The sequence below is a fragment of the Psittacula echo genome (genome assembly GCF_963264785.1).
Source record: "Psittacula echo genome assembly, chromosome: Z".
In the NCBI taxonomy this organism is placed as follows: domain Eukaryota; kingdom Metazoa; phylum Chordata; class Aves; order Psittaciformes; family Psittacidae; genus Psittacula; species Psittacula echo.
In genome coordinates, this window is record NC_137742.1 from 56,563,972 (window position 1) to 56,708,150 (window position 144,179).

The 144,179-nt window shown below is 41.5% G+C and overlaps 4 protein-coding genes across 7 annotated transcripts; 3 read left to right on the plus strand and 1 right to left on the minus strand.

Annotated features, from left to right (window-relative positions):
* Positions 1 to 8,338: 8,338 nt before the first annotated feature.
* Positions 8,339 to 9,526, plus strand: PGAP4 (post-GPI attachment to proteins GalNAc transferase 4; the record flags this gene model as incomplete). Its single annotated transcript, XM_080638257.1, has 1 exon — positions 8,339 to 9,526. One exon carries the CDS (start codon positions 8,339 to 8,341, stop codon positions 9,524 to 9,526), a length of 1,188 nt encoding a protein of 395 aa, XP_080494383.1.
* Positions 9,527 to 18,969: 9,443 nt separating this feature from the next.
* On the plus strand, positions 18,970 to 28,874 carry ALDOB (aldolase, fructose-bisphosphate B). 4 transcript variants are annotated; one of them, XM_080637457.1, is made up of 9 exons: positions 18,970 to 19,102; positions 25,444 to 25,565; positions 25,823 to 26,034; positions 26,537 to 26,591; positions 26,761 to 26,921; positions 27,121 to 27,204; positions 27,699 to 27,873; positions 28,029 to 28,228; positions 28,453 to 28,874. In XM_080637457.1, the coding sequence occupies exons 2-9, from the start codon at positions 25,454 to 25,456 to the stop codon at positions 28,546 to 28,548; spliced, it is 1,095 nt and encodes a 364-aa protein (XP_080493583.1). In that variant the 5' UTR covers positions 18,970 to 19,102; positions 25,444 to 25,453; the 3' UTR covers positions 28,549 to 28,874. The 4 variants fall into 4 exon arrangements, with proteins under 4 accessions (XP_080493583.1, XP_080493581.1, XP_080493582.1 ...); XM_080637455.1 differs by having other exon boundaries at positions 28,029 to 28,544; XM_080637456.1 differs by lacking the exon at positions 18,970 to 19,102 and having other exon boundaries at positions 25,505 to 26,034.
* A 2,364-nt stretch (positions 28,875 to 31,238) lies between these two features.
* Positions 31,239 to 32,718, plus strand: MRPL50 (mitochondrial ribosomal protein L50). The gene is made up of 2 exons (XM_080637230.1): positions 31,239 to 31,366; positions 32,198 to 32,718. The coding sequence occupies exons 1-2, from the start codon at positions 31,281 to 31,283 to the stop codon at positions 32,586 to 32,588; spliced, it is 477 nt and encodes a 158-aa protein (XP_080493356.1). The 5' UTR covers positions 31,239 to 31,280; the 3' UTR covers positions 32,589 to 32,718.
* Positions 32,719 to 36,224: 3,506 nt separating this feature from the next.
* PLPPR1 (phospholipid phosphatase related 1) lies at positions 36,225 to 106,527 on the minus strand (the record flags this gene model as incomplete). Its single annotated transcript, XM_080637990.1, has 7 exons — positions 36,225 to 36,257; positions 37,811 to 37,942; positions 39,919 to 40,095; positions 46,818 to 47,068; positions 56,538 to 56,670; positions 68,723 to 68,911; positions 106,465 to 106,527. 7 exons carry the CDS (start codon positions 106,525 to 106,527, stop codon positions 36,225 to 36,227), a joined length of 978 nt encoding a protein of 325 aa, XP_080494116.1.
* Between the last annotated feature and the right edge of the window lie 37,652 nt (positions 106,528 to 144,179).

The window sequence follows — 144,179 nt, forward strand, 5'->3', positions numbered from 1 at the left end:
GTTGAAAGAGGAGTGCTGTTTATCAATATGACTAAACAATTTTTCTTTCAAAACAGAGGTTAGAATCACAATATTCTGGTTGTCACCTTGTCCTGCATTGCATTTTGATTGTTGCATAGACCTATGCCAACTGGAAACTCACAGCCTTCTTATGAAGGACCTGTGCTCAGAAAAATAATATCCTATTTCCTTATCACCCTGCTTTGTTCTTTACAGTGGTAAATAAGAGTAAAGCTGCAACATTTTCTGAGTTAGCAGCCATCACTACATCAGTTGCCTTTTCTTTCCCCCTCCCCCCTTTCATATACCCACATCCCCAGCTCTACTGTCATAATTATTAAGAGAAGTCATCACTGAGGGTTAACTAAAAGGTTTTATTAACTATTAAATGATTATCAAATTGTAATTAATCCATGATTGATAATTAAATGTCATTCAAATGATGATTAAACAATAACTGAAGGATAATTAAACAGTGATTTAATAATGATTTAACAATAATTATCAGTTCTCCTCCCCCTCTACTCTGCCTTGGTGAGGCCGCATCTGGAATATTGTGTCCAGTTCTGGGCCCCTCAGTTCAAGAAGGACAGGGAATTGCTTGAAAGAGTCCAGCACAGAGCCACAAAGATGATTAAGGGAGTGGAACATCTCCCTTATGAGGAGAGGCTGAGGGAGCTGGGTCTCTTTAGCTTGGAGAAGAGGAGACTGAGGGGTGACCTCATCAATGTTTACAAATATGTAAAGGGTGAGTGTCAGGATGATGGAGCTAGGGTTTTCTCAGTGATGTCCAGTGATAGGACAAGGGGTAATGGGTGTAAACTGGAACATAAGAGGTTCCATGTGAACATCAGGAAAAACTTCTTTACTGTGAGAGTGACAGAGCACTGGAACAGGTTGCCCAGGGGGGTTGTGGAGTCTCCTACACTGGAGATATTCAAGGCCCGGCTGGACAAGTTCCTGTGTGATGTACTCTAGGTTGCCCTGCTTCTGCAGGGGGGTTGGACTAGATGATCTTTTGAGGTCCCTTCCAACCCTTGGGATTCTGTGATAATTAAGCTGTAATGGAATGGTAGTTGGATGATGATCTAATTGGTGATTTCAGCAATGATTTAAACAATGATTAGATGGGGGTTAAATAGTCTGCCACTTACTACACTTCTAATACTTACACTCTACCTGGACATGTAAGTACTCTAGCATAAAGTACACTTTTAGGCCTAATGTAAAATGTGTTACATCATTATAGATACCAGGTTATGGGTAAGGTCTCTCTCAATCTCAAAAGAGTGACTTTGAGCAGTGTCCCTGCTTAGGGGGAACTGGCTCAGGGGGGGCTACAAATATATCTGTATGTTGAAGTGGCTGACTCATGACCAACCCCATTTGGTGTGCGTGCAGCTGTAGCAGTTGTAGTTTTGTCTAGTCCCCACTCGGGCTGATACTGCTAGGTCCTGATAAGACATGGCCTAGACTCCTTAGTTCCTGAGAAGATACAGCCTAGCACCGTTCTCACTGTTCACATGGCAGGGCTGGTTTGTCTGTGATGCCTGAACCAAAAGGCTGCTCACCCAGAGTGGGTGCACCCAGCACACCTACCCAAATCACAGATACTCAAGGAGCTAATTTAATCTGCACGTTGCTCTTCCAGTGACTGTGAAATGCCTGGTTTCATAGCAAGCCCCAAGGGCACAACTGCATATAGAAATTAAATAGGAGAGCTCAGGCAGAAGGAGCTATTTGGCAATAGCCACGCTGGAATACCTCATTCCTGATGCTCTGGAATAACTCCTTCTGGACAGACTTCTCCAAGAGCAAGAATTCTTCTTCCTTACCTGGTTAGATTGCTTTAATTTGCAAAGAGCTGCTATTGCTTCAGCATACCACATTTAGTAGGTTTTTTTTCAAAAGCTGTTCTATTTACCTGTGTGGATTACCAGTATGGTCAAACTATAAAATGCCAGTTGTTCACAACAACAAAACCAGACTGATATGTTACATATCTCAGAAAAACAGATTCCCTTCTTTGATATTGTCTTAACCTAAAGATCAATAAGGTAGAAATTGCCTCTTGCTGTATTTGTGTACAGTACCTTGCATGCAGGAGCCCTAGTCTTATTTTAACAAAAGACTGTGACACAAGGAGTTAGAATAAAAATTATCTGTAGCAACTCTAATGAGTCAATGCAGATTTAGCTCTGAGATTCCAAGAACAGACAGCAAAAGTTAATAGTTCGTGCCATTATTAGCAGCAGCAGCTTTGTCTAATGTAATTTTTCTTTCCCTTTTTTTTTTTTCTTTTAATAAATAGGGATACACATTTTATACTAAAGCACAAGAGAGCTCAAACCGAAAGCAGAATTTAAGATTTTGGAGGGCTTCACCTCTGTGAAAACATGCAGCATTTTTTACACATATCATTATCGAATTCTATAACAATGTATCCTGGTTGGCTTTTTTTTTTTTTCATCTGTGGCACAAAAAAAAAGTAAATTCAGACAAATACAGATTGAATAATTTTAAAGTCACATAAACCATAAACCTTCGGTGTCATTTTCTAAAAGGCAGCTCCTTGCAAAACTCCTTTCCTTAAGTCACTGTATTAAGCTGTTACCTTGCAGAACTCTTCTCCCAGCTGCTTTCCACTCCCACTTGATCTGAATACTGACCTTACTGCTTGATAGCAACAGGGAAGAGCACTGTTTTCCCATGACATTGCATAGAAGGGAGCAGTCTGGTGAAAGTCAGCAGATGTTGAGAACAGGCTCCCTTCAGATTTACGTGGCAGAGGAAAATGAATACACAGGAGAAGTGAGACAGAAGTTGGGGAAATAACTGTAATTAATATATTCAGTTCAGAGCCTGTTTCACTGGTGGCTTTCAACTTCTTAGTTTAAGGGAAACGGACAAAGTATCTTCTTCCAGCTGCCACATTCATGTACTTTGCCTCTTAATTCAGCTTTCAAACTGTGCTCCCTGAATTTCTAGGGATTTATGAACAGCCTGGAAAAGCTAACTCAGTTAAATGAGAAAAGCAGGCCAGCCTATCAGTAAATTTATATTCAGGATGCAATTTTGCAGTTTCTGGGGTTTCCTAACTGTACAGGGTTATTCCCTGTATATCTGTGCATTTTCAGTTTTCTGATAGTGCTTAAATTCCATTTCCTTGAACAGAAAAAGTTTATATATTCATGGACAGGTTCTGAGGAATGGCAGATAAAAATGGACAGCTGTGCCACTGGTTTCTACCTCTTATACCATGTAAGTCCTGTAAAGAACTAAGTCCAAATCCTCTCCATCTCCCTAGCCACTTCTCTTATGCTTCACGCTATTCTTAACCTGTTAGACCGTAGCAGTGTCATGCCGTTAATACATAGACCGTAAGAAACAAAAGGTAAAGTTCTAAGAGAACTGGGAGATCAAGTGCATCACCAGCAGCCCTGGTCCGTGCCATAGCACGAAGCACTTTAGGTGGAAGTTAAATGAAACAACTGGCTTACTTGACATTTATTCTCTAGAAGCAACATAATGACAACTGCATTAAGCAGTGCTTGAAGTAGAAGAGGTAAGAGCTAAATTTGGTACCTGCTAGAAAATGCGCCCATTTTACTAGCACAGCTGCTGAGCTCTTACTATTAAGATTCTGCTGAATGTTTTTAGAAGCACAGCTTTTGCCAGGATGGTTTGTATTTTGTTTCATTTCAAGTGTAACGGTCAGATTTGTGAATCCTTGGCTTCTACTGGACACTGCTGTTTTCAAGGGGAGCCTGAACACATTGCTGTTATCAGGCACCTGACCTACTAAAAGCTGTCAGAAAACACAAGGAATTGCAGATGAGAAAAGCTGTCTATCTGGTCCAGTAACAGCGATCAGCTCCTGGTAGGGGCCTGTTTTCAGAAGCTGAGGGTATCTGCACAAAAGTCAGCTGTCAGCATGACTACCGTATTTCTCATATATAAAACAGAAGATGTATATGGCTCTTTATGACTTTGTGAAGCTTGCATTCGTTCCTCAGACTTGAGCAGGACTGCTTGCTAGTGCACTAACAATACCACAGCAAGGACAAAGCTGTTGTTTCTTCCAGAGAGGGCTAATTAGTAGAGGAGCTTGGTCCTGTGGTTGCAGCATGTCCGCACAATGATAGGTTAGGATGTAGAAGTGTTTTTTGCACACAGGTTTCAGCTTGAGGTGCCACTATAGTATTGACACACAAGTCAAAACTACAGGTTGTATGAACACTGTTACTACCACTGTACTGGCTGGGGGGGGGGGGGGATGGGGATGGGACGGACTGTAATAGCTGGCCTTTCCATGACATTTTGTAGGATCCTACCTTTGTTTCCCACAGAGCTAACTCTGTGGCTTCTGACCACATGACTTCATCCAGCTGTTTTTATTTTAGGAAAGGAGTGGCTTTTCCCATTGACACTGAAAAGAAGTGTAGTTAGGCAAAAAGGAACCATTCATTATTTTAATCATAAAGGAACAATTACGGCCTTGTCTCAAAGAGCAGGTAGTAGAAGACAGATGCCCTCTCTTACATTACTTATCCAGGAGCCTCCTAAAATTTTGCAGCTTTGAAACACACAGGAAGCTTTGTTCCAGGAATGCACACCTGCCTGTGGGAGTACCTCTCTGGAAAGGAGTTGGGAGTAGACCAAAAAAAAAATGACAAAACCAGTGTTCTCTTTTAAAGCACTAGCACAGCAGACAGTATCCTGCCCAAAGAGGTTATTACTCATTCTTCTACTCTGCCTAAGTGTGTGTAGAGGCAATTCACCCATCTTCATTAGGGGATTAATGACTTATGGGAGTGTAAATTTGGAAGCAGGTGATCTAGGTGTTTCTGGAGGGAATCTTCACCATGATCTAAGAAAAAAACTAAGCTGAATATATATATATAATATATATAACAACTTCTAAAGGTGTTTAAGCAATGGCTGTGTTTTACACAGAACATATATATAGAAGTGGCTTCCACTGCAAGTATTTATGTGGTTGCAAAGTAGTTACTATTCAGGTTTCAGACAGGGTTCTTGCTTTTCTCCTCAAACTCCATTTTGCTGTCAGAAATGCCACTTAAATACTTGAAGAACAAACAAGGGTTTTTTCCCCCTGAAAAAGGGGAAAAAGTTAGAGTGACAGTGCCAACGGCTTCTGAAAACAGAATAGCTTCTGTACAGTCAGAACAATGCTAAGGGGTGGAAAACAATCTGATCAGAAACTCAGGATTCGAATCGTGAGATAACATCAAACTTTGCCTCTGTAGAAGCAAGGAATTTCTATCATAGATTTGGAACACTTGGCTTCCAAGTGTTAAGAGCCAGAAAGTGGGGATGTTGGTGTCTCCCCTCTTTTCTAGATCTTTCAGCCTGGTTTTGGTATGAACTGGAGCATTTGACTCCCATTAAAATACTCTGGACTATTTTTAGCCACTGTGGGTATTCCACTACCCAGTGAAAACAGCCTTTTCCTCTGCAAATAAACTGAGAAAGTTTGTTTAAAAACTGACTGTCAGTCAACATGAATGTAAGCTAACAGCGCAGGCAGCAGAGGGGGATTTGGAAGAAGTGAAATGATTGTTTCCCTTGGGGTGCTGGGACTTGCAAAAGCAGCGTAAGAGCGCCAAGATCCTGAGTTGTGTTACTGATGAGGTGAAGCCAGGGTAAGTCAGAAACGCGTGTGAGTATGCCGCTGTGAGCCGCGTGGTCGGCTTCCCGCCCTGTGTGCTTTCCCGGAGATGGCTGCTGCCTCGAAAGAAGCCAGGAGATAAGGCGCCTCCGCGTGCCTACCTGCACCACCCGGTGCGCCCGGGGCCGGGACACCAGCAGGTGGAGTCCCAGCACAACGCTCCCAGCAGCAGGGGCGGGGCAGCACGGGCTGGCAGGCTGCACGCCGCGACGCGGCCACCCGCCGTTGTGGTGGTGCGGGTGAACCTGGCCCTTGAACAGCGCGGACTGCAGGCAGGCTTCCGTTTGATTCACCCCGTGAGGCGGCCGCTGCAGGGGGGACACGCACGGACTTCTCCCATGTCGGTAGAAGAGGGTACAAGGGAGGGGGCCTCTTGCTTGGGTGGGGATTATTAATGGATCATGTATATCCCAAGAGCTACAGAGCTCACTGAAGGCTCAGATCTTAAGCCTAGCCAGCAGATGAAAAATGAGTTTCTTTCCTCCTTGAGAACTAAACTGCCCTCTAGCTTTTCTTTATCTCCTATTCCCACTGTGGTCCTCCCTTCCAAGTTTGGAGGCTGGCTCAGTGACAGTGCCAGCAATGCTTCTTGAATCAAGAAAAGGCTTCAAAGTGTGAGGGTTTTTTTTATGCCAGTGTGAGTTGTAGAGTATGATTCTGTGTTCTGTGTGTTCCCTTAAAGGTTTGTGGCTCGTTAGCAGAAAATGAGAAAAAGGAAGGACCTAGATTTTGGATGAATAAATGCATTTAAATGCCAGGTTTTTGCATCTGATGGATTTCAAGTCTTTGTGTCCTGAATCGGACCGCTGAAATGTTACCACTGCCTTTAAGGTTACAAAGTCCACTGATGCAATACAATGCAGTATCTCTGAAACAGGAGTGTGTAATCAGAAAATGAAAAATTTTTTAAAAAAGCTATATGGGGAGACACTGCAGATTCTCATGCATTGGTGTGCAAATTTGGTACGTCTGTTTAATTACGCCCAGTCTTTGAAGTCTTGTGTTTTCGTGAATCATAAGGTAGCAGAACGCTGATGCCACAGTCTATCCAAGGATGGTTTGAGATCTCACAGCATGAAGTACCTGGTCTCTAGCAAATATTTGGAACAGCTCTTATGTATTTTCCATTAATCTTAGTAAAAGGACTTTCATATCGGATAGTCAGATTCCCATATGGCAATAGGAAGCGTTTTTCTTAATGGTAAATACAGCAAATATGTGACTACAGTAATGAAGGGAGTTTTGAAATAGTCCTAGAACTAGACCCTTCTTGGTGTTATCTGAGTAATTTCTTCTACATGGTCTGTTCTTCTGAGACAGAGAAGCAAACTCACAGCCCTGATACCTTTCCATTCACACATCGTTGCTTAGGCTGCTTCAGAAGACAGTGAAGAGATGGGAAAAGGGCCTTGGGAGCACCATTTGATGATCAGAACTTGGTGAAGGCAGAAGGTTAAAAATGAGAGCAACTCTGCACTGAGTGGTACACAGTCAGTCAGTGGGAGGCATGAGTTACCCAGTTCATAAGGAGGGGGAATGGGAAGTAAAAGGAAGAGTCAAAGAGCAGATTAAAAAGGGAAATCACTGGCACCGGAAAATTCATCTAACAGCCTAATTGCCCTGATTTCATTTAAGCTTCTGACAGGGAGGCTGATAGGTATTTGTGACAGCCCAGAGAAGAACAGAAAAGCAAGTATGGCAAAATTAATTTCTGTGAAGGTGGATGTTTGCTTATAGTGTCTGTGTATACACCCACTCCACATATTTATATAAATGTTTTGATTTTAAATTAAAGGCATATAATTTTAAAATAAAAACTTTTAAATATGAGTCAATGGCTCAATTGCAACCTGCTAATCTTGCTGTGACTATGTATTTCACAGGGTCTAGAGAGGGGGAGACATCCGAGACACACACAGGCACATTACACTTAGCATACACATGCCCTTAGTGAAGTAAATTGGTATCTTTGTTGCCTTGCTTCACACTGCGAGGAGTAAAGTGAAAAAGCATGTGTTTGGAAGTGTGTGGGCAACAGAAGGGAAACATGTCATTCCACAGAGATAAAAGTTTGTCTTTCAGATATGTGCTAGGTTAAAGATAAAAGAGATCTGGCTTTGGTTCATGTCTATGACCCAAGTCTTACTATATCACAGTGACCAGATAGTTGTATCTATATTCTCTACTTTAAAACAAAGGGATTTCCACACATCCTGCATGTACATTGCCTGATTGTTATGCATTTGAAGCATCATAAACACAAGAAAGTCCTGTCTAGCTAGGTCAGATCAGAGCTCCTACATGCTGAAAAGGTGTTAGGGGCACTTTGCTAGAAATTAAGTTTGTCTTATCTTTCTTCAACCTGTCATGACAATTCTGTGATGCCCCCACCACAAGGGACTCCTCAGAGGCCTTTTATTTTGGCTTACTTAGTGACTAGCACAACTTTCCATTTTGTCAAATCACGTTTTCCCACTTGGACAGTTTCTGTTTCATTAACCAACTCTTTTCTTCCTCTCTAGGCTTGGACAGCTTGTGCAGGTTTGGCAGCCACTGCCCCAGTGATACTCTGCAATCCAGGGAAGATGCTTGGGAAGTGAAGGAATGAGGGCATGAGTAAAGCAGGGGTGCCCTCCTACAGCAGCCATGTTACACCAAGCCTGGCAGCTATATGGGAGGTGGTGGCGTTGGTCCAGTCCTTTTATCCATCTCCTCACGCTGACTGTGGTGACATTTGGTGTGCTCGCACCTTTGATTTGCCACCGGCTCCTCCACTCTTACTTCTATTTGCGGCGGTGGCACCTGAACCCCATGAGTCAGGAGTTCCTGGAGCACAATCGGCAGGAGGGCCAGGCTGCGCTCCATTACTTTGAGAAGCTTCAGATACCAAATACCTCCGAGGCCTCTGGCAGTGATGCTTTCCATCCCTTGCTGCTTGTCACCATTATCACTGTGCAGAGGCGGAATGATTTCCACTATGTCTTGCAAGTGGCCTCTCGCTTCCACCATCTCCTCCAGAAATGTGGTGCACGTTGTCAGAGCCACCGCATCCTCCTTTGTAATGTGGAGTCAGACCCCAGCAGCCATCAGGATGTCAGGCTGCTGAGCAGCTTCTTTCCTATGGTCAGTCATGACAGAACGGGTGAGAACCCTGACCCCAAAATGAACCAGTTTGAGAAGGAGAAGCAGGACTATGTCTTCTGCCTTGAGCAGTCACTGTTGGCGTATAACCCAGAATACATCCTTGTAGTGGAAGATGATGCTGTGCCAGAGGAGGAGATATTTGCTGTCTTGCAGCACCTCTTGTTGGTCCGGTTCTCCAAACCATACCTCAGAGATGCCCTCTATTTCAAGCTTTACCATCCTGAGAGGCTTCAGCGCTACTTTAACCCTGAACCCATGAGAATCCTCGAGTGGCTAGGTCTGGGCATGTTTCTGGGACCCGTGCTGAACTGGGTGTACTCCTGGGCAACTGGGCGCCCCAGCCTCTGTTGGCCCCTTGTCTTGTTCTTTGCTTTGTACAGCATGGCTTTGTCAGAGCTGGTGGGTCGGCATTACATGCTGGAGCTGCGCCGGCTGGCTCCCATGCTCTATAATATCGTGCCAGTCACTGAATGCTGCACGCCTGCCATGCTGTTCTCTGCTCCATCTGCCCACCGTGCCTTAGGCTACCTGAAGGGGCTGCACTGCCGCCAGGGTTTTGCTAAGGATATTGCCCTCTACTCACTGCTGCATACTAAGGGGGAGAACGCCTACGTGGTGGAACCCAACCTGGTCCGGCACGTGGGAATGTACTCCAGCCTTCGCCTAAATGATAACCCAAAACTGCTGTGACCTTTGACCTTTGTCACCTGCTGTGACCTTGCAGACATGCAGCCCAGAGAGCTTGCCACTGAGCAGAGCGACAGTGTGCAAACTCAGATGTTGCAGTGCTATCATTGGGCATCCTGTGCCTCCAGGTGAACAAAGAATGTCTATTTAAAACAAAGAGGTTTCTCAAAAAATAAACTTACATATGTACAGACTCTGTTTAATATATACTTGGACCTAAACACTATGCACCATGTGGGAGGGGAGTAGAGGATCCCAGCTGGGGGTGTGGATTGTCAACTCTCTTTAATTATTATTAGGGAAAAGCTCTCACACCAGTATAAACAGCTATAACTGCCTGCTCTCCTTTACACTGGTTACAGAAGTCCTCACCTTAGGGCAACAGAAATGTTGGACAAACTGAATGTTTCAAATTTAAACTAGTGAGGAGGAAAAGCCCATATTTTCCCATCCTTACTGAGGTCTGATCTCTGCCTTCTGTCTGATTCTGTTTCAAAACTGTGGTTTTGAGCAGACCTCCAAAAGCAGCAGTGGTTTATGTGAACCTTCTCAAAAATTTCACCTATATTTGTCAAATTTTACAGAGCCTCTGTTTGTAACTGTATCCCCCTACAGATCCTATCTGCACCTCCATCCTTCCCACTCTTTTCCTGGAACAGAGACTCCTAAAAACAAAGCTTCTGCTGCTTCATTAAAGGTCATGTCTGAAGGCAGGAACAGGAAAGTAGAATACAGCCATTGATGTTACACAGCCAGATCACAAATGCACGTTTTCATATACAGACAATACAGACATTATGAACAATACAGGATGACTACTGTGTTGGTTAGTGTCATCACTAGTTGTAGTGTATCCAGATCATTCAAAGGGTCTTATTAGTTGCTGACTGGGCTTAGACATTCAACATGAATTTATCTTGACTTCTGATCAGCAGAGCTAAAGGAAAGATTAGATCAGGTGTGGCTGTTGTGCAGGATCCCTGTTTCATTTTGGATCTCAAATTCACAGCTCAGACCAAGTGGTTTATTCACTGCTCTTGGCAGCAAGCAAGAGCCTGCTGCCAAGCAAGCTGTTTATTATACCCAAAGGAAATGAAACTAGCTGTTCATAATAACAATAGCACAACACATCAAGGGGCCACTCTGATACTGACCCATTAACTTAGTGTGCTCTGGTTGTTAAGCATTTGAGATGGGTACTTTGTACCACAGCTTCAGGCACAGTTAAATATAAAGCCTTGCAGATGATAAGAGATCTCAGACAGGATCAAAACTGGCACCAAAATATTTATGTCTAATGAAAAGCCACTTGACTTTAGCAGGCTTTTAATCAAGTTCACCTGCATGTGGAGTTTGGTTGAACTATTTTTAAAACTATATTCCTAGCTTTGGAATAAACTGAGTACAGTATTCTTGTCGAGTTTTGGTCAGTGAGGGCTGCTTCACCTTTTCTTTTTAGTGAAGGAAAAGCTCTACTTTGAATTTTCTTTCCCCATCTCTCTTGGGTGATTTATGCCTTAAGCTTTCAACAAGTCTAGCTATAGATATGAAGGACATAAAACTCATGGGAGATGAAACCACAGAAATTTGCAAACCTCCAGCTGTTAGTGTGTGATGGGTATCCCACAACACAAATGCATAATGTCAGTTAGCCGAGAAATGGCTTCACAACACAGAGTAGTCCTCTGCTCTCTTAGTAATTAGGTGGGACACTTTTATAATACCTTTGGAAATCAGATGTGAGGAAAAACTGCTTGTGGCTTCCATATCATCCCAAAGGCAAAGTACCTCTCTGTCAGAGGACACAGGAAAAATTGCACAGGCAGAACCACAATTTATTCTTAGCTGCTGGAAACGTCAGATACCAGAGTGCTCACAATTTCAGGTGGGCAAACCTATTCTCAGGCCTTCCAGTACTATGGGAATATGGCATGATTTGAGTATATTTATTTCATTAAGCACCTGCACATGGGAGGAAATACAACTTGTTTATGCACCTTCAGCTGTGAATGTTTCAGTGCTGTGTGCTTTTTCTTCACTCTTTTTCTGTCTTTGTACTATACAAATCCAGCAAGTGCCCTATTCTTTTCATGAGAGTCCATTCATACTCCTTGCAAAGAAAATCTCACAACAAGGTCCAGTAAATGGAACATGGAAAGGAAAGAGGAGGAAGGAAAAGAAAGAAATTAACTTTAGAAAAGAAACCAATTAACTATATGCTGTTAATAAATGTTTTGATGTGGGAAATGATTTAACTGTTTGTCTTAAAGTTATTTTCCTTGTTTGCTCTGTAGTACTTTGTCATCCCAGAATTTCAGGGGAGATAAGTAATTTTCCTGAGCTTCATAGCTGAAAGTTAAGAAAATTAATTTGAGGCATCCCTTCTAAACTAGAAGACAATTTTCAGGGCATAAGAGACGAGAGAAGTTGACAGGGAGACCAAGCAATATGCAGACGGCCTGCAACTTGAACCTGCTAGTGAGAGAGTTTCAGATAAACCCATTGAGAATGAACTCCTTTGTACAAGGAGCAGGTTAATAAATTCTTCAAATCCTTCTGGAGTAATTTCCTTGAGCGCCCAGTTCACCTTTACAACAGAGGTGCTGCTTTTACTGAGCCTGATGGGGACTGTTTCCAAGTTACTCAGGTACTTGCCCAGTGTCAACCATCCCCAAGTGGTATGTCAGGCAAGCGTTCCTAATGCTGCTGCCTCTCAACTTTCACAAGCAGATTGATTTTTCTTTTTTTCCTGTGCCATGTTTTATTAGAAATGACAAGTCAGAGAAGCGTACTTTGCCCTTGGAACAAAAAATGGGAGGTTACTGTGAGTTCCTAATTCCTGGTGGATTTTGTTCCACAGCTTGGGCAGTTTCAAACACACATGCCTTTTTGCTCTCTTTTTCTCCAGGCAAGTGGAGCTGAGTTGGCATATATCATGTTACATAAGTTCAAGGCCCAGCATTAACTCCTGGAAACATGGCCGCGAGAGTTTGGTTTTTCTCACATTAAAACAAACTTAGTGATTATTTTTGAAACAAACAGCATGGATTTTCTTGGTGTTTGTTCATTCCAAATGATTCAGAGACTATTTTTCAATGCAGCAACTACTGCTTGCACAAGAGGAGTCTTTCCTGATGGGCCAGACAGCAGGACTCAAGGTGTTATTGTCCAAGACAACTCAGGGGAAGTTATTCAGTGAAACTACCTTTGTTTCCAGGTCAGGTCCAACATAAGCATGATTCTGGCAGAAGATGAAGCATAAATTGATAGATCCCTATTTGACTGGAAGCCCAAGTGGATTTTGTAACTGCAGTAGGGTCAATGTCTTAGTGAGAAAGCATTAAAATTGAAGAGAGGACAAAGCCTTCCTTTCAGTTTTGAGGAGCTGTGGCTCACCACACAGGGTATTTCAACAGCAGTTTGGCTGGATGCAGGGTGAACTACTTTTTTTCTAAAGATATTTACAAGCAAACTCTACCAAATAAACAACCTTTCTATTAAAACTCGTCTCTTCCTTCTGTATGACACTGTTTGTTTTCATGACAGGCAGATCCATCTCTTTACTTACTACAGCTGTCTAGGAAAGATACGTCTGTGTTCATGCATCTCTGTGTATCTGCATGGATGTAATAATTCAGATTCTACAACAATTCAGGTTGAAAAAGACCTCTCAAAGTTCCTGGTCCAATTTCCCACTCTAAGCAGGTCTTACTGGATCAGGTTGTTCAAGGCCTTCTCCAGTCAAGTATTGAGGCATTTTAATAGGGACCCAAGACATAATCAAGCTCTTAAGTGCTGGAATTTAACCTTAGTATACTTTTGAATGGAAAGGCTATGTATTTCACAAAAAAAAAAAAAAAAAAAAAAACGGTAATTTTCTGTGGGAGACAGTTGTAGTTAGAAAGGCACTGGCAGTTTCTCTCCTAAAGTTAAGAGCTTCTTTTGTGTATTTCCACACCAGCTGTATAGATGACTTATCCAAATGCAGCAGATGGCAGGGTCTAACATGTGGTTCTGAATAATCTTAACTAAAACATACATCTGCCAAAATGCATACAGAATTAGGTACTCCATGGCCTGTGCTTCTTCACTGCAAGTGTCTCTGTTGCCAGAGTAACTTCATTTCCACAAACTATCTGTTCTAACAGCTCATGTTTCAGGAGAATCTGCCCCATCAGCCAGTTTATTCACGGGCCTGTAGGCTAAAGAGTCAGGACTATCAATGTGCGTTTCCAAGACTTTGCTCTACATGGCAAGCTATGAATGCCACATTTCGAGCTGTGTAGCCACTGGTGATTTTTTAAATGTTGACAAATAAAAATGAGCATTGTATTGTCCTGCCCTGTTAGTAAGCCTCTGGCCAGCTACATATTCTTCAGTGCCTACTTTCTCTTTGACTTTCTGCCATGGTGTCCAATGTTCTTCCAGCATGTGCAAAAACTGCATCTACAATGGGCATTTCAGCAGAGTGGTCCACTTCAGACCTAAGTTATAGTTTGTATTTTGCAATGTTAACATGCAGCGCCTAAGTATGCTTTTTTGGGGGACACTGTGCTGCTTAGATAAACAGATAATAAACAGTTAAGTGTCTTCCATTACAGCAGCCAGTTGTTTAAATGCTTGCTTTTTAAAAAACAAAATGTCAACAGGAAGGCAGTCTCATGACTACTGCGTTTATCTTCATGTCCTCTTACAGCTATTTTGCCCAGCCCAGAAAGTTTGCCCCCCAGCAGCCTGATTTAAAGTTATATCTTTGTTTGCTATCCCCATTATTGAAATTATCACAGGGATTTGGGGTTTGATAATAGTAATGTGTTTGCCTGTTTCTCATCCCAAGTGGTGGTGTTTGTTGCAGCCTAGCTTTAAGATGTGAAGAACAAAGAGTCAGCGAACCCTTCCTGTACAATCCCTTCCACGCACTCTGGGCCTGAGTCTGTTCTACCTGTTACCCTCCATACCCTCCCTGGTGTACATGTCTGCAGACACTGCTGTGGAGCCAGAAATACAGGTGATTTCTTTCACTGGGTTTAAAGGCCAGGCCCTCTGCATTGGGGGTGAAGGCTGTAGGTGAATGGGGAAAACAAACCACTTAATAAACAATATCTCTGATTAGATAGGGATGAACAAGATGGACTTTGAGACAGTTAAGCAAGACTGCAGAGGACAGAAAACAGGAAACAACCAGCATGGTATGGAGAGGGGAGGGGGAGGCAGACTCCACTCAGCTGAAGTCTGCTCTGATTAGACTTTAACCCCATCACGCAGGCAGCAGTCTCTTGAGTCAACAGAGCCAGGTGTTTTTCATGTGGATGTGTATCATACTCAGACATTCTTCCAACTTCCAGTGTTTTTTCTCCCCATTTCATCTCAAACCCTTTCACAGGCCTGACCACGTACAAAAGTGTTGATAAGATTAAAAGTACTTAATTTACAGAGGGAAGCTTTAACTTTTTTCATTTGTCTCTTGGTGACCATGTAGTCTCTGAAATTGCTTCATCCATTTCTTTGTCATCCTTCTTTCTCAGATATACTACAGTTTGTCTCTCTTCACATTTACTTACTATTTTCTTTTTAAATGCTAGTTAATATGAATAATTAAAGTCAAAATATTTGAATGATACTACTAGAAACACACAGAAAAACCACAATCATCAATCTGAAGAAACACAAGCAATTCTGAGATTTTTTACCCATTGCCTTTAAACCAGGCTTTCCATTGATTTTAATGTACTTCATCCAGCAGGCCTTCACTCAAAACAGTGCAGAACTGACAGATCCATTGACAGCAAGGTTGGATATAACAAAAATAGCAATTAAATTAACTTCTACTATGAAAATCCGCTACTTGCATTATCAAACTCAAGAAAGCAAACCTACAAATTAAGGCTTAAATAATAAACCAAGCCTATTTAAATAATAAACTGTAAAGACAGTTTTTAGTGGTCTTTAAAATTTTTTAATGTATACTTCTGTGAACTTTTGTATGGTAATTTCGGAAGGGAAAGTCAACATCAGCAAAATCTCCAAGCCATTAAAATACAAAATTCACTTATGCTATGCCACATTTGAGAGGAGATGATAGCCATTTGTGTTTCAGTAGGATCCATCTCTTTTACAGCTGACCATTTTCTGTTTCCATGCTATAGAAGGCACAACAATGAACATTTAAGCTCTCTTACTAGTTACACATCTTGTTTGCAGTAACGTTTCAAAAACATATCTGAGTGGACTATAAAGATTTTTATATGGCAAGACTGTTTATATTGGCTTTCTCATTAACAGATAAGACATAAGCCACGCAGAAAATCTTCAGTCACTGTATTTAGTTAGATATGTATTTAAGTAATCAATTCTCACACATCTGAAACTCTCAGAAAACCCCAGTTAGTAATCTTTTCTCTATTAAAAGATTTTTCTCTTCACTAGAAAGTGGATCAGCAATCACTACAATGTAATATATTTTTTTAAGAATACCAGTAACTGAGAGTACTTGTTCCTTAGCTCATCTGCCCTTCCTTCCCATAGCATAGGCAGAGGGGGATGAGGATCCCTAGGGAGGCAGAAAACAGCTGGTGCTTCCTCAAGAACTGAACTGCCTCAGGAAGCTCTGCCTGCATAGCCAGCCCTACAAACTGCAGAACACAAAATGGTGGCAACACAAACAGCAGTGGTTGCTACAAAAGGGTCTCTGTTTCACGCCATTTCCGAGCCATTTTGTCACAAATTTGTTACCTATACTCCTTAACATTCAACTGCACAACCTTTGCCTCTTTACCTCCTCTTTACCTAAATCCCCCAAATCTGATTCCTGACCTGCATTTTTACTCCCCTGAACACACCTTCCACCTTCAGTGGCTTCAGTGTTCCTCCCACTCCATGCCCACCAAAGGTGTCCCAGTCTTCCTGTATTGTGACAACTGCATTATCAAAGTCATGCTGTCCATGGCCACAAATTCAACCTCTCTGAAAGTAATGTCTAGAGGTAACCACCTCTACCAAGGGTGCTGACACCAGAAGACAGCCTTCTGGTAGCTACAGCCCTACAGCCCTATGGCTGTATCACGTTATGCTGAAAAAAGCTTATAATAAGCCAAACACACAAACTAAAAAAGTAATTTCAAAATTAGTTGGGTCACTGGAAAGCTGAGAGAGAGTTGGCAGTATTATGAGTTCAAACATACCTCAGTGAGACAGGATTACAACTTAGATTAAACACCAATTTTGCCATAGAATAATTAGTGCAGGCAATGATCAGATATTTTTATGGGGCAGGTAAGTTGCTTGTTTAAATGCAAGTACATGGCATTCCCTTCACAATGCAAGCTTATTCCTTTTGTCATTTAAGGATACACAATATCACTATAACCTAATTTTTAGAGGTGTAAGTACCCCAAATTATGATTACGTAGCTGTGATAATGGAAGTATGTACTCCTTCCCCGTGTGGTTTAATATCACTCTACTAGTTAATTTCTGCACAGCATGGTTAGTGTCACAGGTGTCCATGTTAATAGTACTAAACCTTACAGTGACATTATCTAGCTGGGTTGCTCATTCCATCTTCTTGCTGAAAAAGCACCCATTCCTAAATTAAGTGAAAAAGTTAACCATCATGTCCATTCACTTTTTTTTCTCCTCAGTCCTCAGAATGTCTGCTAGGACCTGCAATTCTTGTGCTTGAAGTGCTGCATATTGGCTCAGAAGGACTAGAAAGGCACATACTAGCCATTATCTACTTCTCTTCTGAAGGAGTTAGGGGGCTTTTCTGAAAGGGCTGTGGGAGATTATCTAAAGTGGTTTCTAAATGTCAGACACTATTTTTTTCAAGAAGACTCCCCCCAGCTTTTCTCTAATAGCCTGACAGATGATATCACAAATGACACTGGGAAAGAAGCATTTCCTAGGACTTTCCTGCCTGTGACAGCTTCTAAACAAACCAGGAATGGTGGATTCAAACTCCGATTTTCTCTGTGGCCCTGAAGAAGACCAGCAGCATGACATCTTCTTGGTCTCAAGAGAGTCTTAGATAATGTATGTCATTAAAAATATTTTTCATCCACACTAGATGCCTCTGGAGAAACTTTAACACACCATGGGGTTCATCTTTCTGCAAGGATGGGAGAAATGGAAGATAGAGTGAACACTTGTAAAGCAGGGAAGGCTTTATGCCCGTGTTAGGTACCATAGTATTCTTCAGCAAGAAGGTACGGATCAGGAAAGAGAATATTAAAGAAAACAAAACAACACAAGCACAAGGCCTTCAACTGGACTGTATCCTCAGCTTTTTCAGAGATTTCTCTGCTGACTGTCCTTTCTCTGCTGACTTACATGCTACTGCTGGCAGCAAGTAAACTGTTAAGATTTCCTACAGGTGCTATCTTGGCATGTCTCTACAAGAAACAGGCTGAAGGAGGAACTGCCCTCATGAAGACAGTGTTGCTCAGTAAGAGGAGAAATCTCTCACTGTGTCCATGCAGAGGCTAAAAGGTGTCAGTACATGAGTCAAACAAACGGTGAAACTACGTCATTCTTCAGGTAAACATTGGGTCTTTGTGGTAAAGATATGCTAATGTCCAAGGTCGCAGAGCATGTTGTTGCTGAGGGTATGATGTTTGCCTAACAGACCCCGTGCTGTACTTCCCTCCAGGAGTACTGACCTGTAAAAAAGAAGAAAAAAGTACATCTACCTGGATTTGGTGAATAGCTGTGGTGTGATTTCATACAAACTGGAATGCTGATACACCATTTTAGAGCATTAGCTTTTTTTTCCTAGAAAATTTTTGCTAAGCAACTGAGAAGTTTGTATGTCCTTGCAATATGGGTAGGTGTTTCAAAGGGATTTTGGTGGAAAATTTGGCTTGCACTTAATGCACCTCAGTGTGGGAATATTTATTCTGATAACCATCATTCTCACTCAAACACTGCATTAAAGGAAATCAGACTTGCAGTTTCATTAACCCTGATATGGTAACATTGCATTTTGCCTTTCCGTATACTAACTGGAAAATGAAAACAAGTTTCTGTGCTAAATTTTCAAGTGCAAGAAATCAGTGTAACAATTAGAAGCCACTGAAATGACAGTAACTCATGTCAGTTGAGGATCTATTGCATTGTTTCTGCATTTTGTTTTCTACTCTTTCTTGCTGCACTGTGTAGTTTCCTAACAGTAAGCTTCCAGAAGATCTAAACCTAAACAGAAAGTTATTCCCAAGATCCCTGTAAAAAATTTCTGAAGTCCTTTTCAGTCTATTTTAGAAACAGGAGGAATTATTTGAAATAATGTCTCAGTTTCACTGCATCACAAATGGGCTTATATAGACAGGGGAGGAGAAAGGGGAGGAACAACAGGAGTGAACCCGGGTCCCGTTGGTTGTGTGTGGTTGTGGTGTGACAGCCAATGACCAACTTCGAGCAATGACACCTCCCCAACCAGCCTGGGGAGGTGGGAGAATGAAGGAGTGGAGAGGAAAAAAAAACCCTCAAGGATTTTATAAAAGTTAGTGATCGGAAGGACCAAGTGTCTTTGCCTCCAATCACCTCACCAGAAGCTTGCAGGAGCAGAGGCACCGTCCCCGAGCAAGTAAGTATAGTAATTTCATTTCTAAACTGTAAAGGTGGTATGTATATCAGCAGCTGAGACATGATGTGTTTACCTAAGGTGGGCTTGAGGAGTTGCTTTTTGGTTTGATTTTTTTGTTCCAGGAACAGCTTGCAAGAAATAAGCACATAGCCATTCTGCAATGATCTTCCAGTGTGACCCATTTGCTGCTAACACTGGCTTTCTAACTTAGCCTAGTCGCTCAGAACTCCTGGAGTAAGTGCATCTTTAGTCTAAGGAGACTAGAGCAGTAACATACCAGCATTGCTTTCTACACTGATTTGGTTTGTATGTGTTTGTTTATGCTTCTGGAGTACATAAATTTATGTTTTTCATGGAGAAGAGAGAAAGAATGGAGAATGCAGCTGGTCCTGACAAACACCAGTGCTGACAGAAGTATAATTACGTGTTTATTGTGCAGCTTCTTCTGAAATATTAGCGCAGTAGTGTGGATAGTATGCTTCTTCAGAGGGATCTAAGGTGTTCTGCAGCACAGAAACTAGAAATGGATCTTGCATTAGGCTGTAACCTTTAAAGTTGTGAATAGCCAGCTTCAGGAAATTGCTCACAAATTCAAATGCTGAGTCTGTGATCCTGCCTCACTTTTCCAACTGCCCTATTGCCTGCACCCAAAACTTTTTAGTCCGCCTGAGACCCTCCACCACTGCTTCCCCCAGCCTCCCGTGCTGGCATTACAAGACTTGAATTGCCATACAAGTCTGACAACACTTTTTTTACCTTCTCTGATAAAAGCACTTTTTTTACCTTCTCTGATAAGATCCCAGCCTTAAGAGAGAAGCACCTTCACCATAATGACCACACTTCCAAGAAAATGATTTCTTGCCACCTCAGCCATCTCTAGCCATTGTGAGCAAGAGATGCTCTGCGCTGACTGCAGAGGCCAGGTTCCTGAGTACATAATCACCTTTCATGCTTGCAACAGAGACGAAACGAGGGTACATTTGCTCAGGGCTTGAGAATAGCTCTGAGGCTAATGTGGGAATTGGGACAGGCATCTGCAGGTCTCGCAAACTCCCATCCACTTGAGATAGGATGTTGAAGCACAGTCCCTAGACAGAGCATGAAGACAGAAAAAAAACCCTTATTCCCACCATCATAAGAGAGAGCAAAAACCAACCTGGCAGTTGACAATCATATACACCCCAAAGGACCCATCAAGGTGGTGAAGTCAGTATGTCAATCAAAAACATCTGTTGCTTTTTCTAGGTAACAGAAGTCTGAACATCTCTTTCTGCCCGATATGCTTGACACTTTTTAGAACCCAGAAATTAAACACTTTATTATCCTAAATCCTTCATTCACACTGCAAAGATGAAGGGAGAAACATCCTGTTCTTCCCTCAGAGCTCCTTCATGCACACAGGAGGCACTGCTCCTACTTTAACTCCGTAAAGCAAGTACTCACACAGAATCACAGGTAATTCAGGCTGAGAAGGACTTCAGGAGGACTGTAGTCCTACGTCCTGCTCAAAGCAGGGTTGGACACAAGGTCAGATCAGGTTGCTCACAGTTTTATTCAAGCAGGTCTTGACAACCTCTGAGGATGGAGACACCACACTCTGTCTGTCAATCTGCTCCACTGCTTGGCTGTCCCAATAGTGGAAAAAAAAATATTCTTCATATCCAGTCCAAATCTCTCTAGTTTCAGCTTATGCCTCCTGTGTCCTACTCTCCTGTTGCATGCTGCTGTGAACAGCCTGATTCTGCCACTTCAATCGCCACTCCAAAGGTTCTGGGGTTGCCAAGAGGTGGCCCCGAAACCATCTCTGCTCGAGGCTGAGGTAGATCTAGCAAAGCAAGGGTTTCAGCCCCTGACCTCAGTGGCATCTGCTGAACTCACTCCAGTTTGTCATTGTCTTTCCTGTACTGCAGGGGCCCAACACTGTATGCATTACCCTAATGTGATCTAAAGGGTGCTGAGCAGAGGAGGGTAATTCCTGTCCTCCCCTGGCTCTCTGAGCCAGACCCCTGTTCACACAGGATGCTGCTGGCCTTTGTTGCTGGCCCCTCTTAACTTGCTGCCTGACAGTGCCCTGGGCCTTCTCCAAAGAGCTCTTCCCCAGTCCCACTAGCCCTGGTGGGATCACTGCCAACGCTCTGCCCCTGGCAGTGGCTGGGCATTTGTCCTGGCTGAACCTCATAATGCTCCTGTTGGCCTCTTCCCACCCCCGTCAAAGCTCCTCTGAATGGCTGCCCAGCAATCAAGCGTAACAACTAGTCCTTCCAGCTTGGTGTCATCTGCAGCCTAGATAAGAATGTGCTCCGTCAGCAGGATGGGGCCAGGCTTGCCCAGCTATTCATGCCTATCAGCTTGCCCAATGTTCAAGTAACCAGACTTTCTTAGAAATAGCTTTTAATGGAGCTCCATAGAGAAATGAGGCCAATAACTAGATTTATCCACTGTAATGAAAATGTAAGGTACATAACTCATAACATGTCTGTCTGTCCTCAGCATACAAGTGTAAATAAGGAGTGAATTCAGTCAGGTCAACACTGTGCCTACATGTGATAGGCTAAATTCTCCCTATGAGCTATATTTACCTATTTATAGATGCAATTTTTGCTTTTTCAAACTCTGCTTTTTGGGAGCAGAACTCTTGTGTGCACACTGCAATGATACGCACATGTGGTTTGTATTGTTAACTAACAGAAATTATGCTGAAGGGCTGTGTTTACTAGTATTCAACAGGAAAAGCTATATGCAAGGGATAAAAACTGCATTTTGGCAGATTGGTCCTGCAATTTTGGAACCAATGAAAGAAGGCAATGAAGAGAATGAAGAGAAATATTTACAGATATTAATCCAATCTTTTCTTGTCTGCAAACTAGGACTCAGGTGAGATTTTCTGTAAAATTAGAAGAGCCACTTAAGGTGTAGGAAAGAAAAGACACCAATGAAGTATTAATGTTTCTAAGATGACTTACATTGGAATGTAACAGTTTGTTCCGCTATTCATCTTGCCCCTGCCCTTTGGTTCTCACTATTAATATTAAACAGAATGCAGTGCTTGTGCTGACACCCATGAAACTATTTCCCCTGCAGTCTTCGTTTATGGAGGCTGAGGAAAACTTGAGACTTTAGCAGTACAATATTTACTTTTACAACTGTGGCCACCCCCATCTCCGGCTGGTCACAGGCTGTGGGCTGAACAAAGAACTTTCTTTGCCTGAGGAGCTGCTGGAGCCTGACAAACACTCAAGGTATCCATAAAGCTGCGCTTTTGTGCATTCTGTGCAGTTTTGTTCTTTTGGGTTTTTTTCTTCCACTTTTAGAAAATTATATGTAAGCAGTTACCACAAAGAGAACACACTGTATTCATACAATGTCAGATCAAGATGAAATCACTTGAGCTTGTGACACTATGATAACAGCCCTCAGCCCAAAATGGGTAAATAAAATCTATTGAAAAAATTTAATGGTGGGACAACTCCTACATAATGTTACTGAGAACACAGTTCCTTCGGTCTTTTTCCTGCCTTGAGAAGTTGTCAATTAAACAGTTAAAGCACAATAATAAGGCAAATAGGCATTGTTGGAAGAATGAAAAGAGCTGCTTAGCTCTGGCAGCCTGGGCACAACCATTTTTCCTCACAACCTCTAAGGTGACATATCCAGCTCTTTAAGGCGGATGTTCATGTTTCCATGGATGTGCTGGGAGCTTACCTTTTACAAGGCAGCTGTATGAAGTATTACTGAAGTGTAAGAATTCTCCTCTTCCCTTTAAATGCTCGGAGCAGTACCTTACAGCAGAGAACACCTTTTCTGAATTCAGTGTGGAAAAATCCTTGGAGATTATGTTTCTCATGAAAGACTCACAGAAAAATAAAGCCCTAAATCAAGGGTACTTGAACATTCTGAACCTTGGAGCTATCATTAGTTTTACCACTGCTCTTTTGCACTCATTTCTTCACCATTTCAGTTAGAAACACAGTGCATTTGAGTCATCCTTGTAGCTCAGCAGGGTAGCTGGGAAACACTCACCATGGCCTTACAGATCGTTTTGGGGAGACTTTGGGTAAATCTGCAGTTACTCCTTTACACTCAGTGAAACACTTGCATAGAAACTGGAACTAATCTGCTGTGTTCCAGTTGATCATTATGGAACTACACTGTATTGTTTCAGTCTCTCAAGAGTACTCACCAGCATTATCCACTGAAAACTCACATTTCTGGTTTTTGGCAATTTGCTTTGCAAGCTGGTTATGAGTGATAACTGTCTCTTTGTTATCTCCATGCAAACACTGGAAACAAGTAAGATACAACAGACACTACTCTCACCTCTTACTGCATTGCTGGCAAGAAAGTATACCCTTAATAACGTAACTAGAGTGACTGATCTTGTAATTCAGCTAGCTGGATTAAAGATTATCTGGATACACCTACTCACACTGTAGCATACCTCCACACTGCAACTCTGAAATCCCATTACTGATACAGCAGTTCATTAGCTTTGACCTTGGACAAAATCATATTCTTGCCAGATCACAATTTTCCAGTCTTTTCCAGAGACTGTGAACTACTGAAGCGATTCCTCATGATTTTGCATAGCAATTTATTTAACAGTGCTATGGTTTTGACTGAAGCGCTTACAACACAAACTATTATTACAGTAATCATAATAAAAACGCAGTTTCCTATTTCTAGGAGGCATATCAGACACAGAAAGCAGGTGAGGGATAAAAAGGGTTATAAGTGCACTAAGTTACCTATTCAGCGTAAATCAGGCTCTTCAAATTCTTTTAGGTGAGCCAAACAGGATAAGAGCTGGGAGCGGTGGAGTTATAGTCACTAGAGTAGAAGGATGCTTCCCACAGCTCTGGCCACTGCCTGGCCTACAGAGAGAGGAGTTCAGCAAGGCATTTCAGTGCTTGGAAAAGGAGGGAACCCTCCCTCATTTGACACAGTCTTCCTCAGTTCTTTCTAAATCTAGACTGACTCACTGTTGATAAATGGTGCAACATGAATTCTAGTCCCAAACAACTCACAAAAAGTAAAGCAGACATTTGGGCACTGCATCTGACTGGCCTGTACTGGCAGACAATGCCATTTGAATCTTGCACAATAATATTACTAGTACCAAAGTACCTTCAACTGTAAATCAGAGACAGATTTACAGCTGTCACAGTACTGTGATGGCACTGTTGCCAGAAAATTTTGGCACCGTTCTGCATGATACATAGAACCTTGTTACCCTATCATGAGTAGCAGCCAAACCCCTGATCCCTTCTCCCCATTATACACTTCAGCTGTGAATGCATGACAAGGATTTCCTGGCAATATAATATCCGTGTACAGGGAAAGAGGATGGAGGACTTGGCCTGTGCGCGTTTATATTGTGAGACATATTTGCTGTCCATCCCTGGCACACAGTGAAATGGGAAATGGCATATTCTCACTCCTCTCTGAGGCTGAGTTTGGGAATAAAAAAATGTAGATACTGCCTACATGCCTGCCCCTCTGGGCTAAAACTTATTATTGGAGCTCTTTTGTGTTGTTTTTAATTATTCATCTTGTGGATTCACCACTTGCTGATAAAACATGGGTGTTGCTTCAGCTATTGCTTATGATAAACAGAGGGAAGAGAGCCTTTACCTCCCAGGCTCTCAGGCTTATACAAATAGGCAAGTAACTCAGACTGTTCAAATGAATCTCAGAAACTGTAATTTAATGCTATATAATCAAAACTTTAATATGATCAAGCATTTTGTCATTACAAGAAGAACCTGGATTTCAGGTGCTGGGTAACACCCAGGTCTTACATACAGTAAGCAATATGCTACAGTTCTGAAAGCAGTCATGGGGAAGACAGAATTACAAAGCAAGGCAGGAGGGCGGGCATGGAAAGTCAGCTAGACAGAGCAGCAGATACTGCCAACACAGGCCAGGGAATGGCAAACGTGCATTGTTAGGAAATGTGTAAATGTAAGCAATGGGATAATTGGCATTCTTCTGATTTGGACCAAAATGTCTGCAGATTAGGCAGTTAGCATACTTGTTAGCTTGGTGCATATTCTTATGACAGACTGACCTTCCTTCAGTCTCTGAGTAAATCCATGTAAAATGCAGATTATTTCCCACTTTGGTTCTGGAAGGATATGTTAGGATGCAGCTCCTGCATTTCTTTTTTAGTTTAGCCAGACACACCAAGCCAAGGAGAACTCAGATGGATTTCTGGGCATGTGCTTGTGACAACATGGACCAGATAAGCATCAGGAGCCCAGCAGAAATATCCAAGTGGTGTCTCTGGTTCACAGTTTGTGTATACAGTCTCTCGAGCTTGTAACTGTAATTTTCTTCCACAGCTAAGTCAACATGACCCACCAATTCCCAGCGCTGTCTCCAGAGCAGAAGAAAGCTCTTTCAGACATTGCTCAGCGGATTGTAGCTTCAGGAAAGGGGATCTTGGCTGCAGATGAATCTGTGGGTGAGTTCTGGATATCAATCAATTAGAAGTACCCAAGACTTTTTCTCTTAACTTCGCTTAATCTTTGAAATCAGTGGAGTAAATGAAAAACATAAAAACTGTTGACAGTCAGGCAGGGCTGCTCCTACAGCAACAGCTAACAAACTATGGGTTGAGAAGGGAAGCTCTGAACTGGAGCCCCAGTTCATTACTACATACTGGGACCAGGAGGCCAGCCAAGCCTAACACCTCTGTCTGCCCTTTGTCCACTTCACTAGGTACCATGGGGAACAGGCTGCAGAGGATTAATGTGGAGAACACAGAGGAGAATCGCCGAGCTTTTCGAGAGATCCTCTTCTCTTCAGATGCTTCCATCAACCAGAGCATTGGGGGGGTGATCCTCTTCCATGAGACTCTCTATCAGAAAGACAGCAGTGGAAAGCCATTTCCTGCTCTTATTAAAGAAAAAGGCATTGTGGTGGGAATAAAGGTGAATATCTATACATGTCTGACTGGCAGCATAATCCAAACCCCATTTACAGTGAAAATTAGTTATGCGGGCTGTGCACTTTCCTGCTAAACACTTTTTTGGTTTTTTTTTTCTTTTTTGTGCTTCAAATAAATCACCATGACACTATTCCCTTTATTGCATTTGCATTTCATATGGGAACTTTTTATCCACCAACCCCCATCTACTCACCATTCACTGCAATTAAATCCCTCCCTGCAGTAAGCTAAATCCTGTCCTTTCCACATCTGACAGTGTTCTTGAGACACTCCCTGCAGCCAGCTACATATTGCCCCTTCCTCTTACCCAATTAACTAATTTTCTTCCCCTCTACTCCAGCATTTCCCTCCTTTGCACCCTTAGTGTGTTCAGCCCCACATTCTCACAGTCAGCCTGCAAAGACAGACTAGCCATGGTTAAGAAGAGAAGTATGACATTGTTTTTCCTCTCCCTGTAACCCTTCCTGTTTTCCTGGTCTCCGCAGCTGGATAAAGGAACAGCACCCCTAGCAGGAACAAATGGAGAAACCACCATTCAAGGTAAGGAGAGAACTAAGGACCCTAAGCTATGACTGGCGCAGCAAAAGCCATGGGGTGACTTGCCTGAGTTGCAGCCTTGGCCGGTATCCTGGTACTTTTCAGAGGAACTACTAGAAGAACAATGTCCTGAAGAACTGCTTTCAGTGAAGCACTGTTGTTTCATCTACAGGGCTGGATGGACTGGCTGAGCGCTGTGCCCAGTACAAGAAAGATGGTGTTGACTTTGGCAAGTGGCGTGCAGTGCTGAAGATCACCAGCACAACACCCTCTGAACTTGCCATCCAAGAGAATGCCAACACATTGGCACGCTATGCCAGCATCTGCCAGCAGGTATCTAGCCTCCAGCAACCTTTCCTGAGATGCTATTGCCCTTTATTACTGTTCCCTGTGATGACATGCTAGGTAACTTGAAAGGCGAATAAGGGAGCTTCTTGCAGTGCAGCAAAAAGGAATTCCACCAGTGTCAGGGAAGACAACATCAGTAGTTTTTCTTTCATACTCATACCCTTTCCTGTCTTTATTTTCTTAGCATGGCTTGGTGCCCATTGTGGAGCCAGAAATTTTGCCTGATGGAGACCATGATCTCCAGCGCTGTCAGTATGTCACAGAAAAGGTAAGATATTCTTGTCTCTCTCCTCCCCTTCACAAATCAGTAGCTAATACTATGCAGTTTGTGCTCACAGATCTCAGAGTTTTGACCAAAAAGGTACTTCATATCTGCATCACAAAAATGAGTTGCTCACAGTCAAATAATGAGTTACGAGCAAATGCGAGACTAGAATCCATGTGCTTTTGGATTTCCACTCAAACTGCCAATATAAGCATTCTCAGTCTCAAAAAGATGGATTGGGAGCAAACTCATTTACCTCTCTGTCAGTACCTCAGTTTGCAGGGACAAATCCAGCAAATATGAAGAGGGATATCCTGGTCATCTCAAAAACAGTGGGCTTTTGAGTCAGTGTCCAGGGCTGCAATCCCTGTAATAAAATTCATGTGAGCGCGAAATTCAGTTTGATCTTCTCACACTCCTAAGGAATAAGCTGCCTTTCACAGCAAGTTGAGGTGAAGATTTGAGCAGAGGTCTGTATTCAATCCTCCTGTTTTCAGGTTCTGGCTGCTGTCTACAAAGCCTTGAATGATCATCATGTGTACCTGGAAGGGACACTGCTGAAACCCAACATGGTGATGGCTGGGCATTCCTGCCCCAAGAAGTACACCCCTCAAGATGTAGCCGTAGCAACTGTCACTACTCTTCTCCGCACGGTTCCTGCTGCTGTTCCTGGTGATTCCTGCTTCACTCCTATGTATCTGTTCACACTGTCACTCTTGCTGTACTTCTTCCTACATCTGACATGCTTGTTTCTCTGGCACATAAAGGTCAGGGATTGTGGTGGCTGGAGCACTCCATTTATAAGCCCTGAAACCTCTTTCTTGCAGGAATCTGCTTCCTGTCTGGAGGTCAGAGTGAAGAGGAGGCTTCTCTCAACCTGAACGCCATGAATCAGTCCCCTCTGCCTAAGCCTTGGAAACTGACCTTTTCTTATGGCAGAGCCTTGCAAGCCTCTGCCCTGGCAGCATGGGTGGGCAAAAGTGAAAACAAGAAGGCTGCACAAGAGGCCTTCCGCAAGCGAGCACAGGTACAAGTCTTCCCCCCAGTACACAGAGGAGCTGCTCACCATGAAGGGAGACATGCTGTCATCTTCCTAAGGCTCCTTTTGTTCCCACCCTTCTCGCTGCTTCATATTCACCAGGGATGTTATTCTGTTATTTCTGCCTTGCTTGGTTACTCCTACTGTCTTTACACATCTGTCCATCCTACTCCAAGCTAACTGGTTTCCTGCCCCTTTTCTTTCTTTTTCAGATTAACAGTTTGGCTTGCAGAGGACAGTATGTTGTGTCTGGGAAGGCTGACGCAGCTGCCATGCAGTCACTTTTCACTGCCAGCTACACCTACTGAAAGTGCAGCAACCTTCTGTCCCTCTTCACAATGTGCAAGATGTTCGGAAATGAAAGAAAACTAAAGAAATCTGATTTCTCTTACCCTAGACAAAATATGGGGATAAAATGGGTTACGTTCCTCCTCACCCTTTTGTCCTACAATTTACCAAGGGGATATTCTGTTTTATCTGCACATTCCAAGGAAGGAAAATTCTTTCCATACAACAAACAGCTGCCAATGAATCACAAATCTGCTCTCCAACTCATTTAAACTTAGTCCCCAGAATTAGTAGGCACATTAAGTAGTTCTCTGGCGATACACTTACCCTTATCCATTACCATGTTTTGCAGCCAAAATTCTCAATTACAAAACCTGATTGTCTCTTCAATCATGGGAATAAAACAGTAATTGAAAACCAATCTCCATTTCACTATTCTTTACTCTGTATAAACTTTACAGTACTTTCCAAAATGTCTGTGGTTTTCAGTAGCCTATTCACCATTAAAGTCACAAAGTGTTACTGCTGGTGAGCTTGGGAAACCCTGCTGAGATCAAGGGGAAATAATCCAATAGTGATACAGTTGGGGAAGTTAATCCTGCTGACTGAAGTCTGACAGACACTGAAAAAACTTGAGAAACATACACAGTGAGCAGTGCATGGGACTCAGGCCATAGATAAATAACTACCTTCAGAATCTTCTTGAGGCTCTGGAGAACCATGGTTGCTGCGATGAGGCTGCCATACACTGAGTTAGCATTCCACAGGCTGGGTTAGTGCTTTGCAAAAGTTGTTTTATGAAAGGGATTTTATTGTGTAATTTTTCCACAATAATTAACATAAAACATGAGAGAAGGCATCTTGGCCTACCTCAGTGGCATAGTTTGAATAATGAGGCTGGTGCTGAAGGCCCACAGTTTGACCTTTGGTATGTTGTTGTGTACGTGTTAGCTAAAGCACAATGAGACAGTTCTTGTTGAAAAAGAATGCACGAACAGCCAAAATACCAGACCTGAGGTTACACAAGAAACACCAAGCAACCCAGAAGACAGCACTATTGGCCTCCTCCTTCAGGGCCACCTGGCTCTGCACGCTGCTCTCCCAGCCACAGCACACTGCATCTCCCAGCAAGGAAAACAGGCAAAACCACTGCCCTGTAAAAACCTCCTCATTTTCTTTGTGTTAGTAACCACTCTTTCAGAGAGGCAATAAGCAGCCAAACTCCTTCACATGGATCCACTCATTGTGTAATTAATGCATACATTTTAGTCCCTAATAGGCTGTCCTGGGTTCAGCAGTAGCAGTCATTTTTCTCCTTCTTAGTAGCTGGTGCAGTGCTGTGGTTTTGACTTTCAGCCTGGGAACAATGCTGATAACACCGATGTTTTCAGTTGCTGCTCAGTAATGTTCACTCTGACCAAGGACTTTCTGAGTCTCATGCTCTGCCAGGGAGGAGGAGGGGAAGCCGGGAGGAAGCAGAGACAGGACACCTGACCCAAACTAGCCAAAGAAGTATTCCATACCAGAGCACGTCATGTCCAGTATATAAACTGGGGACAGTTAACCAGAAGGGCTAGATCACTGCTCGGGTCAGGCTGGGTATTGTCGGTGGGTGGTGAGCCGTTGTATTCTCTTCCCTTGTTATTTCCCTTATTATTATTATTATTATTATTATTATTATTATTATTATTATTGGTGGTAGCAGTAGTGGTTTTGTGTTATATCTTAGTTACTGGACTGTTCTTATCTCAGCTGATGGGAGTTACATTCTTTTGATTCTCTTTCCCATCCCCCTGGGAGCAGGGGAAGAAGAAGGGGAGGAGTGAGCAAGCAACTGGGTGGTTCTGGGTTGCCGGCTGGGCTTAAACCACGACATAGGCCAATACTGAAATCAGGCACAACAGCTCCTTTCTGGTTCAGCTGTGGTCCTGTAGGTCTCCATGCACTTGAGCTCACATAAACCTCTGCTCCTGATGAGGATCCTGGTGATCTTCTTATCTATGCACATTGCTTCTCTAAAAATTGAGAATGGAAAAAACCATTTCCTCAAACTGGGAAAGAAATCCTCTGCCACTTTTTAAAACTAAAGCTGTAGCTTTGCTAGGTAACGCCTACTCCCTTGCTGGATGTGTGTCACACCTGCTGCACCTGCTGCAGCTGGTGGCTGTGAGCAGGCTCCTTGTGTTCCTCTTTGACAGAGGTGTTTGTGACAGAGCTAGTGGACATCTTCTGAATGTACTGCCATGCACCAATGCAAGGCTGTGTACAGACAAGGCATGATTTCTCACTTTTTTTAAAAAAGAACATCCTTCTAGAGAATGGGAAAAGTGGTATTTCCGTATAATCGTGTGCCTGGATCAGAAATGTGGCCTAGAGAACAAACTCCCTGTGCTGGCTGACAGCATCACACCCCGAAGGCAGGATAAAAACTTCCAGGAACGTCTGCCAAGAGCCTGACTGGCAGAACACACATCCACCGCTACAGTCGGAGAGGGTGACGACATATGTCCCTACCTTATGTTGTTTTAGTCCTACACACTCTATTGCCAAACCTCCTCCCCACGCCCGCTGGCACAGCCTCTGGCGTCGCCGCCCCGAGGGGGCCAGCTGAAGCGACGACTGCCCCTCTAACATCCGGCGCGCCTTCAGCCATACTCGTAGCGGGACTACAGTTCCCGTGAGGCAACGCGGGCGGAGCGGAATGCGTCACAGCCGCGCTGGCTACTGGGAGGAAGTTCGGTGTCTTCTCACGATGGCGGTCGTGGCCGCGTTGGGAGTGTCTGGCCGGTGGCTGGGTCTTAACGCTGTGGCGAGCAGGGCGTTCTGGGGTGGTGTGAGGTAACGCCGGGGAAGAGGAAGGGAGAGGGGAAGGGAAAAGGAACATGGTGGTGCCGTGCCGTGGTCGAGAGGCTGGTTGGTCATTCAGACCTCCTCTCCTCAGTGCTAGGCTTTAGTGCGCTAGAGCGCGGTGAGTCGTCGGTCCCGCGGCCTGCAGCGGGTGTCCTCGTCGCGTCCCCGTCGACGGTGCGCTGCCAGCAGGCGGGCGTGGCGGTGCGGGGCTGGGCTTTTCAGTGCTCTCACTGGCTTCAGTGGGGGAACTCGCGGGATGTGGAAAAGGAGATATTACAGGGCAGTACTATAATGGGAATGAAAACCAGTCAGTTTTGTATCACCTTTTAGGTGAAACCATGCTTGTGTTGCTAACTAGATAGTGGCATTTGAGCAAGTCAAATAACTTGGGGTAGGCTTTAATTCTGTAGTTAAAACTAGTGCTTTATGTATATAGCATTATATGTATATATGGCACTGATTTTTTCCTATAGTGGTAGTTATTTTCTGTTATCTCCTTTTCACAGCAGGTTAGAAAATGAAGGTATAGTGGAGAAAATAAGTCATTAATCTGCTTAAAATTCTGTTTGCTCTCAGGCCAATCAGACAAGCTAGACAGGTCACTGCTGTGTAGAGACAGTGTGGCAATTTAGGGGAAAACCAAACATCTAGACCACACATTTTTGTTCTTGCATGAGTAATGAGTCTTCTGTGTCTACGGGAGGTATAAATGTCTACAGGCTATGTTAGTTAGATATTAAAAGACTATGAATAGAAATGTGCTCTGATTCAGTCTTAAGTAGCCCAGAGACTTGAAGTACTTCTGTCTGGTGCCAACAGGAAGAAAGAAAAAGAAGCAGAAGCAGACAAAATAATTCATCAAGAGAAAAATGAGCCCAGCCTGATCTGTCCCCCACCACGGAGCAGAAGCTATCATCCTCCGGAGGATATACAGAGCTACCTTGAGTCTCGCGTCAAGGAGATTTTTGGACCCTCGCTTCCTGATAATTGGCGGCAGACATCCCTCAAAGATAACAGGTTAAAGTATCGCCTGCTGGCTCAGCTGGCAGCAGAACTTGGTCACGCTGTCCCTAATTCACAGCTGTACCTGATGCGCAGTGCTGAGGATGTCTTGAATTTCTATAGCACTCCTGTGAAGGATGCATCCAAGTTTGATGAACTGTGTGCTGCAGAGCTACCCCCAAACCTGAAGATTAACTGGGAGCAGTGAGTTGCACCACGGAGCATTGCTTTGCTTTGCTTGTGTTTGTAAGGCAGGGCTGCAGAGCAGAAGCAGAGCCAGTTTATTGTTGTAGCAACTGAATTTATGAATATCACTAATAAAAGTTCATTTAGTTGTCCTTGGGTTTCATGGTTTGTTTATTATATGTAAGAAAAGAAGCAGAAGTTGTCCTTGTGAAACAGTGATATGGTGTGCTCTGTAATGGTACTAACATGCTTTCTGCCCTCTACTGTGCTGCCCAACAGTTAGAGGATCCAGTGGGGTTAGCCAGAGGATCAGCCCTGTTTCTTCCCCATGTCTCAAACTTCTTGTCTTTGATTTTGCAGTGTGTACTGGGCTTTTGTGAGTGCAGCTGATATCAGAAGCCCTGCTTAGCTCAGCCACAAAGACTGGCAGGGCCAGCAAACTTGGCCATGAAGGGAGAGGTAAACCATATTTTTATATTTTTCTTTTTTTTTTTTGGTTACTCTTTTTTTTTTTCTTGAGACTGAAAAGCAGACCCTGTCAGCACTAATTTTTTTAGAAGCAGTCACAGTTGCCATCTTAACATAAATCCACTTGTTCTACTTAAAATTGGTACATGAAGACAGTGGCAGCTGGCATTCTGAAATCATTTTACTCAGTAACTGTGAACTCTCCAGCAGCCCTACGAAAACTGCCATCAGGGAAGCTTGTAGAATTTTTCTATGCTCAAGACTTGTTTTTATGTAAGCTCTGTTGCTCCTTCTAACAGCTGTTAGTTTTTCTTTTATGTTCTATATGTTAGTTTTTTTCTTTCTGCCCTGCAACTGGTGATATAGGTTTGCTTTTAATCAGAGGAAGCAAGCAGTGAAGTCAGGGTGACAACAAAAGACGTGCAGCAGCCTTGAAATGCATGGTACTTTGTGAATGTGTTCTACAAAGCAGGTTGATGGTGAGGTTGGATTCTGTATGTGTGATATTTCTGGGGATGCTCCAGAAAGACCCTGGTTACACCTCGCTCTCCTGAACTCTTGCTTCCCTGGTTTCTTTGAGATTACAGATACCTGAAGCATGCTTGGGAACTGCTGCTTTCATGTACTAACAGCGCTCAACAGATTTCTTAAGTGCTGGTTTCTTGCAGCTATGAAGAAATTTAAGAAACCCATTCTTTTCTCCTTTTGACTCCTGGAGAATTACTGAATAGCCTAAGTGTACCACTACATGCTCCACTGCAGGGTGGACATGAGGGAATGGGGATATTTCACTGGTCACTGTGGAAGGCTGGCTGTTCACAAATGGCTTCCCTGTTGCTTATGGAAAAAAATGTAATAAATAAGTAGATCTGTGTCATCTGCTTCAGAGCTTGTTTGAGAGCAGTGAATTGGAAGTATTTTTAGTGAAATGATGTCTTTTCATCAAAGAAAAGATGCTTAAGTCTTATTTCCTCTTACTCAGTACTCATTACAAACACTTACAGTGATAGTTGCACTTTCTGCTTCCCCCTCTCCCCAATCTAGTGTCTCTCCCAGCATGCAACTTTCATAGCTCATGTAACGTGATCACAGGAGAGAGTGGAAAACAGAAGAATAGGAGAAAAACTGAATGAGGAGATAGTCAAGAAAGGAGCATGACAACAGCTTCATGCTAGAGGATAAGCAGAGACGGAACAAATACCACTACCCATTCTGTGGAAGCTACTGACCAAAACTACAAGATGTATGCTGTGGTAGCAGTGCACCTGGGAGGAACAGAGCCTCAGGGAACCTGACTGCAAAACCTGGGCTACAGGATGTAACTTCATCTTAGAATTCAGCCCATTGCTAACCCTTTGTAGTGCGAGTAGACTTATATGCTGCTGACAGGGCATACTGACTAGATGCCCCTTCATGCTAAAGGCTTTCCTATAGAGTGTCATTATTCTCCTAACAGAGCAGAACAAGGACCAGTTCCACAGCCAAATTTATTCAGCAGAAGCTTCCCTGTGGAATTTGGATCAAACTGTGGGACCCAGAACACTATTGATGCCTCCTCATGGTCACAAAAAGCCTGCATGGCCCAAGTTTGAAGACTGAAGTGGACACCAGTAGAGTCAGAAGAAATTAGCAATCTGGAAGTAACGCCATGAGACCAGACACAAATATCCCAAATGACAGATCAGGCTACATGTTTTGGTTTTTTGATACTTTTTCTTTGCATCTGTTTTGGAAAAAATATACAAAAAAAGCCAAGAAGAACCAACATGGAAATGTGAGGTAAACATTCCAGTAAAAGTACAGATAAAGGCTTCATTTTTTAAAGGAGACACACAGCAGTTATCACCATGCTAGAAGAATGAGATGCAGGAAAATCCTAGGAACAGTGAAAAGTCATGTAATGAAGCCTTGCCCCCAGTTTTAACCATTATAAAGGGGCTCTTTTTTGTTCTTCCCCCATCCCCCACCCATATTTAATTGTCTTTTTATTCCTTAAACAAAGTTGTTAAATTGTAAAATGGCAGTTTAGATACAAATTCTGTATAGCAGAATTTACAGAAATGCAGACTGCTACTAAAGACTGTGTCAGTTTTTTGTTTTGTTTTTGGTCATTTTTTTTTTTTTTTTTTTTTTTGTCCTGCCAAAGCCCCTCAGTGAAAACTACACCGTCGGGGCAGAACTACGTTCTTGATTCTGCCAATCTGAATGCCACGTCATGCCACTCCACTGAAGAAGTGGTGTCAGTTTCCTTTATACCAGTGTTACTAGTTACTCCACAAATTTATGATGAAGTTATGGAACACTTAAAGCGCAGCCTCAGCTCCACAGTGGTGGCTGTATATCCCCATAGTCAATTCCTGAAGCCAGGTTTCACTGGGAGCTTTAGCTGGGCCTCAGAGAAGAACAGAGATCTAGGGAGGTGATATAGTCAGCTCACATGCTATCAGCTACTACTATAAATTTTCATGTCCAGTCTGTATATTTGCAGACCGAGTACATTGTTTTAGTTACTCTTCAGTAACTAGCACGATCACCCACACCAGAACAATCAGGCTTTGATTCAGTAAGATGCTTAAGGACATACTTCAAGTCTGCCAAATAGTTTGGAAACGGGATGGCTAGCTGAAGTCCATAATGCTAAAGAAACGCTTAAGTAGCTCACTGAATCGAGGTTGGATGTTTATTATGTTTTGATAGTATCATTCAGGTTAGATTCCCAATCACCGCTATTTTAATCTGAATTAAATATATGCAACTACTTCAGATCTATGCTGAGCTTACTCAAATCTGACCCACTGGTAGAAACACTTCTTGTGGTAAGAAAAGGTAAAAGTGATCCCCTCCCCCCGATGTATAAATTCAAAAATGAAAAAGAAAAAAATTGTGTACAAATACCACATAACAACATCAACAATTCAATAGATGTAGTTCCTTAGTGCACACTTTAAACAAGAAAAGGTTTTTTTCCTCTTTTTCCTTTTTGCTTTTAAATTCTGGCATAATAATATTAAAGCTGACAAAAAAATCAGGGCAAGCTACATCACTTCTTCATACAAAAAAAGTACAAAACATTAGCCTCTAACTAGACATAACATAATACTGGTCATCGCAGTTAGACATTTAGTAACTGTGTCTTGGAGTATTGTACTGGGGGGTAATAAAAAATAGCTTCAGTTGCCAGTTTTCCATCTCAGGTTACTTCAGTCATAGAGGCAGAGTGATTCTGCAAAGAGGAAAAAGCAAGCACATGAACATTTGTATACATTTTGGCATTTACATATCCTGGTGTGTAAAATGAATTAGAAAAACCTTCATTAAAATCTGTTGTCTAGTTAATTTAGGGTTTCAAAATGAAGAGATCACTGCAAATGTGAGTTCTTGGATCATGCTGTGTATTGCAGGTTTTGTGTGGGTGCAAAGCAAAACAACTGGCAATGAATGCAGAATCTGCACACAGAAGGACGATGCACCTTCTTTATCTGAAGAAACAGTAATGAGCAGCCACTCCCAAGGGTTTGCTTGTAAGAGGTTCAGAGTAGGATCACTTTTTCACCAATCTACTCCTGCATGGTAGATGTATGGTCATTTAGAGACAGATACCCCAAATCAGAGAAGACTCTTGGTCACGGTGGACATCAACAGCTAAGGCCTAGTCCCTACCTGCACTTTGGAGTCCAGAATTTAAAAATACATGGCTAGACAAAATTTTTTTCACAGCCTACGAGTATTTTCACCTGTTCATTCCTTTTGTCATATGTAATACAATGTAAGTAGTACTTAGTTTTCTGGACTGCAAGTCCATCAAGAAAACAGTTAATACACACAGTTCTGCAGATTTAGTTGAAAGTCTTCCAGCAAAACTTTTCCTAATCAAAACTGACTTTTCAATTAAGCAAAATATTTACAGGTGCTAGAAACAGTGTCTGTTATTTATTTTTTTTTTTTAATTCCTGATTTCAGTTTATTTGTCAAAGGGTTGAACAAAAATCACTATTAATCTTGCCACACACCATGTACACAGGGTTGACAGGCCACCTAATAAGAGGAATACAATTTAAAGAACAAATATATTACAACAGGGCGTTTCAGATAACAGACAAACTACAGTTCCTCCTGTTGCCAGAAATTTTTCATAGGTGGCATTTGCTTGTCTGTTTTGAAAGGGTCAGCTATGATTCAGTTTATGCCAACACATTTTTACAACAACAGTTTTAACAGAAACACCATCAATAATGGTGCTCTCACGAGCCTATTTTTTTTTTTTGCAAATTTGAAAGAATGCTATTACCTTCTCTTCTGATGACTTAGAGATAGAAAAGAGTATATGATTTCTTATAGAAGATACTGAGGAGTAATAAGAATAAAAACCTAATCTCTATCATATATTTCTGAACAGCATAGTTTATCCTCAGGATTAAGAATGTGAGAGTGAATCCTTAAGATATGCCAAAAGCACCCTGAAGTGTAATTAGACAGAATTATCTTTACTTTTCTCTCAGTTTTCTATTCTTCGAAGAAGGAGTTTGTTAACACAAATGATATGCTGGGGCATATGAAATCCTACTGGTTTCGGTTTGGATGTGCCCAAGAGCAGATGATCTACAGTATTTGGTAGTTTAAGGGATAAATGCCTTAAAACAAACTCTCCCCAATGCAAACTCACGCTGCTCAATGGGCTTGGTGTTAGGGACATGTATATACAAATACAACTAGCTTTTACTCTGCCATAATAGGAAGTGTGCTTGTTGATGGTCTGAGTAAGAGGATTTACAGTACCTGTGCACTCAATGTCTCCAGAGGACTTTCCACTCTTGGAAAGGCCATTAGCGGCATTCCTCGTGGGTCTTCAGGCTTCGGTTTAGAAGGAGCTCCGTGACTGCCTTTAAAGTTATGGACAACACATATCCCCTGTGTAGTGCAGGAAAAAAAAATGGAAAAAAATTAGATTAGTATTATCTGTCCACAGGAAAACCTCTCAGGAATTACCACCAGGGGTCTCACAACTGCCAGTTTTTGACAAGAACTTGACCCGTGTTTCTGTCGAAGGTGCTTGGGCTTCAGTGTGTTTACTGACATAGTTGGGCATGGTGAACTACCTTGGTAATGGGTTCACCTGGCCTCTAATCTGAGGCGATGAGCCATTCTCAGCCTTTTTATGTCTTATACAACAGGGACTCCCATATCTGCATCACAGAACAGGGACTACCCTAATGATGCATGCTACTGGCCAAATACTCCCTTCAGACTCTGACAGTCATTTCCAAACAATGAAAACAGCTCACTGGATGGCTGAATCTACCTCACATGTGGATGATGTCAAGTTGATTGAGCACCATTCCTGCATACTTCCAGCACAACTGGTGGTGGTTATCTCACAAGCCATTCCCTTGTGCATGACCAGACTTAACTGCACCCACATGGTGATGCTAATAAGAGCAAACACACATTAGCAGTTTGGGGCTTCAGAACACACTGACTGGGAAAAAAGACAAATGGGAGCTGACACATCTGCTGTCAGAGTGATTCCAGCAGCCAGCTCCTTGCTGTCTCATCCTCTTTGCTGCTCTTTACACCTGAGCAGGGAGCAGGCTGCAGCCTGGGTGAGTCTGGTGCCAGCAGCAGGAATCTCAGCACCCATCCGCTTCAAGCTCCAGGGAGACCCCTTCCACCACTCTGCATTTGGGCTTGTGAAACTTCCAGGCTAACAGGGGGTCTGCAGGGCCAAGACGTGGCTGGAAGCAGACCATCATTGCTAGAACAGGAGCTGGGAGCACACAGATTGTCCTGACCAGATATGTGGGGTGACTGCCTCTTACATTGCATGAGCTAGATTTAAACTGTCTTTCTCAATGGGAATCAGACAAATGACTTACATTAAAGCCAAAGAGATTCAGGTCAGATGTTGCAGATATGTTTTTGTTTAAAGGGGACATGGGAATAAATGATATGTGAAGGGTTTTTTTGTTTTGGTGGGTATTTTTTTCATTTTTATTTAAATAGAAAATAGAAAAAAAATCAGTGTCAGGAAAATCTAGATTTAAGGAATCTTTGAAACCTAATCCCTCCTGATTACAGGGTTAAAATGTCAGCTGCTATGCAGTAGGTAGTTTTGAAGCATATTTTGATTAAAGGGAATCGCACACATTTCTTGGTAATAGCGAGAATCACCTTGATTGTTTGCTGTTTGGGTAAACACTCAGCAAGAGATCTCTCACCAACGAGAACACTTAAACCACACAGCCAACAGGGGATCAAGTACCATTAGAAGTCCAGAGATATGCAGTTCCTAGATTGTATGGGAAGGCCTTTGCCTTTGATAGATTTAATGCATTTGATTATCATATGAGATGGTGAACAATTTCATTGCAATTCCAAATGCCACAAAGGGAAGTAGTTTAGTCTCCCAGGGAGTTCTGACCTTCCTTTCTACTGCACTTCTTTTATGGTCTGAAACAAAGGAATCAGGACCACTGCTTAGAGCTCCAGATACACACACTGTGTCCTACATTTTTGCCAGATACCAGGCAGGCAGTAGGGTTTTGCTATACAGGGGTGTCAGAGAAGAAGTCTCAAGGACAACCCGCTTTTGACATTAGCTGAGACCTACATCACCTTTAAAGCATTTTCCAGAACAGGTCAAGGAAAAATGTACAGTAATTAAAAAAAATCCTTGAAATATATACAATGCACAAATATCAGATTTATTAATTAGTATAAACATGATTTCCTATTAAGATTTTCTCTGATATTTTAAACTAGATGAGGCTAGAATTAGTTTCTAGCAACCAGATTAATCAGCTGCAACTGGCCACAAGAGAATAGTACTTTTTTTTTTTTTAAAGTAAAGTATTTTAAAAGGAATGTGGAAGGACTGATGGATTTACCAGAAACAAAGCTACAGCACTGCCCAAGATGAAGCCTGCGATCACGTCCGAACAGTGGTTTCGATACTCAGAAACTCGATTTAGCCCAGTGAGGAACGCAGCACAGAGGGTACCCAGACACAGCACAGGTTTGGCTAGCCTGCTACTCTTTGTTTTAATTGTGCTTGTGATGTACATCTGCAAAAAAAGAACAAGCCAAAAATTAAGAGGCTTTGCCAGAAATTTATCTTTTTCCACCAAGACAAATCGTAAATCAGGAAGGATGTGCCAAAACCCATGATTCATTTAAAAAACCACTGGGAAACGCTGAAAGAGGTTTAAAGTAATTCAGAGAACACTTTTAAGAGAATGAAGCAGATACTGTTAAATGATGTTTCATGATGTCAAATATGCCATCAATTTGATTTACATACTGGACTTTTTTCAAGCAGGTATGCACAGGTTCAGTTTACTGACTCCCTAACTTGTGCAAGTACTTGCTCATATGCTGGCAAACATGCACCCTGAAGGTACACGACTAAGTGTTTGCAAAGGGAGCCAAAAATTTATGTTTATACTCTTACTAAAACTGTAATGTGCACACGATGGAGTGCCTTGCATCCATGTGAACTAGCTGCTCCAGTTTTCTAAGTGGTAGTAAGAAACAGAGAACATTAAGAGAAACCGTTCCAGACATTTTCCCTGCAAGATAAAATGAAACACAGAATATGAGATTTCTTTCAAAATGAAGCTGATTCTGAAAACGTAATCTCAGAGCATGAGGTTTTACTGTGTTCTGAATAATTTTTAATGAACCTCACGTGTTTTTGGCAGTTTGTATTTTACTTCAAATGGATTTTGACAGAGTGAATGAAACCGTGTGGGTCTCAATTAGCAGCTGGTCGTTAATTCCAGAGCCACAAAATAGCAAAGGTCAAGCAAACCAAGTCTGATGGCAAAACAAATCAATAAAATCCTCTTCAACAAGGAAGCATGGATGCCTGCATGATTCCCTAAGCCTTGATAAGGAAAGACAATATCTCAAACACATTTGCCAGAAATATCTCCAGATGATACACCGCCGCCCCTACATGACACAGAATCAGAAAGATACATTTGAAATATTAATTTGATTTTTATTACCAATCAGGTGGTAAGTGAACCTGATTCACAAAGCATAGATCTGATCCAGTGGAAGTACAAACATCTGTTCTGCTGGGGAGTGGAAAAATTACAGACCATGTAAGTGTCTCATCCAGTGTTTAATGTCAAAAGATGGCATTTTATTTGTAAAGAAAAAACTGTTTTTTGTTCTCAGAATATGTTCTTAAAGCTGAAAACATTTCCTTTATCCTTTTTCAGATGTTAGAAATTGAAATATAGGTCCCTTTGTATTCTGCACAAAAGACTCTATAGAAGATCCTTATTATTTTAATCACATCTGCAGTACCACCATGACTGGGATGTCTGATTGTGCTGTCTGCAGGTCACAGACCTCATCTTTTTCCTGGATTACTTGGTTTCTGGGGAAGGGCACTGTTGAGCACTTTGCCACAGGTGGCTCTGAAATCAGAGTGTGACTCTGAGGGACCGTGGAGACTCCAGAGCTGTTCTCCTTTGTTACTGCTGGAGAGGCTAGGGACTCAGTGCTGGCTGACACCAGTCTCTGATCAAGACTACAATGGCTTGGCTGGGATAAAGTGCCTTCTGATTTTCCTGTGTCTGTGCCGAAGGAAGTCTGCACAGGCTTGACTTGGTGCTTCCAATTGCAACTACCAGCACAGTCTGCTTTGTGCTCCATTTGGCAACGTGGGTAATTATGTGACTGTATTTTAATACCCATCTGTTTCTTCTGCGTCCCAGGTATACAGAGGTCACTGTGGTCTGGCACATAGTTTTGGGATTGAGAAAAAAAAATTACATCCATTCTCAAGGTCACTCTGTTAATTGCTTTTAATATATTCCTTTATTGTGCTGTATTATGCATAACAAATAATAATGTATTATTTTTCCCTCTCCATATTTCTTTTGCCTTCTCCCTGACAAGGCGAACCAAATGTCCCTACAGCTAGCTTCCCTTCCCTGGCTGGTGTTAAAAATGTTAACCCTAAACCCATTACAACACAGCTCCAGAAGGGAAGAAATGCAGCAACCACATCTTTGAAGGGAAAGGGACAGGCCAGAGAAACGGACCAGGGGAAGGTATATCTAACTGCCTCCAGACATGTATCTAGGCAAAATTACACTTTCATCTGCCAAGAAACCTCAGTGCTAGACTTCTAATAGCTGAATTTGCCAGATCTCTGCCTGAGGAAGTGAAGTTTGCTGCTGCTGAGCACATCGTTTAAAGGTGAGTTCAATTTACGAACTGGAACATTCCGGTGTGTAATAGCACAGGAAATGCGACTAAGCTAACTGAGAGGTTCCTGCTTGCTCTGTTTTCCAAACCTAACACCTGACTGCGCCAGAGGCCTTGAAATGACCACTAGCAACTGTGCACTAGGCGGCAACCTTGCCCCAGTTTTCGCGGGACAAGTTTCGCCAAAGCTCAGTTAAGATTCTTTGGGAACAATGGGAAAAAATAGCATTGCCGCTGTCTGAATAATTACCACCCATCCTCTCACCCTACGCTTTTCTTTTAGCAGAAACTAATTTAAACGAGCAACATGGAGCTGGATTGCTCTCCTGCTCCCTACCAAAGCACTACTGTGGTTTACAGCATCCAAAGGAAAAGCATCGCTTCTTTAAAGTAAGAATGCGGTCCTGCTGGGACAGCTGAAAACCCTAGCTACAGAGAATAGGCCACATATGTTTGTTTTCTTACAGATATGAGGTAAAGCTGGATCTCTGGGTTGTCCACACGGGAGAGTTCTCCTTATTACAGATGGGAAGTAGCTAATGTATTTGAAGCTTCATGCATCTCATCAGGAAAATGTAAACTTGTAGTAAAGAGAACATTTTTAGCAATGAGGGTAATTAACCATGTGAACAGATTGCCAAAGGAAATCTGTTAAACCCTCATGGGGAGGGTTTAAAACAAGACAAACTGTTTTCCCAGAATGTGCTCCAATTCATCCATAAATCACACACTGAAATAACTAGGAGAGCTTCTCCATTCTGGCCAGGCTTCCTGATCACTGTGGTTTGATCTTTATTGTTGCGGTCCCTAAAGACAAGGTCTTTTTTAAGAGTCCCACAGTGTGTTTGCCCTTTCACTTACAGCAGGTTTTCGAAGCTTTGTGTGTAAGAGCCTAAAATCTCAGTGAAAGTCACTTACATTTGATTTCCTACACATAGCAGGTGTTTTTGAAAATTTTCCATGATGCTATTCATAGGGTAAGTTTACAAAACTCTGAATGTCAAAACCAGTTATTGGATGGGTGGGAAAAGGAAGAAGGAGTGAATATAAAAATATGTGAAGAAAATAGAATAAATCATATTAAAAATAAGCTATATATTATTTAACTACATAAATCATCTATTGAGCTTCTTTGCTGTGCTCTGATCACACTTGATATACTCAAGCAGTGTACTGTGCAATGTGCAATGTGTGATAGTAGCGTTCATCTTGTGTGTAATTCCTCTCCCATTTTTTCCAGACAGACAAAAGCATATGCAGTCAAGGAGGCTTTTTTGTTTGCAAGTTTAAAATATAAATACACATATATATTTAGCTATATGCAAACATATGCATATATTTAGAATGTATGTTACATCTATGATGAGAAAGACAGAGTGGAAGAAGTCTGTCTTGTCCTTTCAGCAGGAAGTGGAGAGATTTGTGATAGTTTATTTTCCTTAGAAAGATCACAGTTTCATACCAATACTGAAAAATTCTGTCCCCTACAAACTTTAGTCTTTCCCTTTGCCACAGAGATTTCTACAGTAAGAAAGCAGAACATTTGACAACGATGTGTATTGTAGAACGTGATACAGTCTCCTAGATGCTCAATGCAGCTGCTTGAAGTGCTGAGGCCTTGAATTTCATTTGTCTGGTGGGTGTTAACACAAAAATTGAAGAAATCGTTGATGAGGTCACAGTGACCTGGGTTGCAGAAAGAATTTGCTGTAGTGTTCTCTGCTATTCAGAATTTCCCAAATATTAGAAGTTTCATGCCCCGGTATGTATCACTCTAGTCTAGTCAAGAAGCAATGCTCCCAGGTGTAAAAGAGAGATGCCAGGTCATGATCCAGTGTGATGAGACAGAGTCTTCTACCACCTGAATGTGACAGAAAACATTACTTGTGGATGCTGCTAGGCAAGGGGTTAGCTGAAGAATCCTAAAAACTACTAAACATTCAATAAGTGATTGGTTGTACCTTTCAATCCTAGAGACCCTTTTGTGATTGTAAAACAATTCTCCTTGCTTTGACTCCAGAGGGAAATGGGAGGACCAGCAAAGATATTTACCTTCCCTCTACAATAAGAGATCCTGCAGTTGTGTGGGTGAAATACTTTAGTTTTGGGTGAATACTGCCATCTGTTAGGTGTCCTTGTTATTGACTCTTCCATGACTTCTCTCAGAAGAGCATGAAGTAACAGTTGTCTTAAGATGATGTGACTGGGACACTCATATGGAACATATGATTTCATCATCTGTTTTCTGTTTTGTTGTTGGGTTGTTCTGGTTTGTTTGCTTGTTATTTTATTTGTGGTGGGTTTTGTTTGTTCTTTCCAGAAGTGTTAATGAATTAAGGAGTATTTCTAGCCTATATTTTTTTCTTGAGAAAGGTACTCAGAAGCATGTGTTTCTAACTGTACAGCAGCAGGTATTATATGCAGTGATTGCCATCTCTTCCTGCGATACTTCTGGGAGACTAATAATACTTCATTAGATACCATTCTAATTTTTGTGTAAGTATGGAAGCCATGGCTTGCCACCTGTTTTCTCTTTCCCCTGCTTCAGGCAAAGGAGATTTATCTCTGCCTGCAGAGATCACAAACGCGATGCTTTGGGTTCTCCTCAACTTTTTTGGCAGGTGACAAGAAAAAGCCTATCTAATATAAACCCCAGTTTATGGAAAAAAAAAAAAACAAAACAAACCAAAACACAAAGCCAAAACAATGACGGTGGTAGTACTGTCAGCAGCAGACTAATGAGCAAATCAGTACAGAAACATCTGCAGAGGATAGTAGAGCTGCAGTGATGGGAGAAGACTCCTAGATCTCAACAGACATTTATACAATGAAAGACAATGTCTGTGCTGATTTCATTCTCCTTTCTCCTCATGTCCAACTTGTTTTATTTTTCTTGCTCCATGGCTCATCTCTCCAGCTTTATGCAAAATACAGCTATTACTAACCAAACGCTTTTGTTCAGCAGCCCACATTATCACACATATTAGAATCAGCAAGACACTTGCAAAAAAATTGTGCACAGCACAATTATTAAGCAAAGCTAGATCTGAACATTGCATTTCTTGTGTAATGCTCATGTTACTCCAAACTGACAGGCAGACGAAAGAGAAGCGACAACACCTGTAGAGCTAGAGAAGTGTTTCAGGCAGAGAACGGCTAAAATTGGACTGCAGGCTGAAATGCCTTAAGGACAGACTTTTATGACTTTGCAGCTCAGAAGTAACTCTGTGTCCTGGCTCCACCTGGTATGTTCTGATGTGGAGAGGAGTGCAGGCTGGTCTTGAAACACTGGGGCTCAGAAACACTGGGGATATGCTTTTGTGGAAGACTTGCCTTCATAGGAAACATAGGAGGTTGGACAGGGAAAGTCCATGAAAGGATGTAACTAGCTTAGGTCAGAGCCAGGACCAAGCCTGATCCTGTAGCTTCCATCTAAGAGTTTTAATGATGAAAACAGCTTCTACAGTAATGTTGAGTTTATTGGGAACTCTATTTCACATGTGGTTGCTTATTGTTTCGAAGTAATGTGTGCAAAATGTTACAGGCTTTCCAAACACTTCCCAACAAGTCCTGATCAAAGGAGTTGCTAATTTATATCTGTTATTATTCACACAATACTCAGTGCAAACAGATGGACACTCAAACAGCAGTGGGTGGCCTCTTGATTTTATAGTAATAATGTGGTGTTTTATTTACCTGCTACGAAGATCAGGGCAAAATATTCACCAAATACCCTGTCATCAATAAGCTTAAGAATTTTCTCAAATCCTGATGACCAACAGACAGACTCTGCCACTTATGTGAGTCAATCTGCTGAGGGAAAAAAGCTTAGATAAGCCATTTTGAAATCAGAACCAGGTTAAGTCCTTGGATTTTAATGCCAAAACCACCAAGGTTTTCTACTTTGTGAGTAAGCTTCTTGGATCAATTTTCAGACATTACAGAAATTTCAGCCAGAGAACACAAAGAAGTGGCAGATCTCTTTCTCAATACTCTTCAAGACAGACAATTTCCTTCCTGACAGTACAGCAGCATCACCTTGTCAAGTCGTCAACTGGGGTCCATTTATCTGTGATAACAGCAAAATTATGGCATTGACTTTTATTACAACCTTCTGTGCACGGAGAATTCAGGTCCTAAACAAGAGGAGCAAAATGCAGCCTAGTTCAGCCTCCAACTGAAATGGCACAGTGTACATTTTTAATGTTCAACAGCCTGTGTCATGTGAACAAAAGAAACAGTAGTGATTCAGGAACCATTTAAGCATAAACTTCATCTTAATGCTAATCAGACAGGGTAGGGAGAAGAGGCCGAGTGCATACTCAAGACTTCACCTCATGCCTCCACATCATACAGTGCCTCAAAAGCAACAAGCATTTGATTTGCTCATACTAGGGTTGGTAAAACAGAGAGAGAGAGATTTTCCCCTACAGATAAAGAGGAAAGCACTCCCCAAAACAACCCTCTTTTCCTTCAAAAACCCATTTTAAGAAAAATGGCTCCAGCTATATGCAGCTACAGAGACCTCTTATAAAAGCTAGAAATCATCACTGACACTCACCGTGGCATATAAAGCTGAGTAGATGCTCAAAGCAGCATGTTTGGATGGAAATGATCTCCTTGCCTTTTCAATCACCCCGACATCCCCAGTGCAGATGTTGCCATTGTTTATGAACTGGTGGTGGGCTCGACAGTCATTTCCAGTGTAGTTGGGTTTACATACAGTCAGGAAGTAGGGAGCCAAGTTCCCAGTCACAACCTGACCAGCATTTACAAATATGTCAGTGGCAAAAAGTCCAAATGCAAACACTCCTGTGAGAAAAGGTTTAAAATAATGATTATTCAAACAGGTTTAAAACCAAAATAATCTTGGCACCTGAAAGGAAGAGATAGAATGAAAGGTAAGCAATCAAACCCTTGTTCTGCAGTCATTACCTAGAAGAAGCCCTTGCTGACTCCAGCAGAGTCCTGCATCAAAGGCATGATGCAGAGGACCACATTCTTAACTCTGACAGGTGATTAACTCAGTGACTCCAGAGGGACTCAGAAACAGGCTGAAAATGGTAAGCAAGTACACAAGTGTTTTTGTGATTCAAGCTCTGAACAGGAAAGGCTGCACCTATACTATGTCTGTAAAGTTTCCCTTATGACAAAGATTCACAACCCGAAGTCAGGTGTCATGCACGAGTTGTTAAAAATGTCTTTGTACTTTTGCCGCATCTGGGCCAAAACCAGGGAGTATAATTTCTCTGAACCTGAAAGAGCAGTGTAGTCCTGAGACACTGCACTGCACTTATTTTGATTATCTAGTGTTAAGTACCATTTGGATTTTGACTATTCACTGTCCTGATGTTGAAAAATTAAGACCCTCATAGTAATATTAATTAGCAATATTTGAAAGGTCCCTTTGGAAACATCCTAATGCTTTTCTCTGGAAGACATTTCCACACAGTTGCTGTTCAGCTCATGACCCTGGGAGTGCATACCCACAAATGCTCCAGCAGGAAGTATTCTCTTGACAGCAGAAACATTTCCAGGGTTGTGGAGCATCCCCTGCTCAATACTGCAGTTGTCACATCCTCCACTGACTTCTATTAGTGTTACTAATACCTGCTACAGCTGTTGTAAACATATATGAGGATCCTTCACCGGCATGTAGTGCCCACATAGCAAAGGAACAGAACAGCAGGTTTGCAGAAATGCGAAACCCAAATGTTCTGAATGACTAAATCAGCTCCTCTTTCCCCCTTCTCATCACTAAGGTGGATTAAAGTATCATAAAAAATTAAAACAAATAAATATTTACTTATAGTGTGGGAATGTTGAGGGTCATATATTTTTGCTTTCCACCTCCTGTATCTCTGTAAGCAAAAGTAATTTAAATTATAAATTAGCTGAGATGGCTGTGTTTAAATATAACCAAGAGCTAGAGCTCCAGGAAAAATGTCTTAGGAGAGCTGTGATATAAGAGCTGGCACCACCACGGTTATAACAACTTCACTGATACTAAAAAAAGAAGAAAAAACCACTGCTATAGTCTGAGAAACAAAAACTATCAAGGAGTAATCAAAATAATGCAGCAGAAAATGCTTTACAACAAATTAACAAGAATCAAGGATTGTTCTACAGATACTGTCACTGGTATAGAAAATTGAAGGGCTACAGCTGACAGGTCCTTCAAAATGCTCAGGGCCTATCTACACACAGGACACTTGTACAGACAGTAACATAAAATAAAATCTGTAGCTAAAAATGGATTCATTGTACGAGCATCAAGAGGGGCTTACCAGTGCCACTTGCTCACAGAGATGGTGCTGTGCTGTAACACAAATTCCTCTCTGGTAGGGAGGGTAGTGATGGCAAGAGCCCTATCCCTGAGTAGCAGTCTGGAGCAGCTGCAGGAGCGCAGACCTGTCTGTCCTCACCATGAGTTTATTACTGTTCATTATTAATGAACTGATGTGTGATCACGAATTTAAAAAGCCAGTGGTGGTCAAAGAAGAAGGTAGCCTTCCACTTGTTCTAGACTGCAGGACTGCCTCATCTTTTCACTGGCATGAGTGCCTTTCTCCCATTTATCCTGCTAAGTGGCTGTGTTTAAAAGATAAATAAAGACAGCACTGACACTACTCCTTTATTTTCTTTATCCCTCTGCTGATATTTTAAATCCATGGTTTTCCACAGCTGGCACGAACTCCTCATCTACATTAGCCAGTGTACAAGCAAGTTCAAAGGAAAAAGGCAGTAGGTATTTTCTCAGCCGCTGAAACAGCAAGTTATGCCAGAGATTAATCTTGTTTTGTATGTGACTCTTTGGCCAAATTCTTCTTCTTTCCCCCCCCCCCCCCCCCCAGCTTGGTTTAAATGGCATCTTTTTGATGTGCTGAGCAAATCACATGGAATGCAGAGAGGATTATTACCCAGCCTTTTACAATACTTAGAAGAAATCTAAGAGCCAGGCAGTCTGGCCCACAGTCTTTACTGTGTAAGCAAGTACAAGCCAGGAACTGAGGAGTTTCACTGAGGAGTTTCAGACAAAGCTCATAGGCTTCACAATGTTATATTGATTTCTAGGCAGTGCACAGGTACAAAGGTGGTCAGTGCTTTTCTCAAAAAAAAACCCAAGAGTTTCAGCATCTTCATTTTGTCAGTACTGGGTAGCACTGAAAAGTGCTGGCCCAGACTCAACCACTGAGGGCTGCAGTACTCTGCAGAACAGCAGAGCAAGCCACGGTTGAAACCTTTATCATGCTCTGACTGCTATGCATATTGATGACTGTAATTCCTCTCTTGCAGTTCTGCCAAACTGCTCCTTATGAAAATCACAGCTATGTGCAGCAGTGAATTTGGCTAGCAGGAATTTAACCCTTGCAGATTGATTACACATCATTTAGTCTCTGGAGACTGAGATACTGCTGTCTGTAATTGATTAAAGTCTGTAACATCAGTGAGCCTGGCTAGTGGTGGAAAGTCCCCTGACGGTTTTTGTACCTCATGAATCCATCTGTTCAATGGATTTGTTCAATGACCTAGAGAAGCCGGGCTACTGACCAGAGCAGGAAAATGCAGTGATGTGGTTGCCAGGTTTTAAGAGGCAGACAAATTGCTGCAGAAAGGCTTCACGGGAAAGGCAACTACCCCGAGCTCTTTAGGGCCATATAGCTAAGTCTGTGATATAACGCCATGGAAAGAGAATGGGAGAACATGTACCTCTTCCAGACTTTGATGCTCAGGTGTAATGGGAGATGATGTCATCCTGCTAAGGAGCGAGTGCTCTATCATATTGTGCTCCCTCTGACCCAGAAATCCTGGAAGACGTCTTTAGTCCAGAATTTAGCATATGCTGAGATAAGATGTAAACAGGGCAAGCCACATGAGGAGAAGACCTACAGCCTCTACAGTTGGTTACTAGCAAAAAGGATGGACAGAGGTTAATTTCATTTACATAGAGACACTCCTTTTCCTTATCCACACGTCACACACACATTTGGCTGCACAGAAGGGCCTTAAAGAAGGAGCAGAAACTATTTCTGGAAAGGCTTCCTTTTTTTTTGTTACTATCCTGGCTCTCAGCTGTGTTAGTGTGTCAGGAACAGCCAGAAGAAGAGGCTAGAAAGCAAACCAGTAAGCAGAGTGTAACTGAGAGACTAATTTAGAGAAGAGACAAAGGGTAGTCTATACTCCCTGCTGCTCTCTTTAGCTGCCCCAGAGTCCCAGAAGAAGAAACTGAGGATCAGATTTTAACATATCTTTACCTCCAGCTGGAAAGATCTTAAACAGACTAAATGTGCAAACCAGAAAAGAACAAACAAGGAAAGTCCTGTTCAAAAATGCTGAGGATAGACAGCATGAACCGTGAGTCTTTCCATTTTCATTTCAGCTGAACTAACACTTGCCTTGGCAGAAGAATCGAAATGTTAAGCAGCTTCAATTTTGAATGGTTTAGTTTTAATTTCTTTACTTACATTTCCCGCTAAACTGTTGCCAGAAAGTCCTCCAAGCATGAACCCATAATTTCTGGGGTCTCACTTACACACTACTTTAAAAGTCTTTCTCCTGCTGAGCTTTCTGTGTGGCTGTTGATCACTGTTGCCATCTACAAATACGTCTATTGCTTTTTCTAACAGAGACATCTGACCTGAAGAAGAATCTATCTCTCCTCCTCACTCACTGTAACCTCAGTACAATCCTGTCTTCTCCCTGCAATTTATGCTCAAACTCTTCTTCCACACTGAATCTGTGTAAATATCAGTGACTGCAGCTGCCTGTGACTCCATAGAAACTCTCACTATTATATTTAAAATGCCACTGATTTGAAACAAAACAAGAAAAAAAAAATCAACAAAAAAACCCTCAGAGATGTAGAACAGTTGAAAAGACATCAGTAAGACAGAAGTGAAAAATGGGGTGGAAATGAGAATGAGGAGATAGAATTCTTTATTAGAGAAAAAAAAAACATTAAACTCCTAAGTAAAATGGCAAAAGAAACCATGTATCGAAGGGCTCCTGAGACATTGGAAGCTATGCTCTTCGGTAACATATCATCATGTCTTCTACTGAGTGCGTTTATTTAGGTACTTGTGTCTCAGTGCCAGTCAATTATCTGAATTTGTCACGCTCAACTTAATTTGCTCAGAAAACATTCACGTTACACATGCACACTCACAGTCCCCCAATCCGTTTTCCATGCCTATGTTTTTGAAAAGGATTAGAGTTCCAGTGGAAGGAAGGGGTCCCTGGAAGGACTCATGGCTCTATGGCAATGCTGATCCTCAGCCCATCTCTGAAGGTTTTGCTCTAACGGTCCTGTGCATCCAATACAGCTGTATATTTATAGTCCTGTGACTCAGACTATACTAAAGCACCCTTCATCATGGTATCTGAAAGGGTGTTGTTAAAGGAGCTCTGTATCATTAATCCATTTTACAACTGGAGAGATGGGGGTTGCAGGAAAATTTATTGTCTGTTGCCATGGCATCAGGAACAGGCTCAGCAGCAAGCTCCTTGCAAGCACTCATACTCTGATCCCAGGACTGGCTTCGATCTCCCCAGTGAAGACCCCACAAAGCTCACTTTTCCAGGCATCTACTGCCTCTTGTGCCTGCTTCACCTGTGAGTGTCCTGCCTGGATACTGTTCTCTCAAGATATAAGAAGGACGACATGTGGTCTAGGCATGCAAGAAGAAATTCAGTTCCCAATGTGAAAGTACTCTGGAGTCTCAAGATTCCTCCCTACAGATACACATGATTTATTTCTTCCTCGCTGCTTCACAACTATCTAGGCAACAGCCAGCTCAGAGCCTGGCATAAAAGGGAAGAGTAAGGTTTGATTTGTCCCCAGCACGGTGACCTGTTTCTTTTAGTGGAAGCTCTTCAGTGATAAGAAGAAGGACCTACAGAAATTTAAGCTGCAGTCTAGGTTAGTGGCAGCACACCTGAATACATCTTGAGCCCTTCTGAAATGCAGCCAGTTAATAACAGAACATGCATTGTTTCACAGTTAACTTCAAATCCAAGGCAGGCAGAAAGGTAAGGTCAGGCAAACTATGTCCTGCAGCTGTCTACGGAATTGACATTAGAGCTCTGGTGTATATCTAGCCTATTACAATAAACTCAATGTGTGTATAAATCTTGTAAACCTTTATCTGCTGAACTAACACCTTAATTTGATGAAATAAAGCCCTAATTTCATTGTTTAGCTGCCCACTGTGAGGTGTCACTACGCTTTAAATTAAGCTGTCAGCAAAAGCTGATTTGTACCATTTGTTAACTGCAAATTATGCAGGTCCAAAGTAAAAGCTACTGGTAACAAATTCACGAAGCATACTGCACTCCTAAATATCAGAACTGGAGAGAGGCTACTTGCATGTTATCAGGGCTTTGCAGGTATACAACTTAATTACATGGATTAGAAACCTAATAGAGTGAAATGCAACACAATGTGCACTGTAGTCACCCTGCCAAACGGAGTCAGGGAGGTCTGAATCCATGATCCTGGGGGTATGATAGCCACTGTATATAAACAAACTAAATGCTTGACTGAAACCATTCAGTATATAATGCTAAAATAATTTTTAATCTCTATTCACAACACAAACGATGAAGTAGAACATAGAAGCAAATGCAATATGACAGGATGTTAACAAAGTACTGAACAGGAAATTACCACAAAACAGGGAGAATAAAAACACAAAACTGTGTACTAAAGTTGGGATACTGGGAGAAGAGGCAGAGGCCCAAGAAACAACCGCTCATATATTGGTTTCTCAAGAGTCCAGCAGGTAAATGGCAAATTTTGGCAGAATAAAACTGATGGGAGGGGTGTGGAGAGGAGGGAGGACAGATGATGTGACTGAAGAACAGCAGTGCAGTACCAATATTTTAGAGAGAAAAAATGGCTCCAAAGTCACTGCACACCACTTGTTTGACCTGAAAATCTTCAAAATAAATGTTTGTGGAAGCAGTTATGAAAGAAAAAGGGGAAGATGGAACAAACTGCAACATGCATCAAAGTCTGATGTTTCCAAGATAAGCCAGCTTTTTTTTCCTGATAAACAAACTGAATTTCTAAATACGGAGAACATAGCCGGTTTCACCAATCTAAGCTGCAGTGAACGACTTGATGTACACTGAAGCAAGTTGAGAGGCAGCCCTTTGCCACAAAAGCAAACGTTTACCAATGCGCAGAATTCATGCCTGGCCCAGGAAGCAGTGAGAAATTTTGGTTTTGCTTCCTGTGGACAGAAAAACAGGGAAGAATTTAAGACAAAGCTCAACAGTTAAGGTTCCCACTAAACTTAGGAGGGGAGAATCTTAGAAACTGACAGTTGCTGAGGGCTTGAGGAAAACAAAGAGAAAATAAACAGGGAGTACAGCTGGCAAGATAAGAAAAACCAAGGAACAGAAACCTGTGGCTTTGCCTATATCTCAGAAGAGTTTCAGGGGTTTGGTTTAGCTTAATTCTTTGATCCACTATCAAAGCATGAAAAAGTACTTCATTATGTATACATGAAGAAAAAGCAAGAGAGGAAAATGGTCAAGTCTAGCAACCAAATCTGAAATATCCCTTGGAGATAGAATGACAACAATGCTTATCTTTCACATCACCAAAAGATAGTCTGGAGTTTCCCTTTTTGCCTCTTTCCCTATAAAAGCTAAGTGAATATGCAATGAAGTATCTATAACTTTGTCTTTGTTTTGTGTAAAGCTCATTTAGGCTACTATTCTTAAAATCCTATCTCTTCCCAGCAACTTCAGTTACAGAGTCAGGAAGGGAGAAAAAGCCTCTTTGCCTTTCTAAAATTTGGGGATAGCAATTCTCAGAAGCTGTCCATGATGTGCCTTGCAGGGTCAGGAAGTAGTTAATTTTTCCTCACACATGCATAGTCGGACACCTTGAAGGATTTTTCCCATCCTTTTGAGTAACTCCAACTGTAATGATTTATAAGGCAGTATTCCAAGGAGTTAAATTACTACTTTTTACAGGTACTTATTTAAGACTTTTGGTGAAAACACCAGATACGGATATTCAAATGAATTCGTACCAAGACTAAATAGGCAGCAAAATTCTTTGCAACAAGACAGACTGCTTGCTAAGGTATCTTGGAAGACAATCTACTTAATCAACTCTACAATTTATGGTCCTCAAGTTTAGCAAGAGAAAACTCACAGAAGGAAATCTATGTAGGAGCAACCTGTTAGTCTTTCCAGAGCTAAGCATCCAGGTAGCCTCTTTTTTGGAATAAGCAGCTAACTTCCCTGAACATCCAACACAGGCTACAGCTGCTCAGTCCGTGTCATGATTTCAAAATACAGGTGGAATGCCAATGAAAAAATGCAGCTATTTTTAGTTCCTTTCATAAATTATTTCAGCCACTTTTCAACAGTCTCTACTTCTCTTATTTTACTGCAGGGCAGGGAAAAAAGGTTGCAGAAGAAAACATGCAGACAATCAGTGTATTTTAAGATGAGACAAACACTTTAAGCCATTTCTAATAATGGTAACTTCATTTTTCATAGGAAAACAGACATAGCTGCAAAGCCAAGATTGATTTCTCTAGTAGGGTTCATATCTGTAGTCACTTTCTGAGAATCCACTGTATCATTGCTACCCCCTTCTCTTCCACCAGAAAAGAAACAATCGCACAAATGTTTGAGCATAAAGCTAACTACAAGAAAACATACAGAGCAAGTGCTTAGCTTCCATGGTCTAAGCTCTTTTAGTGCTGACCCCGCAGGCAAGAGTATTTGATTAGGACTCTGAATGTGCTGCAACATCCAAACAGCCCTGAGTGGCCCAGTGGACTCTAGCACCCTGCTTCTCTCTTAATGGCAGTTTACTATCCATCAATATATCCCAGAGCTTATGTGAAGTTCAAGGGTATTTTACTTTTAACTGCATTCCCATGTCTTTTGTTTTTATCAGCAGCACCCAGGCCAGGCCTCAGTAATAAACCACAGGTTGTTTCTCTCTACCCCCAGTATAGAAGAAGGTTAAAATCCATTTTCACTTCCTGACTGCCATGTATAAAGCAGGAGACACAGAGAGGGGAGAGGGAGAAAGAAAACGTTTGCAGCATATATTTGCTGGTGATGGAAACCCTAACATAGGATAAGACTTTCAACTCCATGCATGCTCTGGGCAAGTATCCCTGCCTGCAGTCAGGGCTGTGCTCCATGGAAGCAATACAACCCTTGCCACACTTACAGCAGACGTTTTTCTTTCAGATAGAACTCAGAAATTAGGCAGCGATAGGGAAGAAGGGATCCAGAGATTTTTAGCTTTTTTTCCCAATGCTTTTGTTGACTCAGACTGAATTCAGACCCAGCCTTTCTGCAAGATGCAGTGTGTAAGTACGCTTTAACTTTAGGAGTATACAGGGAGGGAGGTGCAGTGATGCTCTGTGGGCAAAGCCCCTCTTGGTCAGTGGGGAGCCATATTTACACTGGCCCATGCCAGCAACAAGACAAAGCATCCCATCCAATGGATGAACTTGGGACTTCTCATGAATAAAGAGAGAAGTGAGAACAAGCCCTTACACATGCAGTTCAGAGCTGCCCTCTTCCTACTCAGCTGCTACAAGGAAGTAGGAAGTGAGCCCTCCTTATCTCTGAACACCTTGGGGTGTGATTTGGGCAGCCTTAAATGGCTGTGAATTGGGAAACCTTCAGAAGAGAACTAGATTTTCTGTCACTGCCAGAATGGAAACACAAACTATAATGCTATTCCTCTTTCTGCTCCAAAAGAACCACGGGATCGTCACCTCGGTAAGGTCTTATAGACATTTTTTTGATTAATCAACAGTGTTAAAAAGGCTTTGTGGTTTGCATGCAGCAACACAAAAAAACCCACATTATTTTATGTGGACTCTGTGCTTTCTTACATTTTGTGGCAGAGCTATGGATGTTAAAATTAGAGCTGAAAAGAAAAATGCCAAAGAGATGGGCTGGTGAGGACCAATTTGTAAGTAAAATGGGTAGCTTACACAGGCTAGCAGTGATGGAATTATTCATATAAAGATTTGATTGGCATAACCTTCTTTAAGGGTCCAGAAGAAGCATTAAGCTCAACAGAATAGGATATAAACTAGCTCCAGCCAGCATGATATGGCACATTTTGAACATTACCTTGCAAATCCGAGGGGGACTATCCCTCTAAGGTGGAAGACGCCTGTAAAGATTTCACAGCTTAATTAATTTTGTGGTGTAGATTATCAGGATGTTTTGTTCTGTTTTGGTGCAAAAAGGGACTAACTAAGCTTGCAGTGCTCAGGATGCTTACCTATAAAACGTATTATTCTTCGAAGCAGTGGGTTCAGGTAACAGCACTCTCCAGTCAAAATAGTTTTCTCTTGTATAATAAGGGTTTCTCGGGTTGACTTTATGAAATACATGGATATCTCACCAATAAAAATCTGCAGGAAAGGGAAAGAAACGAAGGGTTAAAAATTACATGAGCAAATATGAAAACATGGGTGACTGGTTCCAGCCCACGGGAACTACTACACAGCAGTGTGTGTTTGGAATATAGCATTCCACAGTGAGGCTACACTTACTCACTCGAGCAGAACTGACACAAACCCGCTCTTGGCCAGCAAAAGGTTCCGCCATTCTTGCACTCAGTGGCAAGACATATCAACTATTAGGCCTTCTTATACTAACTCCTGGAACACTGGGAGCAAAGAGACTTTAATGAATACCGTGGATCACAGAAACTTCCATTTTTACTGCGATTAGCACAGAATTTGTCATGTCCTGTTATTAGCATTTACTGACAGTATAGACTTCATTGACAGAAAGCTTCTAGACATCCGGGGAACTGGAAAGTGATGATGCAGGAGTCTACTCCAAGGTTTTACCAGCAGGCCTCAGTATTATTGGATGCTTCCAGTAGTCTTCACACGTTCTCAAACTTATATTTGCCTGCATCTGACAGATAGGTTACAGAACTGCCAACTATGAAAGGAAATTTAGATGAAGGATATCCCTGCAATGGAAAATTGATCTGAAGTCACAAAACTTTTGGGGAAAAAATACGTCATATTTCTACTAATGAAGTAAAAAGTGCTAAGGTATGCGTACAGCACAGCCACTCACCCATAGTGTTACGTTGCTAGTATGGTCACTGCTGCAGCTTGGCCTGGTGACAACAGTCTCAGCAAATGCCTGGGGCAAGTCCCCAAGGAAAGCTGCGTGCTACTGCTATGTAAGTAGAAGGAGTTCAGTCATTTGGCCACAAACTGCACATGCCAGCTAGTCTGAGGGCCAGAGGATGACCTCTAGCCTGTTTCATTTACTAAATGCCCTAGTTTATTTACTAAAACATCAAAAATGATGTCTCCAGGGATCCAGTGATCTTGATGTTAGCTGTGCTTACGTATCACAAATTTTTATTGTGATCACATCATTCATGCTTTCTATAAAAATGGTAACTGTTTCCCATAGAAGTAGGATTAGTATTTCCTGAGCACTCAGAAATTATTCAAGTCTGTCTTAAATTTAAGACAGAGGTCTATCTGCCCTAGCTGAAGCTGGACAGAGTTTGATCATGGGCTTTAGAGGCAGTGACACTCCACTCATAGCGGACACTTCTGAAAATCCCACCTATCATGTTTTGTCATCAGGGTTTAGAAAGCAAAACTAGGTGCTTTTTAGAAAGACATAGTTTTAAATGAAAGACCTTAGGGAAAAAACCCAATAGCCTGAAGTGGAAGAAATTAGTTTTAAAAAGGGTGCACTCAAGAGAATTACTTTAATACATTGCTAGAAGACACAAGAAGAGTACATGGTGCTAGGGAACGGTCAGAGAAATGCACAACAAAAAGTGTGTGTGCACACACACATGCACACAGACACCCAGAGTTAGTATTAATATCGAGGAACTAGTCTTAGTTTACTTTTACTGCTGGAACGGTATGTTATTTCAAGGGCAGCGGTTTATCCTTATTAAGCCAGATGAGCATCCTTATCGATCACTGACATTCAAGCCAAGTACGCTCAACCTCTTTATAATTCTAACTGCTGATGGCAAGAGATGTGGAGTTGTAAAATGGATGTCGATAATGGCATTTGGGGGTGAGAGCTGCACTGAAATATTGCCTTTATCCCGTTTCACTCCATCTGCTCTTAAAAGAGTTGGCAAGCGGTTCAATAAGCTCAGCTCACTAACTATGGGGCTGGGAATTAAGAAAAAGACCATCTGCCCTAAAGCAGTTTAGAAGTGACACTCTGCTTCAAACTGTTTATTATTTGAATTATGATGATGTTCAGGAAGTTTGAATTAATACTTTGGCTCTCTGTCTGCTGTGGCTGTATGTACACATTGAGAGACAATCCACATCCTCAGGAAATTCTACTCTGTAAAGACATGGGTTAGTGAACTTTAAAACCCCTAAACTTTTCAAATTAGACAGACTTAGGTACAAAACATACTAATAGACCTTTAGCAGTACATCCATTTTTGAAGTTCCTTTGCATCAGAAGATAACTGAATGTTTTCCCGCTTCAATTCCCTTCTTTATTTCTATACATTTAGCTGTCTGGCATACTCCTAGAAAACCCCATGTGGATAAATTAGTTCCACTTAGATTCAGGAGTAAATTTTGCCAGGCTATAAGCTGTTCAATTCCATTCCACTGATTTAAGCAGAGTTGTCCCAATTTCCTATAGCATAACAGATCAAAATGTCATTTTTTTTAGGTGAACAGTGCCTTTGGTTTAATACAGAATTTACATGTATAGTAATAATGCTGTATTTGTGAGGTGACATAAAATGACTCAGTGTAACTGGACTATTCTTGTGGTGCCATCACTGGTACTGTATTTAGTTGATTGAATTTTGTTTCCCAGTGTGTTTCATGTGGCTCTAAGAAAGTGAGCCTTGCTGTTCTCTGAAAATCCAATGGGGGCCTGGGCACCTAATTCTCATAGCTAATCTAGCTGTGGAGAATTGAATGTGATCTGTACACTTCCTCACAGAACTGATTTCTTTTTTTTCACCAGGCGTTTCTGAAGTCAAGTAACTCCACTGATTCTCATGATTCTGCATGAGCAGGGTCCACACCCAGCCAAGTTGTCCAGCTGTATCTAAATATAGATAAACAAATACGAGCGGAAAAAGAAAAAAGCAAGCAAACGACTTATTTCTTCTTGGGAAAACAATGTAAGGTTAATGAACTGCTGTATCATACTGGCTTAATTAGATAGAAGAAATTGCAAGAAAATGTCACTGGATGTTGGGGACTGAAAGCACAGGTCATCCGCTGTCTGAGGTGATGTAGGCCATAGGGAATGAAAGGTAGTACCACTGGATGTGATTTTGTCCTTTATTCCCTGAATGCAATAGCAGCTCAACTACACTGAGATTATGTTGCTTGGACACTCTCACTCACATTCATTTTCATATTACTATCAGGTAGAAATACTACAATGATGCCCCAAAGGCCCAGTATTAATTTGAAATACCTACCCGGCAGCCATTTTTCCTCTGCTGATTTCAACCTATCCACTAGAAAACTTCTTCAATTTGAACTGCCTTTCCATTACTGGCAGTGTCACCAAATACTTGCTCCTGAACATTCAGCTCTCAAAAACCTCTGCTGCACATGCTTTGTTTATTTATTGGCTCCTCCTGAGCAAAGAAGCAGATAAAATGATCTGTCCCATTTTCTTCTTCAACAGCCTTTTGCCCGTAATAGTCCTTGAACTTGTGAACTGGCATTTTCAGATAGTGAAATATCACGCCTTCCCCTTGCAAGTTCTCAGCAAAACATGAACACCCAATACTTCCTGCATTCCTGTACAGATTACCAATGGTCAATTTAGTTATCAGCTTAATCAACAAAACAACGTAGCTATCTTTAAATTTTACCTTTTTTTCTTACAACACTTTCTGATAAGCTCACTGTGTCCTTGCCAAACAATTCTTTGCACAACTGCATTCTAAAAATATATTGGGGTAAACATCAAGGAGACCTGTTTCCATATGTATAAACTAAGATAAACTATCTTGGAATGGATCTGGGGTATAACCAAGAGGAGGCTGCAGAAGAGAGGCATCCTGGAATGCCAGTCCTGCTCGAACTGTGCAGTGGGGTGGTTGTGGGGGCAGCCTTGGAGAGTTATTAGAAAAGTAATTATTGATAGTGCTGACAGCCAAAGATGAGTCCAGCTTGAAGACTTTTCTCTCTTCTACTAGTTTCTCTCATCAGGACATTAACCTTATACCTCAATTCAAATCCTCTAGCAAAGCTGTCGACTATACTGTTGCTTCATTCCCCTGCCACACTGTGGCTTACCTCTCCTCCAGCAGCCAAAATCTTCCTCCTCAGTCATGTTTCTCAGAACTCCTGTGAGTGCAGAATGCCACAATACGGTTCTTCCGATGCATAAACTGGCTCACCACCAGCCACGCTGCTCTGATCTTGCCACCTTTTTTCCCCACCTCCCTTTGAAAACTTGCTACAGATTCATCATCAAACTGCTCGCCACTCTTCTCCAGTAGTTTCTGGCCCAACTGCCTCCATACAGCCCCATGTCACTGCTGGCAGAAGCTTCATCTCAACAGCCCTCCTGCCACTCACTCACTCCCTCATGGCTGACAAATGGTAAAACACTATTTTTCTATTTTTTTTTTCCACTTTCAGCAAACACAGGGGTTGTGTGAAAGTTGCCACAGATAGTTTTCATGTCAGCTGCAATTCCACACAAATTAAGGAAGAGCGTCAGCCAGGGTGCACAGAATAGATGCAGGAAGCACAACTGTGCCCACAGCCTGGGACTGTCTGAAGTCCCCCTGTGAAACAACCTTTTGCTGCTTTCCACAAAAAAGTATAATTGATGGCATTTCCAATCACAGAGAGACAATGAAAACACCATATTAGGAAGAATTATGTGAAGTAGAGGCAGGATCAGTCTTTTCTATGCATTGATTTTACGTCTTTCTGATTTCTGAGAGTTTTTAAATCTATCAACTTGTTTAACAGCATCCTTGTGACACAGTCAATCCTTCTTAACACCACTTTCTACAGAGAAGCCACATCCAAAGACATTCTATGACACAAAAATATCTCCGGCAGAAAACAAAACTGAACTTCCATTTTGGGACATCATTACTCTCAGTTCTGGACAAGTTCCAGCAAGCTGTATGAGATTTCCTGAATCCTCTATAAGGATGTGTTTGGCTGCATATTAATATCAGAAATCTAAATTAATCAAGTCTTCAGTATTCAAAGAGCAGTCTAGGGGAGGAGCAGATACATGGAAGGCACTGTCTGTGAGACAAGCTATGTGTAGTGCACTCAGAGAATATAAGCAGTTAAGAGTGTTATGGGGCTCTCAACCCCAATAGGCCAGTTTCAGAATGACTCCACACAACTCTCTCTGGGAAAAGCAGGCCTGTTCACCAAAAGGTGACCTCTGCAAAATGCTCTAGCAGATGTTCCATCAGCACTGGCTTGCACTGAGCCAAAAGCAATTCTGCCATTTTGCATCATGGTGTATCTGAGGACCGCATTAGCACAGCTGCCTGTCGGTAGAGGCACTTGTCAGGCTCTCCATAGGAGCTGATGGCTCCACTCATCTGTCATTAGTTAAATAGCAGAAAATTTTCACCAGAACTACAGAGTTAGAAGGCACAGAATCATGCAGTGAGTTTGCTGGGAAGGGGCTCCAGGGGCCTTCAGTCCAACCCCTACTCAAAGCAGGACCACCACAAACCACAGCCTTGAGCAGTTGTGTTAATGTATGTCCTCAAGAACGGGGGTCCCAAGGCCTCCTGGAGGCCACTGTTTCAGTGGTTTTTTACTGCCATTGTGAAAATATTTTTCTTAATAATTTTCTTTTCTTGCAGTTTGTGCACATTGAAGGGTTGCCTCTTGGGATTAGAACAGTCTGTCTCCATCTTCTGTACAGTTCCCACTAAGAACATGGCTCACATTGACTTTCACTTACTGTTGTTAGTTACCCAGTTCCTTAGATTTCCCTCACAGTCAGCCTTAGGCCCTGAGGGTTATTGATCTGCCATCATACCTGCTACCTACAGAGCCAAATATTGACACTGCAGAGCTGAGACTCCATTATCAAATCCAGGCAGCAAACACTAATCAGCATTCATATTGAGAAAGGACATCTTAGGAAGCAAATGGTGACTGAGGTCTGTTGCAGCACCCTCCCCAGGACACAGTATTTCTGCTGCAATCTGCAGCCAGGACCCTGACCCAAGCCTGTCTAGGAGGGCACAGGATTTCCTTGATAATATCAGTGCTTTAGCTGGTCATGAGGACTAGGGATCAGCTGAGAGTGGTCTCAGATACTCTTTCATCCTTGCCATCACCATGACGGGCCTTCTGCAGCCCGCAGGAATCAGTGCTGTATTTTGCATAGCTATAAGAGGAAATGAAGCAATGCCTTCAGCGGAAGGTTGCAGGGCCACGTCACCCAATCTGCTGAGGACAAAACCTTAATCTGTATTCAATTATTTATTATGTCATTCTGTGGTTTTGTGCAATTTTGTTGTTGTTCTTCTTCTTCAATGAAAACAACAACAGCAAAGAACAGTTTAAAGCCCTTTTCCAAAACCAGAAAATTGGTTTCTTTTATACGAAGTCAAAAGGGCTGAAATCCACAATTTGGATTCTAGACTGCCCACCAAAACCCAAAACTTTCTTATCACTGTCCTCAAAAAACCTATTTACTGTGGTAAAACCATCTAAGAGAATTTTACTGAAGTTTCAATTGAGAAGAGAAATTTCCCACAGCTCTGCACTGTTCCTGAGAAATGGCCATGTGACCAGAACCATTAGTAAGTCCTGGAGACACTGGCCGTAGCAATGCCTGAAAGTGTTACACCAAACAAACAAGGTGTATTTATTATTTTCCAGAATGGTGTGCAAAATACAGAACCACAGAATGGTTTGGTTGGAAGGGACCTTAAACATCATCCAGCTCCAAATCCCATGCCATGAGCAGGGACACCTTTGAGCAACCTTAGACCAGCTTGCTCAAGGCCCCATCCAGCCTCACCTTGAACACTGCCAGGGATGGGGCAGCCACAGCTTCTCTGGGCAGCCTGTGCCAGGGCCTCACCACCCTCACAGTGAAGAATTTTTTCCTAATGTCTAATCTACCCTCTTTCAGTTTAAAGCTGTTCTCCCTTGTCCTGTCAAATAATAAAACCACTGAAGGTTATAAGTACCAGAGTATATACATTTACACAGGGTAATGGGCACACCCTTGCCTCACTCCTACATATCCCAGTTTGTCAGTCAGCATTTCACAGTCTGGGCCTTAGCAGCCCCAGGGAGACAAGACACCACTCACAGAGGATGCCTGGCAAGTAGCAGGTCTCTTTCCTCCAGCCTCATGCTGTGGGGAACCCTGCCCTTGGGTGGAGATACTCCTCTCTGTGAACAAGCCGAAATGGGAGGCCAGCCCTGAAAGCCAGGACCATGTGAGCACCATGTGTGGTACATCTCCTTGGAAAAGGGACATAGCCTTCCTTAACCAGGAGAAAGGGACCCTCCAGGCATTGAAACTGACCTCTCCTCCCTACCGCCACCCAGCTTGCCATGAAAACACAGGAGTGAAGCATGGCAAGTAGCAGGCTGTAGCACGACCTGCTTTCCAGCAGCACTGTCACCAGCAGAGCCCAGGGATTTCTGTCTGAAAAAGCTGGGAAGAAGCTACTGTAACAAAGCTCTGAGCTACATTAGTTCCTCTTGGTTTTCCCATCATATGCTGAGGAGCTGCCACAGGGGAATCAGCCAACACAGGCAGAAACTCCCTGCCTTCCCTTCTAGAAATAAATCACTGTAATGACATGGCTGTACTAAGCCAAAGCCAAGGAAGCAATGCGGCATGCAGAATAGGAAAACCATCTGTAAGAAGAGTGTTTCTGAAGCTTGGAAGGTAAGTACAGACGAAAAGAGAACTTTGAAGACTTTCCTCCTGCCTCAGATAAATTTGATCAATACTATAATTCATTTTCTGATTATCAACCAGGCCAGTTTGGTTTGACTGATTCCAACATTGTCAGAAAACAAATACTCCTTTGCACAGATTAATAGCACTGGCCAGTCATCAACTACATGTAGGCTGCCACTTCCAACCTCAAAACAGAAGGGAAGAAACCGAAGGTTGTGTGAAAACCGTAGTGCCACATTCTATTCTACTTTATGGATGCAAAGAGCGGTGCCCTTGAAGCTGTCTGCTGCTGCTCAGTATTCATTTCAGTGAGCTGGCTCTGTTCCTAAGCCTCTCTGCTTCTCTTGGGCAGGCAGGCAAATCACAATGGATGGAGGAGTGCAGGCAGCAGCTTTCAACTCTGAGAGGGTTGTTTAGTACCAGCTGGGGAATTGGCTGATTTGCAGTAACCTCGTAACAGGGAAAGCTAATTCTGAGGGACACTAATGAACGCGGTGGAGTCATCCCAGACTATTTTTAAGGAAATGACTTGAAAATCTTATGTTTATGCAAAGCAACTTGTTTTGATAAAGTTCACATACTTGAAAAATGAGAAGATTACTTCTTACCCCTTCCTGCCTCAACAATTTGGAATTGACAGTGCACTGAAGTATTACGCATTCTCCCAGCCTCTACATAACTTGCTGCTGTGGGATAGGTCACTTTTAAATTCACCGGACATGGGATCATGGAACTCGAGCTCTGATGCTCAAACTCACAAGCTGCTCTGAATTTTTATGTTATGTCCCCTATAACCACAGAAATGGCCTACACCATGTTTAACTCCAGGAAAAGGTCTGCATTCTAACACCTCCAACTCTGAAAAGAAAAAAAAATAGCAATTATTTTCTGGCTAATTTCTCCCTTTCTGAAGCACCTATAGCCATCAAAATGAGGGACTGTCTCTGAATCTTTGTAATGCAAAGATCAGCTATCCAGATGTGCAGACATTTTGCTGTAGGCCACCTGAAGCCCAAGACAAAAGCAGCTTTTTGAAAGCTGGAAACTTTAGATCATTTGAAATGTAATGGAGGCCAAGACTAAAGTTCTGTGCTATTCTTGCAAGACACAGAGACAAGAATCTTTCTTCTCATGCCCCTTCCCTAAGCCCCCAGAGACTCCTGGTAGCTACAGTACCCAAGTGCTTGCCATGACTGTCAAGGATGGTATATTCTGTCTGCAAAATGATGTAACCATAGCTTCTGCATTACTGGGAGGCAAGCTAAAACCATTCCCATACCCATCTCATCATGACATCAGGAACGCTGAAAATTCAGCAGTTGTTAATGACAAATCAGCAACAATGTCAGTACAACTGAAATCAGCCTGCAAGGAGGGGAAATTATGTGAGGAATACAAACAGAGGGCATTACAGACAACTGGCATGAGATGAAGATGAAATCATACTTATCTCATGAAGCTCTTCATGGCACCTGATCCTACAGATAACTACAAGTTCAGTCCAAAACAGGCAGGATTTCAGGAATATCCCTTTTCTGTCATTGTCAACAGCAAAATTTACTTATTGTGTCTGAAAATATATGTTTCAGGGGATGAATCACTAAATATGAAATAAAATGGCCAGTTATTTCTTTACAATGAAAATGAGTTTTTTCCTTATGTAAGTGCAATTTATTACTGAATTCACGGCATCCTACTACTTTGCTGCAAAGATGCTAATACCACCACACTCAGAAAATTAAAAATGAATAAAGCAGATGAAAGCCTTTGGCCTATCCTCAGTGGAACATTTTCGAGAAAAATGCATTTCACAGAACAGAGTCAGCCATACATGATTTTCATTTATTTAATAGTGCTGTCATGAGATTTGGGCATCTCCCCTTGCAAGAAACTCATTATCAGAGACTAAGGTTATCAGTAGGAGCATTAAAAGCCTTTTGTAATTCTGATGTATAACGGTTAACTACCCAGTGTAGCATTAAAAAAAAGGCTAAAGAGAGTCAACAGCATCACATATTTCAAGAACAACAAATAAAACTGCAGAAAATCAGGCTGTTCTTATTTATTTTGCCACTAAAAATGCAGGGAAATGCACATACAGTGGAACCAACCCACAACAGCACTTCTGAGAAGTGTTATCAGGGAAGAAATAAAGTACATGCATTAGTTTTCCCCATGGCCGCTGTCATAGCCAAATGACTGCGACACAAAGATATTCCATTAAATTCACAAAGATGCTCCCTCTTGGCCTGCAAGCATTGTAACGCCTCACAGCTATGCTGAAATCAGGGCTTTGAGTCTTCTCCAGGCCTATGCACACAAGACTGCACTTAAATACTGCTTGTGTCTCAGGTGAGGGAGCTTGTACTTCTAGATTATTTCCCATAGCTCCAGAAACACTGTTAACTGTGTACCATGAGTGCTCCCCACATTGCTGCTGGCTTCCACCCCTTCTAATAATCACACCTCTCATGCCATGAGATGTCAGGCATTGAAAATATGCTGGCAGCCCAGAGCCATCAGACTTGCTACTGTAAATCCTCTTAGCCAAACCAACCATTTGCTGCCAGAAAGTGCAACACCAAGTATCTTGCAGAGGAGAAACTAGTAATTGTAAGGACGGATTGCAATTACCATCTCTTCACAGTGGAGCTGCAGGATGTCATTATTCTTGAGAGCAAAGTGTAGACAGCAAAGCTACAACTTAACCCACAGTGAACGCATGCAAAGCACCCTCCCATGAAGCACAGCTGTGTGGATTCTTTTTCTTTTTGGTCTGTTTGCTTTTTTGTTGTTGTTCTAGTTTTTTGTTAGGGTTTGGTTTTTTTGTTTTGGGTTTTTTTGAGAGAGAGTGCAATCATCACCGTATAAATAGAAAGGGCTGCAGGAGCTCCTTTCACTGAAATCCCTGGGAGATTCAGCTGGATCAAACATCTCTTCCCAGACTGTGACAGTTGAAATGATAGGCAGCACTCATACAGGTACCAGACGACAGCTGAGGATCCTAAGGGTGGTCTGATCAACAGTGCAATGCAAGGACAGAAGTTTAGGAAGACTCTGAACAAGCCGTCTCATTTACTAGCTTTGTATTAATGATCATTGCCAAAACTCAGTCTGCAGAGTTAGCTACTAGCTGAAGCAGAGATTGAAATTAGTGTGCAAGGAGAGGAAAGTTTCTCAGAAAAAGATGGGAATGGGAAATAATGTGAAATTACTCATATAAAAACACTGTGCTGAGTGCCAGTCAGGAGGACAGAGAAAGATCCCTCAGACATATGCTCTGGTTGAGGATTAGTCCAATACTAAGTAATAATACACCAAATAAGTAGTAATACAACAATAATACAAATAATGCAAACAATGCATTTAATAATGTAGTAAAACATACTACATTAAAAATGGAGAGAAAAATGTTTTCCCAGGAAAGTCTGATCTATTGTCTCCTTGAAGCTGTACCTAAATATCACAAAAGAGCATGGTGCAAAGAGCCCTGTGCTGTTCCTGACCACATTTTTTGAGCTGATGCTGAAGTGTCCTGTACCAAAAACTGCAGCCTCTTCTGCAAATTGTTTTCACATTTCTTACCACATTCTCTGTTAGACTGTTTCATGCACTAAAGTTACTGCAGACCAAAACTTAAAATGGACTATGGTGCAGCATCCACCTTTCACAATTAAATACATCACATATAGCTTTAATCAACTTTTGAAAGGGATGCAAACCAAAGTTTAATATAAGAAAGAAATACGGAAGACAAAGAAATAAAGAGAAATAAAATGAAGTACATAAAGACACAGCCTGATAGGAAATTATAGATGTAATTACAAATGCAGCAAAGCTGGCTATATGTGAAATTTGCAGCTTTCCACAGAAAATGGAAAAGGGCCAAAGTTTTGCTAATCAGTGACTGCAGTAATCTGTTTGGAATTGTATGTACTCAGTTAATTGAATACTTTCAGCTGTTCTGCTCAGAACAGCTACATTACAACTTACTGGTTGGATAGTAAAGAAAACCAGGTAAAAAATAATTAAGAGGATGTGACTGCCAGAAATAAAGAGATTATAAATAAAAAGGAAATATAATTCTTATTTTTATTTGTATTGAGCATTTTCCTGCTCATCTAAGCCTTTTAAAGCCCTTCAACAGTACTTTTAAAATAGCGGCAAATAATCCTGGATATACTGCATGTCCAACCCAGGTTTTGCTTCAGCTTTATCCTATTTTCTTATTTCCAGTAATACATAACCGTTGCATTAGAGCCTCTCTGGAGCCCAAGCAATTCACAACTAATCACTGAAGTGAGCATCTTATTGTAAAAGGCTTAACAAGCTCTACCCCTCAATCTTGCACTGTGATTACCTCAGAATAATTACTTCTGGAGATAACTGATGAAGATCACATTAGGCTAAGGCAAAACAGAGACCTGGCTAAGTGTAAATCAATTACATAGTTGAAAAGCGAGGAAAGGGGACAGAGATATTATAGGACTATTGTTACTGTTTATGGAGCAGTCGTGGAGAATTAAAATAATTTCTTATACTTACAATAGCTGTTGGAGTTGAAGCCAGCACACAGTAGAGCACAAGAGGTGAAATGAAGCTCTCATCCTCTGTCCCAGGGTATGGTTTCATCAAATTGCCATCCTGACAGAAGAAACCTTGAATATGCACCTGAAATGTATCGGTGCACTCAAAGTAGTAGGCGAGCAGAACAGTTCCAGCCATGATGACAAGCTGAAAATAAAGCATGGTCACACAGAGACGTTAGTTGCTTTTTTAACAGATGCAGTTATGCCTTCAAGCTACTCTAGTCCTGCAGACCATCCTCCCTTTACCGTCACCCTGACAGCCCTTGCAATAATGGTGTGTGAGTGTGTGTTTCTGCGTGTCTGCTTTGCAACATCTGTTACATAAACCTTTTGGCAAGCGACACTAATGAATGTCTCGGAGAGGAGTGGGTCCATCACGCGGCTCGTAGATGGACAGGGCTTTGACAGATACTTTCTCGAAGGACATGTGAGTGACAATGGCAACAATGATCAGTGAAAGCTAGCAGGACAAGGGGCAGCACTGCAGGAGCCAACAGCAGTGACAAGCTAAAACCCGTGCATAATAGTAGGTTGCTGGAAAGGATTATTACAAAGGATAAAGGAAGCTAAAGACAAAATGCTTCTCTGCTGCAGGTGTAAGACAGTGCTGGGGAATGTGCATCCTGTGCTAATCCAGAAGACTCCCAAATGAAGACTCATCCAGAGGGAAATCTGCCTCTTGCCCCTCACTTTTCACTGGAGCCACTGCTTATGAGTAAAGCTGTAGAAGTCTACCCAGAAACCCTGACTCTCTGAACAACCGGTTGGGGGCTACTGTGCACTGCCTGGCTTCCCCTCTCCATCACAACAGCATTTGAAATAAACTGGCTTTATCTTCATCTTTGTACCTATAAACTGCAAGGATGCTTTCTTGTCTCTTTTTTGGTAGTTTATTGTTGGCTAAATAGATTCACTGGAAAATCTCAGCTATCAGCTTTTTGTATATATCCAGTTACTGAGCATGAGCTATTGTTGGTGTTTGTGTCAGCTTCCCACACTGCTTCAACACATCTCAGAACATTCTCACAAAGGTTGTCACTAATCTCACTTCATAAAATTAAGCAGATATACTAATTCATCATTCTTGTTCACTGTCTGCCAGACTGCGAAGGAAATCTCACATCACAATCCTCATGTCATGGGCACGGACACCACATGCTAAATGATGTCCCCCAAGACTTTGTCCAGCCTGGCCTTGAACGCTGCAATCATGTCCCATGCTGACATGGATGGTCAGTGGAACTCTATATAAACAAACACAGTCCTATAATTAAGAACTTAGAAAACCTGAATTTAATGCCTTGAGCAGCTGCGTATTTCCTGATCAACCTTGGGCAACTCAGTTTCATAAATTATCATCAGAGGAAGGCAATGACACTATCACTACTCTACCTGACGTGCCCAGATAAACACATTAGAGGTTACAAGATACCTGGATGCTGAGGTATTTAAGCTCAGTTCCAGCACTTCATACACTCAGGGCTGCCAGAAGCAATCTGACCCACCCTTCCTACCCCAAACATACCCTCAGACATACTTCAGGTTGCCAGCCCCAGACAACATACACAGGGGATGGTACAACAGACGCAGCTGATTTTTGCCCTGTTACTGGGAACAGAAGAAAGCAGGTACTAAACTTATAACTCTCTTTGGGTGTCATATGAGAGAAAAATGCTTTTCAAAAAATATGGGGTTTTGATATGGGAGGAAAATTTCACTTATCACAAATGTTCTCTGTAGCCAGTGATTCCACAAGTAAGTTTGACCTTCTCAGTGCCAAGTGCTGCCTTAGTGCTGCATGAAAATCCATCCTGCATATAAAATACAGGTTTAGTCTGACTTATGTCAGTACTGACCTACAACACCAGATACCTCAATAATAAACCCATCCTGGTCATATCCCAGGTTCTGTGTTTTGTTCTTTTGAGAAAGAAAAAAGGTAGTGTCTGCAGAAAGAGATTTTAATTGTGAAAACATCAGATCCCCTAGGTGATGCCCACCACCTCATGGAAACAACAGGAGACATCAGAAATCAGGTCTCCAGTTCAGCAGACTCTACCACAGTCCCATGATGACAAGGGATGATGTGAGGTACAGAAAGGACAGTCCAGCTATTACCATGAACATGAGAAAAATTTTTGCTGCTTGTACAGTCAGCAAAGACCTGATCTTATCTGTGTGCAAGGATGCCAGAGACAGAAGGACTCCTTGCAATGGAGTGACATTTCCCTTGGTGATAAGAAACAGCACTGTTTTGCAGCCATCCTGAAATGGGAGGGCTCAAGGGCCCAGGTTCAGGAGCCCCTTCTGTGCAGCAGAGCTGGGTGAGGGGATGGACCCACATGGGCTGAGGTGACCTGTGCAGCCACTCTGAGGTACAGGGCTGGTGCAAGTGTACATAAGGAATCAGCTCCTGATGTATCTTTTCAGACTCCATCTAGAACTGCTTATGGTGGTAGGACTCTGTCCACTGCATTGTTCATTAATTTTTTCTTTATATTTAAGCAAAAATGTGTGTTTAATTTCCCTAGACGTGTGACATAAAAATTGCCCAACTGGTCACAGATGCCTTAATCAAATTCAGTCCCCTAATTCTTTTTGACTTATGAAGCTAAGACCTAAAATGACAAATACAAAAATCCCCAGTTTTTGTAACCATAATCTGTTTCTCACAGATAACAAATTTGCCTTTTCTCCCTATTTTCAGCTTTACAGTCATTGAAGGGACCACTGAAGAAGAGCAGGTAAGCTGACTTAAGATAAAGATGCAAAACATCCAGTTACATAATACAGAAAACACAAAGCAGTTTGACACTGACATTTTGCAGTGTTTATTAATTAATCAACGGATTTCCTTAAATATACTTAAATATTGGGAAAATTAAAAATCCTCAATAGCTTACTTTAGAAATGCAGCCAATGAATAGAAGCGTCTAAGGTGTTCCATAGCCTCCATTACCACAATATTTAACTATGTCAAAATCCTTAATATTAATTATCATTACTCCATTGTAAGATAAGAAAATGCTCTTATCACCATTTGACAGAGTGGGGACAGAAGCAGAGAAGATAAAATGACTGCCTTTAGGTCACAGTAGAGCCTGTGGCAAAGCCAAGATTTACTTTTCTTCTGGATGAGATTTTTCTGGATTAGTCAGTAATCTGCACTATGAAAATCTCACTGATATATGCTTAGGTCCTGATTCTGCAGATGCACATTCATGCTAGTGTAAAAGAAACAGCTCCATTTAAAAACTCCTGCTTGATTTTTGGATTAAGCTTGACAAACTGGACTCAAACAACTGGCGCATGTTTTTTCCTCTAAGTCAGCTATTTAAATGGATTAATTCTGTAGCACTTAACACCTGTCCCTCACCGCACCATTAAATTCTGCACTGCTCTGCAAGCCCACACTGATTTGGTCCTTGTAGACCTTCCTATGACTGCACACTGCTCCTATTCAAGTCCTGCAAGTTCTCTGCAATCAAAAAATCACTTCCTTAAATGTCCAAGAAATATGAAGCAAGTCTGGCAATCTTCTAGAGGCAATTGGTAATCGCTTGCTGCAGGGGCTAATCAGGTGTCAGTGTAAGATTGTGTCCTGGGTGTAAAGAAAGAGAATCTTCAAAGTAAGCAGTACAGTTCAGATGTACTAATCCCACGGCTACTGAGATACATTCAGAAATCCTCCCCTTCACCTTAATACTCAGCATAATTCAAGCGACCACTGCATATCCAAATAAAAATGATCGCAGATAGTTGGACTGAAGTCCCTGTGCATACACTCTTCATTCACTGTGAAGCTCTTCCCAGTTCCCTTAATGACAATTGGAAGATTTTACCTTTTTTCCCTGTTACCCCCAGAAGAGAGGCCCCTGTTTTTCAAACAAGCAAGAGGCCAACTCCACTTGGGAAAGGGACATAAAGCTGCAAAAGATAGATCAATGTTAAAAGAAAGTACACACAATAGGAGGCAGAGCTTTTTGATCAGCCTACATTGAAGTGTCCCCAGAATTCTTAATACAGGAGCAAGAAACTGAGAGAGAAAAGGAAGAGGCTGTAAAAATTTCTCATGTGCTGTCTAGCCATACAGTCTCTGTGTCCTCTCAGACCAGCGTATGGCCACTGCAGAAATCTTCTTAGCTGTGTGTATTGTCACTTATATAAATCATAATGCAAATTTATATGAGCAAATTTGAAAACCCCTAAGTACTGCTGGTATTTATATATAAATGGGTACATTCTTTCAGCTTACCATCCTTCCCACACACTGCTGATAATATATCTTACAGTGCCTTTAATGTGCATGACTGATAATTGGAAAATTGTTCTTGCACACAAATGACAACATATTAGACTTCATTGTTATTCCTCCCGGAAAAAAAAAACCAGACCGGTATTTTGCATGAGGTGTTCCTTAGTGGATTGTCAATGAAATACCTATTGATACCCTTGCTCAGTTTATTTCTTCCCAGCAAGCTTCACTGGGTTTCAGTTAATGAAATGAAACTGTCACAATTGAGCACCACAAACCTGCATGAGTGTTTTCAACTTGCAACACACCTGCTGTGGCTCAAGTTCCACCCATTTTAATCAGACTTCCACCTCCTCCTCTGAATAAACTCTAGTGACCAAAAATTGTGTGTGTTTTTTTTTAGCTAGGTGATGAAAGCATAACTCATGGAATAGACACATTGGAGCATGCAACAGTCATAGCATATGTGTGTCATGAAGACTGGAAAGAATTGTTAAGAGCGTCTCTTTGCTCTCTACTGGGTAATATCAGAAATATTTAATTGTGTATCCGGGCAGCTTTGCCCTGGGATGGATCTGGATCTTTTTCTGTGACAGAAGCCAGGCCATTTTTCCTTGGAGACGGGAACTTTATTCTTGCTGTTGCAGCAGAAGGGATTTTAGAAGCACAGCAAATTGGAATAAATCACACGGATTGTTAAATTTAATGACCTGCTTTGACCTTTCTAAAAGTAGACCAAGCTTCTATCAAAGAGTTACTGAGATGTGTTTCTTGAGGCATCCTAATTAGGGTGAGGTCTCAGAAATTCATTCTGGTTCAGGGATCAAGTTTTCTTGTGTTGTCTATATTTATTTGTGACCAACTGGTATCCACTTATGAAATCATCCTTCACCTGATACAGATTTCTGACCTCTTATATTTGTACCTGACATAAATAAAGAAAGAAAACATCTCATTAGTCATATTCTGTTTTCTTAAATAATCAAACTTCCTTTAAATACTGGCAGGAGAATTACAGACTCGTGAAAAATACCACAAAATTTACTTAAAACAACTATTTTGACAAGCTTTTTCACAGTATGTTTCTGGGATTTTTTTCAGGCCTCCTAAAATTGCCTATGCCAAAACACCAACTATAACTTCTTAAGAAGGGTCTACATTTTCACATTGTAGAGTGGTCAGGTGGTGAGAAGAAGTTATACACCTCATCAGATAAGCCTATCCTTACAAGTAACAAAGAAAATGGAGACAACTATTAATTAGATGTCTGTCCATCCAATCCAGATGTGTTAGCAGCTAAAAGACCTATTTTCACACTGAGAAGTAAAGGTAGTAGGTACATGTCTTCCGTTAGCTTTAAGTTAGCAGTATGAATTCCCCAGGGATCAACAAAAAACTTGGTTTCTACAGCAGTTTGTTAAGCATCTGTTCTGTACCATTTTATCACAAATGAATGCCTTAAAAGGTTTCACCTTCACACTTCTGTAGTGCTTCCAGGTTTGTAGAAACGTATCAGCCAGTAAAGGCATTTACAATCTCTAACCACAGCAACTTAATGTTTTTAATGGATAAGGATCTGGCCAACTGCATAATCTTTTAGGTTGCCAAGGGACTGGATGCAGCAAATAATCTTCTTGTGAAAATATTACCAAAAAAGAACCCCAACAAAAAACCCAAAACAAAGCAGATAGAGGAATCTGTAATGAACAAATACTTCACCTGGAGAGAGTGAGAAAAACAACCTGTATTGAACTTCCACTCAATGATAAAATGATTCCAAGCGAATGTTGGGGGTTTTTTATGCTGAATAACCATATATTTTACACTGTCAGAATAAATAAAAACCCCAACAATCTTTCTAAGCTGCCACTCTTCAAAATGTTTTTCTCTCCCTCACCTGATAGAAAGGATTTTGCAATCTGATTCTGAAATCAGCTTTCTTATGCAGCTGTGGTGCACAAAAGTCATGGTCTGTTCTGGGAGTAGCCAATTACAGGACATGGCTTTGTTACAGGAGTTTTAAACTCCAGTCAGCATGGTGGCACAAGCTGGAAAGCACCTCGGAGGCAGAGAGGGTTTATTAGCACACACAGGCTTTTGAAACTGGAGCTGTATACGAATCAGAGCTGTCTCTGCAAGGCTTCTCACATGTCCTTTTCAAGAAGTAACTGCAGTATTTTGCCATTTTTTTGTAATTAAGTTGGGTCTAGGTACAGCTTATAGGGCTGATGAAGACACTCTCAGACAAAAGAGGACTTCACATCTTCCTAAGGCACTTGTTTCAGGAAAAGAAGTTTTGTGAGAGTAGCATGGCCTCTAAAAATACTGACACCTGGTTAAAAAGCTGTTTCAGCTTCTTTTTTATGTAGCAATCATAGAAGAGTTTCTATGTACACCACAGAAACTTACCATTACCTAAGAGCTCATCCATATAAAGAAGATAGATTTCTCCAGCTCTAACTGTGCAGTTAAAGCAGTACAGTTCCCTTAATGGCAACAGAGGCATAAAGGCATAAAAATGCTGCAACCGGTACAATTTTTTATATGTAGGAAATCAAACAAATAACAGTATGAGGCATCTTAATTACTAGGTGTAACTCAATCCACTCTACACACTGCTCCAACTCTCTCAGTTGTCAACCTTTTTATTTGTAGACCTTTACATTTTACCAGTGATTCTCACATAATAAATTTAAGCCTATTTTCTTTGACAGGTAACTGTGACCTATGGATCAATCACAGACTGAAACTGTGAGCTTGAAGGGAGGAGGGACACCTACCCATACACTTTGATGTGCATTACAGCAGTGTAATAGTTTTTATGTAGCCAAGGTCTGAGTATAGAAATGAACCAATTCCAAAGCATTAGAGACAAAAATCTTTGCATTAGCTCAGGTACCTAATTAGGGTAGGAATAATCAGAAATTCTCCATATCAACACAAATATCTAAGCTGCACATGACCTCCAATATTATTTTGAGGTTTTATTACAGATGGATTTGCTTGTAATGGCTTTTGTTTCTACCTCCTCCATTGATTCTTCTGGGTCCCGTAAGAAGATGTAAGGAAGACCACTTTCATATTTATAGTACTTCTGGGCAGGTACCTGACAAGGGCAACTCCTACAGGTATTGCAGCAGATGGAAACATGCGCCATGCCAAGAGCAAGAAGAGCTTGGAAAACATCCCCCCACTATTCAAAGTGAGCAATAACAGCATGCCATGAACAAACTTGGTAACTTCTTGACTACCTTCCCTCTCAGACTGCTGATGAGGAAGCTAAAGCATGTTCTAACCTTTGGGGTGATTCCTCAATCCAGAAAGCTGTGTAAGCTTGGGAGAAGACCAGAGTGCCATATCAGGTTGATGTATCACACAATACTACCCTGCCAAAGAAACCTCAGAGAACTGCTAAATTTCCCTAGATCCATTGAAGTATGGCACTGACTTTATCAACTAAAAGAGAACTGACATCAATAACAGCTTGCCCCCCCTTGTCTATCCTACATACTCTACTTGCTCAGCACATTTTGCTTTGAGATGTAGAAAATTCAAGAGATGAACGTACCCTGTTTTAAACCATGGGCAAACATTTGCCATCTCATGCCAAAGAACCACATACTTGCTGAACCACATCCACCAAACAGTGGATGAACAATTCTGTCCTATTGCTTATATTTCATTTTCCTTTTCTGATTCCTCAGGATACTGGTAATGGTGATGCTAACTTGCCTGTTTAGGAGCCACCAAAGGAAAACGTGTGTTGCAGACCTGACCAACTAACCTCTTTGCACATACGTCAAGCTAAGTGTAAAGTGGGTACTTCCCAACTGGTCCTGCCTTCCTCTTAATTGTCGATGTTAGTGACTTGACTACAAGGAGGTGTACACATCTATGTAACTGCAGGTCTGCATTTCCAGTGATTTTGTAGCTGTTTAAACCACAGGCTAATGCATCCTGGACTAGGCGCACAGAAGTTAGAGGTCTGACAGCATTCCTAGTTCTGGTTCCATGCTAAGTCTGACACAATTCAACAATGCTCTGTGGTCTCCTCTCACTGATAAAAAGCAGTGCTTTAATGTTACAAAATTTGCTGGCCTTTCCCCCCCCCCCAACTTCTCTATTAACTTTCCAATACTATAACACATATGCAGAAATATACCATAGGCATGCGAGTGCTGTATGAATTGCTCGCATGGCTGTGAGCTACAACACTCCTCCCTTCACAATCTCTCTGAATTCCTGATGAAATGTTAAAATGCACAATTCTCTGCATTCATAAGGCAGTATCTGTACAAGCTGGTGATGACTGGGAGCAGAGCTGGCGTGGGCAGGTATCAGTTTCCCTGCAGAATGCACGTTTTTTGCCTGAAACTCTGCATGCAGAGAGGACAAGAGAGCATCAGAGCTGCCTTTGTCCCAGCCCTACCCAACTTTCATCCAGAGTGCAATACTCTGTCCTTTAACAAACTGACCCTGCTCTCACTGCATTCATCACACTCCTGACGAGCTGCACTGCCTCTTTACATGAGCTCTGACTATGAAAGGTCAAACTCACTCTTTGGTGATTGAAAGGGACAAGTCAGATTTTCTCATTCTCTTCAGAGGGCATGACACAGGGGTGGATGTCCCTACAAGCTTTAGGTGGTCAGCCAAGGCTACAGACATTTGCACAAGATTTCATGCACCTCAGAGAAGCAGAGAGATGAATGGACAAAGAGGAAAGACTCAGTAGCACAGGCACTGGAAACTGGAAAAAAGAGTGTCTTCTTAATCACTAACAGCAAAAGAAAAGCATTTTCCCCATGGCTTGAAGAGAAAGGAAATGAATCCTCAGCTCAGTAATACCTGCGTTGCTATATGTAAGAGAGTGTCTATAAAAATCAGTACTAATGGTATCTTTTCTTTAGGTAGAAAAGAGATACTAAATGCTGTGAAACTGTCTCCCATTTAGCTCCTCCTACTATAACACTGAGTAGCAATACACCTGTTCAACCTCTTGCAATTTCTCTATTTTGGCAATCTATATTTCATTATAATAATCTGCTTTCTTTATGAAATTCTAAGATGCTTTCTCTCCTTCAAGATTTAGTTCCTATGCTTACATGCTACATCACTTTGTGCCTTTTACTAAGCAAACAGTAGAAAGGGTTCATATGTGACAACTGTAAGGACGTTTTTGTTAGTGCTTTTGTGACAGGCCTTGTGATTAAGCAAACTTAAAAGAAATGTGATTTATTTACGATGAATCCAGTCATAATGAGAAATATACTGGGCTTTTTTTTTTTTTTTTTAATTTAAGGATGGTATTGATGCACAATACTATTAAATACTGATCTTGATCCGAAGTACAGCTTTGAAGGATTATCAGCAGGGGGCATTAATGCAGCATTAAATTCCAAATGCCAAACTACCAAACAACCATGCAGAGTCTGTAGTGTTTTATGGTTTTAATATGTTTGGTTTTTTCCCCTGTATTTTTCACAACATCATCTCATTTTTTTAAAGTAGAGCTGGAATTCCAGGCCATTTGCTGACAGCACAATTTGTTTAATAGCCTATTGCGGGCTTCATCATGATTTTTAAAACAAGCCTTTGTCCCAGTTTTATGCAATTTAAAAGAGGAGAGGCTGATTTTATGACCAGAAAAATGGATTATGCCTAGCAGGAAGAATAGGTGGGCTCAACACATGTGGAGGATTTTTGGTCACAAGCATCAGTTGCTCCCTGACATCAGATCGTGCACATTTGAGGAAATGACTAACGAGATCGAATATTCCTGTGCTCGCACTGTGACAGTAGCTACTGACCTGGAGAAGAGAGGTATTTCCAGCAGGGAATTTTTAAATAGAATCATCTTTCCCCCAGAGTGCACACTGCACTCTCCACTGACTCTGAGAGAAAAGTAATCATGTTGATAATTTAAATTATCAGTAATGAAGAATGAATCTAGGTGTTCATGTCAGTATGATATTTTATCTTGAGTTACTTTTCCTACATTAACAAACAACAGAAAGAATACACTTTATTTTCCTAAACCTTATGGAAGGCAATCTACAAAGCCTCTCTGTCAGAAAGTCAATCTAGCAGTGAGTTGGTGGCTGAAGGAGTCAAAGTTAGAGAGGAAGAGATCAGCTTTGCTCATTGGTCTTTTACTCATGGTTGATCCTTACTCGTGGCACACTGTGATCTCATTCTTGTCTTGTTCACTGAGATTTAGACAAGCAAAAAGAGAAGAGAATTAAACTTCCATTTGTCAAGAGGGAAAACGCATCACTTTTTTTTTTTTTTTATTTTGATTTTGTACAGGACAAATGTATTAATAACACTAATATCAAGTGTTATTAAAAGCTCCAAATCCCAAGTACATTACATGTTTTCCCTTGAGCAGGTCTCATGAGGCTTTTCGGCAGGTGTTATTAATGCTCTATCCAATTCTAAATGGCACACAGCCAGGGAACTGCTGCTTCCAGCCCTTAATACCTTAAAATGATCAACAAACTATGGCAGTTAGTAAGTAATTTTCTTAGGAGAAAATGGCTGCATTGAAATGGCATCTGTTCTGAATGGGGTTTTTTTGAGCAATAGAAGCAAAGCATTGATATATTTTGACTATTGTGATATTAAATTAGAAGAAGTCAATGGCACCTTTTATTTTCTTTTCTTTTGATATGCCCATCAAGACATCTGCAGACTGAGCATTTTCAAATGAAGCCTTCCTATCCTTCAGCAGATCAACACTCCTGCCCAGCTTGGTGTAGTCTGCAAATTTACTGAGAGTGCACTTGATCCCCTCATCCAGATCATCAATGAAGATGTTAACATCGGCCTTAACACCGAGCCCTGAGGGATACCACTAGTGACCAGATGCCACCTAAATGTGATACCACCTACCACCACTTTTTCAGCTCTGCTATTCAGCCAGTTTCCAACCCAGCAAAGAATATACCCATCCAGGCAATGAGGAGCCAATTTGTTCAGGAGAATGCTACGGAAAACAATGCCAAATGCTTTACTAAAGTCCAAATAGGCAATGTCTACAGTTCTTTCCTTATCAACCAGGAAGGTCACCTTATCACCTGCGGAGGGACTATTACTTTTGGACCTGATGAAATGCATCGGCAGGTCCTGAAGGAGCTGGCTAATGAAGTTGCTAAGCCACTGTCCATCATATTTGCAAAATCATGGCAGTCAGGTGAAGCTCCCGACGACTGGAAAAAGGGAAATATAACCCCCATTTTCAAGAAGGGGAAAATGGATGACCCAGGGAACTACAGACCAGTCAGTCTCACCTCTGTGCCTGGCAAAATCTTGGAGCAGATTCTCCTGGAAGGCATGCTAAGGCACATGAAAAACAACAAGGTGCTTGGTGACAGCCAGCATGGCTTCACTAAAGGGAAATCCTGCCTGACCAATTTGGTGGCCTTCTATGATGGGGCTACGGAACTGATAGACAGGGGCAGAGCAGCTGATGTCATCTACCTGGATTTGTGCAAAGTGCTCAACACTGTCCCGCATGACATCCTTGCCTCTAGATTGAAGAGACATCAATTTGACAGATGGACAACTTAGGGGATAAAGAACTGGCTGGATGGCCGCACGCAAAGAGTTGTGGTCAGTGGCTCGATGTCCGGCTGGAGACCAGCAATGAGTGGTGTCCCTCAGGGATTGGTGTTGGGACTGGTCTTGTTCAACATCTTTGTCAGTGACATGGACAGTGGGATTGAGTGCGCCCTCAGCAAGTTTGCCGATGACACCAAGCTGTGTGGTTCGGTTGATACGCCGGAGGGAAGGGATGCCATCTGGAGGGACCTCGACACACTTGTGAAGTGGGCTGATGCCAACCTGATGAAGTTTAACCATGCCAAGTGCAAGGTCCTACACCTGGGTCGGAGCAATCCCAGGCACGGCTACAGGTTGGGCAGAGAAGAGATTCAGAGCAGCCCTGCAGAGAAGGACTTGGGGGTGTTGGTTGATGAGAAAATGAACATGAGCCGGCTTCAGTGTGTGCTCGCAGCCCAGAAAGCCAACCGTATCCTGGGCTGCATCAAGAGGAGCGTGACCAGCAGGTCGAAGGAGGTGATCCTGCCCCTCTGCTCTCATGAGACCTCACTTGGAGTATTGTGTGCAGTTCTGGTGTCCTCGACAGAAAAAGGACATGGGACTGTTGGAACAAGTCCAGAGGAGGGCCACGAGAATGATCAGGGGACTGGAGCACCTCCTGTATGGAGACAGGCTGAGAAAGTTGGGGCTGTTCAGCCTGGAGAAGAGAAGGCTGCGTGGAGATCTCATAGCAGCCTTCCAGTATCTGAAGGGGGTCTATAAGGATGCTGGGAATGGACTCTTCATTAAGGACTGTAGCAACAGGACAAAGGGTAATGGGTTAAAACTTAAACAAGGGAAGTTAAGATTGGATATAAGGAAGAAGTTCTTTACTGTGAGGGTGGTGAGGCACTGGAATGGGCTGCCCAAGGAAGTTTGTGAATGCTTCCGTCCAGAGTGAATGCTCCATCCTTGTTAGTGTTCAAGGCCGGGCTGGACAGAGCCTTGGGTGACACGGTTTAGTGTGAGGTGTCCCTGCCCATGGCAAGGGGCTTGGAACTTGATGATCTTAAGGTCCTTTCCAACCCTAACTATTCTATGATTCTATCTTAAGGTCTTTTCCAACCCTAACTATTCTATGATTTTGTGATTCTATGATCATAGAAGGAGATCAGGTTGGTCAAGCAGGACCTACACTTCATGAACCCATTCTGACTGGGCCTGACCCTCTGTTTTCCCAACGTGCTGTGTGATAGCACGCAGGATGATCTGCTCCATGACCTTCCCTGGCACTAAGGTCAGGCTGATAAACCTGTAGTTTCTGGGGTCTTCTTTCCTGCCCTTTTTGTAGGGAGGCATCACATTGGCCAGCCTCCAATCCTATGGGACCTGTTCATTAGACCAGGCCTGCTGATAGATGATGGAGAGTGGCTTAGTAATGTTTCCCAAAGAATTCTGACAACCAGTATCCTAAACAGGCTCAAGTCAGCCCTACGGAAGGCTAAGGTTTTGCTGACCTTCTTCCTGACTACTGCAAGGATTGAAAATTCAATCATTTCATGATCACTTTTTCCAAGAGAGCCGCCAACCATCACATCATCCACCAGTCCTTCTCTGTTTGTGAACAGCAAATCTAGACAGGCATCTCCTCTAGCTGACTCACTAACCAAATGGGCTAGTAAGTAATCTTCCACACCCTTCAAGGACCTCCTGGATTGTTTCTCCTCTCCTGTACTGTACTTCCAGAAGACATCTGGTAGGTTGAAGTCCCCCATGAGACTTAATTTTTTTCCCCAAATTATGCTTCAGAGGATTCAGGGTTTGCTCCTTTAAAAAATGAGATTATATTCTACAATACATCAACCACTAGCACTGAGCCAGCCAAGGCTTTTCCCTCCTAATCTGTGCTCTATCCCAGCACCCCAATGAAGGGTGTGTTTCACAAGGCTTCAGCAGGTCCAGTATCTCAGCACTTACTAAACTGCTCCCTGGAGAGCGAGTCCAGGCACTGGATATGTATGCATCTGGAGAGTAGATCTTCCCCCAGTTATCTGCCTCATAATGCATTATTTGAATCTGTCTCCCCTGAGCTTAGGTCAGATTTGACAATGACTGTAAAAAAGATCATTCTGCAGTGCAATAAAGCTTAAGACTCCTGTGACCACAGGGATCAGCTACAGCATCATGAGGACTCAGGTAATGCACAGGCACCCAAATGAGGTATAAACTGGGGGGTAGATGGGACATGACATGACAGACAGTTGTTCTCTCATGACATCTTTTATGAAAGAGGGGCTTTAGTCATGCACAAAACATTGTATTCAACTAAACGTTTGTCTGGATAAAGTTCTGCAGCTTGCTTTGTGCTTGAGATCACTCTGGATCTACCTAACAGTCTGTTCCAGACTCAGAAATATCTGAATTCATGAAACTTGTTGGAATACTTAGATATTGCAAGGTAGCAAAATAATGGAAGTCTTGTAAAATTCAGAGCAAGTCTGAAAAGTAAAATGAGACTTTGGTGTTGAATTTGTCCTTCTAACTTGAAACAAGATGTGTTCTGTGAAAGTGCTGAGTTGATTGTGATTCTTTTTGACAGCAGTTCTTAACCTGGACTATATAGTGACATGAGTCATCCAGTGCACTAGAAATACTGCAAAATCTTGTCATAATTAATTATCTCCTTCATTTTAGTAATCAAAACACAAAATAGCAGCTTATTTAGTTTTGAATTTCCGAAGTCATCCCACACTGGATTTGACTGGCACACACATATTTTATTTGCATTAGGCTGTGTGCTCCGAAAGTGTCCAAGACAAGGACTGCCCTGGAAAGCTGAAACGCTGCCTTTAGCTAAAACAACTTCCAAGTTGCTCTACAACCCTTAAAATGGTTCACTGACTGATGGTATTTCACTGTACAAACGGCTCATAAAAGCTGTTAAATCCATCATGCACTCTAAAGGCATTTTAATCTAACGACTATTTTCACTTATAGAGAATCTGTCAGGAAAATCTAGTCCTCAAATGACAAGAAGCAACAGATCCTGACAAGACACAGGATTCCGGCACAACAGAATAATACATTTTCTGTATGCTTTGTGGTATCTTCATGTCTTGTCTTTAAGCAAAGCTGTTCCCTGAGAGATGCAGAGGTATATTTGATTTCTGATGTCCTTGTAAGTAGAAAAGCAAGCATCTTTATGAAGACTGAAGGGACTAACAGTGAGAGAATAAGATGAAAACAAGAACTAGTATAAAGCAAAATACAAAAGGAACAAAGATCAGAGGAAGGTGAAAAGCAAACCACACAAAAGCCCAATCCTTACTTTTCCTGTGCTTCTTTTAAACTGTAAACTTAAATGGTCATGATGCACTGGGTAACATTTCTAGCAACACATCTGAGTGAAGTTTGAAGAAAAACGCAGTCTAGAGGGAATTTTTGCCTACTCTGACTGCCAGACAAATGCCAAGGTACACTACAGCAGAACAGCTTTCTATACAGTAGTACATATTCTCCCTTCAATGAATTTGTTGTTTATTCTTGTACCCTGTGCATCTTTCTTTTCCCAGCCTGTTAATTGGAAGAAAGGAACTACCTTCTTGCAGGCAGCTGTCATGGGGTCCACAGGCCATTGCCTCATACACATATTACTCTTCCAGGAAGACCAAAGAAGGCGCAAAAATGCTGCCATCAGGCTGATAGATTGAAAAAATTGTGGGATCATATCTGGCCAAAAGAAGGGGAAGCTGTTCTCCACTCCCCAGCATCCCTGCCTTGCAGGCTCAGAGAAACACCTCTCCAGGAAGGGAAACCTTACAGTAAAGTCACAGAGTAACTGCGCATGGTTAGGAAAAGCAGTTTGTCAGAGAGCTTATCCTCTCACCTTTCTGAGAATACTTTACAAATCTACTCTGTCTTCAGATTTACAAATCTACTCTGTCTTCAGACGTTTTTGCCTGTACTTTCATGTCTTTTATTCTGGCCATCAATTTGCCTGTTAGGAGAGAATCAATTGGGAGACCAATCGTGTCAGGTTCTTAAAAGATGTCAGTGTGGTCAATGCAAATGTGAGGAGAAAGGAAGCCTAACTCAAACACAAATCAGTACGTGTATTCACATTTGTATTTAGCAAACATTACAGGTAGACTGGCAAGTTGGAGAGCTGTGAGGTTCTGAAGAACAGCAATAATGTCTATTTTGTTACTAGACAGAGCAGAACTATTGTTCTACAGTATTTCTCAACCCAGAAAATCTGATGGTAAATATAAAGCCTCAGAGAAGCCAAACAAGTAGACTGTACATTCTTGGCCCCCTTTCTGATGCCTTTGAAACAAATGGTCATGTTGCCTTTGATTTTGAAAGGTGTTAACATCCAGCCATTTCTCTGAAAGCTTCATTCATTATGAAAGTGCTCTGGGTAGGTGTTTTGGGTTAGAAATAGGCAAATACTTTCCCAGCAGTAAACATGTATGCAGAGCCAAGAGGCTGCAGCCAGACCCTTTCCCACAGCTTTCTTACTGCAGCAGGGGCTGTCCCTCCACCAGACTGGTGGTAACTTCACAGGCCACCAAGGCACATTCCAGAAAGCAGCACAGCTCTCTTGCTGTGCTCAAGCTACTGCTCTGTCAGGAAGATTTTGATAGGTGGTCAGATCTCTACTCTCCCTGCAGTCAGAGAGTGCTTACTCGTGTGTGCCTGGACTGTTCCTTTCCTTCATAACTGACACTGATTCATCAATTACAACAAATGAGAATTTTCAATTCTTTGCCCTGCTGCCAAGTTTTTATTTTAGTATTATTAATTATTTCTTGTAGCAGTCTCTCTAATATTCCCTCTCTCTTTCCTATAGTGGCATGGCACTCAGACATGTTCTAAGCATTTGTTTAATCCCCCTCCTTTTCCTATATGCATGAAAACACTTTATCACATTTTTAGATGACTAATGCTTCAATATTCTTATACTGCTACCCGCTGAGGAAAAGAAGAAAGGGAAAGGTTGAGTAATTGAGTTTCAGAGACAGCAGCTTTACAGATGACTGCTTTTATTACTAAAATATATTTTAAAATGTTGTGCCAGTGCAATGGAGCTATAACTTGATAAATGTTTAGTTCAAGGAGAAAACTGTTTTCTTTAGCTATGAAAAATTCTGTTGATAGTTCCAGGCCATTATACAAAGACTTACAAAGATGGGAAGAGGTGAGTATTCAACTACCAGCTACTGAAATGCACCCAGATTTTCTCAGACAAATCTGAAAGAGTCATGTCTCAGACTGAAGCAGTAGTCAAGATAACAGACTTCATATGTAAATGCTGAGATCCTGACCCTAGCCAAAGGAATAACTGTAGACAAGTCATTCTGTGCCTCAGTTTCGACATCTGTAAAACTGAAGATACAGAGATGGCAGAGTTATTGAATGCCTTCTTTGTCTCTGTCTACTCTGCCGGAGGCAGTCCTGAAGAGCCCTGTACTCCTGAGACCTCAGATGAACTCAGGTCACTGGAGCAGTTTGCCTTAGTCGATGAGGAATGGGTTAGAGACCAGTTGAGCAATCTGGACATCCATAAATCCATGGGTCCAGATGGGATGCACCCGCGGGTGCTGAGGGAACTGGCGGAAGTCATTGCTAGACCACTCTCCATCATCTTTACCAAGTCTTGGGAAACGGGAGAGGTGCCTGAGGACTGGAGGAAAGCAAATGTCACTCCAGTCTTCAAAAAGGGCAAGAAGGAGGACCCGGGTGACTATAGACCAGTCAGCCTCACCTCCATCCCTGGGAAAGTGATGGAACACCTTATCCTTGATGCCATCTTAAGGCATGTCAAGGATAAGAGGGTTATGAGGGGCAGTCAACATGGCTTTACCAAGGGGAAGACATGCTTGACCAACCTCATAGCCTTTTATGAGGAAATAACATTGTGGATGGATGATGGCAGAGCGGTGGATGTGGTCTACCTTGACTTCAGCAAAGCATTTGACACAGTCTCCCACAGCATCCTCATAGCTAAACTGAGGAAGTGTGGCCTGGATGATCAGGTAGTGAGGTGGACTGCGAACTGGCTGAAGGACAGAAGCCAGAGAGTTGTAGTCTATGGGGCGGAGTCCAGTTGGAGGCCTGTATCTAGTGGAGTGCCTCAAGGGTCAGTACTGGGACCAGTATTATTTAATATCTTCATCAATGATTTAGATGAGGGAATTGAGTGTACTATCAGCAAGTTTGCTGATGACACTAAGCTGGGAGGAGTGGCTGACACGCCAGAAGGCTGTGCTGCCATCCAGTGAGACCTGGACAGGCTGGAGAGTTGGGCAGGGAGAAACTTGATGAAATATAACAAGGGAAAGTGTAGAGTCCTGCATCTGGGCAGGAACAACCCCAGGTTCCAGTATAGGTTGGGGAACGACCTGTTAGAGAGCAGTGTAGGGGAGAGGGACCTGGGGGTCCTAGTGGATGGCAGGATGACCGTGAGCCAACACTGTGCCCTTGTGGCCAAGAAGGCCAATGGCATCCTGGGGTGTATTAGAAGGGGGGTGGTCAGTAGGTCGAGAGAGGTCCTCCTCCCCCTCTACTCTGCCCTGGTGAGACCACATCTGGAATATTGTGTCCAGTTCTGGGCCCCTCAGTTCAAGAAGGACAGGGACCTGCTGGAGAGAGTCCAGCGCAGGGCAACTAAGATGATTAAGGGAGTGGAGCATCTCCCTTATGAGGAAAGACTGAGGGAGCTGGGTCTCTATAGTTTGGAGAAGAGGAGACTGAGGGGTGACCTTATTAGTGTATATAAATATATAAAGGGGGAGTGTCATGAGGATGGAGCCAGGCTCTTCTCAGTGGCAAAGAATGATAGGACAAGGGGTAATGGGTACAAACTGGAACACAAGAGGTTCCACTTAAACTTGAGAAGAAACTTCTTCTCAGTGAGGGTGACAGAACACTGGAACAGGCTGCCCAGGGGGGTTGTGGAGTCTCCTTCTCTGGAGACATTCAAAACCCGCCTGGACACATTCCTGTGTTACCTTATGTAGGTGTTCCTGCTCCGGCAGGGGGTTTGGACTAGATGATCTTTTGAGGTCCCTTCCAATCTCTAACATACTGTGATACTGTGATACTGTGTGTGAACTGCAGCTCCCCTTATAACCCATGGTTACAGTAGTTGCCTCAAGCATAAAGGAGACCTGGGGAACAAGAGAAGTTATATGGACCCGCCAGCTACAAACATGTGTGAGCAAGATGTTAAGCTGTCATCAGTAGTTCACCTATTCCAACCCCCTAGCTCAAAGGAGGGTCATCTGGAGCAGGTTGTTCAAGTCCACATCCAGCTGGGTCCCAAACATCTTCAAGGACAGAGAAGCACAACCTTTCTGCACCGCCTATCTTAGTGTTCAGTCACCCTTAATGGAAGAAAGCTTTTTATTCTGTTAAATGCCATGTCCTGTTTCAGTTTGTGCCCCCTGCCTCACATGCTTTCACTGGGTACCACAGAGAAGAGTCTCTCTCATACTGAGGAGCCCAACACAGCTCCTCAGGTGTTATCTCACCAGTACAGAGCAGAGGGGAGGGATGATCTCAAGTAACCTGCTCCTCCTGTTAAAATATAGGAGGCTGCTGGCCTTCTTTGCCACAATGGCAGATTGCTGTATCATGTTCAGCTTGGCCCTCCTTCTGCAGCTCCATGTGCCAATCAAGGCCTCCATTGGTTGTTACAGGCAAAATTGCTGCAGCAGCTATTGGGGGCCAGGCCCTGTGATACACCACTGTCAAACTGGGAAACGGATGCTGGTGTGAACAGTTATTTATTCCCTTCTATGTAAACTGCTGTCCAAACAGCCACCTCAAAGAGCTATGCCCTGGGTCAGAACTTAACAGTGGCCTCTGCCTAGTACCTGCTGAGAGACTGCTTGACCCTCCTTGGTCAACAGTGGGGAGTGACTTTGCAAGCTCAGAGCCTGCTCTGATCAGGAGCAGCTGGAAGAGCTTGCTAGAAGCTGCTGAAGCTCACTAGAAGCCATGGGCTCATCTAGCTGTTTTCATTAGTACCATAATGTTGCTCCAAAGGTTCCCAGGACTCCCCTGACCATCCCAGAGGATCAAGAAAGTCTCATAGCACAACCCAGAAACTGCTTTGCAAAAGGCTGCATTTGGCATAGAGGCACAAATTGCAGTCTTTTCAAATGTTAGGTGTAGTAAACTTTAAAAGAAATGACTGGGGACATAAACAAAAATGGCATAGATCAGCTGTAAAACTCCCTGACATAAGAATTACGGGTGCCAGCAATTTACAAGGGCTCAAAAAGCAAGTGTAATCAACCTGGAAGAAAAATCTATCACAAGCTATTAAAAACAGTGACATTCCCTCTGATCAGAAAAAGTACCAACACCATTTTAGAGGTCAACATCATATAACATCCCTAATTTTTGTGCCTTTTGCAAGCTATCTCCTGCTTACCACCGATGTTCAGAGCCCTAATGCCAAGACAGGCTTTTGGTCTGGCTCTCATCTGCCTTGTATTCTGTGTGTGAAACATGTCATCCTCCGGGTCAAAGGGTTGTTTGGGCTGGCGACAACACAGCCCTTTTCATCTCCTACATCAGCTCAGAATTCTTGTAATAACTGTGGAGTACTTTCATGTCTGTAGTCAGAAAGATCTCCAGTGGCACTACACAAACAAATCACGGTGTAATTAGCACTAACAGAGAAGTACAGGGAAGGTTACAAGACGATGGTCAGTATGGATATGTGATCATCCTTGCTGTCTATTTGATTTTCATATAAGGACAGTGGAGAAGGGAAAACAGCACAGGCAACAGTGAAAGATCCCTGTGTTGCAGGTTTTGCAGGTACCTCATCCCCTCAGCACACATACAAAGGGCATAGTGGCTCCCTGTTGTCCTGCCTTTCCTTTACAGTGCCTGAGTAGAAATGCAGCACACGATTTTGTGCTACTGGTGTCTCACAGTTAGATAGATCTGCTTGCTGATGCTACTCTGCATCTTAACCTAAGTCCTACTGGAGCAGAGCATGCTGAAAAGCAAAATCTGGAAACTTAATTTCAAGCAAAAAATATTTCACAGGGAGATATTTTTCAACTTCAAAATCTCCAGGCTACCTGATGCTTCCGAAACGTTTCCTTCCAGATCCTTCTCTGACTTAAGGGCCTAAAAGATTCTTTGTTGGTATCTTCAAGCAGCTGACCTATCTGAGACCGAAAAATCTCTAAAAGCCACAGACCCTGCAAGCCTACCTGCCCAGTTTGATTTCCCTGTTAATGTCAAGAAATCAATCCTCCAGACTTGCAACTAGAAACAGGAGCAGAAATCCAAACTGCAGTTCTCTATCTTTCCTGTTAGTCTTCAATATCCCGGAGAAGTCTTAAAGGTGACAATGCCTTGGCAGGCACAGACTTAGGTAAAATTATGGTAAATTGTATCAATCTGTGCCACAAGAGTGCATCTCAAAAATCAAAGATCTTTAGTTGCCTTGTAAGTGCGCTAGCGGGACAACAAGGTCTACTTACTTGAGTTTCAGTAAACACAAATTAAAAATGGCATTAAAAAGCTCAGTTCCAAACAATGTTTTCTGATGGAAATTTCATGGCATGCTCTGTATTTATGTATTTTGTGTTCCAATACCCTTGTGCTGGACTGCTGATTCTAGTAAAAGTCACCAAATCCCTCGGTATCAAGGCACTCCAGAATCCATCACTCCAAAACCATCTGTAAAAGATGGAAAATCAAATCTAGTCTTACTCTAATAACACTAACCTTATCACCTTCTTAGATGCTTGCTCTGATGCCTATTTCTTCTAGGTATAAAGGCTTTCCCTCTAAGCTGACACCCTTGGAGGCAGTTGGAGCTCTGAATCTTTGTCATTAATAGAAATGCATTCATTAAAATTCATAAAACTCTCGAGACCGATGTTATTTAACAGAGTAGGGCAGTTTACAGTCATTTAGACATCAATGAATGCAGCAGTTACTGCCAAAATAAACTATCTGCTGATATCAAGATTGCAGCACTCTTAGACCAATCGTAAGAATCAAATAGAGATGTTCTAAATTAAAAGGAAAACTATCAAAGACTTTTTACTTTACCTAAATGGACACCGTCTTATTAATATGTATAAAGCACTATGAAGTCCATTTTATTTGCCTCCAACATTTTCCCAACTGAACAGGAAGCTTTTAAAAGAAACAATTACCTTATCACTTTGAATCTTTGCTGCTTGCAAGTCATCTTGTATCTGAGCCAATCCTTTCACACAACTCTTTATCACTAGTAGGCAGCCATCAAAAAATTAATAATGACCACTTCATTTTTCAGAATCTTGCTAAGTAATTGTGAATGCAGGGTAGGGAAGAAGGAAAAACTTCAGTTTTGAAAGCTTTCATAGAATCCCTAGGTCCTGGTGCTCACTTTTGTCCCTTTCATTAAAAGTTACCATTCTCTTTTCAATGTTAGCCCTCTCAAAACAAGTAGGACTTTTTTGGTCAAAACACTGCTATTTGCTATGGCAGTTTGTCATGATAAGGTTTTGTTTTAATTCAAGAATAGTTTGTCTGAACCTGCATTTAACATCACAAATGTTCCTCAAGATTCTCCAGATATAAAAAAGGCAGTTTTAGCTCCTTCAGAGTGTTACTAAACTCAGATGCGCTAGCAGGAGACAGCGAGATGAACATATGGCTTTTGTAAGAAGCTAAGTAGTGGATAGCATGGAGAAGAGTCCAATAGAAATTACTTCAGGATGCAGATGTTAGGAAAAAGCAGCACAGTAAGTATTTACTTAGTAAGATGTAGCTTGCTGACTTACAAAAGAGACTGAGGTGGCAAGGCTTGGAATAGGAAGTCTTGTCTGACTTGCTGGCTTTGCAACAAGGAATGTACACAAGGAAATCAGCATACTGTCTATGGGTAATCAATAGACATTTTCATACTGGATATGCAAACACCTAGGTGAAATTATTGCAAGAAAAAGGGCTTTGCAAACAAAACTGGTCTTAAGGTTCCAACTGTACACAGCTCTAAAATTCAGAAGGAATTTTTACATGATTCATTCCTTTACTGTTACCCAACCTTTGTTGTTGTTGTTGTTATAGAATCATAGAATCACAGAATAGCTAGGGTTGGAAAGGACCTTAAGATCATCTAGTTCTAAGCCCCCTGCCATGGGCAGGGACACCTCACACTAAACCATGTCGTCCAAGGCCTCATCCAACCTGGCCTTGAACACCAACAAGGATGGAGCATTCACAACCTCCCTGGGCAACCCATTCCAGTGCCTCACCACCCTCACAGTAAAGAATTTCTTCCTTATATCCAATCTTAACTTCCCCTATTTAAGTTTTAACCCGTTACCCCTTGTCCTATCACTACAGTCCCTGATGAATAGTCCCTCCCCAGCATCCTTGTAGGCCCCCTTCAGATACTGGAAGGCTGCTATGAGGTCTCCATGCAGCCTTCTCTTCCCCAGGCTGAACAGCCCCAACTTTCTCAGCCTGTCTCCATATAGGAGGTGCTCCAGTCCCCTGATCATTCTCGTGGCCCTCCTCTGGACTTGTTCAAACAGTCCCATGTCCTTTTTCTGTCGAGGACACCAGAACTGCACACAATACTCCAAGTGAGGTCTCACGAGAGCAGAGCAGAGGGGCAGGATCACCTCCTTCAACCTGCTGGTCACGCTCCTCTTGATGCAGCCCAGGATACGGTTGGCTTTCTGGGCTGCGAGCACACACTGAAGCCGGCTCATGTTCATTTTCTCATCAACCAACACCCCCAAGTCCTTCTCTGCAGGGCTGCTCTGAATCTCTTCTCTGCCCAACCTGTAGCTGTGCCTGGGATTGCTCCGACCCAGGTGTAGGACTTTGCACTTGGCATGGTTAAACTTCATCAGGTTGGCATTAGCCCACCTCACAAGTGTGTCGAGGTCCCTCCAGATGGCATCCCTTCCCTCCAGCGTATCAACCGAACCACACAGCTTGGTGTCATCGGCAAACTTGCTGAGGGCGCACTCAACCCCACTGTCCATGTCACTGACAAAGATGTTGAACAAGACCAGTCCCAACACCAATCCCTGAGGGACACCATTCGTTACCGGTCTCCAGCTGGCCATCGAGCCATTCACCACAACTCTTTGTGTGCGGCCATCCAGCTAGTTCTTTATCCACCAAGTGGTCCATCTGTCAAATTGATGTCTCTTCAATCTAGAGACAAGGATGTCATGTGGGACAGTGTTGAGCACTTTGCACAAATCCAGGTAGATGACATCAGCTGCTCTGCCCCTGTCTATCAGTTCCGTAGCCCCATCATAGAAGGCCACCAAATTGGTCAGGCAGGATTTCCCTTTAGTGAAGCCATGCTGGCTGTCACCAAGCACCTTGTTGTTTTTCATGTGCCTTAGCATGCCTTCCAGGAGAATCTGCTCCAAGATTTTGCCAGGCACAGAGGTGAGACTGACTGGTCTGTAGTTCCCTGGGTCATCCATTCTCCCCTTCTTGAAAATGGGGGTTATATTTCCCTTCTTCCAATCGTCGGGAACTTCACCTGACTGCCATGATTTTGCAAATATGATGGACAGTGGCTTAGCAACTTCATTAGCCAGCTCCTTCAGGACCCGCAGATGGATGTTGTCAGGTCCCATGGACTTGTGTACGTTCAGGTCCTTAAGATGGTCTCAAACCAGATCCTCTCCTACAGTGGGCCTAGGGTCTTCATTCTCACAGTCCCTGTGTCCAGCTTCCAAGACTTGGGTGGTGTGGTCAGAGCCTTTGCCAGTGAAGACTGAGGCAAAGAAGTCATTAAGAACCTCAGCCTTCTTCAAATCCTGGGGAGCCAGTTCTCCCAATATCTTCCGGAGGGGGCCTTGTTGCATCCTATTTTCTCTTTTCACTGTCATTTGGTCTAGATTCTTTCTCCTTCACATTATGTTACATCACTTTACTAGAAAGAATATTAGGACAAGTGTTTTTCCTATAAGGATACTCGAAAACTAAGCAGGTATCCTAGTATGTCAATAAGAAAATGCAACTGGACAAGGCCCAGAGGAACTTAATCCAGAATCCTTAACCACCTACGGTGGGGAGTCTATGACCTTTCTTTTAACTCAAACAGCATATAGTCTTAGGCCTCCTACTCATCTTATTGACCCCAGCTTCCTTCCTTGTTTAAATCAAATCTGCTCTAAGTTTTTTCGAAATCCTGAACTGTTTTCTTTCTTTTTCTCTACAGAAAGAAATTTCAGTAAGAATGAAAAGCCTGAAACTCGTCATGATAAACCAATCCTGCTATGTATTCATATGAAACCAACGCTGTATAAAGCACTCTGTTCCCACAGTTTCTTCAGTTTCAGTATGCTTTCTACCATTTTAACAGAGCTGCACTGATCTTGGCTTTGGATGGTTTAAATAAGACCGTAAAGATCCTGGAAGACTACTTATTTAACTAGCTCCTAGTAAAGCTTAGAATAGTTATAAAGCTAATAAAAATTGTCGTGGTTTAAGCCCCGGCTGTAAATTAGAACCACGCAGTCTACTTCCCCCCCCCACTCCCCAGAGGGATGGGGAGGAGAATCGAAAGAATGTAACTCCCACGGGTTGAGATAAGAACAGTCCAGTAACTCAGGTATAACACAAATCACTACTGCTGCCACCAATAATAATAATGATAAGAGAAATAACAAGGGAAGAAAATATGATACCGCTCGCCGGAAAAGAGCCCGACCGAAAAGAGGACGTGCCCTTCCGGGTAGCTCCCAGTTACATCCCCGGGCATGACGTGCTGTGGTATGGAATACCTCTTTGGCTAGTTTGGGTCAGGCGTCCTGTCCCTGCTTCCTCCCGGCCCCTCCTCCTCCCTGGCAGAGCATGAGACTCACAAAGTCTTTGGTCAGTCTAAACATCAGTTGTTATCAGCTTTGTTCCGAGGCTGAAAGTCAAAAACACAGTGCTGCAACAGCTACTAAAAAGGAGAAAAACTGACTGCTACTGCTGAACCCAGGACAAAAATATAATCTGGTATCCAATCTATTTGAAAAGTTAATTCACTCCATTATAACTGGAAGTTTATATTAGTAAGGTATTAATAGGAAACTAGATTACATTACTGAGATATATTTACACATTTTTTGCTATAATTTAATAAAAAAATGCAATATTGACTAGAGATTACAATAAATCAAATGGAAATTCGATCAACAGCTCCACTATGGATGACATCACTATTCAATAATGTACATCTGCATAAAATAATCAAACAGTAAATTCCTGTGCTTTAATAAAGTATATAAGAAGTACTGATGTATAATAATAATAATTATTATTATAAGAGCTCCTACCAGGTACGCAAAGTCTACACTCCAGAAATAAGCCATTAAGTCACAATGAACAATAGATTAGATTATTGATTTTTAGGACAGACATGCAGCATTTAATACCTGGGAGAGGAAATATAGGGATAATTCAGCTAGCTATCCTTTAAATAACGCAATTTACTGAAGTTGTGACAAAACAGTAACTCCAGTAATAACTACATCATTATTTACAAGCTGCTTTAATCTTATTGCAGCATATGTTAGACCCCATCAATAATTACTGTAGAATCTTAAAAAGAATGGCGTAGAATTATGAAAAATAAATAAATAAATGATCCAAACTTATTTTAAACTCCTAAGAGCCTATCCCCCACATGTCCTGTTACATGGATTCTGCTCAGGTGACCAAGTTTTAAAGGAAATTACATGAGAAATGTATAGCAGAGTTTGGGAGTACGTTTAAAACTTTTGGGCAAACCAGCTTGGTTCTTTGCACTCTGCAAACATGCAGAGGCTTTGTTGCAAGGCTACTAGAGAGCACAGGAAGCCATGGGGCTTTAGCTATGTCTAGTCTGATGCAGCTCTTTATCACAGTGGGCACTATAAACACATCACCCAAAAGTAAGAGTTACAGACCATTATGAACAACCATTTGGTTTCTTGAGCTGTGTAACAACTATTTAAACATTGACTATGTACTTAATAAAATATTGATCAATCATTCATCTAACAACCATTTCAAAAAATCTATCTGCAATAAAAACCTTGATCATTAAATTACTCTTTTTCAAGATGAAGATGCATCTTTATTTTTGACTCTTTAACTTAAAACTGGAGTGCTCCAAGAAGAGTTAATAGAATTTATCATTGTGTATTAATGCAGATATCCTAAATCTTACAAAACCCAAACTTTTTTCTTTTTCTTTTTTTTAATAGCATAGGAGTTTTTAATTAATTTAAAAAAAAAAAAAAGCACAGCAATAAGCTGAAAGATAATCTGTGAAGATTCATGAACTCTAAAACTGAGGGTCAATCTCTAATCACTGCTATAAGCAATCACCATGATGAGCAATGATTTCATGTATGTTAAGAGTTCAGTAAGCATTTACCACCATGTGCAGAGGATGTAACAACTTTCAAAACATCAGTTCCCAACAAATCCACTCTCTCACGTAATTCCTGCAAACACAGAATCACAGAATCCCAAGGGTTGGAAGGGACCTCAAAAGATCATCCAGTCCAACCCCCCTGCAAGAGCAGGGTAACCTAGAGTACATCACACAGGAACTTGTCCAGCCAGGCCTTGAATATCTCCAGTGTAGGAGACTCCACAACCCCCCTGGGCAACCTATTCCAGTGCTCTGTCACTCTCACAGTAAAGAAGTTTTTCCTGATGTTCACATGGAACCTCTTATGCTCCAGTTTACACCCATTACCCCTTGTCCTATCACTGGACATCACTGAGAAAACCCTAGCTCCATCATCCTGACACTCACCCTTTACATATTTGTAAACATTGATGAGGTCACCCCTCAGTCTCCTCTTCTCCAAGCTAAAGGGACCCAGCTCCCTCAGCCTCTCCTTGTAAGGGAGATGCTCCACTCCCTTAATCATCTTTATGGCTCTGTGCTGGACTCTTTCAAGCAATTCCCTGTCCTTCTTGAACTGAGGGGCCCAGAACTGGACACAATATTCCAGATGCAGCCTCATAGTCTCTTCAATAGCCCCACCGAGTTCACACCTGTGTGAGAGAGTCTATGATCTGACTTCAGAATCCAACACCTCATAGAAATTCCTGGTGAAATACATCACTGAAAGGCAACAGGACTATAAGGAAATCATATACCAGAGAAGAAATGTTTACTGCCAAAATGCTGGGATACGGGGATAGATTGAGGGTGTCCTGGGTTCAGTGCCAGTAGCCATTTTTCTCCTTCTTAGTAGCTGGTGCAGTGCTGTGTTTTTGACTCTCAGCCTGCGAACAATGCTGATAACACTGATGTTTTTAGTTGTTGCTCAGTAATGTTTACTCTGACCAAGGACTTTGTGAGTCTCATGCTCTGCCAGGGAGGAGGGGAAGCCGGGAGGACGCAGAGACAGGACACCTGACCCAAACTAGCCAAAGGGGTATTCCATATCACAGCACATCATGCCCACTATGTAAACTGGGGACAGTTACCTGGAAGGGCTAGATCACTGCTTAGGTCGGGCTGGCTATCGATCAGTGGGTGGTGAGCGGTTGTATTCTCTTCCCTTGTTATTTCCTTTATCATTATTATTATTGGTGGTAGCAGCAGTGGTTTGTGTTATACCTTAGTTATTGGACTGTTCTTATCTCAGCCCGTGGGAGTTACATTCTTTCGATTCTCCTCCCTAATCCTCAGGGAGAGGGGGGAAGAAGCGGGGGGAATGAGCGAGCGGCTGCGTGGTTCTAGGTTGCCGGCTGGGCTTAAATCACGACAAGGGGAAGTACCAGGCCTCCCTTAAGACTGCCCCAGAAGTCACAAAATAAATAATGAAGCTTGAGGTATACCAGCCAAGTGAGTTAGAAATATGGAAACATACAGTATGATTTCTCCAGAAAGCTGTATTTTATTTGTTGCCATGTTCTGCTGCATTCATAATGGCTTTATGAATTTATGTGTCACTCAGGTGCTAGCAACTGGATTACTGATTTGCACTTTGGAGAGAGAAGATAATGACAATTTAGAAGCTATTTGCTTCCCACACAAAGGCACCAAAATGTTCTGTCAGCAGCTTGGGGAAATTCCAGGTTGGTGCAATACCTTAGGTTTGTAAAGGAAGTACACCACCTGGCAGATTCCAAAAGCTGGTCTTTAAACTCTGTTGGAATTTCTAGACACCAGAAAATGCCAATATTCTGTCAAATCACTTGTACAAATCTATTTGTTGTTAAGACTGATCTTGATGACTTCACCCTTTTAACACTGCTAAAACAAACCCCTCCTTTCAATGTCTGGAATGGCTGGTCAGCAGCAGAATTCATGCCCTTTGCAAACTTGATAAAATTGGACATGATGCTTAAAGAGACCTGTTCCACTTCTGAAAATTCTCCTGATGTGAAAAGCATTGTCAAAGAGTTTGAATGGGTTTGATATTGTAAAATAAGCTTTAAGCATCTTGCCTTCCTCTGACATCTCTCAGATCTTTCATGACCAATTCTGGGAAGGCTTGATTGTTGTATTTAGGGTTACTTAGTACAGATTTTTCAGTCCCTATTAATTCCTTATCATCCTTTTTAAAACTTCGTGTAAGTTATTCAAATCAAATATAATGCTAAATAAATCCAGGGATATTCCTGCAGACCAAAGAAAAATATGTATGTTCACAGATGCACACCAGAGGAAATAGTGCAATTGTGTTACAAAGGAATCAGTAATATAATAATGCACTAAACCTGAAATTATCTCCAAATTTTCATACATCTGTGCAAATAAACAGGTCAACATTGTGTGCTTGGGACAGAAAATATGACAAATGCTCAGGTCTTTGAAGTATGCAAACAAAACCCAAAAAGTAACACATCAATGCTCTACAGCAATCTGCAAGAAACATTAAAATCTAAGAATACCTGTGAAAAAAAACGAGGGAAGAAGCAAGCAGTAATGTTTACTGACAATACCACTCTATTCCCATTGGGAGATCGATGCCTATGTTGCATATTGTGTCATATGTATTTTCACATCGCTATCTATTTTAAGTCTAATTTAAGTTGCCCAGTCATTCATAGCCCAGATGGAGATACCTTCCACCTTTGAAGGCTTCAAACATGGCTTGTAGTGTTCTGCATATATAATACATAAAACTTGCATGAATGGCATCTAGTTTTATTAACCCTTAAAACCTCTGTGCAATCAATTCTGATTAGTATTTTTTCTAACAGTAATCTACTAAAGCTATGGGCTTTTTGAACTTACAAACCAGCAAAATGCATTTCAAACAAAGGAAATTCAATCTCCTTAACTGCTACGTAATTAAAACTCCCCACAATTCCTTCTCTTAAAACTGGGTTATACAGACTAACATGTTATACAAATTGCAGTAGTGCTCAACAGTGTTGAATAGTTTCAGGGCACAGTGAAGCAGATAAAGCAGTGTGTTTATGACATTCTTCTCTATTACCAAATGCATTTTTTTATTAGTCATAAAGACAATACCTTTACTATCTTCCTTGAAAACTGCACCAAATTCATTTGTGCAAACTCTAAGATGTTATCCAGGCTATCAAAAGGATTATTTGTGAAGGGAAATTTTCAGGATAAAAAGGGAGTAAATAAAACAGGCTTCACATGTCTGCAAGCAGCAATACAATGCTTCTTTCATTTATGTTTTAAAGAAATATGCAGTAAAGCAGCTAATCCCTCTTGGGCAGTCCCTTGATGCTAACTTTAAGATGTTCTCAAGGTGCTAAGGAGTGCTCATTTTGGCCGCGAGTTTTCAGTGCTCTTTGCTCAATTGTGAAGCACCTAGAAGGATTATAATTTTAAAAAATTAAGTTTTAGTTTATAGTTAGGTAATAAAAAAGCTGCCTAGCAATTCAACAAAACTAATCCTACATTCAGGAGTTACCTATTCACTGAGATTAAGCCAATATGTAGTTATACAGTAATCTGGAACAAAGGAGGTACCATGGTAGAAAGGCAAAGAAAACAAACAATAAGGAATGTCTGGCAAATGGTGAACATAATGAGATGTTTAGAAAGAGCAACAAACAGATACATATGCTGTGTGAATAAAATAAGAAACAATGAATCGCAAGAAACAGAAGTGACTGAAGCATGGGGATTATGCAGAAGCATCACCCTGCTACAAGACAAGCTCCTCCGAATTTGCACAGCATCTGTCACCATCAATTCACACAGTCAGTCTAACTAGAGGATCTAATGACAGGCAGTTTATACAACACCAGCACATAACATGTCCCTCAGGGCATTTTGTCCTCATGGCATCCCAGTTGAGCAGCACAGCACTACCGCTTCATGGCACAGATGGTGAAACAAGTCACAGAGCTTTAAATAGCTGTGTACAAGACACCTATAGCAAGAGAAAGGATTGAGCTGGCACACACAAGCCACTGGAAACCCCTTCTTTTCTGCCTTTGCAGGAAACACAGTCAAAAAGCCTTACATGGTGGTACTGGATACTGCTGCAGAAAAGTCACTGATCGCTGCAACTATTTACAAGTTAGTTCAACTTGGGATGCCTTTTTAGTTTGTGTTTATATTAAAACCTGCCTGGATCGGGGGTTTTTTGGGGTTTTGGGGTTTTTTGCATTTTCTAGGAGCACCAGACATTACCTTGTGTTGAACATCCAAAATTGTGATCCCATATTTTAATCTCAACCTTAAAGCTCTAATGCAGTCATTAAGTTTTCCTTATGAGAGAAATGTCTTCCTATTTTTTAGTTTTTCTAACACAAATAGAAAGTTACTGCCAATGTATTCAATGCTTAGAAATGTTGCTTTGAGGACCACAGCATACAGAAAACTGACATTTCACAGTCCCCGACCACTGGTCAAAATTAGAGGGCACTGGCCAGTACACCCAAATGCGCAAAATCTTTTTTTGTTTTCAGAACACCTAAACAAAAAATTAAATGTAAGATGTGACACATACATCGTGACTGTTCTAAACTCACTTACTTTTCATAGATCCCTAAACCCTGCTGTGGTGCTGATGACAAGCAGGAGTTTAAGAAGCACTTGTCTCACTTAGACAAATATTTCAGCATTGCAGAAATTCTCCTGCTAAAGAATAGTTCAGCCGTTGGCTTGAGTACATGAAATACTGGCGGGAAAATGAAAGCAAGCAGAAAAAGAAGAAAGCTTCCCTTCTGTGCTTCTGTAAGTTGAAACTAATTCTTTCTAAATTATGTTTGAATAGATATTTGAGTATGATTCAATCTGTCCAAAACTAAAATTACAAAAATGAAGGAAAATTTACCCCACTGAGTGTTAAAACAGAGATGAGGCTGTAACATACCTATAGTTCAAACCAAAGTTTGCATCAGAATAGATGTAAGACCAGAGCTTTCTATTTTGCATCATTTTTCATTTTATTCAGGAGCGAGGGGGCGATTTCTCTTACAAAATCTTCATTCCTTTGCAATGCACTATATATCAAGTCGTCACGAAGACACAGTTTCCACTCTGCCTACAAAAGCTTTCCTGGGGGCAGAATAATGAATTTAGTGTGAGAAAATAGGATCTTCAGATTACAGAACTTGAAAGATGTCTAATGTTTTTAGTTTTAATGGTGTTGCTCATTTGAGTCTGTGTCTACTATCTTGTCAGTGTCAGGATTACAATACTCCACAATAAAGCATAACGTGGCACATACATCAATCATATTAAAGTCACTTGGTATTCTGCAACTCTTTGATCAGTTTAAGACAATTTAATTAAATCTGGTACCAGAAAATTGCAGTATTTTCATGTGCAAAGACACACCTCAGATATATCTGACTCCTTTAAAAGTAACTGTACTTGAAAATAAATCCTCAGATAACTCACACCCTGAAACAACTCAAGTCAGGTAGTTGCAGAAGGAGGAAAAAGGAAAAAGGAAGTAGAAACCACACATCAGCAGAAATTCTAGAATAATTTTCTCTTTCTATTATCTAGGGACCCATCATAATCATAACTGCTGTTGACCCAGAAGATACGAGAGGGTTGTCTTTGCAGGAAAAAGAGGAAGTGTTGCTTGCTTACTGCTTCTTTAAAAACCACCATTCAATCAGACACCAAAGCTTAAAAGCGGTTTGCATGCCTTCCCCTTGAAGTTGCATAAGTTGTAGGGATGCTGTTCATTCATACTATGCAACTATCCTTCCAACTTCTACTAGAAAATGCAATTATCACATTGCATTACACTTCCTGTCAGTAATGATAAGCATCAAATACGCTGAAAAAGCAAGTATAATCACTCTGACCCAATAAATTCAAAGCCAGGGTGTATTCAGCTTTCCTAACAACCCCCCCCCCCCCCCAATGAGTTCTGTCCCAGAATGCTAGCTCAAGCCCTCAGGGTAGCTCACCAGTCCCTTAGGAAGAGAACTGAGATTTGCCAAGCATTGCACTTCTCCCACTTCTACATCTGACATTGCCTAGATCTTAGCTGTTCTGACAATTTTTTCCCTCCCTGCAGAAAACTGGGCCACAATATACAAAATACACCTCCACCAGTTACGATTTTACTTTCCCCAGCTTCAAGCAGTATGTTACCTGGAAGGATGTAACATAGTACTCCTTGAAAAAAGCCTCGTGAAGTGGGGTTGCAAAATAGTGAGACAGCTTTGTTGAAGCACCATGAAAGCTGTTTCTGACAGCACTCTGCCAGGTATGTCCCTGCAGGTGAAGGAGGCAGGAGATGCTCAAAAAAGCTTTTGGGCAACAAATAACAGCACAAGTCAAAAGTACGTCAAAAAGGAAGAATATATGCAAGCATGTTTAATGAAACAGAAGTCAGATGCAGACCCACCAGCACAGATCCTCCAAAATACAGATAGCATAAGAAATAAGGGGAGACATTATGCAGTCTTCCATTACATAAAGGGGGCCTAGAAGAAATCTGGAGAGGGACTTTTTACAAGGGCATGCAGTCATGGGACAACGGGGAATGGTTTTAAACCGACAGAGGGGAGCTTTAGTTTAGATATTAGGGAGAACTTCTTCCTTGTGAGGGAGGTGACGCGCTGGCACAGGCTGCCCAGAGAAGCTGTGGCTGCCACATCTCTGACAGTGTTCGAGGCCAGGTTGAGCGGGGCTTGGAGCAACCTGGTCTAGTGGAAGGTGTCCCTGCCCATGGCAGGGGGTTGGAACTGGATGAGCTTTAAGGTCCCTTCCAACCCAAACCATTCTATGATATGATAATATGTGAGAATTTTTTTCCTGTCATCCCAGATGCTGCTTCTGCTACTTACTCTCATGCTTACCTACAATCCGTAAGACCACTTCAGTGATCAGTCCTGGCCATCAACAAATCCTCAAACAGGCTGCTGTGCACTATTTGCATTTGCTGGGATAGATCCAGGGCATACCAACAGGTAGGGGCTCCATAGCCTTTGCTGCATGCCCTTGCTTTATCACTGACTCCAAAGGACTCTGGAAGCTACTGGAGGGAGTAGGGCATCTTCTTTTGCTCCTCTATTTAACAACTGTCAGCACCTAACAGCATCAGTATTCTGACCAGGTGCTCAGTGGTCCGTACACTGCTCAAAGCAGTGGTACATGTCAGCTGAGTGAGGAAAAGAAGTGGTCTCATCTTGTAGCAACCTTTTACATGTAAACCAAGGCTGGGCAAGAGACTCTTGAAGTTTCCTTTCACTGACGCTGGCTGCCAGCAATGCTGCTAAGGGGGGCAAGGAAAAGAAAAATACTAGTGTCCTGTACATTCTAATTAATTGCTTATGTGTTTAACAAAATGTAATATACCAAATCTTCATAAACACTTGGTGACAAATGCCAGACTCTAAGAATACCTCTTACAATTGAATAAAGAATCATTTAGAAAGCAGCGTACATTAGTTGGGAGAAGGACTCAGATTTGATAAGCGGCTAAAAATTAGTTTAATGATTCCCTATTTAGCCTTTAGATCTATTCATAATAGGACATTGTGTTTCCAATTAGGGACCGAAATCGGTGACTTAACATTGCTGTCACTACAGATTAGACATCACATGGGATCTCTGTATTATTACAAAGTTCATATTTTGAACATAAAAAGGAATTTGTAGAGACAAGCATAGGATTTCAGTTTTAATAATGAGCTATTCATCTTCAGGTCAGTTTTCATAACTGTCTACTACAAGTTAGTTCAGTGCGAGGAACATGAAACAGAAAAAAACCCCAGAACTGCGAAAAACTGCTGAAATTATAAACGTCACATTTTTACAAAATGAAACATAATGGTGTTTTAAATGTCCAAACTGTTTGTGACACTTCATCTCCACCACCGCAATCACAACTTGCTTGAACGCACACTGCATACTGGGCAGCTAGCAAGTATCTATTGGCAGCGCAGCTAACAGGGCAATCAGTGCTCAGCAGTTTTACCCTAAAGAGCAAATACCTAAGAATTTTTAATTACAGGATCACATTCCATGTAAAACAGTGAGGGAGGAAGAACATTCTGGGGAATCCATGATCAAGGCCCATGATAATATTTACTGACCATTTCTTTTCCTACTCATGATCAGCTAACATGTCTGCTGTTATATTGTTTTCACACGGAAAAATATTGTCAGGAAAGCAGGCAACATTATTTTTAGCTGTTCTGCATGCACCTTTAGCAACTGCAGCAAAGTGTCACACAGATAATCAATTCTCAAGGTTGCCTCAAAGCTACAAAAATAGGGACCATCCTAACCAAGGCATTTCAGCACAGGGCTTGGTGTCTGGAGTAGCTCATACAAAAAAGGCACTTCCTTCGTTCTCAGAAGCATGTCAATATGAAAAGAAAAACACCTTCAGCATGCCTTAAGATCTACAGGGACTTTTCAGACAGAATAGCTACTATCAATTATGTCTTCATTCACAGCAGGAAATGAGATTTCCTGTTGTTTAATGCTACAATGCTTGACATAAGACTATGAATTTGTAGTATTCCAGTAAAAATCTATATTGTGGACAAAGAGAGGAAGAAATAGATGTTTTCATCAAATGTAGCAGAGAGAACATCTCTTCAGACACTATCTCCCTGTTTTGACTGATTTTTAATTTAAAATTGTGTCTTAATTAGCAAAGGAAGGAAAGTACACTTAGAAGTAAAAATTTTTTATTTTCCACCTGTAAAAAGACTTATTCTTTTATTTATGTCAGTCTTGTCTACAGGAAGGACAATTTATAACTCTGTCACAGGCTGCCAACCTATTCATTATTCATACATTTAGAGGACTAAAAATCTTGTTTTAGTCCTTTGCTTGCAATAAATTTGAGACATCTCATTCTTGATAGTGTTTATTTGGTTTCTTCTGAGCTTATTGCACATTTTTCCCCATATTTAACATTCCTTTCTCTACCTAATGGGATAAAGTAGTGATCTATTGTCTCAATCACAACAGCTTCTCAGTTTCCCCAGGGAGCAGAGACAGATTGCCCAGGAAGCTGGACATTATAATTAGTGACAAATCCCTGTGAAGCACTACAAGGCTCAGACATCTTCCCACACTGGTTTTTGCCATAGCTGCTGCTCGGAAGGCCCTGTGCCAGGCTATACTTGTGGTTTTATTATACTTTTCCTCAGTCCTTATCTTCCAAGCAGTCAGATTCCTCCTGCGAGGAAGGCCCACCCAAGTCAAAAGGAAAACTACTACTAAGTAGTTTAGACTAAGTGCCCAGGGATCATCTGACTGTGTCCTGGGGGCTAAGCTGGTGGTACAGAAAGTAGGGAGTGCACATAAGGGAACTGTATCTCTTGGCTGAAGAAGATGCTATCAGGAGGGGATCCCAGATGAGTAAGGGTTAGATAGGTCCTGGGTACCACTGCATGCTTTTCCTGGTTCCTGAGGAAAGATCAGTGCTCAGAAGCTCTTGAAAGCAAGCATTCAGAGTGCCATTACACCTGGTGCTGCAGCACACTCAAACATTTCCAAGATTTCTTTGGAAATGGGTAAGCCTTACACAACCGACTGTTTTGACTGTTCTTATTGCTCCTCTTGTGGAAGAGCATTCACGTCGTAATTGGGCCAAAGAGTGAGAATTGGACCCAAGCTGCAGCCGGCAAATGACTCTGAAGACAGTCAGTCACAGACAGTGATTTCCTTTTCACCTTGTAAATCTGATGGAAAGTTTCAGCCTTCTTGGAAACCCAGAGCTACCCCCTTGCCTGGAAAACCTTCCCAGTCTTAAAAGCACCAGTTGAACAGTCACTGATTTGGATAATGTTTTATTTGGATAAAGATTTACTCAGTATAGCAGTGTTAGGCTAAGTAAAAGAAGCACCATAAAAAGGCAATTTATATGGAGTAAAATAGTAAGCCAAATAAAAAAAACCCCAAACAACTACCCTTAACAAAGATGTGGAGCCACAGTCCATTGTGGGAACAACAACTCTTGTAAGTCACTGCTACTCAGTTCACAGCCTTTGTGCTAGCCAAGCTCCGTCATCACACTAGGTATGCTTCATGTAAATTTTATGTTCCATCTGAACTGAAATCAGAGCCAAGCCTTGCTTCCTCAGCCTACAAATCATTAGACTGTGAGATCAGACATTTTCTTAAACTAGGTCCAGCCCTTGTGCAGCAACAAGATAGAAACAGGTCTGAGGAAAAATGAGAAGATGAGCAATCAGCTGCTACTGAGCTACACCTGCAGGTACTGCTGGTTCTCTACCAAGTACACCAGGACTAGCTGGCAAATCAAGTACAGTCAAGTCTTGAAAACACAAGACATGTGTTCTTGCATGCTTGTACCTAAGATCTGGCTAACTCATGCAGTGTGACTTGATGGCATGTTATTATTCATGTTATCAAGTAAGAAAGTATGCTTCCTTACAAACAAAATGGCCAACCAATGACTTATTTCCTGCAGGGCAGACCTGCCTTCTATGTAGGCTTAGCAACTGAACGTTGTACTCACCTCAACAAAGATGAAGCAGGGGATGATGGAATAGCTTCTCTGGGTATTGTTTCCTAAAGCCATTTCTCATCACACTTCTTGGCGAGGCACCATTCAGAACTTTATTATCCTGACAAAGAAAAGACAAAGGTGTTTCAGTCTGTTTCACTTTTGGCAAACTCGGCATTTAACACACAAGGTTTGTAACATGGTGAAATGACATAGTGGACAGACTAAAAAGAGCTTCAAAGTCTAACTTGTGGCCATACAAAATAACACGAGAAGGCACAGCTTCTGCAGCACAAAAGCAAGAGACAGACGTAAGTGACATGATACATCATCTACATAAAAATATTGACAAGGAATACAACTGTTTTCCTTAATTACAACCCATTCCCAAGCAAAGGCTTCCTCCCCAGGATTGTAAAATCACATTTTCAGCCCATTGTCCTGACTACAGTGTGTTTCAAATCAAAAGGTTTTGGTAACTGTCTTGTGAACTTGTACTTTAAAGGACACATTTACATGTCTACATTAATTGTACACATGATCAAAGTATTTATCTGCATAGAGCATGACCTGCTTAAGATGACAACATACGCACAAAAAAAACACCTAACAAATAAATACAACAAAAAGTCAGTGAACGAGTGGGCCCTTGTTGTAGAGCCTTTTTAGCTTACAATAAATTCATATATTAACCCACAAAGCCCTACCTACCCACTTAGCATTACTTCGGGCTAGTGGCTATTCTAATTAACATAACCTTAAAATGCTCTGTGTGTTAATTTACTAAGTGTGTGTGTGCTTTTCTGCGTGTATGAGGTAACACATCAAAAAGCTAAGTCTGGCTGAAATGATTTTAAAGAGAGGAATAGGCTAGCAGGGAACGTGGGGAGCTGGAAAAGTAGCATTTAGTTCAGAACTGCCAGATGCATGCTTGCACAGAGCAGGAGACACAGAAGAGAATGGAAATCCTTTGCTATCGATTTTAACGTGAGCACATCAAGTGAGAGCCCATCAACAGAGATATAGCTGGGCCCAGTCTCACTTTCAGCACTCACACAGAATCCCTGCCCTGATCATAAGCATCTCTACAGGCCAGGGCTAAAGTGATGGAAGGTGGTGAAAGCTGGTGTATTTTCCAGAGGACGTTTAGCACAACATCCTGGCCTAGCTGTCTGACCTCACTGGCATCTGAATGGTAATTCAGGCCTTGGAATATGAAGCCTGTGAGGTTCACGAAGGGGTCAGTGCTTTCTCACCAGCTCTCGGCAGGGTTACTGGAAGAAATACTATTATTAGAGGACTGAGTTCAGCAGCGGTTATGAAGTCTGACTGAGGAGCTGGATCAGCTGCCAGTGCTCGCCATCTGCACCAAGATGAAGGCTCTTGTGTTGCCACCTATGATCTACTTACTGCATTTCTTATCTCAGCTCTTCCCATCTTGAGCCAGAGCTGTAAATTACACAATGTATATAATAGTTTTGGTAATATGATTCTAGATACAGCAAAGCTATAGTGACTCCAGTGAAGCCACATCCTATTGTCAGAATGACTTCTGAACTATTAGTCATTGAAAAATGTAGTTCCAGGGCAAACAAAATAATCAAGAAATGCTACCAGTGACATGCTTCAGACACTCCCATCCCACACTGTGTCCCAGTTCTGAAATAGAAATATTCTATATTTTCAAAATGCCTATTTTTTCAAACATACTTCAACTTCACTTAGCAGATAAAATGGGTTTTATCTCAGAGGTTACTGTCATTGTTTTTAAAAAAGACAAGGCAATCCAACTCCATTGGGGTTGTGGAAAAGATTTCCAATCATACTTTTTTTAACAACACTTTTCATACTGCCAACTCGTGTGCCACGTGGCTCTCGTTTTAACTTGGCAAACACATGGCCTGGTAGAATAGTAGGTTAATGCCATGGTTTAAGCCCAGCAGGTAACTCAGAACCACGCAGCCGCTCACTCACTTCCCCCACCTTCTTCCCCTGGCTCCTGGAGTGATAGGGAGGAGAATGGTAAGAATGTAACTCCCACAGGTTGAGATAAGAACAGTCCAGTAACTAAGGTATAACACAAAACCACTGCTGCTACCACCAGTGATAGTAATGATAAGGGAAATAACAAGGGAGGAGACTAAAACTGCTCACCACCCACCGACTGATACCCAGCCCAACCTGAGCAGCGGTCTAGCCCTTCCATGTAACTGCCCCTAGTTTATATACTGGGCATGACGTGCTGTGGTATATGGAATACCCCTTTGGCTAGTTTGGGTCAGGTGTCCTGTCTCTGCTTCCTCCCAGCTTCCCGTGCCCCTCCTCAATGGCACAGCATGAGACTGAAAAAGTCCCTGATTGTAGTAAATATTATTTGGCAACAACTAAAACACTGGTGTGTTATCGGCACTGTTCCAGACTAAAGTCGAAAATACAGCAATGGACCAGTCATTAAGGAATAAAATGACTGCTACTGCTGAAACCAGGGCAGTTAAAGAACATTACAGAACATTATTCCACAAAACTTTTTTTGCATCCTGGATGTAAACTGTCAGCATCTTTTTTGCAACCCCTGTTTTTCAAATGGCTTAGTGCAAAGATGTCAATATCTCAGCACCTTCATGAATGCTTTGCCAAATCAAGCTTAGAAATAATCAAGACTTTCCACAATACTGTTCTGTAACTCCAAGCTGTGTCTTCAGTTCTGACTGCCATGACTGCTGCATGTCCCTAACCAAAGCAGAGGGCTGCAGGGCAATCAAAGAATTTAAGAAACGTCCTCAACAGATGACTGAATGCAAATGCATAGACTAGCAAAGAAGCTGAAGATTCTTAGCAGACATACAATATTGCCTAATTTAATGCTAAGGAACTCTTGATACCATAAATATGTATCACTGTGTCTGTGCTTTTAAGCTTACTGTGCACCACTGGCTTAAAAAGTGCATTGCCTATGGGAAAGCATTTTACCCGTCAGATTCTCTCCTATGTGGTGACACATTTGTGTCAGACATAAGTAGCAAGAGACCAAATAGTTGCCTGATCAGGCCAGCTAATTCCCGGATTATGGGAAAACTCACAGCTAGCCTGTGCCTGTGCCTTTTCATCAGCTCACTAAACAGAAGAGGAAAGGGGAGGAACAGTGTGATCTTGGTGGGAGCACCATCGTTTGTCTCTCTCCAGCTGGCAATGAGTGCTCTAGGGACACAGACAGCAAAACAACAGATTACAACAATCCCTAGATGCTTCAGTCTGCAGAGCAGTCAGAGATAACCCACTTCTGCCCAAAGAATTGGGGAATAGTAATAAGATGTAATCAAGTGTTTAGTGACACTCCTGTTTTATAATCCGTGAAGATGTTTTCACATTGAACAAATTTTTGGAGTGCAAAACCTCTGACCAAAGCAACAGTAAATAACAGCTATAATACCAGTATATGGTACTGCCTTCTCAGTTTTTTATTTTTTTGTAAATTTGAATCAATTGTTAAGGAACTCATGTTAGCAAAAGCACAAGTGGCTTTTTAGATCCCACTAGCTGTGACCTTTTAAAGCCCTGGTATGTGAGCACAGCATGACAGTAGAGCTGGTCAAACCTATTCTAACTAATTAGGGATCACTGTTGAGGGAGTATTAATAATCTAGAGCTTTGTTATTATGAGTTCCTTCTACTTTTTAAACAATATATATAATTGTATAACACAACAATTGTGAATTAATTAGCATTAGTCAGTTCTCATTTTGGTCAATCTACCCCATGTGCACTTTCAGAAAACCTCTGATCTACAGTGTAGGAGGTTATTGTCTGACATCTCCTGGGAGAACAAGCAGAGACACAGAATATACATAAATGAATGGAAAATTAACTGGAAATACAGCAAAGAAAAAGGAATTCAAGCTGAAGAGATCTTCTTGCCACAGGGATCCATCCAGAGGAAATAAAAAAGAATGACATAGAGTGGTGGAAAGAAGAATGTTCTAAGAAAATGTATTTTCCTACAACAGAAGAGTTTCTAAAAGCCCTATTCAGGTATTTTCTAAAGCTTTTTATGTGAGCATGTGGCAGAGAGCAAAAAGGACATATCTAGGACAAACCAGCATTTGCTGAGCCTTTATAGTATAAGCTATTTCAGCAGACACAGTAAGGCTGATTGATTGTTGTTCTGTGTAATCAGTGTTCAGATCAACTAGTTTCTGGTCTGCTCCTCAGGGGACACTGGTCAGCCTTATGTTTTTTTAAGCTATGTCCTGCATAGGTGAGAAGATGAACATTATGGCTTTAAACATTGCTGAAGTGGATCTTTGGACACATGTGGAAAATACTGAAACCAACAATACTGAAAAGCTAGCAGGCACCATTTATCATAGTTTTCAACCTCTGTTTTGTTTAATCAATACCAATGCATGTTTCTTTTACCATTAGCTCAGGGACTGCCAGCCTGAAACACAGTAGCTGCAGCACAGACCAAGATAGCAGCAAAGCCACTGGCACACATGCAACATGACTGCAGAATCCCAGATCTGCTCAGATCAGAGATGAGGAGGGCAACCACTAATCATTTGGTACCAGGATGTGACACAAGCACCAAAAAAGTTGATTGGATTTCCTGTCCCTCTTCATATAGACAGTTTCATGATCTTTTTAGTGTCAGCTAACATCCTGTTTCAAAATAGCATGTAAATGTTGTATCAGGAAGAGCACAACTCTGGTATTTCTGTAACAATGTAAAAGGTTCTTAAATGCAAGCTCTTCCTCATTTGTAAATTAGTTTAACCCTGCATTAACAATTTGCAGCTCTTTGCTGGCAACTGGTTTCAAATTATAAAGATCTTCTCATTAAAATAAGAATTCCATTTACAAGCAAAGAAATTGCTAAAACTTCTGCACCAGTCCATCAAGGATCAATTTGACCAACTGAAACACAAAATGCATATGTCAAACCTCTGCTCAATTAAGAAAAGAAATTCAAGCTAATGCCACTGCTGAAGGTGATTATCCAAGCTTTTGCAGAGAACTGTATCACTGTAACCATTATTTATTACAACAGCTCTTACAGATGTCATTCTAAAGCAGAGTCCTCTACTTCCTGTGGGGGAAACAGCCAGAAAGAGATGAAGCAATTTGCCAGACATCACACAATGACTCAATGTCTAGGCTGAAGAAAGACGTATTATTCTTAGACTCCCGTCAAGTGCTCCATCCACTTGACTATACAATCACTACACTTCAAATATACTTGCTAATTCCTGACAAGAGCTATGCAGTTCTCATTGTACAGTTAAGTAACGCAGGTTTCCTTTAGCTTGCTACTGAAACCAAACTGAGTTTTCCTGCTGAAAACACAACAGAATGCACATCACAACTCTGCACAAGCACCGATCAAACATACACCAAGACTTCATTCCTGGCATGTCCAAAGGCACCTCATTATCTGAGTGCAACCCTGGCATGAACGTGCATGCAATTTTGAATAGGTTGCCACAGCATAACAGAGGGTTAAAATGCATTTCCAAATCTCTTTTCAATGTACAACTAACCAAAGCATACAAAAGGGCCTATGGAATCAAACATAAGATTTTCCTGCAAAAGGAGTCATAGCTATTTCATGTTTTCCTGGCTACAGTACAGACATTTTTTGTGTTTTCGAAGTAATTCAGAAACACTGAGTTATGGCATGAATTGTGTAAGCCAATTGTGTAAGGAGAAGTTTTGTGGGTCCTGAAGGAGCTGGCGAATGAAGCTGCTAAGCCACTGTCCATCATATTTGCAAAATCATGGCAGTCAGGTGAAGCTCCTGATGACTGGAAAAAGGGAAATATAACCCCCATTTTCAAGAAGGGGAAAATGGATGACCCAGGGAACTACAGACCAGTCAGTCTCACCTCTGTGCCTGGCAAAACCTTGGAGCAGATTCTCCTGGAAGGCATGCTAAGGCACATGAAAAACAACAAGGTGCTTGGTGACAGCCAGCATGGCTTCACTAAGGGGAAATCCTGCCTGACCAATTTGGTGGCCTTCTATGATGGGGCTACGGAACTGATAGACAGGGGCAGAGCAGCTGATGTCATCTACCTGGATTTGTGCAAAGTGCTCAACACTGTCCCACACAACATCCTTGTCTCTAGATTGAAGAGACATCAATTTGACAGATGGACCACTTGGTGGATAAAGAACTAGCTGGATGGCCGCACGCAAAGAGTTGTGGTGAATGAAAAACAACAAGGTGCTTGGTGACAGCCAGCGGGCTTCATGAAGGGGAAATCCTACCTCACCAATTTGGTGGCCTTCTATGATGGGGCTACAGAACTGATAGACTGGGGCAGAGCAGCTGATGTCAGCTACCTGGACTTGTGCAAAGCGTTCGACCCTGTTCTGCGAGACATTCTTGTCTCTAAATTGGAGAGACATCAATTTGATAGCTGGACTACTCAGTGGATAAGGAATTGGCTGGATGGCTGCACGCAAAGAGTTGTGGTCAACAGCTCAATGTCCGGCTGGACACTGTGGTATCCCTCAGGGATCAGTGTTGGGACCGGTCTTGTTCAACATCTTTGTCGGTGACATGGACAGTGGGGTTGAGTGCACATGCAGAAAGTTTGCCGATGACACCAAGCTGTGTGGTTCGGTTGATACGCTGGAGGGAAGGGATGCCATCTGGAGGGACCTCGACACGCTTGTGAGGTGGGCTGATGCCAACCTTATGAAGTTTAACCATGCCAAGTGCAAGGTCCTACACCTGGGTCAGAGCAATCCCAGGCACAGCTACAGGTTGGGCAGAGAAGAGATTCAGAGCAGCCCTGCAGAGAAGGACTTGGGGGTGTTGGTCGATGAGAAAATGAACATGAGCCAGCTTCAGTGTGTGCTCGCAGCCCAGAAAGCCAACCGTATCCTGGGCTGCATCAAGAGGAGCGTGACCAGCAGGTCGAAGGAGGTGATCCTGCCCCTCTACTCTGCTCTCGTGAGACCTCACTTGGGAGTATTGTGTGCAGTTCTGGTGTCCTCAACAGAAAAAGGACATGGGACTGCTGGAACAAGTCCAGAGGAGGGCCACGAGGATGATCAGGGGACTGGAGCACCTCCTGTATGAAGATAGGCTGAGAAAGTTGGGGCTGTTCAGCCTGGGGAAGAGAAGGCTGCATGGAGACCTCATAGCAGTCTTCCACTATCTGAAGAGGGCCTACAAGGATGCTGGGGAGGGACTCTTCATTAGGGACTGTAGTGACAGGACAAGGGGTAACGGGTTAAACTGAAACAGAGGAAGTTCAGATTGGATTTAAAGAAGAAATTCTTTACTGTGAGGGTGGTGAGGCACTGGAATGGGTTGCCCAGGGAAGTTGTGAATGCTCAATCCTTGTTGGTGTTCAAGGCCAGGTTGGACAGAGCCTTGGGTGGCATGGTTTAGTGGGAGGTGTCCCTGCCCATGGCAGGGGGGTTGGAACTAGATGATCTTAAGGTCCTTTCCAACCCTAACTATTCTATGATTCCATGATTCTATGATTCTAATGACAGTAAGTAGAAGAACAAAAAACCTGCCACCAGTGCACAAAAGAAGCCCACACATGTTCACCATTACAATAAACAATTTTGCAGCATTTGAATACTAAGCCAGAAAAAATACTTTCTCTTATGAGAGCTCTGATCTTTTTATGTAACCAGAGGTTGCATTTTAACATTTCTACTAGCAAACCATTTTATTGTAAACAATGATACCTAAGTAGGTATTATAGTTCACAGCATACCTGAAATTATGATTCTTGGTACAAACCCCACCTTCCTATAGATTCCTAAACTACCAATCTCTTAAAAACATGTTGCTGAATCCTGGGGGCAAAGCAGAGTTTGATCCACAAAAGAAAATGATGCCAGAGGTTTTGAGAATTGTATTACGGATATTTTTCCTTGCTGCTAGGTTCAAGTGGAAAGTTATCCCATGTCTGAGTGATAAGCAGCAGTATAAAATCCATAGACAGCAAGACTGATAAGCGATCTGCACCACTTATATCTTCAAGATAGTTCAAGTGTTATGTCAGCACAGCAGAGGCCACATAACAACTTCTCACTCCAGGGAAGCAAGTAAAATCCCATTCACTGGGATTTCACTTGTCATATCTGCTAGAGACAAAATTTACATTGATGCCACTTGGCCAGAATGTCACAGACGCTGTCGAAGTAGAACGCAAACATAAATGTGTAGATAGCTTTTAGATGATAACAAAAAAAAAAAAAAAAGGCCACAAGCTTTATTTTGAACTGTCTCACACCTGCGAGTGTTTTCTTGTCCTGTAGATCTGATTTCACGAGGCATTGAATTCCTTGTGAAAATGTTCAGTATATCACTTACTTGGTGTTGCTTTGAATGATACCCACTGAAATGTGGTGTCACACCAGCAAAACCACATGAAGAAAAAGTTTAACTTGCTGATGATGCTTTTTTCTTTCTTGCAAAAGGATTAGGATAAACGAAATAATCTGACAACGAGATTCATTAGGAAATTCTTAAAAAAGGTAACAAGCAGTCTGAAAAAAATCCCATCAAACCACTGAATTTATCCATGCAATCAACAAGACTGTTCCTACTCCTAACTTTCATTTGATTTGAAAAAGCTAATTGTTCTAGCTCTCATTTCACCCCTTCAAACTTAACAGTGAATCTGTATGAAATAGTTGTGCATTATCTTGGGCAAACTACTATTTTCTGGCCTTTACCCATCCACCCGAAGGAACATCATCCTGATTTAAATTAATTTTCCTTGTGAGCTTCTCTGAACAAATGCAAAAGGCAACTGCTCATTTCTTTTACTTCTAACTGGTTAAAAATCCATGTATCTTGGAAGACATTTGTAGCAATAAACTGGCAGGTGCAGTGAGCAATAAAGTAACGGTTCATAGACATCAAGGACTCTGAATTACAGAGATTAGTAATATAATTAATTTAAAGAAGACACAGCAGCCTATTGCTCCCACAGTAAAATATTAAAGATCCAGAACTGCAACTGATTGAATTCATTAGTTATGGGCTTGAGATATGGGTACTTGGTTTAGCTGTATGCTAAATCACCAGTCTTCAAATATTGTACAGAATTCTAATTTCACTGTCTCATTTGCACAATCTAAAAAGAAAATAGCCAAGACCCATTTTATTTGTAGCTGGCAGTCTTGCAAGGCTCAGGCTGGAAACAAAATACTACAGTAAGACCTCCCTGATGTTTGGGATACTATCACAGAACCATAGTACCATAGAATAGTTTGGGTTGAAATGGACCTTCAAAGGTCATCTAGTCCAACCCTCCTGCAATAAGCAGTGACATCTTCAACTAGGTGAGGTTGCTCAGAACCACATCCAGCCTGGCCTTGAATGTCTCCAGGGATGGTGCATCTATCATGACTTGTGACTGAATTTCACCACTTGAAATCAATTCCACTGCATTTGGTGCCTCTCCATGCAAAACACTGACAGGCACTGAGGAAACTGGGCAGTTTCAATATGAAAAAAGCACAGCAGCCTTCCCCTCAGGCTCTTATCACAGTTGACTGGTGGAGAGGGAAGAAGACATTGAAGAGAAAGAAGAAAACAAGAGAACCTCAAGTTTAGTAGCACCAGCTACAGAAATACCAGACGTACATCGGGTAACAATGCAGAGGAGGGGGAAATTGGATGAGCTACAGAAAAACTGCCATGGGATGAAGGGCAGATGAAGAAAACAGACCAGAAGTTTGGCCTGTGATGGGAAACCACAAGACTGAAAATTTTATCTACTCTAATATCAATACAACAGAGACTAGAATACACTTTTCCTTTCCCCTCCCAAATTCCTCAGGGTTTTGCACAAGAGATTTTAATATTAATTAAAATATTTTTATTTCAAAGTTATTAAAATAATTAATTATTAAAAAAATTGTCCGTAGCAATTTTCCTAATTCTGATGAAAATTCATACTTTAATCCAGAAAACTGTTAGTGTTGCTTTGTTTTTTTTCTTTTCAAAGTCAATGGTCCTACTGAAATCTACTGAACTACTAAAAAGATCAATTGGTTGCTTATGTGTCAGCAACAGTACAAAGTAATGGTTCTGAATTTGTAATACAGTTTCACAGCTCTGCACAGGAAGAATTTTGGGAATCCCAATATTAAAAACGTATTTCAAAAACACATGCTGCATAGTCTTTTTGTATGCCACCCCTGCTGAGCCTAAGTGCAAGTAAGCTGCTGATTCACACACTTGAGTGCAATCATTGAGTTACACTCTTTTTACTTGCAGGAGGAACGCAGCAGTTACAGTCTCGCCCTAACCGGCCAGCAGGAATTTCCTTAATGACACGAGCAGCTTGCACTGGAACAGACGTAGCAAGCCCACTCCCAGCATGGACCTGCCCCTCTCCCTGCTACCTGGCATTGCCACACATCTGCTCCCTGTTCCCAAATGGGTACAACCAATCCAGCTGACAGCAATTTAAAAAAAGGCTACTGGGTGCTCTGACTGACAACTGAACTGAGAAAAGATGAATGGCCCTTTCACACCTTGCTGAACAGGCAATGGCATATCCTTCTTCATTTGAAGGAAGAGGCTTGTGCAAAGTGTCAGCTACTATCAGGCTTCAGACGGAGATCTCCAATGAAATTTACAGACCCCTCCTCCCACTTTCCTGCTATGGCAACTTAGGAAGCCAACACTTCTGGAGAGCGTTTATGCAGGTCACAGTGTGAGGATAAAGTGGCAGTGAGCATGGGAATTCACAGACTGAATAGCTGTGTTAGATAGGATGAGGGGAGGAAAATCGGGGGAGTAGTAAGTTCCTATTTGTTTCCAATTATTTTTTTCAAGGGGATGAATACTTCATTGAAAATTTCAACTCAAAATCATGGTGAGCTAACAGTAAACACTAGGCATGTAATAACCACAGGCCAGGGGACTCTGCACCAAAAAAAAAACCAACAGTCATTTCATTCCCTCAGGGCCAAGCAAGCAAAACTATGCAAATATTGGTTGCAAGCTGTAATATTCTGAAAGTAAACAAACTGTTGCTTCACCACACTGCAGCCTCTGGTGATGACAGCCAGAGGCTTAACCTCTTGCTTCTCTGATATTCTGGTATTCATATTGGCCGTGGAGCTGCCAGAGACAGGGACTGCATGGACTCCTGCTTCTGAAAACCTGACAGCAAGTTCAATCTTACATGGACCTTTAATCTGTTCACCTTGTTTATAAACACCACCTTCCCCTTCATCCCTTGCAAGGACAGAGTACAAAGTATTTCTGACATACCTGTTCTTTCCTTCACACAAAACACTATGGTAGAAGCCCTTCTTACTTGAAAAAAAATATATATATATGTGTGTATATCTATAAAAAAAAAAAAAGAAAAAAGAAGAAGTAGGAGAAGAGAAATAGCCCTAATTTTTTACTTTCCTCTTTTTATTTCTGTGTCCATTATATGGCCAAGGGAAGCAAGTATAACACCTATAGGTTGAATACTGTAATTTGTCCACTTCTAAGGACTGCATTGTACTACAGCTCATGCAGTTTATGTGGGCCCCAGAAACACAACCTGGATGCAAAGTCAAGAACTTAAGAATTTACTGTTAGACTACCTGATATCTTAACAGTCTAATAAAATAAATGTTATCAATCCAGATCTAAAAAAAAAAAAAAAAGAAAAAAAAGAAGAAGAAATTCAGCAAACTATTACAAAAACATTTCAAAACAGTTAAAAATCTTTTAAAAGACTTCGTAATACCTCTCCCTTCTCTCCACAGATACCCCTCTGAGTCTTATGGGTGATGGCTTTAGTTTGAGATGGGTGAGAGGCTTATGGCAAACTGTCAGTGTCCTGAGCTTTTCTCTGAGAGGAGGGCACCAATGCCGATGGTGGGAGATTATTCCTCTTCTCTTTAGGATCCAATTGGGCTTTTTTTTATTCATTTTTAATATACTTTACACCATACCTGTTCTACACTTTGCTACAATTCCATTATATTATATGTATTCTCTTTTTGCCCTCTTTGTGATTCCTAAAACCAGCCCAACCCATGCCATGGCTGCATTCCTTTAAAGACCAGTGACTGACCATTGGCAGGTTGGTTGGTTGCAGCTCCATGGGCTCTGGTACCACTTTGTGCCCACAGTTTTAAGGCCTCTTCTACTATCTCATGTCTGTTCTCCTCCGTGCTACACTTTTATCCTAGGTTCAGAGAGTTAATTTTACACGGAACAGTGACTTTTTAGTTCTACCCCTTAGGTAGAGATATACATGAAAATTATTATAAAAATAGGCATTACATTATGTAATCATATAAAAGCAAGCTAAAGCTAAAACTAAGTAACAGCTACCACTTTATTCGACAACTGTTGTTACAGTTAAAAGGACCAGAACAAACCTCCAGGATGGCCAGCACAAGCCTTGACAATGAAGATCTGACAAAACCTTGCTCTTGCAGAATTAGTTCAGAGCTTGAGTGCTGTTACTAGGAAAGCCAATATAGCATTTGTCTGGCTACAAGGCCACAACCCTATTCCCCAGCTTTTGGAAGACTGCAAAACGTAGGCTTTCAGCTATGAATCCAGCAAGGCTGTTGCAAACCTTCTACGGAGTAAAGCTCCTCATTAGGAGCAAGATTTTTTTGAGGCCTTTGTTCTTCCCTGTGTGATTTTGTCTCATCACACCTATATAGGTCTTAAAGGAGCTTACATGGCCTTTGACTGACCTGTTAAGCATTTGATTTTTAAAGTCAATACAGTTTGCACGAACAACAGAATTGTTAGGATTAAAATTACAGCTACAGCATATAAAGCCAAATTCTAAAATTCCTATAGCTGAGAGCATAACATTACTTCTAAGAGTGTGATGTGATTGAAATTACATTCTTTAATAGAGTTTTCAAGAGATATACACCTGTTATCAGATAAATTGTATTCAAAAAGTTAGCTTATAATACTTTGTGGAGGCTTATATATGTGTGTACAAACTCATACACACTAAATACAGCTGGATCCTACAAAATGCATGACAGATGATGATTGAAAAGAAATGGAAAGATTTCATAATCGAACTTGGTCAAAACATGATTAAGCATGTTAAAAGCTGACAGAGATGTTTAAACATCCTCATCTAGCTCTGTGCTGTCTGCTGCCATCCTTTTAAGGAGACTACTGGGCACATTCTATCCTGTTTAATAGCCCCTCGTTGCTGATGCACGGTGATCACCTCTTAAAATATCATTATTCTATTTTCAAAAATTACCCGATCAGCTCTTTAAAAATGAAAAAATCCTTTCCAGCAAATTGGAAACACAGATACTCTTTGTAAATGTTTCTTTCTTCCTTGTCTTCTGAAGTGTTCTGGAAAGCATGCTGGAGACGCTATAGAGCCACAGAAGCCACACTCTTTCCTTCTCTACATGTGAGGCTCACACCACGATGGAGACTCCTGCTTCCACTGTGCATCACACTTTGCCCTCTATGCAGCAGCTGACATTCCTGCAAGCCCTGGGTTAGTTCATGTTTCAGACTAAACTGGTTTCAGTGTATTGTCTGCTTTGTAATTGAGTTTCCTTGCTCCTTCCCACAGTCAGTGTCACCCACAGCTGCACCTTTGCAGTCACAGCACCCTGGCTTCTTCTATGTACTTCTACGTACTTCTATGTTCTTCCTTCTTTCTTTGCTCTTGCTATCACCAAGTCCTTAGACCCTCATTCTCTTTCACTATTTGCTTCCTTAAAATAGCTGTCCTAACTGCAGATAGCACTGACTGCACCTGATATCCAGTATTTTCTGTTGCAATGGACATACTACAAAACAGCTTCTAGCAATTCCTCATCAACTCCCAGTTCTACCAGAACCACAGGCCTTTTCCAGTCTCCACATTTTAACTTTGCACAAGCCCTAGAAACACAAGGAAGGGCTGCAGGCAGAGACTGAGAGGTTGGGGGCACTGGGTTTATTTTCTTGTACTGATCTCCACCCAAAAGCCCATTATGACACTTTATGAAGCACTGCCCCACTGCTTCAACCCCCCCTGCAACCTTCACGCTAAGCAAAGGTACCTACCACAACCTTCTCCCCCCACTCTTTCTGATGCCACTTTTCCTAAGAGTAGTGAGAAGTCACAGTCTGCAAAGGAAGCAGTTTGTACTGCCTCTTTGTCTTTGCTAGCCATAGGATTTTTCTTCAGTTTACAATCCTCTGGTTTTTTTCCAACACAAACACACCTATTTCTTCTACCACCTTCTGATTCAGGCCATGTAGTTCACATATTTATAGGCCATAAAATTAGATGCCTTCCTGGGCAAGACCATTCACCGCAGCTGTTTGATATGCAACCTGGTAGATAAGCAGACCTTGGATGCACCTATGGTTTAGAACAGCATTTTCAAAACTTTCGTGATCGCGAACTTGTATCAGTAAAAATGTTCAGAGCACACACTCCCAATGTATGTAATTTATAAATTATATACATGTACAACTGTACTAGCTTATTATGTAAATTATAAAACATACAGAAAAATAGAAATTGAAAAGGATGAGCTAAAGATGAAATAAACACTGTTCTAAAAATATATTAATGGTAAAATATTTCTTTCCACACCTCAATGGACTCGTGAAGTGCATGCACCTTGCTTTGGAGACCACTGGTTTAGAAGACCACAGACAGAGCCTGATAATCTCTTCCGATCTAAATATGCTTTTATTTGGCACATACTCTTTTCTTCAATGTAACAATTCTCCTTTTGATATTCCTTTTAAAGCTTTCAGAAGTCAATGCACCTCCTCAGAATGAGGTGATCCTGCCTCTCTACTCTGCTCTCGTGAGACCTCACTTGGAGTATTGTGTGCAGTTCTGGTGTCCTCAGCATAAAAAGGACATGGGACTGTTTGAACAAGTCCAGAGGAGGGCCACGAGGATGATCAGGGGACTGGAGCACCTCCCATATGGAGACAGGCTGAGAAAGTTGGGGCTGTTCAGCCTGGAGAAGAGAAGGCTGCATGGAGACCTCATAGCAGCCTTCCAGTATCTGAAGGGGGCCTACAAGGATGCTGGAGAGGGACTCTTCACTAGGGACTGTAGTGACAGAACAAGGGGTAACGGGTTCAAACTTAAACTGGGGAAGTTTAGATTGGATATAAGGAAGAAGTTCTTTACTGTGAGGGTGGTGAGGCACTGGAATGGGTTGCCCAGGGAAGTTGTGAATGCTCAATCCTTGGCGGCGTTCAAGGCCAGGTTGGATGAGGCCTTGGGTGGCATGGTTTAGTGTGAGGTGTCCCTGCCCATGGCAGGGGTGTTGGAACTAGATGATCTTAAGGTCCTTTCCAACCCTAGCTATTCTATGATTCTATGATTCAACGATTCTATTTGTGGCTGCAGGAAATACTTCTTACCCAGCTGTTACAGCCACCCACTGAGCAGCAGTAGTGGAAGGTTGCACAGCATTTTCTCATTCAGTCGTGGTAAGTAATGACTTCTTATTTAAGAAGCCAGTCAGTATACATACTTTTATTTAAAAGGCTTAATTTTGCAGCCAAACGTGTTTGAAGTCCTGGGTGTATCTCTGATCACACATTTCACTTTCTTCCTTATTCCTCAACCTTCTCATTTTACAGCAGCAAAGGGTGCTCCAAAATTCACTTTGAAGATTGCTAGTATCTCCATAACAGGAACACTGGGACTTGTGACTACTCTTTTGAGTGAAGGATGGGGTTGAACTAGATCAAACCATAGGTCTCTCTGCATTCCATCACCCCTTTTGGAAGGTGGTGTAGTAACAGCTGTTATCAGGCATACATTGTCCCAGTCCTACACTTAAACTTTTCACCTCAGCTTCACAGTCCTGTAAGCCTGCACTCTTCTTTTTAAGGATTTGCATCTCATTTCTCCTATAAGGAAGCTTTTACTGCCTCATTCTCTTCCAGTATAAACTTCCTCAGAGTAGTTGCCTACAGGATTTTTGGTGTTGTGTTGTACTTATAACTTACCATTTCACTGCAAACCCATTCTTAAATTTTGCTCTCTCCCAGTTTACATGTCCCATTTCATTTTTCCTCTCATTTTGTTTGTGCTTCAGTTTGTGAATTACTCATTCTGTCTCCTCACCACTATTCCCCTGCACATCTGATTTTTTTCACAGGATGGTTTCAGTTGTGACTTTTGTTCCAGTTTTGCAAACTCCTGGTCAGCAGCCAGGACAGTCCTGCGAGAATCTGGATTCCAAGAGTCAGTACACCACTGCAGAACCCGCATTCCTAGGTGGGTGATCTTTTCCTCTGAAAACCAAGGAAGCATTTAAGGAGCTGCATGAATAAGCTACCACATCTACTCTTGAATAATCATAACAGGAAAAAGATATAAACCTGTTTTCTTGCCTTTTTCTTATAGGTATTCCTGTCTTTTCTGTTCTTCACCTAACTTTGCAGAAAAGCCTGCTCAAAGGTAAAATTACATTTGTGACCAAACGACACCGAGGCAGAGATGCAGAGACAAAGACTTTTGTTCACCCAGGACTACAACAAGAGCATTTTAAGTTTGTATCAGCAAAGTCTGGGCTTCTGTCAGGCCTCATCTTGATCAGACTCTCACTTATTTTTAACAGACTCTGTTAGCTCACACTCCATAGGGTGACACTTAATTAAACCCAAATTTGCCTAGGTTGTGTTAGAGACAGATTAAGACAATGAGGCAGACATCTTTTCCCTCCTCTGTGTTTTTACTGCCATCCTTTACAACACAAGTTGCCCCAAATCAGTTACTGGATTTTAAGTGACATACTTGTTAGGTCCGCAGGCACACATTACCATCCAATCTATAAAACTAGGCATCAATCATACAATATGGCCATAGTTAAGCTTAAAAGCCATCATTGTGTATCTACTTACCTTTGCATGTAGAGAAAGAAGCAAGCAACATCAATGTAATAGCTGACATCTTGTCCAACAGACCAGGATCTGACCCTGACTCCTCCAAAACAAAAAGCTGCTTTAGCCTGCATCCATTTCTCCACATAAGTGTTGCAAGACATCCAGGCTCTGTAGATCAGGCACACAAGGGGTCTGTGAGACATTTTTCCCCAGTTGGTGTCAACTGCTTATCATTTAAAGTGGCAAACACAGACCAAATTGTTGCCCTCCACTGCCAGTGACATCCACTGAAGCAGAAGCATCCATAGGGAGATGCTTCTGCTCCTCTCAGAGTTGGATGCATTAATGACCTCTGCAGAGAGCACAGCTGCCACAAAAATGGCCTAGGCTGAATTTTCCCAAGCACGGCTGAGCTAACTTTCAGTCACTGAAGGCAAGTCACTGAAGGCAAGGATATAAATTCCATAAATAACAGTTCAGCAACAGCTAAGGCTGTGTCTCAGTTTAACTAAAGATTCAACTTTCAGTCTCCCAACATGTGGATGAAGGGTACCAGAGCTGTGTGTCTCCATGCATTGTTCAGGTACTAAGCATACTGTAACTGAGAATTATTAAAATAAATATCACTGCCTAACTACATTTGCAGGCTGCGTTCTGAATCTGTGTTCTGAGTCAGGTATTGCCTATCTTCTTACAGCTGCCAAAAAGCCATAGAAAAGCCATACTGCACATTCAGTGAATTCAGCATGGTCACAGTTCCAGACCGTGCACCATACACAGATGAATTTACTACTGCTTGACAAGCCACAGTGTGCTGATCTGTTATTAATGAGTGTGCAACCACTCTCTCAGTGCTGATGAACATGAATTGGACCCAGAGGACATCTCCTTGTACACAGTGGCTGAACATTTTTACCTGCTTCTACGGACAAAACTGGAATGTCTCCAAACCCCACCTCCCTGCACATCCTGGCACAAAAGAAAAAAACTCTGCAGGAAATTGACAGAGAGATGGATGACAGTGGGGAAGAAGAGATCCACTGTAATGAGTTTGGTCCCATGGAGCAAAGCTCACAATAATAATGATTGGCATAAAAGAGTCCCAAGATAAGCAGTACAACAATTACCACAACAGAAGGTATTTGCTCATAAGAGAATGACTGTGACAGCTAAACATAGTCCAAGCAACAAGGAACATATGATAGTGCTTTTCAAGTATTTTTATACTTTACAGCTCTGGTTTTTTGAGAGTTACTTTCAAAAGGATCTTTTCACTTAAAGACCTGTTTGCAAAGAGGTATCTGAGCTCCAAGATGCAAACCAACAATGTGTCTCCTCTAACAAAGGGGTGGAAATATTTAGTATGACGGTTATAATGACAAGTAGCAGGATGGAATCTAAGAAAGAAAAGTTGTGTGAGGTATCAAATTTAATACACGTATTTCTAGCACAGATTTATTTGGAAAGATTTCAGCATACTACAACTGCTACATCTAGCCAATCACACCAAACACACAGCACCAGAGCAATAGCTGCTAATATGCCCGAGCTAATAGCCTCTTCCCATCTCTCAACTTGAGGATCAGGGATGTAGTATGACATCTCTTCAATTCTCAGTGGATATACAAATAAATAAACAACTGAAAAGTAATTGCATTCTCATCTTTTCTAGAAAGCTGAAAGCTGCACACTGTTTTCACCATGGTAGTATCCACATAAATTACAATGTGAAATAAGCCCCAAAGACATTATAAGCCATCTGTAGATTCACTGTCCAAAACTAAGAATTGATAATGCTTTTTCCAGCTATCTCTGTCCCTCTCAGTGCTGCTTTGTGGAAATAGCAGGACTTACAGAAAGCCAGAAAACTGCAAGATGTGGTATGAAGAAGTTTCATAACCTTTCCATCAATAATGGGATAGTCTGGCCACTGCCAGTGGTTGCCAGTGACTTCAACTGGGTGAAATTTCACATTTGCTTTTTACCAAGTCATTTCTGTCAGCAGAATAATTCCACTGTTAAACTAGCATGTTCCCTATCATAAGGCAAGGTTTTATAAAAGATAGGAAAAGCCAACTTGATTTACACACCTCTCTATCCAAGACTCTTCTGGAGGAAGTCTTACCCTGTACAGTCTAAAAGCAAGAGGTACCAAAATTATGCACAACTCTTAGGCCATGTCTGAATTGCGCTTTGTGGTACCATCTATATGGTCACAGCAATGAAAGTGAACTCCTTGTGAGCAATACAAACGTACCGGAAAGGTCACACAATATAAAATTAAGGCCCTCACTATCACTAACAGCTGTGTTTTCACAGCGTAGTTGAATTTGCTTGTTAACAATAAGTACGAACAAAGGCGATTATAATTACAATCAACATAAGTTTGGGTTTCTCCGAGTACTTTTGTTTTCCCTGGAATAATCTAGCAGACTGTTGCCAGTCCAAGTAATCCACCAAAATAATTTGAAAACAAATTAAGTTACAGAAGCTTCTTCCAACTACATGATCTTAAGGTCCTTTCCAACCCTAACCATTCCATGATTCTACAATTTATGTGACTGCTAACAGACAATCAGTCCTATTCACTATTACTAACACAAATCAAATGAAGGACGCTCTGGGGAGCACAGGAACCAACTGCACATTGTTACTGAAGACAAAGTGAGTCTTGTAGCTAAATCATGAGTGATCTCTGGGTTAACATACAAAAAGATTTTACAAAGTTATTTTGAGCACTTGGGTCAGTTTTATTCTTCTGTCTCTAACACAGTGTCTGCAATGGATCAAGGGAAAATAGAGGCTATTGTCTGTCAGCAGACAATGTTTTCAGAAAAGTTAGTGATGCAACAGGATTTGTAGGAGGAATGTATGAATGTAAGTAAGTGGAGAGAAGAGGAAGACAGACAGACAAAGTGCTAGAAGAAACAACAGGAGGGTTAAAAAGAAAGGCATGTATTAACCATAAGCAGTTTTACTGAAACTGAAAAGATAAGCTGCCAGAAGGATGTATATTACACAAAATACCCAGGTAAGAAAAACATAAGAACTGCGTAATGCAAGAACTTTGCCAAAGATTCATAAGATGGTTGAAAACGTAAAAATAAATGAATAAATAAACAAACAAATAAATAGACAAATAGGTGGATTATCTATACTGGTACCCACTCCTAAAGATTACAGAAGAAAAGTAGTCCAAACCCCAATCACCACTGCCAGCCAAGCAGAGCCGCAGAGACACAAAAGGACTCAGCAGCCACCATGATTGTTGGGTCCCCTGTCCGATTCACATGAGACTGATGATGTTTAATATACTCACTAACATGACACAAACTGAGACACTACAGAGAAAGGGCTCTTCCATTAAACTGAGTGAAAACATACGTGGCACTAATAAAGTCCCAACATGTACATAACTCATTCACACATTTTTCAGTAAACACAAACTAAGGTATAACACAAAAGCACTACTGCTACCACCAATAATAATAATGATAAGGGAAATAACAAGGGAAGAGAATACAACCGCTCACCACCTGCTGACCGATACCCAGCCCGACCAAAGCAGCGATCTAGTCCTTCTGGGTAACTGCACACCAGTTTATATAGTGGCCATGATGTGCTGTGGTACCCAATACCCCTTTGGTTAGTCTGGGTGAGGTGTCCTGTCTCTGCTTCCTCCTGGCTTCCCCTTCTCCCTGACAGAGCATGAGACTGAGAAAGTCCTTGATCAGAGTAAACATTACTTAGTAACAACTAAAAACATCGGTGTTATCGGTGCTGTTCTCAGACTAAAGTCAAAAACACAGCACTGCACCAGCTACTAAGAAGGAGAAAAATGACTGCTACTGCTGAACCCAGGACATCGATAAATTCACAAGGTTCAGAGGAATTCACTGAATACAGAACTATAAAGGTAACAGGCAACTTGAAGAATAAATTCAAAGAGGGAGAATTACAGAACTGAAGGCAAAAGTGTAGACTAATAGATGTGATATTGCCATAACTAGTGACAGGGCACATGATTTGCATTAATTCTGAAAAGCCTCCAGTCTTGTCTGGCTTTGTCTTGGCCAGCCTGAAGCTTCGATTTATCTTGCATAGCTGTCTCAGCAAGTAACAACCAGGTAACTGTTCCCCTGATCCACTTTACCTCAGCTTTCACTGACTGTGGTGCAATGGCTATTACCGCAATACTTTTGGTATGATTCTGCAACTAAAAGCCTTAACATAAAACTATTTTGTGTAGAGCAAAGTAACTATGAACCCAGAATAAAATCACAGCAGAGACTTTGAAATCACAGGCATGGTGACATGGAGGTGCCAGGGTTGTAAACAACTCAGCAACAGTTCTGAACCATTAAAGCAATGCAGCCCCTTTTCTCAGCTTTAGAAAGGAAGAAAGCACAAACATGACAGGCAGAATAAATTCAGAAGTAATATGAAATTGTGGACCAATAAAGACAGGGCAAGTATTTGTCTGTGTCTGAAGAGATATGAAAATAGCACCAAGCAAGCCCAAGATGAAGCCATCAGCATCAATGTTCTCCTTTCAGCCAAGACCTCAGACGCTGATGGCTTAGCGTCATCTCCTTTTCTTGATGAATACTAACTAAATCCACTGACCAAAAGACCCACAGGGCTCAATGTCCAAGTGGAAAGAAGTTAATTAGTGGTGTTCCTCAGGGGCTGATGTTGGGACCAGCGCTGTTTAACATCTTTGTTGGTGACATGAACAGTGGGATTGATGCACCCTCAGCAAGTTTGCTGATGACACCAAGCTGTGTGGTGCGGCTGATATGCTGGAGGGAAGGGATGGGATCCAGAGAGTCATTGACACATTTGTGAAGTGGGCCAATGCCAACCTCATGAAGTTCAACAATGTGAAGCATAAGGTCCTACACCTGGGTTGGGGCAACTCCAGGCACAGCTACAGGTTGAGTGGAGAAGAGATTCAGAGCAGCCCTGCAGAGAAGGACTTGGGCGTGTTGGTCAATGAGGAACTGAACATGAGTCGGCTTCAGTGTGTGCTCACAGCTTAGAATGCCAACTGTATCCTGGGCTGTACCAAAAGAAATGTGACCATCAGATTGAGGGAAGTGGTTCTCCCTCTCTACGCCACTCTCGTGAGACCTCACCTGCAGTACTGTGTTCAGCTGTGGGGCCCCCAGCACAAGAATGATGTGGATCTGCTCAAGTGGGTCTAGAAGAGGGCCACAAAGATGATCAGAGGCTGGAGCACCTCTCCTGTGAAGACACGCTGGTGGAGTTGGGCTTGTTCAGCCTGGAGAAGAGAAGGCTCTGCGGAGACCTTAGAGCAGCCTTCCAATTCCTAAAGGGGACCTACAAGAAATCTGGAGAAGGACATTTTCCAAGGGCATGTAGTGACAGGACAAGGGGGAATGGTTTTAAAAGAGAGTAGATTTAGATTAGACATTAGGAAGAAATTCTTTACTATAAAGGTGGTGATACACTGGCCAAAGTTGCCCAGAGAAGTTGTAGCTGTCGCATCCCTGGCAGTGTTCAAGGCCAGGTTGGATGGGGCTTTGAGCAACCCTGTCTAGTGGAAGGTGTACCTGTCCATGGCAGGGAGGCTGGAACTAGATGATCTTTAAGGTCTCTTCCAACCCTAACTATTCTATCACCATTGTTCTATGATGGTCTTGTTGAAAGCATTGTGTATTGGGCTTAAATAAACAGCAAGAGAGAAATAGGGATTGTAAAACCACTGGATTCTGGGAGCAAAGGCTTTAAGACAAGCATGAAGCATAATTCTGCAAACCCATTTTGTGTAACCTTATCATCAAGACAAGATGTTGACACACATAGTCATTGGAAGCTAGAAGGAGAATGGAAATTCTTACATTTTTTCTGAATAGTAATAGCTCTCTTTCTGCCTTTCAGTGCATGCAACGCAGGAAGGCTTTTTGGTTTTTAGGCACAGTAGTGCAATCAGAAATGTTTTTGCTGGAGTTCAGCTGTCTTGAGCAGCCCCACACACAAGTTCAGTGCTGCTGCATGCACAGAAGAATGGCTGTTTAACACTACTTTCACAAATGACATTTTGTTTCACGACACTGCAGAAGACAGCTCAGGATATGCCAGCTCAGGCTGCCTAGCTCATTTAAACCACTGGAGTGAAACACCACTACTATGCTGTTTTCTCTATAGAAATCAAATACCATCATTCTCTCACCCACATTTACCAAAACGGCATCTGACTAACAAATGTGGATCATTTGTCTAACAGAAGTGGTGTGTGGTGGGAATGTCATTCTGACTTGCTAAGTATGATACTGCAGTAGAACAAAAGATGGAAAATAAATCACATTACCAAGACAATCTTACAAAATTATATTTTGTTTACACACAGACCAACAAACCTGTGGTGTAGAGGGAAAATGATTTCATTAAAATCCATACAAGTTTTAGGGAACAGATGCCTTTGTTTAATTTTCAGTTTGAATTAGCTTAATATGGTTTTAAAAATGCTGTTTTCTAAGCCAAAAGAAACAAAAGGCACACAGAAATCATTGTGTCATAGTCTTCACTGGTTTATACCAAAGAGACTTCTCAGGCTGAAAATACTGATCTCTGCTCCTTGAGGTAATGAACTAAATGAGCTGTTCAAATCGTTAGTTACCTCCTACACTGGTAATGAAAAAAAAAAGATGACAGAAACCAACTGGTTGTCAATCTCAGACTTGCAGCAGCTACATTTTCTTTGCATGCTTTCTTTTCTTGACTTTTTAGGTGCAAGCACAGAACACGTGAAAGTGTAGGCTTACACACTGTAGACTGCAAAATGTCTTCCTAAGGGCCATGAGGAAGCCTCACCTAAAATTAGATCAGGTAAAATAGTACAGAACATGCTGCAATTACATAGTGCCGTAAAAGTTGGAAAGAATTTAACTTTGCAAAAGCATTCTTTTCAAAACCAGAACTTTTCAACAGAAAGCTATTTGGACTTTAGAAACCCTTTTTACTATCCTGAGCTAACAGACAGCATGTTCTGTGTGTGCTTGTCAGAGAAGAAAGAAATCAGAGCAGAAGGAACTCAAACCCCTGACATATTTATTGTCAAAAGTAATTTTAATTTTCAGTGCTATTTTGTAAGTTTAGTATACCTAAAAGCCTCTATAATTAGCCACAAAAAAACCTGGTAACCCCAAAACAACCATCAAAAAATGCTGAAAGCTCCAATTTTTAAAATACAAAATTAAATGTACAAGCATAGGTCTTCTCTCGTCTCCCTTTTCTCCTATTTTCCTCTTACAGGTTTAAGTGTCGTATCTGTGGATCAATAAGGTTTTCTGAGTACAAGAAATAGCAAATCTTTTTTTCTTCACATTTCCCTTAATCTTTTTCAGTTAAAATGTTCAGGTTCTCAATAACATGCACACACTCAGTGAACCTTTATTTCAGCTGATGAATGTGCCTTCTGTCTATATTTAGCATGAATATTTCATGATTCCTACTCACTTTGGTTCTAGGAAGAGGGAGGGCTGTTAAAATAAAAACAAATAAACCCTAGGATTGCTTTTTAAAAAGGTAACTTGCTCTGCAAAAGTAGTTCTGACTAATAGAGAGGTTCTTCTGTCTGGTATTTGCAAACCTATTGCCTTGGCTCAGAAGTCAGTGAAAAAGGCTACTTCTTTCAGCTGCTCTGCATCATGGCAAACACAAAAAACCAACTCACCCTTCCCTTAGCATAGTATATTCCTCCTTACTATTCCCTGACAATTGAAATGGAGGCTATGTACCTCTGGGACCAGGTTTTAATTTTCTGCTTGTTCTTCTCGTGTTACAATTCTCCCTGGAGAATTTGATTTTTAACTGCCAGCCAGTGAAATGCTTTAAAAAAACCATGCAATGCTAAAACAAAGAAAAGGACTCCACATAAGCCATATACCTTGCTCTTTCTAAAAACCCTTTGCATTGGTATAAAAAACTTGTATTTATTCCTTTCAACATTATTGCTCACTTGAAAACTCACTTCCTCCCTCTCTTCTGGGTTTTAGTTACTGCCTGTTTCCCTTTCTTCAATCCCTCCATCTTTCCTTATTTTCTTCAGACGGAATATGCAAGGAACCAAGGGAGTCCTGATATTTTGAACATATAGAAAGAAACAATACAAACCCAAACTCCTTTGCCTATCCACCCTTTTTGATAGAGGCATAACCTCACGTGACCACCATCCCTACCAAAACCCAAATCAGTTCCCAAGAGCTGGGAATAAGGTTGTTTCCCTCATTTTTCAGTCCTGCATTTAGCAGCATCCTGATTCCAGATTTCTGAATGAAGGAGAATGATGTATCCGTTATTTTACACTCACGTTCTGTAAAAGGCTTTCCAACACTGGAAACCAGGTACCCTTCAAAAGCAGTTGCTGCCCACTTCTGGTGATAAACTGGCAGGAAACACATCTGTATATTTGATAGCATATCTATCCTAGAATTCTGGTTTTAATACCCAAAACTGAAAAGTATATTAAGATAATTCTATCTTAGTTACACCCAAAGCCAAATTACTGCCAGACTGACTAACAGCCAAGTTTTGCATCCTTTTCCAACTTAAGGGTTTGCAGCAAGATAAAAGACACCTAAATGCATTCCTCACATGAATTAACATTGTCTTAAACATGCCTCTTTTTTTTATGCGGTTTTCTATTGCATAAAGTCATGAATCTGTTATCTTGAGGGCACATTCACAATGGTGGTGATAAAACTTGTTCTACCCTCAAGGAACCCAGATGCCCATTGCACTGCAATTGATAACCATTTTAATGACTACTATGATCCTTACTGTCAGCAACAGGGATCTGAGTACCTTTTTAAAGAGTCAGTCTTGCAGGTTTTGTGCATACACTGAAACTCTCACCAAATGACAGAAAAAAAATATAGACTTGCCAGAAAGCAAACACATCCTCAAGTATTTTATTATTTTAAAAAATAAAATGTGAAAACCTAAATATTTAGTATTTTAAAAAATAAAATGTGAAAACCTTTAAAGCCAGTACCTCACGTATGAGTCCTGTTTTCTGAAGCTACGCTATAAATCCCAGGAGTTCATTTAGCCAAGGTGGCATAAACCAAATGCTGGGCCATGTGGTATCAACAGACAGGCACTGAGGCAATGCCAAGAGAACCTGCAGGAGCTCTGATCTTCAGCAGGAAATACAGCCGCCTTCAAGCTAAGAAAGAACCTTTGCTGCCAGACCTTAGGCCAGATCAGACCTGTAATCAAAGAATAATCTTAAAAATAAAGCTCTGTAATAGACAGAACTCCAAAATTTCAGGGAAGTGAAACTGGAACCTACTAGTCTTTCACTTTCTCATGTCTTCCTTACCATTAGATGTTCCAAGGAGAAGTGTTTACACACAGACAAGTTGGATTCTTTATACTCGGTGAATTTACAATTTATCTGATTTGGGCTCAGAGAGGCATAATGTATTTCTTTGATGAATTACCAACAATGAGGACTTTTTAGCAGGAATAAAGATTCAACACTTCCTAATTTAAGGTGAGACAAAGTTACTTGAGGTTAATAATATTTGTTCAATCTCAGGAGTAACTGAAAGGGCAAAAAAGCAATTAGACACAAAGGAATTAGAATATTACAGTGTGTTTTACAGCAGATCTAAGAAAATCAGCACAGAGGCTTACTTGTTTAATGAACTGTATAATATCAGATACTACTGAGCAACAGAAATGAGATTAAAGAAACTGTAGATAGACTCATGAGGCTTCAGTTTTACTTGTAAGAACTGCTGCATACAGATAATCTCTTATATGCTTCTTTGAATAACTTCAGTGCTCTTTATTTCTGCTCTCTTTTTCTCCATGTCCCTATCTACAACTTCTGAACTGAGAAGTCCTTCAAGCACAACAAAGTCCTGCTTTTATATAGGCATGGTGCTTTTTTAAATGTTTGGTAGACAATGATGAATTAAACAGTAATCCAAGATTCTGTTAGGAGTCTTATTTCCAAACGTTGCTCATTGCCTGTCACCCACAATGGCATTTTTTCCTATTACTGTTTTTTCATTACTGCGTAATCGGTTTTCAAAGTTCACTCAATACTAATGATTTCTGCAGCTACTGTATTCAGAGGGCAAAAGTATTTACCTGAAAAAGGCAAAGCCTGTGAGCTGATATCAAATGCAGAGACTGCATCCAGAAGTCTCCTCTGCCCCAGCTGCTTTAAACAGATGCAAAATCTCACAATCCCGCAAAGCATAAAACTTGCTCTCAATTTAAATTATCATTTTTATCCACCACATTGTTCTCTGAAGCCAAAAGCACAACTTAATCTTTCAGTGTGAACTGCAGTATGATTGCAGACTCTGTCCTGTAGATGTAATTCAGACCTGCATTAGTCAACTGTAAAGTAAGCGAGTTGACATCTGCAGTTATTCTGTGTTTACACCAATGCACGGAAGCAACAGGACGCGACGTTTTACAAGCAACTGCAATAAAGCGAAAAATAAAACCCAACTCAAAACTTCTTGAAGTCAGCATTAACACAATTTTGGAAAAGTATTCTATTTATTAGGGAAATAAGAATGCCAATCCATAAAATCTTGCTTCTAAAGTGGAAGATTCCCTGAAACAAATAAAGACCAAAGCAGAAATTATGTACATTTCGAGGAGGAGGATAAATCTGCAAACCTGCCTCATCATATGATTAGAAACTTGCAAGGACCATCATGAAGAAGAAGCCACTTCATAATTAAAAAGCAAACAAAAAAGTGCTAGCATAGATGAAGTGTTTCAGGTGAAGTGTTTCTTTCCTAATTTTACAGACTCACAGACTCTTGAGAAACATACAAATCACAACAGTAGTAAGTGCAATTCTTCATTTTCGAACAGCTTCCATCAGGAAATGAGCAGCATGGGAACAAGAGCCGTGTCTCCCACATCCCAATTCAGTACCCCACCATTATGTTACCATGAAAATTAGACAATAAAAAATAGAAGAAGCTTATTTCTAAATGTATTAACTTTTTTTTTATTTCAGCTAACATAGCTGAAAGTGCAGTGCACACACCAATAAATTAAGATGCTGATACTTCAGCAGTCAAAGCTGCAAAAGGCTTTCAGAGCTGCAGGTATAGCACTCTGTTAAATTACCACATTACGCAAAGGCCTTCCCAGAATAGGATTATACTGTGAAAAAGAAGGAGAGAGTGACGGAGAGAGGGAGCAACCTACTCAATAGTCTGATTTAGAAAAGTTTGAGAAACAGTGCAGTAATTTGTGTGCTGACAGAGCTGTGGGATGGCCAGCTAGACTGAAAATATCTGGATGTCTAACGGAAGCATTAAGAATATAAAGTTGTTTGTCTGGATGGACAAGAATAAGCAAAAGGAGATGTTGTATTGGCAGGAGTGGATATGAATTCCAGGAGCACTAATGGGGAATATATTGCTTCTGCTAAGCCCGGAAGGTTGTAACCAGACACAACCTCAGCACCAATGACCTCCATCTCCACATGAGGAAGATGGCAACGGGACTGAGCAACACTGCCTATCCATTTCTCCAATAATTGAAGAATTTCCTTCCAATACCTTCTGCAGAAGCAGACAAATATTCCAAACAAACAATGAAAAACAGACAACGAGCAGCAACCTTGTTTGAGATTAATGAAACCACAGGAAGAAAAATCCTGGTGCACAGGACATTTCCAAAGGAAGTGCAGCCTCCTAAAGGTTATAAAAATCTGTCTCAAACCTTCGTCTCCAGTCCTTAAGGATCCTAGGGATATACTGCAATGTTAGACACTGGCTGCCCTTGTCCTGTGTGTTGCACACCAGTGGTGCCGGACAGACTATTTGGGAATGCAGGTCTTGGTGCCTATAAATACATGGATGTGAGAATGCAAGTAAAAGAAAACTATGAGAGAATAGAAGCAAGTAAAATGAACTTACTCAAAGGCTTTGTAAATGAATACAGCCTTTCAATTCCATAAGATCACACATAGTTTTGTTAGTTATTTCCAACAAACATGGTATTCAAAGAGTTGTGGTCAATGGCTCGATGTCCGGCTGGAGACCTGTAACAAGTGGTGTCCCTCAGATAGGTGTTGGGACCAGTCTTGTTCAACATCTTTGTCGGTGACATGGACAGTGGAATCGAGCGCACCCTCAGCAAGTTTGCCAATGACACCAAGCTGTGTGGTTCGGTTGATACGCTGGAGGGAAGGAATGCCATCCAGAGGGACCTCGACACGCTTGTGAGGTGGGCTGATGCCAACCTTATGAAGTTTAACCATGACAAGTGCCAGGTCCTACACCTGGGTCAAAGCAATCCCAGGCACAGCTACAGGTTGGGCAGAGAAGAGATTCAGAGCAGCCCTGCGGAGAAGGACTTGGGGGTGTTGGTTGATGAGAAAATGAACATGAGCCGGCTTCAGTGTGCGCTTGCAGCCCAGAAAGCCAACCGTATCCTGGGCTGCATCAAGAGGAGCGTGACCAGCAGGTTGAAGGAGATGATCCTGCCCCTCTACTCTGCTCTTGTGAGACCTCACTTGGAGTATTGTGTGCAGTTCTGGTGTTCTCAGCATAAAAAGGACATGGGACTGTTTGAACAAGTCCAGAGGAGGGCCACAAGGATGATCAGGGGACTGGAGCACCTCCCGTATGGAGACAGGCTGAGAAAGTTGGGGCTGTTCAGCCTGGAGAAGAGAAGGCTGCGTGGAGACCTCATAGCAACCTTCCAGTATCTGAAGGGGGCCTACAAGGATGCTGGGGATGGACTCTTCATCAGGGACTGTAGTGACAGGACAAGGGGTAACGGGTTCAAACTTAAACAGGGGAAGTTTAGATTGGATATAAGGAAGTTCTTTACTGTGAGGGTGGTGAGGCACTGGAATGGGTTGCCCAGGGAGGCTGTGAATGCTCCATCCTTGTTGGTGTTCAAGGCCAGGTTGAATGAGGCCTTGGGTGGCATGGTTTAGTGTGAGGTGTCCCTGCCCATGGCAGGGGGGTTGGAACTAGATGATCTTAAGGTCCTTTCCAGCTCTAACTATTCTACGATTCTATGATTCTATTCATAGGCTGAGCTGCCAGTCTGGGGATGCCAACTGGATAAACCCAATAGTCTTCCTTCTCATTTTCAAATTAAGAAGAAGAAGGGAAAAAAGAATTTGGAACAGGCTTTCATGAAATTTTCCTCAGGTTTTTGATGTGAAATTTGGAAGCCTGCTATTTTTTGATTGTATGGAAAAAATATTTACATTTTGGGCAGTTTTTACCAAACTATTTTGCAAAAAATGTCTTTCACTTGACAATCCTTTTTCAATCTTTTCCACCTTTATTTTGTATTCTCTCTTTAAATCACAGATCTCTAGTAAAGTGAAAAAGACGGCAACGGAAAAATACAGTAGGTACAGTGACTGGGGGAAAAAAAAAGAGGCAAATAAACACCAAAAATCAAACCAGACTGAACGTCATTCCAAGTTTGTTCTTATTTCAGGAGAAATTACAAACAAACTGAGATTTTTGGTATACATTCTTGTAAAACTGCCATTCTACCAAATGCTTTCTTACCACTGACTTGCTTCTGACAGTTGTAAATAAGCAGAAATTAGTATATAATAAACAGTCTGTACATATCTCATTAGAACAATGAAGATGTAAAAGTTTTCTTCCTAACAATTTACTTGTCATCTTAAGTTGCTGTCTATAAATTCTAAGACTTGATTTCAGATGTGGTTGTTAGGCAACCAAATGACAATTAATAGCGTAAGTCTTTCAAATAATTATCTTCGTTTACAGCCAAATAGCGCCTATTGTCCTCCACTTCTAAATAGGATAAAGAAGGTGTAATAAGTGAGTTTATGCCAGTCAGGAACTAGATGAACCTAAGAGCAAGAAAGAAAAAAAGAAATTTTGATTTCTGACAGCTCACCATCTTAGTAACTACTGCACACAGTAATTAGATGTGGTGGAGTCCATTAGTCTTTATTAATGTTTTCTGTAAAAGTCAAAGCAGTTTCATTATTACATTCACATGCCTGGTAAATCATTTTTGCATGCAGCAACATGGTGTCCCTTTTACTTCTTTAAGCCACTTCATTTTGAAAAGCCATGCCATTTTTTCCAAGCAGAATTTCTGAACAACAAATCTTGTATTTTCTATTAGATCACAGAACAAAGTTTTTTTCAGGTCTGAAACAGATGCTGGCATTTTGAAAAGGATGGCATTGATTGTACAGGTCATTACACAACAGTCATTTCCTGAGCTTGCTGAAATCAGTTGGAAAAACAGCTACCACAACAGGACTATATTCAGTACAACAATGCTGTTTCGTCTGTAGAAAATACGTGTCAGCTGATGAGACTATACTCAATTGAAGTATCAACCACATCCAGTGAACCCTAAACATAGTGCTTCCAGAAAGAGCTGCTTCTGGCAGTGCAGAGCTTCCCAGAAAACCCTGTTATTAGCAATGCAAGAAACTCAGCAGTTAACATGGAAATGCTGAAGTTAACAATTATAGAACACCAGATATTAATCTTTTAAATATTCTACAGCTAGAATCCACACTTTCCAGCTTCAGTACAAGAGTCAAACCTCAGGTGTGCGATAATTAAAGGCACTAAATGCAAACCCTTAACCACTCCTCATGCTAACACAGGACAGAACTCAAAAGATGGATTCCATGTGAAAATGTATACACCAAACAAAATTTGCTATTAATTCCTATGAGTGACTGCAGGATTTTCACATCTTTAGGGAGATTAGGAAGGATAACAATGTTGAAATTTTCAGTGGCACTGAAATGGAAAGGGTCTGAAAATATTATCTGAGTTAGAACTTTGCTTTAAATATTAATAATTCAAACAAAAAGCTTTCAATCTGAGATATTTATGTATTCTTGTTCAGTTTATATTAATTCTTTAATTACATAAGATAGTTTCTTCATATTACAGTATTTGCATATAATGTTTGTATTATAGCATAGTTCCACATTGTGATTCTCATCCTTTCTATGCTATTAAGATTCTCTATCTCAAATCAGGATTCTTCTTCCCTCTCAACAGCTCAAGAGAGTTAAGATGGCTAGGATTCTCCAATGTCCACATACTAGATCGAGAAATAGAACTGCCAAAAGGATATACTGTATCCTGGCAAACTTGTGTTTTCATTCTGCATTGAAAATTGCCTACCTTTTCAAGATGCAATTGTCCTAAAATAGCCAGCCCGTTTTCAAGTCCACAAGTTCAGGATCATGTTTTCACTCACAGAGACTTTTTTTCTCCCTTGATCCTTGGTCAGAAGTGATCAACTGCATATATCATGATAAAATATATCAATATATTATGATAAAAGCTGAACTGATGCCAGCGTATTTCATGAAATGCTTTGGATTTAATGCAACTGGGTTCTCAACAGCTCCACTGGAAACACTTTTTTTTCCACAAGCACAGAGACGGCATCCTCTCCTCCTGAGACGAAAGATGTCTTCTTCATGCATGAAAGAAAAGCCAAGTGAATTTGCTAAATATTACAGTGTTCAGATTTACATGTTCTCTTACAATACAAAGAAGCAGCCACTTACTTTGAAAAACAGTTCTACATTTGACAAATGAAAATGAATAATCCATCAGCTCTACCCGTTTCACACTTGATGAAGAAGCTCTTGAACACACTTATTTACCATTCCCTCCTGTTACTGTAAGGCCTGTGTTTTCTGATTTGTTAGGCATTCCATGGAAACAGTTGAGCTGGCACATTTTCTACAGTGCATTCAAACAAAAAACAACTCAGACATCTAACGCAATGTCCAAATTATCTCCAGGCTTGCACCTGTTTATGCTGCTCACCCAGCAAAAGCAGTCTCTGGGAGTTCCTGCCTGACTTGGATCCTCCTGTCTGTGCACTTCTTGTTGCTAAGGAAGCAAATGAAAGGACAAGGCTTTCACCTGTGCAGGTGGAAGTCAACACTCCCCAGATCAATGCTATGCATTTCAAAAAGGCCTGCCCTTGCCATGCATTTGAGACATCAGATCAGGACTCTGGAAAGACAGTACCTGTTCCTACCCCTGGCACTACACTGACAGATATATGACTGACTTCAGGCAAGTCACTTCATCTCTGAGCATCACATCTTTTTTTTTTTTTTTTTTTTTTTCTGTAATAAGCTTGTCCAAAGAATTCTGGAAGCTAGAAGCTGCACTGTTATCCCTCAGATGAAAAGGGAAAGCATATTACAGCTAGGCTATGGCTATTCAATGCCCTAAAACCAAGTGAAGTGTAGCCAAGTGATTGCGTGTGTTTTGACATACTGAAAACAATCCCAACTTTTTTTCCTCCCTACAGACCTCTTCAAGAATGGGAAGATGCTTTTTTGTCCCAAGCTATTTTAGTGGATAAGTCAGAGTAGTCACCATTACTGTAGCACAAAGCTTCTTGTGACCCATTACTGGGGTGACAGTTTTAAAAGGGTAAGTTGTGACAGCATGAAAAAGAAATGCTCACTCAAGCTGAAAAAAAAATCATATTATACTGAGAAGAAACAAGGATATGCAGCATATAGTCTTCCTTGTAGCAGCCCCTAAACTGTGGTCAGATTAGGGGCTTTTGTTTGTTTGTGTGTGTGTGTTTTATTACACAGACTCAATTACTTCAAAAATGCCTGAGAAAAAAACAAAGGTAAAACTCAACTCCATGAAGGAAAAAAGACTCCATACCTCCCTCAAAAAAACAATCCCAAAGAAAATCCCATCCTACACAGCTCATCCCTCTTCCTTTGGTCCAGTTAAGTCTACCTCTCTACTTGGATCAATAACTTCTTTCACCAGCTCATGGAACAGCACCACGTTTTGTATGTTTCTCATATGTTATACAACCTGAACTCACCTTGCTCGTTTATCTAAAGTTCTGAACTACAGGCAAGTGAAAGGTTACACCAGCATCAAAGTGTGAAATGCTGATTTCACTGTATTCCTAAATTATTGTAAATACTTAAGTCTAAGCAGGTAATGGCCAGACTGTGGCACTGCGAGCAAAAGTGGACTCCACGGAAAGTCTTGATGGAACCACCTATTGAGTGCAGTACAGCTGAAAGTGACTAAGAAAGAGACATAATATCAACTCATTTGTTTAAGTCACTTTGGGATTCATTATCTCACAGATAACTTCCCATACTTGATCAAAATTTAGTTCCTTCATATGCCATGGAATTTATACTGCTGTGTTCTCCATTGAACGAAGGAAATTACATCTTTGCAAAGTGTGCAATAGATAAGGACACTGCCTACTCACACTGACAGTTATTTTGCAACCAGACAAGGGTTCGGATTAACTCTGACCAACAGCTGCTGTCCTGAAGCTAGAGAATGCAGTGTCTCACAAAGTGCACATGGATGATGCTCTGTGATTCATTCATTTTTAAATGTCAGCAACCTTCTGATTTCTAAAAAAAAGAAAAAAGTAGTTCTGTAATTGGTAAAGAATGTAAAGCATCATTCTAGTTAAAAGCCAAAACAAACCATGCTGCCCCTAAACTATTGTGCTGAATGAGTGAAATTGCTGATTTTTAATCAGTGTATTCTAGTCTGTCCTGTTTCAGATCATGGCCCTATTAAGCCACCTGTTAGTTCATTGGAGAGAGAAATGTCTTTCCTTTCTACACGGACCCACTAGTAATCATAGACCTCCTTTTCTTTTTTTTTTTTTTTTTCCCCATGGAGCCATTTCAAAGACAGTCTGCAATAAGCTTTTCATCTGCAAATGTTTTTGTACAATTTAATACCATGAACTGTAGTATTATATTCAAATAACACATATTAAATTTCATTTGGCATGTGGGAAAATAAAATGAAAGGATGAGTTTTGAAGCACAAACAGGATAAATAGATAGGATTCTACTTCATCGTATTGAATAATTGCATCCTGGCATGGTGCCCAAAGCACATTCACCATGAGGAGATATGGTTTACAGCACGCTTGCCAAAGTCTGACTTCCTCAGACAAAGGCTAGACGACTCTCACAAATCAGAATTCTTACAGGTTTGCTTGCTATTGATGCATCATAGGTTCCTGGAAATTTGTTGAACTGCAATTCATCATCACAGTGCATTAACAAGGTCCATAAATAGAAAAACTGTTAATTACACCTGCGTGGTGAAATGTTTACTTTGTACTGCCTGCATTCCTTACATCTCCCAGGTTGCAGTGGGTTCCCCTTCCGGGCTGCTCCTCACCCTGGTTTAAGGACTGAAGAAGGCTGTCATCACTGTTTGCACCGTAAGGAAACACAGTGCTGTTCCTATCCTGCTGCTGCTGTGGGGCCGGGCCATCTGTGCAGCCTAAAAAGAATTTACACTTAGCAGATCTCTACCTTCTGCTGGGTTTTTTGGTTTGGAAATAAGCTTTACTTCTGGCATTGTCTAAACTGCTTGATTCTGGTCTACAAGAAGCATTCTCAATACCCTACATTCTACTTTATTAATAAAAAATTAAAGAGCATCAGTCACCTAATCAACACATCATAGAAGACAAAGATTCAGTTACTGGTTGCTACAGCCAAGTTGTCAGTTCTGCAGCAGATGCCATTGTTGGCTGCAGCTGCTTGCCCTGCAGTGTCGCCAAAGATGATATTAAGTCAAATTTGTCATAATTTGGGATAATGCATTAGAATATGATTACAACCAAACCAGTGGGATAAAATTCCCCATGTCTTAAAATTAGGGTAATGTAACATACATGGATATTTGTTTTTCCTTATTGAAGTGAAACATGAAAGACTAAGTTAACCATAAGTAACTATACAAAATCTTCTCTTCTTCTCTTTTCCATTTCAGCAGCCCTTGCTCAGAATTACACTACATAAACTTGAGAACCAGAAGCATCCAAAGTTAAAATCCTTTCCTCGTCCATTGCAGAAGCAAGACTGAAACATACGCATGGTATTACCCTAGGCAGTAACTAAGATATTGCACTGGCCTGCATGAAACCACACCTGAGTCCGAAAGCCAACAAGGAGTGGGCATGAGAAGAAGGAGCTTGCTCTCCATTTCCTGGGGGACAAGGTTAGCACAGAGGAGTGTATTTTGATGTGTATTTTCCCCTTGTGGTATTTGAGGCAAAGCAATGCCACCAAGCTGCAAGGGTCAAAACAGAGCAGCTTGGGCCTAGAATCAATGCTGCAGAAAGCCACGAAGTGGAATTTCCTATGGCAGAGGTGAGGACAAATCTCATGTCTAAGAATGAGTCATTTCTTAGTAGATCTTGGAGACGTTTCTCATCTAAGTCCTGTCCTCAGAGGGAGAAGACAGAGGTGATCTGTGGCCCGGCTGTTTGATTTCCAAACGGAAGGTGAAAAAACCATATTTCAGTCTAACACGGTAAACCCAGCCTGTTTCTTTCTCAGTCACAAGCAATTTCTCCTTCAGGAAGGTCCACAAAGTAGGCAGCTATTCTCTCGCTTCGTAACTGATGCTCAAGGACTTTTTTACTGTGATTGTTCATTCTGAAGCTTAGCAATGTAAGCTTTCCTGAAAATGATATGGCCAGCTTGGACAAAATGAATGTTTCTATGTCAATACAGACACGCACACAGAAGCTCAGAACCATTAATTCATGTTCCAGAAACTGCAAATACAAAAGAGTAGGGCCATTGTCTGTCAAAAATTCCACTTTATCTTAGCTAACCTAGTTAGCTGCTTGGAAAAATATTTTAACTATAACTATAACTAGTTGCACTGCATCTTTTCCACAATACAGAGTAAGATTTTCTTCATAAGAAAACCAGGAAGAGACAGAAAAAGAGGCATGGCTCTCTGAAGATCTAGAATCATAGAATGGTTTGGGTTGGAAGGGACCTTAAAGATCATCCAGTTCCAACCTCACTGCCACGGGTAGGGACAGCTTCCACTACACTAGGTAGCTCAAAGCCCCATCCAACCTGGAAGACACAGGTGTGGGTCAGTTCTCCTGTAAGACAGACTTTTAAGCTCAAAAGTTTGTCCCCCTTAACTAATTATGTATGTGACAAACCTGAACAAGAAGAAGATGCTCTTCCTGTTTTAAGCCAAAGTGAAGTCAAGATTTCACCTGTCAAAAACACAGAAATTAAATGGACACTTGCATTACTCTGTATTTCTTTTGATGGGACCTGAACTTGAAACTAAACCAATTACACAGTCAGTTACTGTTCTGACATGAGACAAGATTGATAGGTTTGGTACTGGGCTTTTTTACAAGTAGACTACGATCACACAACTGTCTACACCTAGACACAGCAAAACTGTAATTCCCTCTTTCCAGGACATAATATAGCTTTCAACACTGTACAGAACCCCCACTAAAATCAATGACAGGTCCACAAAAACAACTGGAGTTATACCTGGATCTCTTAGCACATATACTGAAGTCTGAGGCTGTGTTTGGTTCAGTTTAGAACCATCTCCAATAATTTTTAGTGTTCACAGAAAGAGAAAAGAAAAAAAAAAAAAACCAAAACAAAAGAACTTATTAAAAATAACATAATTTTTAAAAAATGTTTTTGCAAGGGCAGATTGATCTTAAAACTATTTTTATATTAATGCCCTTTTTGGAGTAGGATTTGAAAGTACTTGAGGGCTTTTTTCTGTTGAAGTCTGAACAAAAGCAATGCAATGCAATGAGAGTACTATGCTTTACATGCCATGCATACGGACTTGTAAATTTCTCAAAGCCAGTCTCCTCTGCATGGAAGCAAAGCTAGAAAGAAGAAAGGCTAATCCTCTAATAAACACACTGAATTACTATTAATGATCAGAATAAAAGTAGTCAGTTCTCTACCATCCTGAAAACACAATAATGCTTGTTCCTAACCTGGCATTCTTGCATTACTCCTTCCTAATAGAAAAAACAAAAACAAAAACAAACA

Bases quoted from the DNA above. Each gene is read 5' to 3' on its own strand.
- ALDOB (XM_080637454.1), top strand. From the start codon at position 25,648: ATGAAAAACATAAAAACTGTTGACAGTCAGGCAGGGCTGCTCCTACAG. The intron at 26,035-26,536 runs GTGAATATCTAT...TGGTCTCCGCAG, and splicing joins GCATTGTGGTGGGAATAAAG to CTGGATAAAGGAACAGCACC. The intron at 27,874-28,028 runs GTGATTCCTGCT...TCTTTCTTGCAG, and splicing joins GGTTCCTGCTGCTGTTCCTG to GAATCTGCTTCCTGTCTGGA.
- MRPL50 (XM_080637230.1), top strand. From the start codon at position 31,281: ATGGCGGTCGTGGCCGCGTTGGGAGTGTCTGGCCGGTGGCTGGGTCTT. The intron at 31,367-32,197 runs GTAACGCCGGGG...TGGTGCCAACAG, and splicing joins GCGTTCTGGGGTGGTGTGAG to GAAGAAAGAAAAAGAAGCAG.